This window comes from Phyllobates terribilis, unplaced genomic scaffold (genome assembly GCF_046119375.1).
Source record: "Phyllobates terribilis strain yellow unplaced genomic scaffold, ASM4611937v1 Scaffold_4__5_contigs__length_816908805, whole genome shotgun sequence".
Classification (NCBI taxonomy): Eukaryota; Metazoa; Chordata; class Amphibia; order Anura; family Dendrobatidae; genus Phyllobates; species Phyllobates terribilis.
The window spans coordinates 497,654,549-497,798,727 of record NW_027362764.1 but is presented as its reverse complement, the minus strand read 5'-3'; the positions used below and the strand labels follow the sequence as shown (position 1 = coordinate 497,798,727).

At 45.5% G+C, this 144,179-nt stretch overlaps 1 protein-coding gene across 1 annotated transcript; it reads left to right on the top strand.

Moving 5' to 3' along the window:
• Nucleotides 1-49,685: 49,685 nt before the first annotated feature.
• On the top strand, nucleotides 49,686-123,909 carry RNF182 (ring finger protein 182). The gene is made up of 2 exons (XM_073678793.1): nucleotides 49,686-49,900; nucleotides 118,538-123,909. Exon 2 carries the CDS (start codon nucleotides 118,767-118,769, stop codon nucleotides 119,505-119,507), a length of 741 nt encoding a protein of 246 aa, XP_073534894.1. The 5' UTR covers nucleotides 49,686-49,900; nucleotides 118,538-118,766; the 3' UTR covers nucleotides 119,508-123,909.
• The last annotated feature ends 20,270 nt before the right edge of the window (nucleotides 123,910-144,179 follow it).

Genomic DNA, 144,179 nt, shown 5'->3' with positions numbered 1-144,179 from the left:
GACCCGGAGCGTGGCGCCGGAAGAGGAGCCTCCGGCCTGGTCACAGGGCCTAGCATTTCCGGGCGCCGCATCCAAAGCAGAGCCATCTACCTCCGCGGAGCCTCCGGCCTGGTCGCAAGGCCAGGTAACCCAGGGCGCCGCCGTCCTAACGGTGCCCTTCACCTTCCAGGTGCCCCAGGCCTGGCCGCAAGGCCTGGGCAACCCGGGCGCCACCACCACCGCGCCCGCGCCCGTAATACCTAGGGTGCCACATCTGGGAGAGGACCCCTTCAGCCAGCTAACGTGGCCGGACGGTCGGCCTTTCATCTGGCCCGAAGGATTCTTGGAGCTGGAGCGGCAGAAGCAACTAGGTCCCCTGTGTGAGCCCCTGATCCCGGCTCCAAAGCCCGTGACTCGGGTCTCGCCTCCCCTAGAAGAGGCTCAATTTGCGTGGGACCCCAAGGGAGAAGATCTGATGGGGTTCACCGGAGAGACTCGGGCAGCTGCAGCAGCGCGCACAGAGTGTTGCCGTCAACAGCTGGCAGAGTTCAAGAGAGAGCGGGAGGAGAGGCAGGCCAAAGAGCAATGGGCCCAGACCCGCAGCGCGGAGCAAAAGAGTCGGACCAGAAGGGACCCCCGTGCAGCAGATCGTCCCCGTACCATCGGGACGGTAATAAAGTTTAATGCGCAGCATGGGTGGGGCTTCATAAGGGACCGGAACACCATGGGTGACGTCTTCGTTACACGACGGGACGTCGAGTCCCACCTGCCAGAGGGTCACAAAGGCCGTGACCTCTACGTCGGTGATGAGGTAACGTTCACCCGGCACAAGTGTGCCAAGGGACCTTACGCCCTCCACGTGCATCGCTTGACGGAGGAGGAGTTGCGGTGCGAGGAGGAGGAGCAAGAGGACCCGGACGGGTCTGAAGAAACCACCAGCCGTAAGATAAGAGCAGGAGGCAGACGCCGTTGAGTGCGGCAGAGCAGGAGACTGTATATAGTTGCCTGTCGGGGCACAGTGAATCGGAACTGAAACTGAAACTGGAACTGTTGTTGCTGCTAAAATAGTCCCCGTTGGGACCAGCGAACTGTTACCTGTAACCCTTTCCATACCAGGCTGAGGACTGTGAGCAGCCTTCCCTTTCCCTTTACCTGGCCGGGGACTGAGAACGGCCAAAATTTCCCTGTACATAGTTGCGCTTGCTAAAGCGCCCCCTACCGGTTTTATTTGGGAAACTGTTTTACAAAAGACTGTCGCACTCTACCTGGTCACGAGTTGCACGGTGACCAGAGGAACAGAAGAGAGAAAGAGACGACGAGAATGTTGTTTACCTGAAAAAGTTTATATATATATTTATATAGTATTTCGTATAATATTTAATATGTTTTACATGTTTATAAAAATTTGTATGTTTTGGTGTTTTTTTGTCTTTGCAGCCCGAGGACGTGCTGTGGTTTACCAGGGGGGAATGTAGCACCCTGAGGATTCGGCTGCTACAGGAGTATTGCACCTCAACCCAGAGGTGTGATATTCCACTCCCGGGTAAGGAAGGAGTGTGGAACTGAGCTCAGATAGACTGCATGCACTACATACATCCCATTCCAGAGGAGCAGGCCGACGGCACTCCCACTTAGAAATGTGCAGGTGCGACCGAGCCTGTTCCTGGCTGGAGTGGGAGGGGGGAGGAACATCCCATGTAGTGTAGGGGCAGAAAGGGGGAGCAGTCTGGGTAGTGGTAGGAGCTCATTGGGTGCTGGTCACCTGAGCTCACACATAGAGGGCTATATAAGGTGGGCACCATCAAAGATCAGGGTCAGACGCAGAGGAGCCTGTCAGACGCTGAGCACAAGTCAGTCAGTGCAGAGAACGAGTCTGCTGCAGAGGAAGTCAGCCTGCAGCAAGGGAGCAGAACAGACCTGAGCCTGAAGAGTGAGAGAGTGGAGTACAGAAAGACCCAGAGGGGGACAAAGAAGGGACCCAAGAACCCAAATAAGAACACCGGGTGAGGAGTCAGCAGAAGGGTACCGGAACCCAAGCTGGTGGGGGTAAAGACATTCCCCAGCCAGAGACCGGAGACCGTGGGCAGAGTCTGTCACGGTCACCCACTACATTCACCCTGAAGGCACACCACATGGAGGGTCAGGGAACCTGAGGCCAAAGGTTGCCCAACAGAAGGCCCGAGGGAGCTGGATTTAGGTGAATCACTGGTGGGGACGGCTGAAGGAAGGACAGAGGGAGAGCTCAGGGCCACGCTCCGGACTTGTTTGGGGGTTGGCCGGATCCAGGACCTGGTGGACGCAGCACGGCTCGGGAGGTCACTTGGAGCTAGAGTGACCAGGAACATCTGCAGTAAGTAAAGACCCTTAACTGCACTACCCGAGTCTGTCATCATTACCGGCTGCACCGCACCACCACAACCCCCATCCTCTGCGCCTGTCCCCTCTGAGGCTATACCCCTCCCGTTGGGGGTTATCCCACCAAGCTGCGCATCCACCATCAGCCTCAGCGGACCCTGCTGCAGCGGCGGCCACAGTGACCGCATCACAACGGGTGGCGTAGTCGACACAACGAACTTTAATAACATCAGTAAAGACTGCCACATAACCCTGAGCTTGACGCCCTGGGCACGGGACCGGGTCACAGCCGCTCGGAGACTACAACCCCCCATCTGATCCGGTGCCGGGTATTCCCCTCAAAAAGGAATATGTCCCAGGGGGCGCGTCAGCAGGACAGAGAGTGAGTGTGGATTCAGTGAAAGGAGAGGAGGGGAGCAGAGTCTCTTCAGGAGCTCTGCTCCAGAAAGGGGCCTAGTAATAGAGGCCCAGGAGGGGAGCAGAGGAGAAAGGCTCCGTTAACAGAATGGATCCCAGGGGGTACAGCGAGTGCAGGACGGCACCCATACGCCCGAATCTGCCAAGTGTCAGAGGGATCAGGCCGCAAGAAGGGAACCGGTCCCTGGACCAGCCGTGTTACTCCAGGTCTCGGCTGGAAAACTGGAGGCTTCTGCACTTCCATGGTGCAGTTGCCACAGTCTCACCCTAGTCACCATGAAGGGCATCAAGTAGGTCCGGAAGCTCCACGTTACCCAGAGGGACTTCAGAGCACCCGATCGGGACTGTGTGTGGGGAAGCGCAGAGCAGGAGGGAGAAGACCCGGCGCGAGAAGTCGGTCTAGTAAGGAACATAGAGAAAGCAGGGTTCCGTCAAGCGCTCCTGATATACTTGAGAAAGTGCTGGACCTTTTGTCTGGTAGACGCAGTGCGACGCGGGAGGCTGACACCCGTACAGTGTACCTGATGAACTTGAACAGAACTGTGAGTAAAACTGGGATGACTGCACTCCACTGCCTCCGTCAATTATTTCTGCTGCGCCATCTCTCCTGCACCACAAGCCCCAGCATCACCATCATCTATACTACACTGCCCTGGGGCCCGCTTCACCTGTGGGGAGCCGTTCCAACCCAGCTGCACTATCAACCGCCCCAGAGGTCTGAAGCAGCGCTGGTACCTATTACCAGGAACCACAGGTGGCGTCACGAACACTTCCTAAGAACTACAAATCCCATATAAATATTTTCCTTCCCCTTTTTGTTGACCGCCCTGGGCCACGGACCGGGCCGCCGCCACTGTGACATATCCCTTCCCCAGCATCTATAGGCCCGGCACAGAGTACCCCACGGCCCTGGGGGTGTGTCAAAAACAAGACCAAACCCCCGAATATATACAGACCCCAAAGCAGTCCCCCCTGCGTAAACAAATATAGCTTCGTTCAGTCTAGTGAACCTGCACAATATATAGTCATGTAACCAGATCTTTGCTGGATCTTCATTAGAAAAAGTTTCTGAACATATCTGGGATGATTCACATTGCAGTTTCATGATTTGACACAAATATTCTGCATGAAATAAATCCCTGTTGACATCCCCTAATCTTTTTTGAAAGATGGTGTCTTAGTGTACAGACTCCGTGTACAAGGCCTAACTTGAAGTGATCAGGTGTAGGTACAGGTAATTATAATGAGGAGCTTTCCTAAAGCAATACAGAAAGGCAGCAGTTCCAGGAGACCTCTCAACACCTTTTCTGTGATGTGCTGGCATGATGATGACGTCATCAGCCTGCGCCAATGCCTCAGCCGATGCCATGATGTCATTGCGCCAACATGTATGCGCTGACCACAAGAAGAAGTAGAGCCACTTCAGAACATCCCGGACACCTACATGGCTGGATAATCATAAGGGCTGTTACAATCCTCCTTCTAGACCTGTCCTCTGCCTTTAACACAGTTGATCACTGCCTCCTACTACAGATCCTCTCTTCCTTTGGTATCAAATACCTTGCCCTCACCTGGATCTCCTCATACCTTTCCAACCGCACATTCAGTGTCTCCCACTCCCACACTACCTCCTCATCCCGCCCTCTCTCTCTGTTGGAGTCCCTCAAGGCTCTGTCCTAGGACCCCTACCCTTCTCCATCTATACCCTTGGTCTGGGACAACTTATAAAGTCCCATGGCTTACAGTACCACCTATATGCTGATGACACTTACTTCTACCTTTCTGGCCCAGGTATCACCTCACTGCTGTTCAGAAACCCAGAGTGCCTATCAGCCATATCCTCCATCTTCTCCTTTCGTTTCCTCAAAATCAATGTGGAAAAATCTGAAGTCATCATCTTTCCTCCTTCTCATGTATCTTCCCTACCTGATCTATCTATTACAATAAATGACATCACGCATTCCCCTGTTGCAGAAATCAGCTGCCTCGGAGTAACCCTTGACTCTGCCTTGTCCTTCAAACCGCACATCCAAGCTCTTTTCACCTCCTGTCGCCTCCAGCTCAAAAATATTTCCAGAATCCATCCTTTCCCCAACCCTCAATCTCCTAAAATGCTTGTGCATGCCCTCATCATTTTCTGCCTTGACTACTGCAGCATCCTCCTCTGCAGCATACCTGCCAACACTCTCGCACCTCTCCAGTCCATCCTTAACTCTCTCGCCTTGCTACTCCTCCGCTTCTCCCCTCAGCAAATCCCTTCATCGGCTCCCAATTCCCCATTGTATCCAGTTCAAACTACTAACACTGACCTACAAAGCCATCCATAATCTGTCTCCTCTGTATATCTCCAAGCTAATTTCCCGTTATCTTCCCTCACGCAATCTCCGATCCTCCCAAGACCTCCTTCTCTCCACACTTATTCGTTCCTCAACCAATCACCTCCAAGATTTCTCCAGAATATCCCCCATCCTCTGGAATTCTGTGCCCCAACACATGCGATTGTCCATCACATTTGGATCCTTCAGATGGAACTTGAAAACCCGTTTCTCCAGGAAAGCTTACAGCCTGCAATGACCCTGCTGCCACATTACCATCACCGGAGCTGCTGAAACCTCGCAACCTACTGTCTCTATCCCCATCATCCTGTAGAATGTAACCCGCAAGAGCAGGGTCTCCTTGCCTCTGTATCAATCATTGTTAGTTTGTTTACTGTGATATCTGTATTTTGTATTTAACCCCTTCTCATGTACAGCACCATGGAATCAATGGTGCTATATAAATAATAATAATTATAATAATAACAACAACAATAATATTGATTGCCACATGTTTGATTTATTTATCCCACTCTGCCAAAGGTAATTCTATTAACCCTCCATACCTTTTGAGGAACACTGACTATTTTTAAAGCTCCTATAAATAAACTATTCGCTCATCATGTGACCTATACTATTCTTAACTTTTCACTACCAATACTCCTATAATCTTAAATTATGGCTATATGCTATTCCAATAGTTCTAATGTATGCTATGGGTACTTTTTCATCTCTCCATTGGTTCACATGGCAATGGCAGCCATTAGACTGATCCACTGATCATTTTTAGAGTCATTATTGCCACTATTGATCATATAGCGATTAAGTAGTCCACTCCAAAATGGCCGTTTGTTCCATGGAGAGGAGGGGCTATGTGTTCGATTGAACTGGAAACAATATGATGACACGCACCGCGCATCACCGGAAATTACGGCTTTGCGGTCCATTTTGGCTTGCTTGCATTCCCGCAGGAGCGCACGCCGTTTAGTTCAACACACGCTACACCCACTGGTGAGTGATTTATAATTAATTAGGTCGCACCCCTGGACCATCATGGGGTATGTGACTTAGTGTTTCTGTAATTACTAATCTGTAGGAGCTTAGTTTTATTGGACAATTGACTTTGTTGACCACCTGTTCCTTACTCCAAATTTATTTACGATGTGATATAATCCCTGCCCAAAAAACGTTCCACTGCTTTGCTCACAGGTAGCGGAGACAAGAGTGGCTCTTATGAATTGCACTTTAGCATAGACTCCTACTGCACCATGTGTACATGTCCCCTGATGACTCCTTTGGAAGAAACGCGTAGGACACACAAGAGGCTTAAAGGGAGAGTACAGGGCCAACTAATATAGGAATTAGCTGTGGACTGCCCTTGTCAGGGCAGGAGCAAAGGGGTATCAGACTAGTCCAGACCATATAGGGAATCTTAGGGGTAGAATCAGATGCCTTCCCCCAGATGTCTGCAATGTACTACTTGAGATGCCCCTGATGCCAGACCACCAGCAATCCACCATCATTGGGTGAGAATGTTTCATTTTTATCATATTTTTGTATAAGCATTGTAAACCCACCACTGTGGTCATCTTAAGTACGTCCATTTGAGCTACTAGTGCACTTTAAAGGGGTTTTACCTTGAGCAAAAGTTCATTTTAATCAATAGATCTTGGAATAATAAGTTCCACAATTGGATATGTTAAGAAAAAATGTTCCTGTGCTGAGATAATCTTATAAATGTTCCCCTGCTGTGTACTGTGTAATGGTTGTGTCTCACCGTACAGGAACATGGTCTGATCATACCACATCTCCTGGGCAGGGGAGGAAGCAAAAGATTATACAGAAATTACAGCAGGGGATCACAGCTGATTCTTTCTCTGAAGTAAAACATTGTTTAAAAACAGGCAGGGAAATGTTTTACCTCACAAAAAGAATCAGCTGTGAACCCCTGCTGTAATGTCTGTATACTCTTCTTCTTCCTCCCCTGCCCAGGAGCTGTGTATGATCAGACCATGTTCCTGCACGGCCAGACACAACCATTACACAGTACACAGCAGAGGCACATTTATAAGATTATCTCAGCACAGGAACATTTTATTTAAACACATCCAATTGTGAAAGTTATTATTATTCTAAGATCTATTGATTAAAATCAACTTTTATTCATGGGAAAACCCCTTTAAGTCCGCTGACAACTGTGTACTCGTTACATAAAGATTCATATCCTCTGGGACTCAACACGGGGATCAGTCTCTAACACTGTCTCTATCATTGCAGCTGTTCTACGGGTGTTAATTGAGTACTCTATTCTTGTCCATATAATATTGACGCTTCGGACAATGAGATGAGAGACCGGTTGACCGACTGATCATATTACTGAATAATCCAGTGGTCTCGCCTCGCCAATCACTTATCTCATATTGAGGAATAATACACTATTGATCTCAATTTACTTCTATCAATTGACAAGGAGATATTGACCTATTGTTCCTTTATCTGCGCTTTTTAAGTATTAAGTATGTTGCTAATATATTTTATTAGCATATAGAATAAAAGTATTAACATTGATTAACTAAATCACCGCTGCTGCTAAGAAAGAGTACTGTGGCTAATTAATTTATATATTTATTGGGTGGGGAAAAGTGACTATTATAGTTAATGGGGGTCACAGTGATGAATTATCAATTTACATTTGGAATGGTGGGTTGCATAATAGTTAGTTACATATTACTGGTGTGGCACTAAATGGCCACCAATCGGTAAATCATTACCGATCGGCAGTTTACTGTGGTCTGACTGTGGATTGACAAACGAAACGTCAGCAAAGAGGAAGTAGAATAAAATATAAAGCAGTTAGTGTAATTAGGGAATATTAGGAAATGTTATATTAAAGTATATTAGAAAAAAGATTAAATTATGACATTAAATAGAGTTTAGAATGAAAATAAAATTTAGTTTTGGATCACCCCTTTAGACGATTCGCACTGAGCGATAAGTCCCATGTTATATAGCACCCCCTGTTGTGATTAATAGCGCTGTCCTTTATTACACATTCCCTTTTATTATGTATAGCGCCGTCCCGTATTATATAACATCCTCTTGCTATGTATAGCGGCGTTTCTTATTGCATAGTGTCCTCTTTCATGTATAGTGTTATGTTATTTATTGTGCTGTTTGTAAGGGAAAAAATTTGCGCGCCATGCTACCTGCACCGCTGTTTCTGTCATCTAGTCTCTGCAGATGTGCCCCAGAGCACCTGTGTGTTAATCACATGACCTATCACATGACCTCCCAAAGGAATTATGTAACTTCATGTGATACATCGGGGGCTGGGGGGCACACCCTCTAAACTGCCTGGGGCCCTGGCTACTGTTAATCCATCCCTGGGTGTAGAAGCATAGGTATAATAATGCTTTCTGTCAGATACGTTAGCCCCCCCCACCCCTGGCGGTCTGCAGAAGGCCTAAAAATTGCCCAAATCGATGGGAACAGTGCTCACATGACATGGGAACAGCACGGGGAAGACCCCTGGAAGCATTTCTGACTCCCAGGTCACTGCTGTTAAGCAACGTTGTCAGAGGTATTACACCACTTTTATGGACTCACAATAAAACATACAAAAACGAAACCAAAATGGATTTTCCTGGGGAAAATGTTAAGGAACATCCTTTCCAGGGTAATGACCTGTGTATAAGGCAAAATAAATAATCAAAAACAAAAATGCTCCTCCACACCTTGGGATATGTTCACACGTAGCATTTTTGATGCGTTTTTGCACTTTTGCATTGCTTTCAACAGTGAAAAGTGCATTCACCGGGAAATGTCATTTTAACATTTAATACCTTATCTGGCCATGTGGTGCGTGACACATGATCAGACACATCCTGCTTCATTTATGAAGGAGGGACTCTGAAAGTCACAAACACTATTTTCATAGGGCCATCAGGCGGCCCTTACTATTCTAAAAGGGCCAGCAGTCGGCTATGCTTTGTTGTTCCCATTATTAAAGAGTGTGTCTCCTAGACTGTTATTGGGTATGCAGTGACTGCAAGGGCTGCCAAAAATTTGGACGCACCCCAATATCCCTTGGAAGAGACATAGAGGAGGGTCTCAGTAAAAAAAAATGTTATAAAGGAGTGGGTCTCCTATAGTTGTAATGCCCATGCAGTGACTGCAAGTGCTGCCAAAATTTGGGAAAAACCCCAATACCAATTTAAGAGACATAGAGCTTGGCCACAGTAACGACATGTTCCCATTAGAAAGGAATGGGACTCCCATACTGTTTGCCTATGCAGTGAATGCAACGGCTGTCAAAAATTTGGAGGAACTCCAATGTCCCTTGCAAGAGACGTAGAGGTCGGAGGGCCTCCTGAAAACAATGTTCCCATTTTTAGGAAGTGGGTCTCCCATACTGTTTGCCTAGGCAGCGAATGCAACGGCTGCCAAAAATTTGGAGGAACTCCAATGCTCCTTGCAAGAGACGTAGATATGGTGATATGGTAGATATTGTGGTGATATGGTGGTGGAGGATGAGGATGAGGAGAAGGAGGAGGACAAGAGCAAATAGACAAAATCAGGAAGCTTATACCTCATTTCAAGGCAGAAACATTACTGTGTCCAACAGTTATTACATATGTCAAACTGAAATAGCTGTTGCAAAAACACCAATTTTTATAAAACATTAAGCTTAAGATTAATAGGGGTGCCCAAACTTTTTCATATAACTGTATTATATGAATAATATTTAATTATGTAATAGATCTGCATTTTTATATATTTTGTGTATCAATTCTTCACCAATTTCAAAGTATTTGCTTGCTGTAAGTTTACCTGTTTCTCTTCTTTCATCTTGCAGAGTGATGTGTCTATACAATCTGAAGTTACATTAGTTGAGCACAGGAACAGAATATTGTCAGAGCACACTAGTTTCAATCCAGACTGGTTAACACGAGTCTCCACAGCAAAGAGAAAGCAGCACACTAGGAAAGAAAAGGCTAATCATTCCATATATTCGCAGCATGAACATGACCACAGAAGGGATTTCAATATGTACTTACAGTTTCCCAACAAAATACATGGCATGTGCCATTGTGTGATCATCTTGCCCGTTGCTACATGTGTGTGTGTAAACTAATAGCACTGTCAAACCTGGTTGCAACCAATCTGCTGGGATTTCCTATGTCGTCATAGATGAGTAGGAGGGGAAATCCCTTCATGATTCACAAGACCAGAAATAAAGAAAGTAGTACTGGGCATGTGCCTGGCTTATGATGAATAACGAATATTTTAGGGGATTTTCCTACAGGCTATTTTCTTACATAATATTTTAATGAAAAGAACAAACAGTGACACTGTAGGGCAATGGGTCTATTGTTTTACACAAAATATACCAAATGGTTAAACTTGTTTGAACAAACTTTGCATAAGTCTATAGTATGGGCGAAGATAATAAAACTTTGCATTACAGAAAAATGCCTTCATCTCCACATATCAGTGACTTTTTCTCATACTGCCTACCTATGGCACGATCATTCACTCTGCATTTATTGTAAAATTCTTTCTTGAGAGAGGCAGAAAAGTGAACGATTTCCAGCTTTGGTGACGGTCAGGTTACAGCTGCTGCCCATAGACGTATATATAGAGTGGAGAGAGAGTGAGCACACAGAGATACTGTTGCTGCTTCAAGTAAGTGTTCCTCTATCTCACCCAGTGCTGATTTCACAGAAACCCTGTAGAACTGCTCCATAATCACTGGGGAACACAATTTTCGATTAGTTAGATCTGACACTGGTTTTTGACTAACTTTTGGCTTCTGAATGCAAAAGTTACCACAGTTTTTCTCTATCACAACTTTTTAAGTACAGGACACCCTCCCTTTGTCACAAAAAACAATAAAAATGTACACAATAGAAAATAATGCAACAAAAATAACTTGAATGCAATAGTTATTTAAAGCTATTTTGCTCATATAATGGATATATTATTACTGTAAGTCAAATTGTGTGCAAGTAGTAAAGTTAGGTAGCAGTTAAGGTCAAAATTTACCCTATAGCTTTTCTTGTAGTGTTCAATCTGTGGACAATCTCGCCTGATGCTCCAACAATAGTAAGCCATCATAAATACATCCTATCTATTCTGATACTGTCCCTCCATAGCCTTCATATCTTGGTGGAATCGTTCACCTTGCTCATCACTGACTGCACCAAGGTTTTCAGGGAAGTTAGCAAGATGTCACTTCTAAAGTATTACAGAAATGCACTTTCTCTGGATCGAAAGTGAGATACCTTTGCTCCTTTTTCAATCAAGTTTTTCTCATGCAGTCTTAATGCTAGGACTTCTGAAGCATTTTGTAACGCTGTCATCCCTGCATGGTCCCTCTCCCTCCTCCCATCAGGGATGCTGACATGTTCACAGCCACTTTGTCATCCCCTGCTCTGTCTCCCTCCATGCCTCCCATTTTCCAATGCCTGCACACGTCTCATAGGTCTCCAAGCAGCGCGCTTAAGAAATGTCCTCAGCCTATAGCTGTGAAGCATTAGGTATTTAAGGCACCCTCCCCTGTAGGGAGGTGCATGAGCAACTTAAGTACCTAGTTAGTCTTGAACGCACTAGTTCATTTTCAAGTCCCTGTTCCTGAACCCGTTCTACTACACTGTACCAGAGTCTGTCCTGTTATCCTGAACCCGCACTCCCAGAACATAATCCTGCATCTGAACCCGTACAGTCTGTATTAGTCATTCTGTCCAAACCAGCAACAGTATCCATACCCCCAGTGACCCTGTTCCTGGCCTAGCTGAAACTCCGAGTCAGTACCTGCACTCCTGACCACTGGGGTCAGCTGCCGCAGTACCGGGGACTGCCCTGAAGTGGTACCTGGTGGCTACCTGCAGTTCAAGCTTAACCTCACCACAAGAGACTCTAGGGAAGTAGGGAAGACCAGGTAGCCGCTTATTTACGTCCCTCTAGGGTAAGCCCGGTCCATGGCGCAGTGGTTCCAAAAGCCACCAGCATGACACCTTTTTTGATCATCCCAAATCTCATGCCAAATCGTTTAACTCATGCTTGTCAAATCCCTTACAGACTGACATCTTCAATTTTAAAATCTTCATCATTGCAGTCACTTTGTTGTTCACCATAATGCTGTTCTTAAAAAGAGAAGTTCAAGGAAAAATGGCGCTGGGATTTCAGCTGAATGAGGCACTGATGTTAGACTAGGATACTTTATTTTATATTTATTTTTCTTGTTATATTCTGAATAGTGATGATCGAGCACTAAAATGCTCAAGCGCTCGGTAATCGATTCGAGCAGGTTGGACTCTCGGACAGGCTCAACTCGAGTACAGAGTATAATGGTAGTCAATGGAAAACTCAAGAATTTTTTCTGGAAGACTCTAACAGAAGGTTTGGGGAGGCAGGTAAATCGCTGAAAAGGATGGAAACAGCACTGAAATGGAATGAGAACAGCATGGGGAAGAAGCCTGGATGCATTTTTCTGATGCCCAGGTCGCTGCTGGGAGCAATGTTGTCAGAGTATTACTCCACTTTTGCAGACTAACAATAAAACATACAAAACTGAAGATAAAATGAATTTTAGAAGAAAAAATGTTAGGAAACATTCTTTCCTGCACAATGACTTGTATATAAGGCAAAATTAAAAAGAGAAAAAATAAAACCACCTCCTCTACCCCTTAATCCCTTTATGACATATGACGTATAGATATGTCATAGGTTGCCTCCCCCTCTTTGATGTGGGCTCCGGCGCTGAGCCTGCACCTTTTCAGGCACGTGACAGCTGATCTGATCAGCTGTCATGTACTCCTAAAAGCCGCTGGTGAAATCACGATCCACCTGTGGATGTTAACATGTTAAATGCCGCTGTCAATGTCTGACAGTGGCATTTAACATGCACGTGCTGGAAGTGCGTCATAAGACTCGCCCATTGGCACCCCTGTAACATGATTGCGGGGCGCCGATGGGTTGGCATGACCCCTGTGGTTCTGATTGCCTATCTGCTATGAGTGCCGCCCCGTGGCTGGCGTTCATATCAGATGAGCATTTTTGCTACACATAGCAGGGCTTGAAATTTATTGCGGTGCGGGAGTCTTCCCGCATGGCAATAGTTAACAGCCGCCAGCCAATAACAGCCCACACGTCGACTGCGTATGACGTCACTGGCGGACTGTGGCTAGTTGGCGTCCGTGCCTCAGATCGACGATGGAGAGTCGCCGCTGGACCGGCGGCAAGGTAAGAAGAAACTTTTTTTTTTCTTAATTTGTTGTAAAGCCACACTATGTGGGTAGAATGGGAGATGACATGGGGGGCAGAATGGGAGATGACATGGGGGCAGGATGGGAGATGACATGGGGGCAGAATGGGAGATCAGATGGAGGCAGAGTGGAGAGACATGGGGGCAGAATGGGAGGAGACATGGGGACAGAAAGGGAGATGACATGGGGCAGAATGGAGAAATGAGGGAAGAATGGAGAGACATAAGAGCAGAATGGAGAGACGACATGGGGGCAGAATTGGAGAGACGACATGGGGGTAGAATGTGGGAGCGACGACATGGGGACCCGGGAGAAAAAAGTGTAATACTAACACTGACCTACAAAGCCATCCATAACATTTCTCCTCCCTACATCTCTGAACTAATACCCCAATATCTTCCCTCACGTAATCTCCGGTCCTCCCAAGACCTCCTTCTCTCATCCACACTTATTCGTTCCTCACCCAATCGCCTCCAAGACTTCTCCCGAATATCCCCCATCCTCTGTAATTCTATGCCCCAACACGTGCGATTAGCCACCACATTTGGATCCTTCAGACGGAACCTGAAAACCCAACTCTTCAAGCAAGCTTGGATGAGAATGGAGAGACATGGGGGCAGAATGGAGAGATGACATGGGAGCAGAATGGAGAGACATGGGAGCAGAAAGGAGAGACATGGGGGCAGAATGGAGAGATGACATGGGAGCAGAATGGAGAGACATTGGAGCAGAAAGGAGAGACATGGGGGCAGAATGGAGAGATGACATGGGAGCAGAATGGAGAGACATAGAGGCAGAATGGAGAAACATGGGGGCAGGATGGAGACAAATGGGGGCAGGATGGAGACACATAGGGGGCAGGATGAAGTCACATGGGGCAGAATGGAGAGACATGGGGGCAGAATGGAGAGACATCGGGGAAGTATGGAGACAAATGGGGGCAGGATGGAGACTTATGGGGTCAGGATGAAGTCACATGGGGCCAGGATGGGAGAACATATGAGGGCAGGATCAGGACATATGGGGCCAGGAATGGGAGAACACAAGGGGTCAGGAATGGGAGAACAAAAGGGACAAGGAATGAGACATGTGGGGTCCAGAATGGAGTACATATGGGAGCAGGATGTCGAACATTTTTACTGTAGGGGCGATTTATGGATATTATTACTACTGTGATGTATTTTATTTTTGAGGATACTGTTTTCAGTGGGGGGGGGTCCTGTTACTGTGCAGGGTGACACTATGTCGCTTTTTTTCTTCATTTGGTGTAGTGTAGAAGTTTGGGAAAAATTGGAGAATGTGCTGCGGAAACTGCTCTAGATAACTAAATTATTTTCTGCAGAGACAAGTCCTGGCTGGAAGAAGTGATGATGGTCTGTGCTGGATGAACAAGAAAAGCGAAAATGAATGACTTCAACTAGAGATGTCACCAGTGAGTCAGTGTATTACCTGTATACTGACAATATACACTACACACTATACACAGTGCTCCTGTGTATAATGTCACTGATGATCCCTGTATTACCTGTACAATATACACTACATACAGAGATCATGTGTATAATGTCACTGGTGATCTTTGTATTACCTGTACACTTACACTATACACTATATACTATGTACAGAGCTCCTGTGTATAATGGCACTTATGGTAATATTAGTATTGTGTTTTTTTTATTAAGGATCAGTATTGTAGTATTCAGTCACTATGTGATGGTAATATGTGCCCCGGCCATGGTGTTTCAGTATTTGTTCCCTATATGTGGTATTATTTGGTCACTATGTGATGGTAATATGTGGTCTGGTCATGGTGTGATGGTATTTATCCATTGTATGCAGTATTATTCGGTCACTATGTGGTGATAATATGTGATCTAGTCATGGTGTGGTGGTATTTGTCCCTAGTATGTGGTATTATTCGGTCACTATGTGGTGATAATATGTGGTCTGGTCATGGTGTGATGGTATTTGTCCCTTGTATGTGGTATTATTGGTCATTTTTAAAAAATGGATGTGACACTTTCCCTTAAAGAAAAATAAAGAAAAATATATCTAAAAAGAGTATTGGATATTTTAAGAATTTTTTTAATAGGTTAGAATAGAGTAAGGCACGGCCAAAAGAGTTTACCTTGTTGTGGTGGCAGCTTAAACATTTCTTTCCCAAAACAAAAGCTGCTGGCTATGTATGTGATTTGGTTCAAAGGGAACTGTTATTGTGTGATTGGTGAGGATGTAGTGCAGACGTGCAGTTTTTCCAAGAGTGGGCGATGGGACTGTGGAAGGTTCGAGGGGTAGAGGCAGAGATGGGGTAGAGGCGGAGTTGAGTAGAGTCTCAAGGGGGCCCGAAAATTTTGCCATTATGGGGCCCTGAAATTCCTGTTGGCAGCCCTGTTCAAAATAAAACAATAAAAAAATCATATAAAAGAGAATCTAGACATGTATGGTATCTGCAAACTCGTAATGACCTGGGGAATCATAATGGTATGGTCAGTTTTAGCATTTAGTGAACATGGTAAAAAAAAAACCAATTGTGGAATTGCACTTTTTTGCAATTTCACCTCACTTGGAATTTCTTTCCCGTTTTCTGGTACACTATAGGGTAAAATCAATGGTGTCGTTCAAAAGTACAACTGGTCCCGCAAAAAAAACAAGCCCTCCCATGGTCATATTCACAGAAAAATAAAAAAGCTATGGCTCTGGGAAAGTGGAGCAAAAAATGAAAACGCTAAAAAGGAAAATCCCAAGGTGGTAAAGGGGTTAATAGTCAAGCCATCTCTCACAGTATTTCCTCATCACCTATGACTACAGTGGATGACATAGTAGTGACTACACCCACTTGTATTCACCGTTAAATGTAATTTTAATATTTTACTACCTTATCTAGGTATGTGGTGTGTGTGTGACATGGTCAGACACATCTTGTTTAATTTATGAACAAAGCCTCACACAGCCTATGCGGACAATGCAAGAACTGACAAAAATTAGGCAGAGGTACTGCGATACACCCTGTATTAGACATAAAGGAGGGCCTTATACATATTCTGTTAAAATTGTTAGGTAGTGGGACTCCTAGACTCATAAAGCCTATGCACTAAGTGCAAGGGCTGGCAAAAATTAGAAGGCGGAATTGCAATACATCCTGGAAGACATGTAGAGGAGGGCCTCAAAAAATTTTTTTTTCCATTTTTAAGGAGTGGGACTCCTAGACTGGTAAAGCCTATGCACTAAATGCAAGGGTTGAAAAACATTTACCACTGGGGGTGTGTGTATATATATATATATATATATATATATATATATATATATATATATATATATATAGTACAGACCAAAAGTTTGGACACACCTTCTCATTTAAAGATTTTTCTGTATTTTCATGACTTAAATTGTACATTCACACTGAAGGCATCAAAGCTATGAATTAACACATGTGGAATTATATACTTAACAAAAAAGTGTGAAACAACTGAAAATATGTCTTATATTCTAGGTTCTTCAAAGTACCCACCTTTTGCTTTGATGACTGCTTTGCACACTCTTGGCATTCTCTTGATGAGCCTCAAGAGGTAGTCACCGGAAATGGTTTTCACTTCACAGGTGTGCCCTGTCAGGTTTGATAAGTGGGATTTCTTGCCTTATAAATGAGGTTGGGACCATCAGTTGTGTTCAGAAGTAGAGAGGACAGAGAACAGTGCAGTGTTTGTGGTGATTATCTTCTGTGTACTTGGATATTTCTCATATAGATTTGAATACTTTTTGTGTCCTGAATTGGGTCTGCCGTGTGTAGAGGGTTGTTGCGGTTTTTTATTGCCTCATTCATTTTCCGCACTGATTCCTGTATCTGCCTGATCATCTATGTATTAACGAATAAATTTTTGATATTTTTGCAATATTATGGCTCCTTTTTCGTTTCTTTCTGGTTTGGTTTGTGAATTTTTGGCGATGAAGCCTTATGATGTCCATAATGGGGTAGTATTGAATACGGTAATCATTTAGGTCTATAACATTTGATGTGATATTTGATATGATAGATACAGTTATATGAAAAAGTTTGGGCACCCCTATTAATCTTAAGCTTAATGTTTTATAAAAATTGGTGTTTTTGCAACAGCTATTTCAGTTTGACATATGTAATAACTGTTGGACACAGTAATGTTTCTGCCTTGAAATGAGGTTTATTGTACTAACAGAAAATGTGCAATCTGCAATCAAACAAAATTTGACAGGTGCATAAGTATGGGCACCTCACCAGAAAAGTGACATTAATATTTAGTAGATCCTCCTTTTGCAAAAATAACAGCCTCTAGTCGCTTCCTGTAGCTTTTAATGAGTTCCTGGATCCTGGATGAAGGTATTTTTGACCATTCCTCTTTACAAAACAATTCCAGTTCAGTTAAGCTGGATGGTCGCCGAGCATGGACAGCCCTCTTCAAATGATCCCACAGATGTTCAATGATATTCAGGTCTGGGGACTGGGATGGCCATTCCAGAACATTGTAATTGTTCCTCTGCATGAATGCCTGAGTAGATTTGGAGCGGTGTTTTGGATCATTGTCTTGCTGAAAGATCCATCCCCTGCGTAACTTCAACTTTATCACTGATTCTTGAACATTATTGTCAAGAATCTGCTGATACTGAGTGGAATCCATGCGTCCCTCAACTTTAACAAGATTCCCGGTGCCGGCATTGGCCACACAGCCCCAAAGCATGATGGAACCTCCACCAAATTTTACTGTGGGTAGCAAGTGTTTTTCTTGGAATGCTGTGTTTTTTTTCCCGCCATGCATAACGCCTTTTTGTATGACCAAACAACTCAATCTTGGTTTCATCAGTCCACAGGACCTTCTTCCAAAAAGAAATTGGCTTCTCCAAATGTGCTTTTGCATACCTCAGCCGACTCTGTTTGTGGCGTGCTTGCAGAAACGGCTTCTTTCGCATCACTCTCCCATACAGCTTCTCCTTGTGCAAAGTGCGTTGTATAGTTGACCGATGCACAGTGACACCATCTGCAGCAAGTTGATGCTGCAGCTCTCTGGAGGTGGTCTGAGGATTGTCCTTGACTGATCTCACCATTCTTCTTCTCTGCCTTTCTGATGTTTTTCTTGGCCTGCCACTTCTGGCCTTAACAAGAACTGTCCCTGTGTTCTTCCATATCTTTACTATGTTCCTCACAGTGGAAACTGATAGGTTAAATCTCTGAGACAGCTTTTTGTATCCTTCCCCTGAACAACTATGTTGAATAATCTTTGTTTTCAGATCATTTGACAGTTGTTTTGAGGAGCCCATGATGCCACTCTTCAGAGGAGATTCAAACAGGAGAACAACTTGCAAGGGCCACTTTAAGTAGCTTTTCTCATGATTGCATACACCTGGCTATGAAGTTCAAAGCTCAATGAGGTTACAAAGCCAAAAAAAGTGCTTTAGTAAGTCAGTAAAAAGTAGATAGGAGTATTTAAAACAAGAAAATGATAAGGGTGCCCATACTTATGCACCTGTCAAATTTTGTTTGAATGCAGATTGCACATTTTCTGTTAGTACAATAAACCTCATTTCAAGGCAGAAACATTACTGTGTCCAACAGTTATTACATATATCAAACTGAAATAGCTGTTGCAAAAACACCAATTTTAAGAAAACATTAAGCTTAAGATTAATAGGGGTGCCCAAACTTTTTCATATAACTGTACTACCTGGTCATAATTAGTGTGTATTATAGGTTCTTCAAAGTAGCCACCTTTTGCTTTGATGACTGCTTTGCACACTCTTGGCATTCTCTTGATGAGCTTCAAGAGGTAGTCACCGGAAATGGTCTTCCAACAATCTTGAAGGAGTTCCCAGAGATGCTTAGCACTTATTGGCCCTTTTGCCTTCACTCTGCGGTCCAGCTCACCCCAAACCATCTCGATTGGGTTCAGGTCTGGTGACTGTGGAGGCCAGGTCATCTGGCGTAGCACCCCATCACTCTCCTTCTTGGTCAAATAGCCCATACACAGCCTGGAGGTGTGTTTGGGGTCATTGTCCTGTTGAAAAATAAATGATTGTCCAACTAAACGCAAACCGGATGGAATAGCATGCCGCTGCAAGATGCTGTGGTAGCCATGCTGGTTCAGTATGCCTTCAATTTTGAATAAATCCCCAACAGTGTCACCAGCAATGCACCCCCACACCATCACACCTCCTCCTCCATGCTTCGTGGTGGGAACCAGGCATGTAGAGTCCATCCGTTCACCTTTTCTGCTTCGCACAAAGACACGGTGGTTGGAACCAAAAATCTCAAATTTGGACTCATCAGACCAAAGCACAGATTTCCACTGGTCTAATGTCCATTCCTTGTGTTCTTTAGCCCAAACAAGTCTCTTCTGCTTGTTGCCTGTCCTTAGCAGTGGTTTTACTAGCAGCTATTTTACCATAAAGGCCTGCTGCACGAAGTATCCTCTTAACAGTTGTTGAAGAGATGTGTCTGCTGCTAGAACTCTGTGTGGCATTGACCTGGTCTCTAATCTGAGCTGCTGTTAACCTGCGATTTCTGAGGCTGGTGACTCGGATAAACTTATCCTCAGAAGCAGAGGTGACTCTTGGTCTTTTTTTCCTGGGGCGGTCCTCATGTGAGCCAGTTTCTTTGTAGCGCTTGAAGGTTTTTGCAACTGCACTTGGGGACACTTTCAAAGTTTTCCCAATTTTTCGCACTGACTGACCTTAATTTCTTAAAGTAATGATGGCCACTCGTTTTTCTTTACTTAGCTGCTTTTTTCTTGCCATAATACAAATTCTAACAGTCTATTCAGTAGGACTATCAGCTGTGTATCCACCAGACTTCTGAACACAACTGATGGTCCCAACCCCATTTATAAGGCAAGAAATCCCACTTATCAAACCTGACAGGGCACACCTGTGAAGTGAAAACCATTTCCGGTGACTACCTCTTGAGGCTCATCAAGAGAATGCCAAGAGTGTGCAAAGCAGTCATCAAAGCAAAAGGTGGCTACCTTGAAGAACCTAGAATATAAGACATATTTTCAGTTTTTTCACACTTTTTTGTTAAGTATATAATTCCACATGTGTTAATTCATAGTTTTGATGCCTTCAGTGTGAATGTACAACTTTCATAGTCATGAAAATACAGAAAAATCTTTAAATGAGGTGTGTCCAAACTTTTGGTCTGTACTGTGTATATATATATATATATATATATATATATATAGATATATATATATATATATATATCTAGCTATTGAACCCATTCTACGCCCGGGTGGCGAGCATTTTTATTGGTATATGGTCTCCCATGCTGGTATGTGCTGCCCCCATGCTGTCCCCACCATCCTATATTGGTATGTATGGCACCCCTCACCCCCAATCCTGGTATGCATGGCACCGCTCACCTCCAATCCTGGTATGCATGGCACCCCTCACCCACAATCCTGGTATGCATGGCACCCCTCATCCCCAATCCTGGTATGCATGGCACCCCTCATCCCCAATCCTGGTATGTGTGGTACCCCATCCCTCATCCCTATCCTGGTATGTATATTTTTATTGTTATATGGTCTTCCATGCTGGTATGTGCTGCCCCCCCTCCTGGTATTTGTGCTGCCCCCATCCTGTCCCCACCATCCTATCCTGGTATGCATGGCACCCCTCATCCCCAATCCTGGTATACATGGCACCGCTCACCTCCAATCCTGGTATGCATGGCACCCCTCACCCCCAATCCTGGTATACATGGCACCCCTCATCCCCAATCCTGGTATGCATGGCACCCCTCACCCCCAATCCTGGTATGCGTGGCACCCCTCATCCCCAATCCTGGTATGTGTGGTACCCCATCTCTCATCCCTATCCTGGTATGTATGGTATCCCTCATCCTGGTATGCATGGGCCCCTCACCCACATCCTGGTATGCATGGCACCCCTCATCCCCATCCTGGTATGCATGGCCCCTGATCCGAATCCTGGTATGCATGGCACTCCTCATCCCTATCCTGGTATGCATGGCCCCTCATCCGAATCCTGGTATGCATGGCACTCCTGATCCCTATCCTGGTATGCATGGCCCCTCATCCGAATCCTGGTATGCATGGCACTCCTCATCCCTATCCTGGTATGCATGGCCCCTCATCCGAATCCTGGTATGCATGGCACCCCTCATCTCCAATCCCCGTATGCATGGCACCCCAAATCCCGAATCCCGGTATGTAAGGCACCCCTCATCCCCAATCCTGGTATGCATGGCACCCCTCATCCCCAGTCCTGGTATGCATGGCACCCCTCATCCCCAATCCTGGTATGCATGGCACCCCTCATCCTCAATCCTGGTATGCATGGCTCCCTAATCCCCAATCCTGATATGCATGGCACCCCTCATCCCCAATCCTGGTATGCATGGCTCCCTCACCCCCATTCTGGTATGCATGGCACTCCTCATCCCTATCCTGGTATGCATGGGCCCCTCATCGCCAATCCTGGTATACATGGTACCCCTCATCCCCAATCCTGGTATACATGGTACCCCTCATCCATATCCTGGTATGCATGGCTCCCCTCACCCCCAATCCTGGTATGCATGGCTCCCCTCACCCCCAATCTTGGTATGCATGGCACCCCTCATCCCCAATCCTGGTATGCATGGCACCCCTCATCCCCAATCCTGGTATGTGTGGTACCCCATCCCTCATCCCTATCCTGGTATGTATATTTTTATTGGTATATGGTCTCCCATGCTGGTATGTGCTGCCCCCCCTCCTGGTATTTGTGCTGCCCCCTTCCTGTCCCCACCATCCTATCCTGGTATGCATGGCACCCCTCACCCCCAATCCTGGTATACATGGCACCGCTCACCTCCAATCCTGGTATGCATGGCACCCCTCACCCCTAATCCTGATATGCATGGCACCCCTCACCCCCAATCCTGATATGCATGGCACCCCTCACCCCCAATCCTGATATGCGTGGCACCCCTCATCCCCAATCCTGGTATGCATGGCACCCCTCATCCCCAATCCTGGTATGTGTGGTACCCCATCCCTCATCCCTATCCTGGTATGTATATTTTTATTGGTATATGGTCTCCCATGCTGGTATGTGCTGCCTCCCCCTCCTGGTATTTGTGCTGCCCCCATCCTATCCCCACCATCCTATCCTGGTATGCATGGCACCCCACACCCCCAATCCTGGTATACATGGCACTGCTCACCTCCAATCCTGGTATGCATGGCACCCCTCACCCCCAATCCTGGTATACATGGCACCCCTCATCCCCAATCCTGGTATGCATGGCACCCCTCACCCCCAATCCTGGTATGCGTGGCACCCCTCATCCCAAATCCTGGTATGTGTGGCACCCCATCCCTCATCCCTATCCTGGTATGTATGGTATCCCTCATCCAGGTATGCATGGGCCCCTCACCCACATCCTGGTATGCATGGCACCCCTCATCCCCATCCTGGTATGCATGGCCCCTCATCCGAATCCTGGTATGCATGGCACTCCTCATCCCTATCCTGGTATGCATGGCCCCTCATCTGAATCCTGGTATGCATGGCCCTCCTCATCCCTATCCTGGTATGCATGGCCCCTCATCCGAATCCTGGTATACATGGCACTCCTCATCCCTATCCTGGTATGCATAGCCCCTCATCCGAATCCTGGTATGCATGGCACCCCTCATCCCCAATCCCGGTATGTATGGCACCCCAAATCCCCAATCCCGGTATGTAAGGCACCCCTCATCCCCAATCCTGGTATGCATGGCTCCCTCATCCGCAGTCCTGGTATGCATGGCACCCCTCATCCCCAATCCTGGTATGCATGGCACCCCTCATCCTCAATCCTGGTATGCATGGCTCCCTAATCTCCAATCCTGATATGCATGGCTCCCTTACCCCCATCCTGGTATGCATGGCACTCCTCATCCCTATCCTGGTATGCATGGGCCCCTCATCGCCAATCCTGGCATACATGGTACCCCTCATCCCTATCCTGGCATACATGGTACCCCTCATCCATATCCTGGTATGTATGGTACCCCTCATCCTGGAATGCATGGTACCCCGCATTCTTATCCTGGTATGTATGGTACCCCTCATCCCTATTCTGGTATGCATGGCACCCCTCACATCCCTATTCTGGTATGCATGGCACCCCTCACCCCCAAATCCTGGTATGCATGGTCCCCTCACCCCCAAATCCTGGTATGCATGGTCCCCTCACCCCCCAATCCTGGTATGCATGGTCCCCTCACCCCCCAATCCTGGTATGCATGGTCCCCTCACCCCTCAATCCTGGTATGTGTGGTACCCCTCATCCTGGTATGCATGGTCCCTTCACCCCCCAATCTTGGTATGTGTGGTACCCCTCACCCCCCAATCCTGGTATGCATCCCGCACTCGCTGTGCCCCTAGGATCCCTTCTATCCCTGGAGCCTTTCTCACTGCTCTGGTCTTCTCTCCTCATTCTCCTACTGGGCTCCTCTGACTGGACCCCATTCCTCCACGGTCCTCCCTTCCTCTCTCACTCCTAGGACCAGACTGAACTCCTCCCTTGCTCCCGTGGGCAGAACTCCTTCTAGATGCTTCTACCCTTCCTTTTATACTCTTCTGTCAGTGCTCCCCTAAACTACTTCCTCCACCCACCTCCTCTACTTAGTTCCACCCTCCTGACAGGGACCAGGCCTATACTCTCCCTTAGGAGCTATCTGGACCTTCCCTTATGAAGTGGTGTAGTGTTGGATGTGAATATGTGGGTCCTGGGTAGTGCTCCCTCCTTACCTGAGAGTGGGGTACCACACATCTGGCTGAGATTCAGTACCTCTGTGGCAACTGGACCCGCAGGGGCGCCACATTCCCCCCTCCCCGTTAAATACAGCTTGTCCGCGGGCTGGAACAGAGAAGAAAACAAGAATTAAAGACATGCAAAATTTTAAAATGCTATTCCGGATAAAACAGTAAATAGATAACGCTTCTTCCCTTTATGGGAGGCACTTTTTCTTAAACGTTATATATAACTACCGAGTATATAAAACAATATAAGATCATTTTAAATAACATTTTATAACACAAGTTCAGTAGGCTGTAGTGAGATCAATCTCAGGGTGTCCATCTCACTGTTTCAAGTGCAATATGGGGGACCCGCTCTAAAACCACCAACATAGGCCCTGGGCGTGGCTGCAGGGCATAGCTAATCCACTCGTTGGACCAGGTGTTCAGCCACGCCAAACGGGTTTTTGTTCAATGGTCTATAAAACCAACAATAAGCACCTTAAGAAGTGCTAACTTTTTACAATAAAAGTTTGGGCTGTTCAAGGTCCACAACCACAGTGTACTTTTACTTAACCGGGTACTACACAGTTATCAGTTTATAACTTTTTCAACCGGGTAACTATTTAACATTAGCTCACTCAGTGACGCATCAGCTTATGCAGGGTCAGTCTGGGCTGGCGGGATACCGGGAATTTTCCCGGTGGGCCCCGCCCCCTGCTGCAGAGGAGAGGGGGGAGAAGAGAGCAAAAAAAAAAATCCTGTGGTTTTAAGGGGCACGGGCCCTTTAAAAGCGCAGGCACAGTGTATGCAGGGACGCGCACGTCCCAGTGAAGCAGCTGAAGCTGCGCGTTTCCCTTCGCCGGCCGGCATATGACGTCATCGTCATGCGCCTGCTGTGAAGGAGGCGCGCAACTCAGGAGAAGGAGTACACCGCACGGGAGCGCAAGAAGGTAAGAGGTGTGTGTGTGTGTTTTGTGTGTGTGTGTGTGTGTAATGGTCTGGGCCCCTGGCTGGACACACAAGGGGTTAGCCGACTGGACACAAAAGGGGGGGTCCTGGCTGGACACACAGTGGGGGAACCCTGGCTGGACACAAAAGGGGGGTCCTGTTTGGACACACAAGGGGGGGCCCAGCTGGACACACGAGGGGGAAGCCCGGCTGGCCATACGAGGGGGAACCCCGGCTGAACACACGAGGGGGGGCCAAGCTGGACACACGAGGGGGGGCCAAGCTGGACACACGAGGGGGGCCAAGCTGGACACATGAGGGGGGGCCAAGCTAGACACACGAGGGGGGAGCCCTGGCTGCATACACAAGGGGGGCCCTGGCTGGACATGCAAGGGGGAACCCTGGCTGGACACACAAGGGGAGGCCTTGGCTGGACACACAAGGGGAGGCCTTGGCTGGACACACAAGGGGGAGCCCTGGCTGGACACACAAGGGGGGGCCTGGATGGACACAGGCAAAGGGGGGTGGGCAGGATGGGTATATGGGGGGCAGGCTGAACACATGGAGGCCAGGATGGATATATGGGGGGGCAGGCTGGACACATGGAGGCCAGGATGGATATACGGGGGGCAGGCTGGACTCATGGAGGCGAGGATGGATATATGGGGGGGCAGGCTGGACACATGGAGGCCAGGATGGATATACGGGGGGGCAGGCTGGACTCATGGAGGCGAGGATGGATATATGGGGGGCAGGCTTGACTCATGGAGGCCAGGATGGATATATGGGGGGCAGGCTGGACATATGGAGGACAGGATGGATATATGGGGGGGCAGGCTGGAAACATGGAGGCCAGGATGGATATATGGGGGGGGCAGGCTGGATACATGGAGGTCAGGATGGATATGTGGGGGGGCAGGCTGGACACATGGAGGCAAGGATGGATATATGGAGGGGGCAGGCTGGACACATGGAGGCCAGGATGGATATATGGAGGGGGCAGGCTGGACACATGGAGGTCAGGATGGATATATGGGGGGCATGCTGGGCACATGGAGGCCAGAATGGATATATGGGGGGGCAGGCTGGACACATGGAGGCAAGGATGGATAAATGGTGGGGGCAGGCTGGACTCATGGAGGCCAGGATGGATATATGGGGGGGCAGGCTGGACTCATGGAGGCCAGGATGGATATATGGGGGGGCAGGCTGGACTCATGGAGGCCAGGATGATATATGGGAGGGGGCAGGCTGGACACATGGAGGCCAGGATGGATCTATGGGGGGGGCAGGCTGATCACATGGAGGCCAGGATGGATATATGGGGGGGGCAGGCTGAACACATGGAGGCCAGGATGGATATATGGGGGGGCAGGCTGAACACATAGAGACCAGGATGGATATATGGGGGGGCAGGCTGGACACATGGGGGGCTAGGATGGATATGTGGAGGGGCAGGCTCGATACACATGGGCTAACATAAATATATGGAGGGGCACGCTGGATATATGGGGGGTGTCAGGATGGATATATGCAGGGGGTAAGGGCAGGATGGATATATGAGGAGGCAGGCTGAACACATGGAGGCCAGGATGGATATGTAGGGGGAGTAGGCTGGACACATGGAGGCCAGGATGGATATATGGGGGAGCAGGCTGGACACATGGAGGCCAGGATGGATATATGGGGGGGCAGGCTGGACACATGGAGGCCAGGATGGATATATGGGGGAGCAGGCTGGACACATGGAGGCCAGGATGGATATATGGGGGGACAGGCTGGACACATGGAGGCCAGGATGGATATGTAGGGGGAGCAGGCTGGACACATGGAGGCCAGGATGGATATATGGGTGGGGCAGGCTGGACACATGGAGTCCAGGATGGATATATGGGGGGGAAGGATGGATATATGGGGGTGTCAGGATGGATATATGCAGGGGGGAAGGGCAGGATGGATATATGGGGGGGAGGCTGGACACATGGAGTCCAGGATGGATATATGGGGGGGCAGGCTGGAAACATGGAGGCAAGGATGGATATGTGGGGGGGGGGCAGGCTGGCCACATGGGGGGGGCTAGGATGGGTATATGGGAGGGGGCAGGCTTGATACACGTGTGCTAGGATAAATATATGGAGGGGTCACACTGGGCAAATGTGGGCCAGAAGGGATATATGCAGGGGGGTGTCAGGATGGATACATGGAGTCCAGGATGGATATATGGGGGGTACAGGCTGGAAACATGGAGGCAAGGATGGATATGTGGGGGGGGGCAGGCTGGCCACATGGGGGGCTAGGATGGATATATGGGAGGGAGGGCAGGCTCGATACATGTGGGCTAGGATAAATATATGGAGAGGCCACCCTGGACATATAGGGGCCAGAAGGGACATATGGGGGTGCCTGGCTGGACAAGGGACTTAATTACTGTCTGGGGGCCAGATTGAGGAACATACTTTATTAGTTTATGGTGGCCAGTGGGGAACATTATTACTTTAGATTCCAATTATTATTATTACATTATTACTTCTGTAATATAATTTACTTTTTAGGAAACTGTTTTCCATAGGATGGGACAAAAGAGGAGTCCTGTTACAGTGCAGGTTGGCACTATGTTGCTTTTTTTCTTCAACTGGTATAGTGTAGAAGTCGGGGGGGGGGGAGTGGGAATATTCTCTAGAAGAGATCAATTATTGGTAACTGTGTGTTATTTTCTGCAGAGACGATTCCTGGCTGGAAGAAGTGATGTCCGTCTGTACCTGATGAAGAAGAAAAGCGAAGATGAAGGACTTCACCTAGAGACGTCACTGGTGAGTCAGTGTATTACATGTACACTTACACTACACACGTGGTCAAAATTGTTGGTATCCCTTGTTTCATGAAAGAAAAACCCACAATGGTCACACAAATAACTTGAATCTGATAAATTACAAATTTTTGAAAATGAACAAATGAAAGTCAGACATTGCTTTTCTGCTTCCACAGAATTAAAAAAAAAATTAACCTCATGAAATAGGACTGGACAGAAATGATGGTTCCTCTTAACTTAATATTTTGTTGAACAACCTTTTGAGGCAATCACTGAAATCAAACGATTCCTTTAACTGTCAATGAGACTTCTGCACCTCTCAACAGGTATTTTGGCCCACTCCTCATGAGCAAACTGCTCCAGTTGTCTGGTGTTTGAAGGTTGCCTTTTCCAGACGTCATGTTTCAGCTCTTTCCAAAGATGCTCAATAGGATTTAGGTCAGGGCTCATAGAAGGCCACTTCAGAATAGTCGAATGTTTTCCTCTTAGCCATTCTTGGGTCATTATCCTGTTGCAAGACCCATGACCTGTGACTGAGACCAAGCTTTCTGACTCTGGGCAGCACATTTCTCACTAGAATCCCTTGATAGTCTTGAGATTTCATTGTACCCTGCACAGATTCAAGACACCTTGTGCCAGATGCAGCAGAGCAGCCCCAGAACATAACAGCCTCCCCCATGTTTCACAGTAGGGACAGTGTTCTTTTCTTGATTATGCTTCATTTTTCCATCTGTGAACATAGAGCTGATGTGCCTTGCCAAAAACTTCCATTTTTGTCTCATCTGTCCATAGTACATTCTCCCAGAAGCTTTGAGGCTTGTCAACATGTAGTTTGGCAAATTCTAGTCTGGCTATTTTATTTTATTTTTTTTCAACAATGGAGTTCTCCTTGGTCGTCTCCCATGAAGTCCACTTTGGATCAAACAATGATGGATAGTACGATCTGACACTGAAGTTCCTTGAGCTTGAAGTTCACCTCTAATCTCTTTAGAAGTTATCCTGGGCTCTTTTGTTGCCATTCGTATTATCCGTCTCTTTGATTTGTCATCAATTTTCCTCTTGCGGCCACGTCCAGGGAGGTTGGCTACAGTCCCATGGATCTTAAGTTTCTGAATAATATGTGACACTGTAGTCAAAGGAACATAAAGCTGCTTGGAGATGGTCTTATAACCTTTACCTTTAACATGCTTTTCTATAATTTTCTTTCTAATCTCCTGAGACAACTCTTTCCTTTGCTTCCTCTGGTCCATGTTGAGTGTGGTACACACCATGTCGCCAAACCTCACAGTGAGTATCTGTAGCCCTATATACAGGCCCACTGACTGATTACAAGATTGTAGACACCTGTGATGCTAATTAGTGGACACAACTTGATTTAACGTGTCCCTTTTGTCACATTATTTTCAGGGGTACCATAATTTCTTTACAGGCCTATTTCATGAGTTTATTTTTTTTTTAAATTCTGTGGAAGCAGAAAAGCAATGTCTGACTTTCATTTCTTCATTTTCATAGATTTTTAATTTATTATTACTTTTGTCAGATTCAAGTTATTTCTGTGACCATTGTGGGTTTTTCTTTCATTAAACGAGGGGTACCAACAATTCTGACCACGTGTGTATATAGTATATACAGAGCTCCTGTGTATGTCACTGGTGATCACTGTATTACGTATACACTATATACAGAGCTTCTGTGTATAATGACACTGGTGACCACTGTATTACCTGTACACTATATACAGAGCTGCTGTTTATAATGTCACTGGTGATCACTGTGTTACCTGTACACTGACACTATATACAGAGCTCCTGTGTATAATGTCGCTGGTGGTAATAACAGTGTTGTTAGTATTGTGGTTTGTATTCATGATCAGTATTGTAGTATTTGGTCACTTTGGGGTGGTAATATGTGGTCTGGTCATGGTGTGGCCGTATTTGTTCCTTGTATGTGGTATTATTCGGTCACTATGTGGTGGTAATATGTGATCTAGTCATGGTGTGGCGATATTTGTCCCTTTTGTATGTGGTATTATTGGTGTTGATATAGTGAACTGTGTTGTGAATGGCGGCCATTTTGTTCTTGCTGATATTAACTAGGAAAATATTTTTTTCCATTTGGCCACAGCCCCACCATTAGTATTTGGTTAGTATTTTTTCTCAGGAGTCGCTGCCAAAACAAGTAGAATTGCACAATTGGTGACTTGTTTCTATTCTACCTTTTCTCTGATTGTTCCTCACCTGGTTTTGGCTCCCACTCCTGAAAAAAAATACTGACCGGATACTGACCAAATACTGATAGTGGGGCCGTGGCTTTAGAGATTAAATACTTGGACCAGAGCAGCAGAGATGCACTTACAGGGGTTCTCCGGTGAAAACAAGTAATCACCTCTCCACAGGATCAGTGATAATATTGATTGGTGGGGGTCTGACTGCTGGGACACAATTGGCAGAATGTGGAGCTTTTCTCCCTATTAGACTGGAGCGGCATGTGAGATGCGACCACTGATTCATTCATTCCCTCAGTGGCTGCGAGCGCTGCTCTTTTTTGGAAGCCCCCAAGAGAATGAATGGAGCTGCGGTCAGATGTCCCAGCTGTCGCTGTATTTTAAAATGGGGATAAGCGTCCTGTCAGGGATAAAACTTCCCCATTCTTCCGATAGGTGCGTTTTCCAATGTTCTGACCCAAACGATCAATAAGTTATCACCTATCCTGTAGAGCCCATGGATCGGTGATAACTTGTTTTAACCAAAGAAGCTCTTTAATGCAAACTATCGTAATTGTACATCCCAGTCAGTGTCGCACAGTAGATGTGCAGGAGCCGCCAGTCAATGCTCCACTATAACAGGGATAGCGGATAACAGATATTTGCATATGGCTGTAGGGGGGCCCCTAGAGTCAGTTCTCCCTGTGGGCCCCAGACACCCCAGTCCGACCCTGAGCTTATGGCTCTTGCCGCTTCCGGAGTGGAATTTGTGACTGCTTCCATGGCAAAAGCTGAGAGTGAGCTCTTTCTCCCTACCCAGGGAGATCATCTGATCATCTATCACTAGACGGCAGATCCGGGTACTTAGCTCTTAGCTGCAGCGGGAGCAGAAGCTGCTGCTTGTGGACGTCCAGGATCAGCGACACCAGAAGTCAGGGGCATGTCCTCAGCGCTCGCCTTTCACACACCAAGCGCGTACCACCCCCTCTCTCCTCGATGCCGGGTGTAAGTGATTCGGTCACTTGGATATAGGTCGCGGTCTGGATTACCTTGCTGGAGGTGCGACTCTACATCCCTCCTGGTCACAAATACATCCTGGGCACTTTTGGGCTCCCAGATGAAACCCCAACCTTTGTCCACGTTGAACTTGACAACCATGCCCAGAATTCTAACACTTGTGTTGTATTTACAGAGCTGCAGCAGCTCGGATGGATGGATGGATGGGATCACACAGCACAGGGCTGCATCAGCTGGATGGATGGGATCACACAGCACAGGGCTGCAGCAGCTGGATGGATGGGATCACACAGCCCTGTGCAGGGGGAGGCGACAATCAACCCCCCTCAGTCTGATGCAAAGGGGAAGGCTGGCACCTTTCAGCATGAGTGACAGACAACTCTGGTACAGTCTATGCAAGTGGGAGGTGCCTATTTTGGCAATGTTTCCGAGGCTCCGCCCATGATGGGACACCCCACATATCATTAATTCCGCATGTGCTACAGTGATGGCTGCAGTTTATAGTTATACACAGTCTTTGTGGCACACAGGACCCGGTTAACGGGGTCCGTATATCCTGTTTGTGACGACAAAGTTGACGTACCCCCTGGGGCCGTAGGGTACTCGGTAGCCAGGCCAGTCGGTTCTATTTGGGGTAGTCACGGCGGCAGTGACCCGGTCCATGGCCAAGGGCGGTCAATCAATGAAAAGTCAATTTGGGAATAAAGTGTTTGGGGATAAAGTTTGTGACGCCACCTGTTGTATGCGGCTATATGTGGCCGTCGCTGCTATTCAGATCCACTGGGGCTGTTGGTGACGCAGCAAAGATGGTTCAGCTCTCCACGGGTAGAGCTAGGCCTCAGGGCAGTTAAATAGGTGATTTTAGATGAGGTAGATGCTGTTGGTGTAGTGCAAGGCAGGTGGCGCAGCAATTAAGTCAAGGACACAGCGGGGTGCAGTCTTCAAGTATTTACTCACAGTTATCAAGATGCTCCAGGTTACACTTGCCGGATTATAACCGCCCACGTCGTCCTGTGTCCTCCGGGGAAGTGATCCAGCCAACTCTCAGATAACTTGGGTGTACTTGAACGGGACCCCTTTCTGTGTACCTCTCCAGGTCATCTCTCTCTCTCTGCGCTGGCTCTCGCCCTCTTGCCCTGCGCCTCACGCACAGTGTTCCGAGCCAGTGGCCGCGGACCTTGTTGGGCGACGTCCGGTCTGTCCCTTTTGTCCTATATAACCACCTTTTCAGCGATTATGTGTGGATTTTGGCTATGGCACATGAAGATACCGCAACCTCCGGTTTGCTAGCTGAGTCTTGCAGTCCTCCACTAGTCTGGGGCCGGTCCCCTACTGCGGCCTTGATCCCTCCACAGTCAGCGTGAACTCGGGTGCATAGGTGGCATCCCGCACTCGCCGTGCCCCTAGGATCCCTTCTATCTCTGGAGCCGTTCTCACTGCTCTGGTCTTCTCTCCTCACTCTCCTACTGGGCCCCTCTGACTGGACCCCATTCCTCCACGGCCCTCCCTTCTTCTCTCACTCCTAGGACCAGACTGAACTCTTCTCTTGCTCCCCTGAGCAGAACTCCTTCTAGATGTTTCTACCCTTCCTTTTATACTCTTCAGTCAGTGTCCCTCTAAACTACTTCCTCCACCCACCTCATCTACTTAGTTCCACCCTCCTGTGCTCTCCCTTAGGAGCTATCTGGACCTTCCCTTATGAAGTGGTGTAGTGTTGGATGTGAATATGTGGGTCCCGGGTAGTGCTCCCTCCTTACCTGAGAGTGGGGTACCACACCTCTGGCTGAGATGCAGTACCTCTGAGGCAACTGGACCCGCAGGGGCACCACACATTTGTCTGGAGTCATCTAAAGCTAGGCTATTTCCCCCTGTCTGTCCACCCTTGTTGTCTATAGTGTTTAGTGGAGGTTGACTAGTGCTCATCTCCTTCCTTCCCTAGCCTTAGCCATACGCCAGGGAAAGACAGGGCGAGGCATGCATGCGGCGATTGGTGAAGAGCCAATGCAGGGATGTTAGGGGAGACAGGGTGATGCTAGATTAACCTAGGAGGTCTCCACTTTCCCCCTTCTCTCTAGAGTCTGGGCACCCTTTCCCTCTTCCCTTTGTGTTGCACTAAGTCATTCCCACACCTTGCATGACACATACTGTACATTCCCCCTTGCTCCTCATTCTGTGCACCCATCCCCCAATTGACCATACGGTGTCTGCAACCATCCCCCCCTCATAATGTTTCCTCACACACAGCCCCATCTACCCCCTTGCTCCTAATAATGTGTCCTCAAATTTCTCCAGCTCCCCATACCGTGTCATCAAGTCTCCCCCATTACACTAAATCTTCCTCACCTCCCGCTTCACTAAATCTTCTCAACTCCCCATTTCACTAAATCTCCCCTCCTTTGTGTCACTAAATCCCCCCCCCATTTCACTAAATCTTCCCCACCCCCATTTCACTAAACAGTCAGAGCTTCAATTGTCCTCTCATCTGAAAGACACAAGTACAATAGATCACTGGGAGCCGGCACGCTGCACCTTGTCTAAGCAGGCCAACACCCAGTCCTGGGGGTGGCAAAATGCATCAGGCGGCCCGATGGTACCCCACTGCCATCTTTGCCTGGGGCACATGCCCTGCCTCCCCTAGATACGCCTCTTGGTGCAGGGTGGGGGACATAATTACAGGATGAGGGACTATGTTATGGATCCGGGTGGTGGAACCTCTGTGCTGCGGTGCAAGGAGGGACCAGAGGGGCGGAACTAGGTATCAACTCGGACTGACCAAGGTCGCACGGCAGCTCAATCGACTCCATGAACCAGGGAAGGACCAAGCAGAGGGACCAGGTGCTACTCTGGGCCAGTCCTTGTATGACAGCAGGTGACTCCCACGGGTCAGAAGGCAGGGACTGACCGGTACAGCAGATGAGCACGGCAGGCTGGCTGACGGGTGATCCGGGTAGACGGACTGGCAGACACCACGGGTAACTGGCAGGAGCCTCCAGGTAGGCTGGCTGGTAGGCACAGCAGGTAACTGGAACGTTCTCCAGGTAGGCAGGCAAGCCTGGCACATAGACAGACTGGTGGGTTTGGACCGTAGGCAGACCGTCGGACTGGAGAGTGTACTTGGCTGGCGGAGACAGGTAGTCAGGCTGGCGGACTGGACTGGTAGTCAGGCTGGCGGACTGGACTGGTAGTCAGGCTGGCGGACTGGACTGGTAGTCAGGCTGGCGGACTGGACTGGTAGTCAGGCTGGCGGACTGGACTGGTAGTCAGACTAGCAGTGGGACCTCAGGGCTGAAGAAGAGTTTAGAACACAAAGCTACAACCTTGCACAGGCACCTCCATTTTGGAGGAGGTGCCTTTTATATGAGAAGCCCTCCGGCCATTGGCCAGAGACTCCTTAGGACAGCGCACAAGGCCCCTTTAAGAGGGATGGAGCGCGCGTGCGCCCTAAGCACAGTGCCAGGGAGGCTGCACGCGCCGGCAGCTGCAGGAGAGCCGAAACTCGCCGGGCCGGGAGTGAGGCGGTAAGGGGGGCAGTGTCTCTGCCTGTCAGGGGGCAGAGACGCCGATGCTACAGTACCCCCCTTTACGTCCCCTCTTTTTTAGGCCTGAAAGAAATTTTTTAAGGAGAAGCGGGGCGTGGATGTTCTCCGTGGGTTCCCAAGTTCTCTCCTCTGGGCCAAACCACTTCCAATCCACCAGAAAAAAGATTTTTCCTCTTACCCTCTTGGTGGCCAGAATGTTTTTTACCTCATAGACGTCCTCAGCGGAGACTGGAGCTGGAGAGGTACCTGGATCGTCAGAAAAAGAATTAAGAACAACTGGTTTGAGGAGAGATACGTGGAAGGAGTTGGGAATCCGTAAGGTGGCCGGGAGTTTTAACTTGTAGGCCAATGGATTGATTTGCTAGAGGACTTCAAATGGACTGATGAACCGTGGACCCAACTTATAGGAGGGTATTTTGAGACGAACATGTTTGGAGGAGAGCCAAACCTTGTCTCTCGGACGGAATTGAGGTGGGTCCAGACGTCTCTTGTCGCCATCCGCTCGGAGGATTGAAGAAGTGCGGATCTAGTGTCCTCCCAAATGGTGGAAAAATCGCTGACCAGAGACTCCGCGGCAGAGTTGTCCACTGAAGCAGAGACGGGAAACGGAATCCGGGGATGTTGACCATAGACCACAAAGAAAAGGGACTTGGAAGAAGATTCGCTCTCATGGTTGTTATAGGAGAACTCGGCCCATGGTAGGAGCCGTAGTGCCAGAGGAAGCTGGTAAGGATCTGGTTGATACATTCCACTTGGCCATTGGACTGTGGATGGTAAGCAGAGGAGAAATCCAGGGTGACATCCAGCAGCTTACACGTAGCTCTCCAGAAGTTCGAAGTAAACTGGACCCAGCGATCAGACACATTGTGGAGGGGTAGGCCGTGAAGATGGAAGATGTGATGGATGAAGTCCTTAGCCAGCACAGATGCAGACGGGAGACCAGGCAGAGGGATAAAGTGGGCCATTTTAGAAAAGCGGTCAGTGACCACCCAAATGACAGTACAACCGGCAGAAACAGGGAGATCAGTAATAAAGTCCATAGCAATGTGTTGCAAGGGGGCAGCAGGTACGGGAAGAGGCAGGAGACGGCCGGCTGGAAGATGTCTGAGAACCTTGTTGCGGGCACAGGACGAATAGGCCGTGATGAAGTCTACCACATCCTTGCGCAGGGTAGGCCACCAGTAATGCCGGGTTATGAGCAGGAATGTCTTCTTCTGGCCAGCATGGCCGGCTAGTTTAGATGAATGACCCCTGTGAAGTACCTTCTTACGATCCGGGACTGCTACAAACGTCTTACCGGGTGTGGGACGAGACAGGTCCAAGGGAGCCACATTCATCACTTTGGAGGGATCGATGATATGCATAGGCTCCTCCTCTTGATCGGAAGACAGGAAGGATTGGGACAAGGCGTCAGCTTTAACGTTCTTGTCCGCAGGGCGGTAATGTAGGGTAAGGTTGAAGCGGGCAAAGAACAAAGACCACCGGGCCTGACGCGGATTGAGTCTTTGGGCATTCTGTAGATATGCCAGGCTTTTGCGGTCAGTGTAGATGACCACTGGGTGCAGAGACCCCTCAAGCAGGTAATGCCACTCCTCCAGCGCCAATTTGATGGCTAGCAGTTCTCGATCTCCTATGGAATAGCTGCGCTCGGACGAGGAGAAGAGCTTGGAGAAGAAGCCGCAGGTTACCATTCTCCCGGACGGAGATTTCTGGGTGAGCACCGCTCCGGCTCCGGAAGAGGAAGCATCAACCTCCAGAAAGAACTGTTTGTTGCAATCCGGACGGTTCAGCACCGGGGCAGAAGAGAAGGCTTGTTTTAAGGAAAGGAAGGCCTCTTCCGCTTCAGACATCCATTCCTTAGGATTTGCTCCCTTACAGGTGAGCGCAGAGATGGGTGCAGTCCGGGAAGAGAAATGCGGGATGAAGAGACGGTAATAGTTAGCGAAGCCCATGAATCGCTGAATCGCCTTCAACCCCTCCGGACGGGGCCACTTTAAGACGGCAGAGACCTTCTCGGGGTCCATCCGTAGACCTGTCTTAGAGATAATATAGCCCAGGAACGGAAGAGAGGACTGCTCAAAGAGGCATTTCTCAAATTTTGCGTATAAGTGATTCTGCCTGAGCCTAAGCAGAACCTGACCAACATCCCTCCGGTGTGTGGGTAGATCTGGAGAGAAGACCAAGATGTCGTCCAGGTACACCACCACGCAAGAATATAAGAGGTCACGGAAGATGTCGTTAACTAGTTCTTGGAAGATGGCTGGAGCATTACAGAGGCCGAAGGGCATCACACGGTATTCATAGTGGCCGTCCCGGGTATTGAATGCCGTCTTCCACTCGTCTCCTTGGCAGATCCGGACCAAGTTATACGCCCCATGAAGATCGAGCTTGGTAAAGATCTTCACACCTTTAAGGCGGTCAAACAGCTCAGAGATGAGCGGCAGGGAGTATTTATTTTTTATAGTAATCAGGTTGAGTCCTCTATAATCGATACAGGGGCATAGTGAACCATCTTTCTTCTTTGCGAAGAAGAATCCAGCTCCAGCCGGGGAGGTAGATTTCTGGATGAATCCCCTAGCCAGATTTTCTTCAATGTATTACGACATGGCCCGGGTTTCGGCCAACGACAAAGTGTGGATACGCCCACGGGGTGGAGTGGCACCGGGTACCAGGTCGATAGGGCAATCATATGGCCTATGAGGTGGCAGTGTCTCTGCCTCCTTCTTGTCGAAGATATCTGCATAGGACCAGTAAGGTGCCGGTAGACCAGGTAAATTAGCCGGAGTAGACGGAGGTCGAACCGGGCGAACCGGAACCAGGCAGGTCTCATGGCAATCCTGCCCCCAATGGAGCACGTCACCGGATTGCCAATTCAGAACGGGTTCATGTCTCTGTAGCCAGGGTAGACCTAGCAAAAGGGAGTGAGAGAGTCCAGATAGCACATGGAAGGAGATCCTCTCCGAGTGCAAGAAATTCCCACCTGAAGGGTTATGGGCTCAGTGACGAGCAAGATGGTCACTGGAAGGAGTCTTCCATCCACGGAAGCGACTGCCAATGGTTCAGCTAGAGGTTTGGTAGGAATCTGATACTTCTCTACAAGGGACTGGGAAATGAGATTCCCAGCGGCTCCGGAATCCAGGTGGGCGGTTTCAAAGAAGCGGTTCTCTCCACAGGAAATAGAGATGGATAAAGTCAAGAACGGAGAGGATTTACTCTTGACTAGGACAACCTCTCCGAGCGGTCCTAGACACTGGAGTTTCCCGGCTTCACCGGACAGGAACGGATCAGATGCTCCTTACTATTACAATAGAAACAGCTCCCCTCAGCTCGGCGTGTTTCTTGGCGAGACTTGACCATCTTGGTCTGGTCGATCTGCATGGGTTCGGGCGAGCGTGCCCGGGGAGTTGCTGGTTGGGAGGCAGGTTTCTGGAAAACAGGAGCAAGACAAGGAAATCTTCTCTCCCGGGTAGTCTCCTTAGCACGTTCTAGGAAACGAATGTCAATCTGGGTAGCTAGTGACACCAGGTCATCCAGGGTGGTTGGAATGTCCCGGCCGGCTAGCTCATCCTTAATCCGACCGGAAAGACCCTCCCAGAAGGTGGACACCAGGGCCTCGTTCCAGGCAAGCTCAGAAGAGAGGGTACGGAACTGTATGGCATACTGGCCCACGGTGAGACTCCCTTGGCGGAGACGGAGCAATGAGGAGGCAGTAGAAGTCCTTCGTCCGGGCTCATCGAAGACCCTCCGGAAGGCAGTGAGGAAAGCCGGAAGGTCGGACACCAGGGAATCCCCTCCCTCCCATAGAGGGTTTAGCCATGCCAATGCTTCCCCGGTGAGGTGAGACATGATGAACGCCACCTTGACCCGGTCGGAGGGAAACTGATGTGCCAGTAGTTCAAGAAAACCCCGACATAAGACGGGGTCACCCCCAAAATGAGGAGGCGCAGAGAGCCGGGGTCCTGAGCTGGATGCCGTGGTACTGGTAGGCAGCGGTGCTGCCGGAGCGGGTGTCGCTCGGCTCGAGGCGGACACAGGTGGGACAGACAGCGTGTCCAGGCGAGAGTTGACAGACCGCAGGTAGGTCAGGATGGTTTCCTGTTGGGATCTCTGACGAGAAACCTCCTGGTACAGGTCAGCAAGTGAAGGAGCCTAGGGGCCACCGGGTTCCATGGCCAGTGCAAACTGTTAAGGATCTGGATGGTGAAACCTCTGTGCTGTGGTGCAAGGAGGGACCAGAGGGGCGGAACTAGGTATCAACTCGGACTGACCACGGTCGCACGGCAGCTCAATCGACTCCGTGAACCAGGGAAGGACCGAGCAGAGGGACCAGGTGCTACTCTGGGCCAGTCCTTGTATGAGAGCAGGTGACTCCCACGGGTCAGAAGGCCGGTACAGCAGATGAGCACGGCAGGCAGGCTGACGGGTGATCCGGGTAGACGGACTGGCAGACACCACAGGTAACTGGCAGGAGCCTCCAGGTAGGCTGGCTGGTAGATACGGCAGGTAACTGGTACGTTCTCCAGGTAGGCAGGCAAGCCTGGTCCATAGACAGACTGGCGGGTTTGGACCGTAGGCAGACCGTCGGGCTGGAGAGTGTACTTGGCTGGCAGAGACAGGTAGTCAGGCTGGTGGACTGGACTGGTAGTCAGGCTGGCGGACTGGACTGGTAGTCAGGCTGGCGGACTGGACTGGTAGTCAGGCTGGCGGACTGGACTGGTAGTCAGACTAGCAGCGGAACCTCAGGCCTGAAGCAGAGTTTAGAACACAAAGCTACAACCTTGCACAGGCACCTCCATTTTGGAGGAGGTGCCTTTTATATGAGAAGCCCTCCGGCCATTGGCCAGGGACTCCTTAGGACGGCGCGCGGCCCCTTTAAGAGGGAGGGAGCGCGCACGCACCCTAAGAACAGTGCCCAGGAAGCTGCGCGCGCCGGCAGCAGCAGCAGGAGAGCCGAAAGACGCCGGGAGCACGGCGGTAAGGGGGACGGCGTCTCTGCCTGTCAGGGGGCAGAGATGGCGATACCACAGACTACAAGACAGGGGACATTACTACAGGGACAATAACAGGACTCTAAGTTACACCACTGCTCGGCACCCTCACTGATAAACTGAAATCTGCTTTGGCTATGGTCGTGTATAGGCAATTGACGGAGAATGCAGCAGATCTATACATTGCTTAGCAGCAGCTGTTGAGTGCTGCAGTTTATCTCTCATTCACTTGAAATGAGAGATCATCAGTTGTTAAGTACTGGACAACCCAACCCAGGAACACAGGTCAGTTTTTAAGCCGACGTGCACTACCGTTCAAAAGTTTGGGGTCATTTAGAAATTTCATTATTTTTGAAAGAAAAGCACATTTTTTTTCAATGAAGCTAACATTAAATAAATCAGGAATACACTCTGTACATTGTTAATGTGGTAAATGACTATTGTACCTGCAAACATCTTGTTTTTATTGCAATATCTACATAGGTGTATAGAGGCCCATTTCCAACAACCACCACTCCAGTGTTTTAATGGTACATTGTGTTTGCTAACTGTGTAAGAAGGCTAATGGATGTTTAGAAAACCCTAGAAAACCCTTGACAAATATGTTAGCCAAGCTGAAAATGGTTTGGCTGATTTGAGAAGCTATAAAATTGACCTTCCTTTAAGCTAGTTGAGAATCTGGAGCATTACATTTGTTTGTTCTATGAAACTCTCAAAATGGCCAGAAAAAGATAACTTTCATGTGAAACTCGACAGTCTATTCTTGTTCTTAGAAATGAAGGCTATTCCATGCAAGAATTTGCCAAGAAACTGAAGATTTCCTACAACGGTGTGTACTATTCCATTCAGAGGAGAGCACAAACAGGCTTTAACGAGAGTAGAAAGAGAAGCGGGAGGCTCCGCTGCACAACTGAGCAACAAGACAAGGACATTAGAGTCTCTAGTTTGAGAAATCGACATCTCACAGCTCCTCAACTGGTAGCTTCATTAAATAGTACACGCAAAATGCCAGTGTCAACGTCTACAGTGAAGAGGCAACTCCGGGATGCTGGCCTTCATGGCAAAGTGGCAAAGAAAAAGCCATATCTGAGACTGTCTAATAAAAGGAAAAGATTAATATGGGCAAAAGAACACAGACATTGGACAGAGGAAGTTTGGAAAAAAGTTTTATGGACAGATGAATCAAAGTTTGAGGTGTTTGGATCACACAGAAGAACATTTGTGAGACGGAGAACAACTGAAAAGATGCTGGAAGAGTGATTGACACCATCTGTCAAGCATGGTGGAGGTAATGTGATGGTCTGGGATTGCTTTGGTGCTGGTAAAGTGTGAGATTTGTACAAGGTCAATGGGATTTTGAATAAGGAAGGCTATCACTCAATTTTGCAATGCCATGCCATACCCTGTGGACAGCGCTTGATTGGAGCCAATTTCATCCTACAACAGGACAATGAACCAAAGCACACCTCCAAATTATGCATGAACTATTTAGGGAAGAAGCAGGCAGCTGGTATTCTATCTATAATGGAGTGGCCAGCGCAGTCACCAGATCTCAACCCCATTGAGCTGTTGTGGGAGCAGCTTGACCCTATGGTACACAAAAAGTGCCCATCAAGCCAATCCAACTTGTGAAGAGGCTTCAGGAAGCATGGGGTGAAATTTCTCAAGATTACCTCAGCAAATTAACAGCTAGAATGCCAAAGGTCTGCAATGCTGTAATTGCTGCAAAGGGAGCATTCTTTGACGAAAGCAAAAGTTTGAAGGAGAAAATTATTCTTTCTAATAAAAATCATTATTTCTAACCTTGTCAATGTCTGGACTATATTTTATAATCATTTTGCAACTCATTTGATAAATAAAAGTATGAGTTTTCATGGAAAACATAAAATTGTCTGGGTGACCCCAAACTTTTGAACGGTAGAGTATAAAGATAACCTAACACTTTTTTAGATTGATGTTGATATTTCAACAACTTATTTGTTATACCACATACATTTTCAATCCAAAAGAAGATAAGATGGCATCTGTCAGTTGATATATTTGGTTTTGTATTATATAGCATTCAGTTGAATGTTAACATTTTAGTGTACAGTAAATGTTGTGTTTTTACGTTTATTTGTTGATGCTCCAAGATATTATTATTACTGTAATTCCTACACTTTATTAAAACATTCCACTAGGTGGCAGTAGTCTGCTATTTACAACATGTCTTAGCAAAGGAATTCTGCCAATACAACTGCTGCAAATTCACATTATGCAGCAGTGAAGCACTATAAGGCTACATTCCAATTAAATGTATTTGCTGCGGTTCTCCGGCAGCAAATATCCTTCAGGGATATCTGCAGCGGTATATACCGTTGCAGATAGCATTGCAAAAAAAGTGCGGGGAAGCCACATATATCACACTGTGCATGAGATTTCTTAAACAAGACGCCAGCCCTCATGTTTCTCGTGTTACCATGGCCTGCAGCATCTCCGGATTTGTCTCCCATTGAGAACGTCTGGGACTATGGGTCGGCAATAATAAAGGGAGCTGTCAGCAGCGGTTCTTGATAATTTGCATCCCTAAATTTATTCAGCGTGGCAGAACATTTCTTGGACAACCATTAATAACCAAATTGATAGCATGCCATACTGTGGAAGTGGATGATGGTCATACTCGATATTGAATAAATTGAGATGTTTTGAAAATTTTGTTTCCAAACACAAATATAATGGACTTAAAAAATGGTGCATATAGAAAGAGGAATATGGCGCAACGATAGAAGGCACAAAACTAAAAACAACACAAAAGCAGGCACAAATGCAATTAAGAATCGAGTACATAGTCTTCTCTACAGGAAAGCTACATAAATGTTCCACAATGTTTCTTACTGAAGAAGGTTGACAACCGTTGGGGACATTTTTTTTTTCTTAAATTCATGTAGTTGGGGCTTAAAATTGTTTTTGCAATTGGGTTTCATTATTACACTGTCTATTGCTGGCTGCAAAATGAGTTTACGGGGTTGGCCACCTTATATTTATTTACTGGATGTGTTGGAGAGGTGATTTTGTCTACAATTACTATTATATAGGTATGACAGGTTCTCCTCCTCTTGTTAGTGCAGCTTTGCTCACACACTGCCGAGCTTTCCAGTACATAAAATGGCTGCTGATGGAGGAGCATGTGACTCTGCTGCTTCATTATAGTGAATGGATCCCTCGAGGGTTTCATCTGAATTACGTCACTTGGAGATTTAAATGGAAACCTCGATATCAGTGCTCAGCGTAGAGCATAGGATAAATGGGAATATTTTACATAATATTTTGGATCACAATAAAAGCTTCGACTCAATCCACAGAAAAAGCAAATCCCTATTCAGGTCCGTCATCTGTTAGCGGAAATATAGGGGGCTTCCACGTTACTAGTAGCACAAAGGCTCTGGAAAAGCAAAATGGCCCTTGCCCCCCAAAAGAAATTCAGCAAATTCTGTGCTTCCACATACAAATGCCCACCTCCCTTTTGAGCCCCACAGTGTGCCTAAACTGCAGTTAGCGTCCAGAAGCATGATCTGGGCACAACATACTTTTCACTACAACGGCAGGTTGCAATTTTCACTCAGCAATATCCTCTGCTGCTTGTTTCTGGAAAACACCGATGGAGTTAAAATCCTCACCACACCTGTAGATAAATTCCCAAAGGGGAATCATTTACAAAATGGGGTCACTTGAGGGGGGATTCTGCTCTTCTAGCACTTAGGGGCTCTGTATATGGAGTCTGCATACTGTTCTAGAAAAATCTGTGCTCCAGGAGGCAAATAGCGCTTTAGATGTAGAAATATGGGGTATTTCTACATTCAGCAAAAGTTGTGTGACAAATTATGGTGCCATTTTTACTCATTTCCCAGTGTGAAAATGTAAAATATGGGGCTAAAACAAAACTTTGGTGGTAAAAATGTAATTATTCTTTCTTCACCGCCCAATGGGGTAAAATTCTGTGAGGCACATGTGGTGTCAACATGCTCACTGCACCCCTAAGATAAATTCATTGAGAGGTGTAGATGGTAAAATGGGGACTCTTATGGGGTTCTGCTGTTCTGACACCCTAGGGGCTCTGTCAATGTAACATGGCACTGTCAAACCAGCCCAGCAAAATATGAACTCCAATATGGCGCTTCTTCCCTTCTGAGCTTTGCACTGTGCCTCAAAAGTAGTTTTCGACCACATATAGTATATCAGCTTGCCCAGGAGAAATTGCACAACAAATTTTGGCGTTCATTTTTTCCTGCTATCCTTGTAAAAATGAATATATTGGGGGCTAAAACAACATTTTTGTTGGAAAAGCATATATTTTTCATTTTTACAGATCCACGTTGTAAAATTCTGTGAATCACCTGTGGGTTCAAGCTGCTCACCACACATCTAAATAAATTCCTTGAGGGGTCTAGTTTCCAAAATGGTGTCACTTGTGGGGAGTTTCCACTGTTTAGGCATATCAGGGGCTCCCCAAACGCAACATTTACATTCAAAAAGTCAAATGGCACTCCTTCCCTTCCGAGCCCTGCCGTGCGCCCAAACAGTGGTTTTCCCCCACATATGTGGTATCCGCTTACTCAGGAGAAATTGCACAACAAATTTTGGAGTCCATTTTTTCCTGTTACCCTTGCAAAAATAAAATAAATTTGGGTCTAAAGTAAAATTTTTGTAACAAAAAGTTTTCTTCCACATTCCAAAAATTCCTGTGAACCACCTGAAGGGTTATTAATCTTCTTGAATGTGGTTTTGAGCACCTTGAGAGGTGCAGATTTAAAATGGTGTCACTTTTGGGTATTTTATGTCATAAAGACCCCTCAAAGTCACTTCAAATGTGATGTGGTTCCTAAAAAATGATTTTGTAAATTTTGTTGGAAAAATTGGAAATCGCTGGTCAACTTTTAGCCCTTATAACTTCCTAAAAAAAAAATGTTGGTTCCAAAATTGTGCTGATGTAAAATAGACATGTGGGAAATGTTATATATTTACTATTTTGTGTGACACATCTTTCTAATTTAAGGGCATGAAAATTCAAAGTTTGAAAATTGCGAAATTTTCTAAATTTTTGCCAATTTTCTGATTTTTTCACAAAGTAACACCAGTCATATCAAAGAAATTTTATCACTATCATGAAGTACAATATGTCACGAAAAAATCAGTGGGATCCGTTGAAGCGTTCCAGACTTATTACCTCATAAAGTGACACTGGTCAGAATTGTAAAAATTGGCCTGGTCATTAACGTGCAAACAGCCTTCGGGGGTAAAGGGGTTAAAAACGTGCTGATGGACTTGTTGTTTATCAGTAATCATTTGGGTATTACATCTGCCTTTGTAAATCATCCTTTAGTTAACAATTTAAAAGATTCCTTCTGAATTCAGAGATTGTTTATATACTTGTCCACTGCAAAAACATTAATTGAAATGGTGGCTATTTATGCTCCATTATCCATATACTGTGGATACAAACCAGTCATCTTGATTATTGCGCAATCCCACAGGGATTTATTTTTTATCTAATTGCTGGAATGAAATACTGCATAATGCAATCAGTAAAACCTGCACTTTGTTACAGACTAAGGCTAAACTATTTTATTACTCACTACTTAAAATGACAGTATTCTTAAATTTCTGTTAATAGAAAGGCATTGAGTCACACGAAAATCTCTTCAAAGTCACTCCAGTCAAGCCGGTGACCATGAATCTTCACATGACCACACAGCAGCCATATTTTCATACACATATTATGGCCACGCCATAGATATCCTGATACGCCATCAATGCTTATTAGCCCCCTCGCAAATACTTTTTTCTTCTATACCGTTTTGAGAGATTTTAAAAAACTAGCAGAATCTCGTGTCCTTAGTAGAGTAATAGGAAAGTTACTTGGAAATTATGAAAATAACTCATTAAAAGGCATCTGTTACTACATTTCACAATGCAAACTGCACACAATGTTAACTAGATCTCTTAGTCCTGGTGAGGCTATGAACTACAGGACCGAATTTGTCACTAGACACTGGAAATCTAGTACCTATGGCAGAAAGTTGCGGGGGTGGTGCCAGGATCAAGATTTATTTTTAAAGATAAATCTTCCCTCCGTTCCTCTGAACTCTATATGAAAACCATCTTTTCTGCGAAGTGGGGGGGGGGGTGAGTGTCCCTGTAGTCACTTCATCATACTGAAGACATCACTTCAGAGTGACCCAGAGGAGGAGAAGTTACCAGAGCAAGGGGCAGGTAAGCACTCAAAGAGCCGAAGATGCATGGGATGGGCTCAGTATAGAGAAGGGGCAGCAGGCTCAGTTTGCTTAATGGGCAGTGTGGGTGCTCAGCATGGAGAAGCGGCAGCATGGGATGGACTCAGTATGGAGAAGAGGCAGCATGGGGAGCTCAATATGGAAATAGGGACAGTGTGGGTGGCTCAATATGGAGAAAGAGAAGTGTGGGACGTTCAGTATGGACTGAGGGTAACTTGAGGGAGATAGTGTGAAGGGGGAGCATAATGAGCGGACAGTGTGTAGAGAGGCAGCATGGGGTTGGAACAGTATGCAGAATGTTCATAAGTGAGAAGGGTACGATGGATATAATTCATTCAGTGGCAAATTTACTTTATATAGTTCACAAGAGCAGATATTGTGGTGGTCATCGTATGTAACAGGGGCAGTGTGGTGGTCATAGTATTTAATGGGGGATGGTGTGGTGGGAATATTTTATAGGAAAGGATAGAATGGAGGCCATATACAATAAGAGAGACAGTGTGGAGTAATTTTTTTTGGAGGGAGCACAATGAGGAGCCATATTTTTTTCAGGGGCTCGGGAGAGGGCTTATGTAGGACACAGCGTGGGTGATTATTTTTAAACAGGCAGCATTATAAAGACACTGTTATCCTTAAGCAGGGCCGGCGTCAGCACCTAGCGCACCCGGGCAAGTGCCGGGGCTCTGAACAAGCGGGTGGCCCACTCGCCGTCGGGGATCCCGGCACGTTATGGTGCACGTGAGTCGGGGGAGCCAGTTGCTAGCACCTGAGAGTTGGCCCCCCTGCTTGCTCAGGGCCCTGGCACTTGCAATACTTACCTCTCCCTGCTCCTGCGCAGCTCCGGCATCTTCTGACACTCTCATGTCTCGGGGTCAAAGGGCACGATGACGTCACTACAGCACGCCCTCTGCTCTGAGCGTCATAGTGCAGAGAACTGGAAGACTGTGATGCTGAGGGTCTGAAGCAGAGCAGCGGCCAGTGAGGAGAGGTTTGATTTTTTTTTGATTTTTTTGTATTTTAATGTATGGAGCATTATATGGGGCCCATACTGCATGGAACAATATAATGAGGCCCATACTGCATGGAGCAAAATATGTGGCCCATACAGCATGGAGCAATATATGGGGTCCATAGTGCACAGAGCATTATATGGGGCCCATAGTGCATGGACCATTATATGGGGCCCATAGTGCATGGACCATTATATGGGGCGCATACTGCATGGAACATTATATGGAGCCTATACTGTATGGAGCATTATATGGGGCCCATACTGCATGGAGCATTATATGGGGCCCATACTGTATGGAGCAATATATAAGGCCCATTCTGTATGGAGCAATATATAAAGCCCATTCTGTATGGAGCAATATATGGGGCCCATTCTGTATGGCGCAATATATGGGGCCCATACTGCATGGGGCGATATATGGGGCCCATTATTCTGTATGGAGCATTATATGGGGCCCATACTGCATGGAGAAATATATGGGACCCATTCTTTATGGAGCATTATATGGGGTCCAGTATTCTGTATGGAGCATTATATGGGGCCCATTATTCTGTATGGAGCAATATATGGGTATGTGTTAAAGGGGCCCACTGAGACTCTTTCGCCCTGGGCCACAAAAACCTGGAGCCGGCCCTGTCTTTAAAGTGAACCTGTCAGCAGGATTTTGCTAAGTAAACTACAGGCAGTGTCATGTTGGGCTGTTGCCCTGATTAAAATGATACCTGAAGTGAAGAAATCCATCTTGTGATTCTTGTGTAATCAGTGTTTGCAGTTCTGAGTTAATGATATGCCTGTTCTCAGGGGTGGGACTGTAGGCAGGGTCTTTCCTTGGTGCTCTAGGCCAGATTAGCAAGATAAGACCTGCCCACAGGCCCGCCCCGACTTACAAGTATGTTCAGGCTGTGACCACACTTTCATGTGCACAAAACGGTCTTTAAGATGATCGTTCTGTGCACATACAATAGCACTGTTCTTGGCAGGAAGTATTCACATGACAATGTGCCACTGAGAAGGGTGATATTTAAAGGGTGTCTGTCCCTACCCCCCCCCCAAATGCCAAATAAACTACATAAACATTTATTTAGGCAACATAGCCCCTATAAAAATCATATGGGGATTATACAGTTTAACTTAATATTGAAAAATCTACTTTTATTTTTTTATGCAAATGAGGGCGCATCAGTGCTCTTTTGGCGTGGCCTATGCTTTGGTGCACCATCACCATTCTATTTGCATATTAAAGCTAGTTCCCCATCTAGATTGACAGCACTCCAATTTCCTAAAGTCAGTGAGCTCCAAGTGTCAGTGTGGCCATGCACTGCCTGTCTTTGGCTGCCGCTCGAGTGACTTCAATGAGGAGGATCGGTGTTTAAGTAAACAGACATCATGCACATCTCACATTGCACTCTCCTCCCTGAAGTCACTCACTACACTTCCAGGTGCATCGAGCAGTGACCGCAGACAGGCAGGATCCATGCATCAGAACGCACCCACAGCCATACCTGCAGTGCGCACCTGCACTGTTACTTGGAGCACTTGCTGGAAAAGGGACTGGCTTTAATATGCAAATATTGGGGCGTATAATGGTGCACTAAGGCATAGGCCATGCCAAGGGTGCACGGAAGTGTCCTCATTTGCATATTAAATAAATGTAAATTTTTCAGCAAATATTATGTTAAACTGCATACGCTTTTTATGATTTTTATAGGTGTTACGCTCTCTACTATAAATGTTTATGCAGTTTAATTGCTATTTTGTGGGTGACAGACTTCCTTTCACCCCTTCACGGCCTTGAACATATCCATACGTCACGGCTGGGAAGGGGTTCACTACCTTGGACGTATGGATACGCTCTGGCGAAAAAGGCCACACTGTGACTGAATGCATGGTGATTGCATTAAAGTGCCTGCTGATGTTGACAGCAGGGCACCAGGACTCGTCACCACAGGGGGCTTTTCGTGCACGGCCGCCCTCCCCCCTCCGCAACTACAATCGCTATGATTGGTTGTTCAATTCTGAACAGCCAAAGACAATTGACAATGGAACATCAAGTCCTGGTATCCTTACTCTGCCACTAATAGGGTAATCGAAGAACTACGAACACTGCCAGATAAGAGGTGGTGCTCTCTCCCCGGTCCAGCGGCCACAGACCATTGCCATGGACATGAGAATAAATCCACACCAACTCTACTACTCATCATCCCGCCCAGCGCTGCCATCACTTCTTCCGTTTATGACTGATACCCACTCTACAGCAGAACTCAAAATCATCTTCAAAAAGAGCTGCATTTTCTTCCGTATTTTGGCAGCGGGCTATGTCTTTTTATAAGGTCATTACAGAGGGGCTCTTCCACCCCTTAATGTGCACCATATTTTTATACTACCAGTGGAGGCTATTTGACAATAGTTTCACCTTCTGTAACCTGGATTCTGCTTTAATGGGTACTGACTATAAACCTAGATTTTTTTTTATCAGGGGCACAATTAAACCCAGCAGCAGACAGCCATGCATTCATTGAAATGTGTGTGTAAATCTGATTTTTTGATTGAACTTTACTATCAATTACTTATGCGTCTGTAAGCTTGTTATTGTCTTGTTAATGATGAGGTTGATCTAAAGTTTGGAATGACAATGCAGCATCAGGTGACGTATCATCTAGCCTGTATATTGCCAATTCCCATTTACCGGCTGCAGTACCATGCCCCATAGTCCTATTTCTAGCATCATCACACAGCAGCTCTGGATCTAGAAACCAATCAGTGCTGTGTCCAGGATGATGGCTCCTCCTGCAACCTCCATCCCTTACTCAATGGGAATTCTTGAATGAACTCAGGAGGGGGTAAAGCTGCTGCACAGTGCCTGAGTCTTTAGGCGGTCTGTTGCTATAGTGACTTCTTCCAGGAGCTGCCCAGTCTACTGTGTAGTAGTAACAAAGCTTCACTTCTCAGATGCTGATGGGGACAACACAGGGAGAGGAGGAGGAGCAGAGCCAGCTGTGTGCATTTCTCCAGCCCTAGCCCCAGGTAAATGAAAGGCACCTTCTTTTATTTTAATACCTATGGCTATATTAGGAGGCACTGTGTGGTGGCGCCTTATTACTTCTGCCCACTGTGTACAAAGTGGCTCCCTGGGTATCCAGGCTTTGTCAGTGCAGACAGCCAATACTGCAGCAAAGGGTCTAAACATTGAGACAGGAGGGGTAGAGCATGGATGCGGACAGAAACAATGTATCATTATGTTATTATTATATGTTGTTAATTCTAACGACCATGCCATTAGTGTTTCTAGAGAATTTCCTTTCTTTCATTGTCCTAATGTATATTTGAATACAATACCAGTTGCATCAAGTCACCAATGAATGGCACTACCTGTCATTGAGAGACTAGGCTGTACCATGGAGTATACTGCTGGAATGAGTGGTGGAATTAGCCGTCCGTCATTACTTGTTGTACACCTTGACAATGAACATCTATTAGGCAAGATTCATTTTGAAGACTTGCTTACCTTGAACAAAGGATGCTGTGTGCTCTGTGCTGCCACCCTGCCTGGAAGATCGCTGCCTGCCTTGTACTCCACACAAAGGGGCTCTATCTGATTTCTGACGCTTTGCTATGTCTGTTTGGAAGCTCTAGCATAAATTTACAACAGTCACTGCTCAGGTCCTGTGTCATGTAGGACCAAATTCTTAATTTGTGGGGTTTATAAGTCACTTCAATTTAATGTTTTTGTCTTGTGGTATTTGCTGACGTTTTTTGTTCCAAAGGAATCAAAATGGTACACGTGGGTCATGAATTTTGGGCTAAATAAAAAAAAATGGTCTTTTTTTCTATCTGCAACCATTTTGACAACTTTTTTGTGCAAAATGTCACAAAAATTGTGCAAAAAAAAAAGATCACTCCAGATAGGGAAGAATTGGGGTTGGAGTACATTTGCGACAAATTTTATGACTTTATAAAAAGTCACAAATGAATCAGGTGAAAACATCTGGAAACCTTAAACTCCGCTCATAATGGTGATCAAAATATAGGTGGACACATAAAATAGACTTCAAAAAAGGCACAAATGCAAATATGAATTTGGTGCAAACAAAAATGAAGGTGCAAAAGACGAAAAACTCAGCAACAACAAAAAACGGACGCAAATGCAATAATGAATGAGGCCCGTAGAGTTCTACCATTCCTAATAATAATAATTTTCCTGGCTGGTGTAAAAAGAATAGACAACCTCTAGATTGTACCTCAGTCAATAGAAAGAGAATTTGGTAAAGTTTTTGGAACAGTATGACGTGTGTCTAAGTCATGTCTGTCTTGTATCATGTGTTGCTCCTGTAACACTGCAGTATGCATAATAACATCTCATGTATATAAACCACAAAAAATTGCCACAGTTTCCCTTAGGAACCATAGTCCGGCTCTTATTGTTCCAGGGCAGATTAGATTACATTATGAAGCCAGTTGATTGGTTGCTATGGGCAACTATTTCACTTTACAGATCTCTATAAATCAACCCCAATGCGTTTGTTCCTACACCCTGGGGGGCTCAGAATTTCTCAAACACATATACACCCTGGGGCACTACTTGCAACAAGTCATGTGTATTTATGAGAAAAGCACAGTACCCAGCGGAAATCCATCAAATATGGAGAAAGAATAAAACTCCATGCAGATTGTTATTATTACTGACAACTATTATTTTTTTTATTAATGACATTTAATCTGATTAAGTTAATTTAAACAAATGCATTGAACAATAATGAGTTTTATTACTATGCCATGCTTAGCATTGTTACCTTGTATATAATGTACATTCTGCTTTGTAAACTTTTTTCAACACACTCCCAAAATATTCCCAACTCATCCATTCAGAATTGCTTGATGAATATGAATGTTTTGAAACTTTCAAACATGAAAGTAACAATCTATCAACTTATCAGTCATCTAGCTATGTATGGAAAAACCTGGGAGTATGTATGTATATAAGCTCTTGTGTAGGTCTGAGTTCTGGCTTCATTTCATAATGGAAGCCATAGAGCCTTGCCGCGTCCATTGTATGACAGATACCAATAGCACCCAACCTCATTGACTTTTCATAGCATCTATCAGGGTATCCACCATTTTGGCTGTCTTTTTGACATATTATACTGCTTGCTACAATATTCTCCTCAAATTTAAATATGAATACAGCTTTATATTTATTAGCTTTATATCTACAGATACAGCAGTCAGCAAATTATAAAATGATGGGCAGGGCCACTTTAATGTGGCTATAATTAAGGCCCTTTTTAGCATTTGGATCCATTTGGTTAGTAGTCCTACTAATCTGTCCTATGGCTTGCGGCCATAATGCTGATGCTGAAAAGTACTTATATGACAACCGTGTTTGTCTTATCACGCTGAGTGGTGGTGCGGTAGAGACAGAAAAGAACCACTGTGCAAAAACTGTAAGCGGGTAGGCCTTTTGGAGTCCAGGGCCACGTGCACACATTGAGTATTTGGGGAGTTTTTTACCTCAGCATTTGTTAGTCAAAACCAGGAGTGGGTGATAGAAACACGTCACCACTTCTGCATTTATTATACTTTTCCTCTGATTGTCCCACTCCTGGTTTTGGCTTACACATACTGAGGTAAAAACCCAAATACTCAACATGTGCGCGTGGCCTAGTAGTTCATCTTAAGGTATCCCTCTGTGTGCTGCGGCCGCACAGATTGCTCCAATGGTATGTCCATCTATCTATCTATCTATCTATCTATCTATCTATCTATCTATCTATCTATCTATCTATCTATCTAAAGAAAGCGCAGCAGCACTCTGTAAGGCCCAAGATACCTAACAACAATGGAAACATTGGATCTAAACTGTATTATTACTCAGTAAGCTGTACTTACAAAAAGCGAAAGTTCTTAGCGCATTGGCCAATTCATGTGTGCCCATCAACCGCGGCAAGGTGACCTCCCTCTGATGGGTCCTGCTCTACGCTACATGCCACTTTTGAGCTACAAGCCAACACCTTTGGACATAACTAGTCACTTCTGGGCTAAAACACCTACAATTTAAATTGATGGGCACACGTGAATTGGCCAATTGATGTGCTGAGACCCTTCGTTTTTTGTAAGTAAAGCTTACTGAGTAATAATACAGTTTAGATCCAATGTTTCCATTGTTGTTAGGTATCTTGGCCCTTACAGAGTGCTGCTGCGCTTTCTTTATATATATTGCGCAGTTTCTGCAGCTGTCACCTGTTCACACTTAGGAGGTGCTGGTCAGTTATCTATCTATCCATCTATCTATCTATCTATCTATCTATCTATCTATCTATCTATCTATCTATCTATCTATCTATCATCTGTCTATCTATCTCTGCCAGTGATATTTTCTGCTGTTTCTTCCAGTTAGTCAGGTGTAGAGCAGTGGGAATTGGCAAGTAGAAAACAATCACATCTGCGTTAGTCCCTATATGCAGCAGGTCCCATAACCCCTGCTATGTCAGTAAAGTCTCCATAGATCACTTGTAAATTTTGCTTGGATACGGTTGCAGCACACAGCACCGTAACACTTGCAAGTATGAGGTGTTAAATTTGCTGTGCATAATCAATCCCCTATTTTAAACATTTACAGCTTAAAAAAAGTGTAAATTTCATTACAGTGTCACTTTGTAACTGCAAACTCTGTAGTAAAAGTATATTTAACCCTTTGATCATTCATGATAATGCCTTTTAAGGGTCTTAACAGAGACAAAGCTACGGTTTTGTCACAGGGGGAGCAAAACATATCTAAATTGGCCACTAAATTAGGTAACCATTTTTCCAACTACGGTAGCGCACTGTACCGTACAGTGAGTAAAGGAGAACCTCAGCAAATGACCAGGCAGTTACTGAGAGAAAAAAAACACTATATGACGACCAAGACCGATATTACTGCCATAAGGCTATGTGCCCACGATGCAGAAATGCTCCGGATTTTTCCTGAGCGTTTCTGCATCTCCCTGGCAGAAAAAACGCATGCGGATTGTACATGCAGATTGTACATGCGGATTGTACATGCGTTTTTCCTGCCACGGACATGCGGATGTGAAGCGTTCTTCACTTGCATTTCCGCATGCGGGTTGACAAGCGCTTTCCAAGTGATTTTAGCATCACTTGGAAAGTGCTTGTCAGCTTGGTCACACTATATAAATCCATGCAAACGGCATGGATTTATATAGTGTGACCGTAAAAGAATGTTTAATAATAAAAAAATAAATCTATACTTACCTTCCGATGGCCCCCGGTGTCTTGCTTCCCTCCGTCCTGGCTTGCCGGCACATCGCGGTACACTGAAGGACCTGCCGACGTCAGCGTCGCGTGACCCGTCACATGACTATGACGTCAGCGCAGGTCTTCCAGTCCATCGCGATCTGCCGGCATGGGAGGACGAGCGCAGCGGGGGCCGTCAGGAGGTAAATATAATATTTTTTTATTTTTAATTTTTTTTTACAGTTTTCTATGGTACCTGGGTCCGGAGGAGAGTCTCCTCTCCTCTAGACCTGGGTACCATCCGCACATTGAAACGCATGTATTCCGCATGTGCTTATCTAGTGAAGCGGAATACATGCGTTCTAATGCAAGTCAATGGCGGCGAAAACACAGCACTTCCGCAAAATAATTGGTAGTGCGTTTCACCCTTTCTTAGCCAGGGAGCTTGTCTATAGGGAGTAGGGGGTGAGTATATATATGATCCATTCTCCAATAAAAATGTTGGATAGCACGGTCACGTGTGTATTACATAATAAACATGTCTTAAGCGGGGCATGCGCAGATGATTGGTTTCCTGGCTTGGGATACTTCCATTTACAGACCCATGGAACACAAGCATTCCACCACTGCCAATTAATGGTGTCTGCGTCTGCACCAAATTGGCCGTGTCTGGAAGATCCAGGAACCCTCACTGACACATGCACACTGGACATGTGTATTTGGTAGTGAGTATGTCACAAGACATTCAGTCTATATCGAAAGAGGATTGTTTGAACTAATCGACTGAATAACATTGGGCCATGTGCTGTCTGTCAGTTTTTGCTGAGGCCCAAAGCAAAGCCGAGAGGGTCGCATTAAATATCCTGATAGTACTAATAGTAGAAAACTGTGAATTAACAGTTCACCGTTGAATTGACCTAGAGTTTTAAAGTATTTAATGGGTTTTTGCCAACTAATCTGAGAGCAGCATATTTTAGAGACAGAGACCCTGATTCTAGCCATGGAGAAAGGGGCTGTACAGATCTCAGAAACACCTATATCAGTCCACCAAACAACCAGAAATTCATAGTAATAAAATATTCTTTATTAGGTATAAAGTGAACTGGACAGAAGAATAAAAAACATAAAAGGCATGACATAGACAATGTTAAAAAATGGATGTAAATGAGTGCAACGCACAACAAAATGACAGTAAATAAATAATAGGAATGTCATGGGGATGGAAAATAAATAATTAATAGTTGTCTATAAAGTGCACAAGTGCATACAAAATCATTACATAAATAGATAATCATTTGTCTTTAATAGAGTCAATAAAGTGCTAGTGAATGATAAATATAGTAATGCAGTGATCAATCCTTAATACAATGATAAATAAAATAACATTGATAATGTCAATTGATAGTACAAAGACAGGCTAAACTAACATAATGATATAGTATGGTAATAGAGGGCAATAGACCCAAAGTATCCATCAGCGCTACTGGTCCTCCTCACCCTCCAGCGCGCGTTTTATCAATGCTTCCTCAGGGACTGGAAAGGTGAGGAGAAGATCAGCTATATATAAAATTTGAGAAGCATTTTTACATGCGTTTATGCTTGCGTTTTTTCAAGCGCTTTTCCAAGCGATTTTGAGCATCACTTGGAAAAGGGCTTGACGAGTTGATCACACTATATAAATCCATGCAACCGGCATGGATTTATATTGTGTGACCGAGATTTCTGCTTAAAATACTGCACCTATAGTAAAAAAAACAAACAATTATAAAGTAAAAAATAAAAAATAAATATTCATACACACCTCTCCGGTGGCCTCCGGTCTCCTCCCAGCAACGATCCTCTCTCCTCGGCATCCCGCGGTGTACTGGCAGGACCTGCGGTGACATCATTTAGTCAGCTGATGGTCATGTGACCATCACCTGACCGCTGGTGTCAGCGGTCGCGTGACCATCAGCTGTCTAAATGACGAGTAGGCCCCCCTGAAGGTCCAGGGCCATGTCTGTGACAGCCATCAAAGACATGCTGGCGGCCTTGCACTGCCGCATGCCAGAGGAGCTGGACGGGACACAGGCCAGGGGCAGGTGAGCGAGGCTTGTTGCCAGCTTCCCCAATCCCCATATTAAAAATATTTCTAATGTGTCTTTGTGTATGTGTGTGCATGTATGATGTGAATATCAGTGTATGTCAGTGTATATGACTGTGTATATATATATATGTCCATTTTATATATGTTTTTAAGAATTTGTATTCAAATATGTATGTATGTCTGTATGTGTACGTATCTGTGTATGTGCATGTCTGCGTATTGTATGTGTGAATATCTGTGTACCATGTGCATGTGTGTATGTGTGTGCATGCCTGCACGTGTGCGCATGTCTGCGTACTGTGTGTGTGCATGTCTGCATATTGTGTGTGTGCGCATGTCTGCATACTGTGTATGTGCATGCATGTCTGTGTACTGTGTGTGTGTGCGCATGTCTGCGTACTGTGTGTGTGCGTGCATGTCTGCGTACTGGATGTGCGCATGTCTGCGTACTGTGTGTGTGCGCATGTCTGCGTACTGTGTATGTGTGCATGTCTGCATACTGTGTGTGTATGCATGTCTGCGTAGTGTGTGTGTGTGCACATGTCTGAGTACTGTGTGTGTGCATGTCTGCATACTGTGTGTGCATGCATGTCTGCGTACTGTGTGTGCATGTCTGCGTACTGTGTGTGCATGTCTGCGTACTGTGTGTATGCGCATGTCTGCATACCAAGTGTGTGCATGTCTGCATACTGTGAGTGTGCACATGTCTGCGTAGCTTGTGTGTGTGCATGTCTGCATACTGTGTGTGTGCGTGTCTGCATACTGTGTGTGTGTGCATGTCTGCATACTGTGTGTGTGTGCATGTCTGCATACTGTGTGTGTGCATGTCTGCATACTGTGTGTGTGCATGTCTGCGTACTGTGTATGTGTGCATGTCTGCATACTGTGTGTGTATGCATGTCTGCGTAGTGTGTGTGTGCACATGTCTGAGTACTGTGTGTGTGCATGTCTGCATACTGTGTGTGCATGCATGTCTGCGTACTGTGTGTGCATGTCTACGTACTGTGTGTATGCGCATGTCTGCATACCAAGTGTGTGCATGTCTGCATACTGTGAGTGTGCACATGTCTGCGTAGCTTGTGTGTGTGCATGTCTGCATACTGTGTGTGTGCATGTCTGCATACTGTGTGTGTGCATGTCTGCGTACTGTGTATGTGTGCATGTCTGCATACTGTGTGTGTATGCATGTCTGCGTAGTGTGTGTGTGCACATGTCTGAGTACTGTGTGTGTGCATGTCTGCATACTGTGTGTGCATGCATGTCTGCGTACTGTGTGTGCATGTCTGCGTACTGTGTGTATGCGCATGTCTGCATACCAAGTGTGTGCATGTCTGCATACTGTGAGTGTGCACATGTCTGCGTAGCTTGTGTGTGTGCATGTCTGCATACTGTGTGTGTGCATGTCTGCATACTGTGTGTGTGCGTGTCTGCATACTGTGTGTGTGTGCATGTCTGCATACTGTGTGTGTGTGCATGTCTGCATACTGTGTGTGTGCATGTCTGCGTACTGTGTGTGTGCATGTCTGCGTACTGTGTGTGCATGTCTGCGTACTGTGTGTGTGCATGTCTGCATACTGTGCATATGTGCATGTCTGTTTACTGTGTATCCGTGTCTTTGTGTGTGCATGTCTGCGTACTGTGTGTGCATGTGCGTGCATGTCTGCCTACTGTGTGTGTGCATGCATGTCTGCCTACTGAGTGTGTGTGTACATGCCTGCCTACTGTGCAGGTGTGCATGCTTGCATATGTGAAGGATGAGGGGACAGCCTGGGCCCTGTGTTGTATACCTTTATTTCTCTGCCATATCTGTGCATCATGAATGGTGGTACGTGGTAAAGGGGTCCACTGAGACTCTTTAGCCCGGGGCCCACGAAAACCTGGAGCCAGCTCTAGGTACAAGGTACAGGTGGACGAAGGGTAAGATGTGGTCACACAACCCTTTTTAAGGCAGGCAGCAGAGGTTCAATATATGTAGCCGAGGTCAGGAGCAGAGAAATCAGGATAAACGAGTAGGCTTGCTGGGTCAGAAAACAGGAGAGATAATACAAGAGAGCACCTTACAGGAAACTAGACAGGAACTGAACTAAGACCTCAGATCAGGCGAGGAGTGGTGGGAGGAGCCACCTGATAAACCCTCTACGGCCTGGCGATAGGCCAGGGAAGCTAATCTCTGCAGGACAAAATGGGGTTAAGATTCAGAATCAGGCTGCACCTCCCTTTAGCCAAGTGGAGACTCGCCAGCAGCAGGAGATGTTGGAAATGTTGCAAGAGGCAGCATAGCGAGACAGCCCATGACTGGAGAGAGCAGAGTGTGAGTAGGGCAGCACTTACCACCAGTGCGAGTCACCAGCATAACATCAGGTATATGCATCCAGGTAGGGCCATTGACTGACCTAGTTTTCATCAGTGTCTGTGGCCCCAAAATAGCGGGCAACTGCCAAAAATTAGGTTAGACAGAGAAAAAAGTAATTCCATCAGCTTCATTAAAATCAATGGCCCCATCAGCGGATACTAATGAATACCATTTCTGACATAGCCACTGATGTGATGTGAACAACATAGCCTAAGCCCACTTGATGTAAAAGGATGTTTTTCATATTTTCATGTGCTTAATAGTCGGACCAATTTGGCAACAAAGAAAAAAAAATCACCAATTACATTGTGTCAGAAGGGGGGTGGTCTGTCTGGTCTTCTTGGACGGTGTCTAAACTTTGGGGTCCAGATGTAACAAAGTTTAACTTATGCATCAACTTGTCACAGACAAGTATTAAGATAACTTAACATTGCACAAGCTATTGACCAATGTCAAGTTAGGTCTCAAATCACACTTTTTTGTGCCATGATATGCAAGAATATCTATATAGAAAAATCAATAAAAATATATTCTTTATTGGATAACAAAATAATTAAAAGCATAAAAAGACATACAAAAGTGAGACATATAAAATATTAAAAGTAGGTAAATGATAATAACAAAACTCCCTTTTGTGAATACAACAAATAAATACAGAGTTATATTATGTGCAATACAGATAAACAGGGAGAGAGTGATATCACATAAAAGTTGACATAATGATAGTAATGCACAGTGGCATGAAGTACACTTTAGTACCTATCAAAGAAAATGCACCCGAAAGTGTTTCGCATCAAGCTTCATCAGGTGAATGTTCTTTGATAGGTAAAATGTACTCCATGACACTGTGCATTACTATCATTATGTGAACTTGTATGTGATATTACTCTGTTTCTATTTGTATGAACCTTAAAAGGGCCCTAAATTATATACCTTATATATGTATATATGGCGTATATGACTTGTACCTTTTCAGTATCCATCCTCAATACTGTAATTGCATATAATATAACCTGTATTGAGTTACAGTATTCACACAAGGGAGTTTTGTAATTATCTCTTACCTAATTTTTGTATTTTATATGTCTGATTTTTTTATGCTTTTAATTAATTTGTTATCCAATAAAGAATATATGTTTGAATTTATTGGTGCATTTTTCCCCATATATAGCTCTCTATACTCATGTACAGCCATGGCCAAAAGTGTTGGCACCCTTGTCCAAGAAATGAAGGATTTCTCCCAGAAAATTATTGCAGTTACACATGTTTTGTTATACACATGTTTATTTCCTTTGTGTGTATTGGAACAACACAAAAAAACAGAGAGAAAATGGATAACTGGACACCTTGTCACACAAAAACCCCAAAAATGGGCTGGACAAAATTGTTGACACCCTCAACTTAATATTTGGTTGCACACCCTTTGTAATAAATAACTGCAATCAATCGCTTCCTATAACCATCAACAAGCTTCTTATACCTCTCCACTAGAATTTTGGACCACTCTTCTTTTGCAAACTGCTCCAGGTCTCTCATATTTGAAGGGTGCCTTCTCCCAACAGCAATTTTAAGATCTCTCAACAGGTGTTCAATGGGATTTCTATCCGGACTCATTTCTGGCCACTTCAGAACTCTTCTCCTGGGTCTCCTGCCATAGCGTTTCATTTCATTCAAATGTCTATGGATAGTTCGCACTGACACTGATGCACCCTGAGCCTGCAGTACAGCTAGAATTTCTTTGGAACTTGATTGGGGCTGCTTATCCACCATCCGGACCATCCTGTGTTACAACCTTTCATCAATTTTTCTCTGCCATCCACGTACAGGGAGATTAGCTACAGTGCCATGGGTTGTAAACTTCTTGATTATGTTGCGCTCCATGGACAAAGGAACATCAAGATCTGTGGAGATGAACAGTTTCAAGGGTGCCAACACTTTCGGCCATGACTGTAGATGTTTTACAATCTAGACATCAGAGACAATAGCTGTTGGCTGAAACAACTTACAGTTTTAGGAACATTGGATTGTACTGGGACCAATATTATTCTATGGGGCCGTGCACATGTCCGATTTTTTCCTTGGACATAGTCTACCCAATTAAATAAGCATGATTTGCATCTGATAATTGGATCCCACTCAACAGTGCAAGTCCGTGGAAAAAAATCACACTACACTCAGGTGACACTTGAGTGCACTTCGATTTCTGTGCACTGACAAAATGAAGAAGATGGAGACATTTTTTTTCCATCTTCACATCCAAGAAAATCAGATCACGCTATGAGAAAATATGATCATGTGACCCTAGCCTTAGGCAAGTGAACTAAATATGTTTGAATAATAAAAGTGTCCTACGATACGATGCGTTCAACCGGAAGTGTGCGGGTAGGCATGGGAACAATGCACAGATGATGAAAAGAAAAAAGGAGGAATAATAGATAACAAATAAGACTATGCATTGTTCCCATGCCTACCCACATACTTCCGGTTGGTGGAACGCATCACCGCCATCTTCTTCTCTTTTGTGGAACACATATAATCCACAATTGCCTTATTCTTTCTTCTGGTTTACTCTTTCCGGCGCATGCGCACTGTCTCTCTGGCTGATCCAACAGGATGTGTGGTCAACGTGGCACACACGTGTCAGCGTATGTCGCAACATCAGTAAGTGCACCAACAACTATTTATACCTGACCTGACTGATGCTGTACTGATGACCCCTGAAGAAGCTACACTTGATAGAGACACGCGTTGGATCCAGGCGGGGTTAGAGCCCCACTCCGGATATAGTATACCATATATATGCATGCTTTCCTGTGTCTTACTAGAATCTATTAGTGCAATACTGACTGGTTTAAATGCGGATATATCTGCATTGGAATTACATAATATTTTTTATTGTGTGTCCAGATTTTTTGCAGCATTAGTGTTACCCACTCATGACAATATTTTGATCTGTATTTGGCTTATAAAACTTTTATGTCATTTTAGTGACACATATGTGCATAGAATCATCTATTGGTTATTTTGATATAATTGTTATATACTGATATCCACATATATTTGTAACAGCCAGTACTTGTGCAGATCTCAGTGACACATATGTGCGTATAACCATTTATTGGTTATTCCAATACAATTGTTACGCATTGATATCCACATATATCTCTTAACAGCCAATTTTTTTACAGATTATATTTACACATCAGCATCTTTTTGCAGGATTTACATGTTTTTTCTATTATTTTTTATCATCTTTGATATTCACATACCCGATCAGGGGGGCAGCCTTATTATCATAAATTTATTGACTGTTGAATATTGGGATTATTGTGCCCTACCCCAGGGCCGGCGTCAGCACCCGGCTCACCCGGGCAAGTGCCGGGGCCCTGAGCAGGCGGGGGGGCCCACTTGCAGTAGGGCACCGAGCCGGGCTATGGGCGGAGGGGAGCGGTGCCAGTGACTCGCCCAGGTGGATATGGGGGACTCGGTACCCGGGCCTTTACCTTCTTGGGAGGTCACAGCAGTCGGCTCCCTGGCCCCTACTCTGGGGTCACTCTTTAAAAGGGGCTTGTTACTTGAAGGGATGAATAACAGTTTTGTCTCGTGACGCCACCTGTGGTTCCTGGTAATGGGTACCAGCGCTGCTGCAGACCTCCGGGGGTGATGGGATGGCAGGGTGGAGTTCATCTATGGACCAGTACCTTTTGTAGAGGACATGAGGTATGATGGTTACCTGTGACCCAGTGTCCAGTAGTGCAGGTGTTGCTATGCCGTCCAGCACGATGGACAGGAAAGGCCTTCCTCCTACAAACTGGTCGTATCAGCTCGATGGGCCTGGTTGATCTACTCCTGGGTGTCGGCCCTTGGCCCCAGGGTTTGCCCGTTTAAAGGACAGGTCCGTGTGGTGTGGCCTGCCTTGTGGCAACGGTAGCAAATGAGTTCACCTGGAGGGCGAGGTCGGTCGTTGGTCCTCCCACGGGGTGGCGTTGTCCTCCTTCTTCTCCTCATCCAGGGGACATCCTCAGGACTGTCGGCGAGTAGGATCCTTCCATCCGGCTCAGGCTCCGTCTGTAGCTGCAGGGGGCTCAGGACAGTGGTCAGGGTTTTACTTAGCTGACGCACTTCAGAGCGCAGGCTGTCCAGCTTGCTAGGGGACGTTGTTTGCACTTTTGCCTCAGCCGCTAATGAAGGGGCAGTGAGTGCTGTGGGCATTGGGGTGGCCCCACCCTGGTAACGCTGGATAGCAGTATCTGACATTTCCAGGGGCCGAAGGCCCTTAATAGTCATGTCCTTCAGGGCGTCAAAGGTGGCATTTTAATGATCTAAGGCCCACCACCGTACAGTTCTGCTCTCCTCCTGGGACCTGAATTGTTCTATCAGCATTTTGTCCTCATCATGTATGCTGGCTGGACTAACCTGTTTCAGGGCCCGCAGGGCCTCTTGTAAACGCCAGGCATAGTCCCGGATACTGTCCTCAGGTTTCTGGGTACAGTGGTAGAACCTCATCCGAAGATCCGTCTCAGTGCGGTTTTCAAACACAGTTTGCAGTCTCTTAAATATAATAGACACCGATTCCTGGTCTGCGGCTGGCCAGGTTTCAACTTCCCGCTCTGTAGCACCAGCCAATTGTCGCAGCACAACAGCGGCTCTCTGTTTACCAGTCATTGAGTACATGTCCAATACACCGCATATTTTCCTTTTGAACCCAGACAGGGTGTCTGGTTTGCCGTCATACTGGGGAAGCCATTTCGTTCCCGGGACGTACGGCAGGGCCATGGGTATCACTGGAGTCACGACCCCTGCTGGTGGGGTGGCCGCTCCGGCCTGAGCAGCGCCAGGCGCGGGTTGAGCATCACGAGCGTTAACCGATGCTCTGGCATTTTGCTGGTTGTCGGCCATGGTTGCGCCCCCCTAGTAAACCGTAGCCTACCTTCTTTGCTTTTCTCGAGTAGGCCGCAGCTCCACAGACGATGGACTCCTTCCAGGACCTGATGCTTTCTGGTGCTGTGTCAGAGCGCGAGGCGGGGCGTCGCGCGTTACCAACGGTCACGCCTCTCTGGTTCCCGCGGTTACGCCCCTCTTCTTCCCGCGCGGCGACGCGGTAATGGTGGCGATGTTCACCACAGTTCAAACACAGTTCAAATACGGCACACAGTACCCGGTGGCAACGGGCACGAAATCCTGTTCGTGACGCCAGGAAGAGATGACTCGCCCAGGGGGATATGGGGCACTCGGTACCCAGGCCTTTACCTTCTTGGGAGGTCACGGCAGTCGGCTTCCGGGCCCGTACTCTGGGGTCACTCTTTAAAAGGGGCTTGTTACTTGAAGGGATGAATAACAGTTTTGTCTCGTGACGTCACCTGTGGTTCCTGGTAATGGGTACCGGCGCTGCTGCAGACCTCCGGGGGTGATGGAATGGCAGCTGGGATGCTTCGGCTCCCCACAGGTGGAGCGGGCCCCCGGAGCAGGGTTTATGGAAGGGATGCAGGTGAGAGGTGGCCCGGTTGGGTCAGGGGGAATGATGGACACGCACACAGGGGATTCGCTTCAGTACCTTTACTGGTGTAACAGCAGGTATGGTCCAGGGTACTCAGTAGGAACGGTGCACTTCTGGACTCTCCCCAGTGAGCGGGTGTAAGGCCTCCTTGTCTGTTTCTTCCTCTCTCTAAAGCTCCTGGCCAGCCTGGAACTAGGCCTAGCTTCCGTACTGTTTCACTCTCTCACCTGTTTGCTTGGTAGTAAGAACTTTTCTCTGGCTACCACTATCCCTGGATGCTGGGGCCTTTGTGGTTCCTAGTTCTTTAGATGATTGTAGCTTCAGGTTGACCAGAGGTCTGGAATCCTCCTGGTATACCGGTTATTCCTACTGGGCGTAGAGGACCCTGTAGGCGCGGACCCGGTGTCCGGTTTGTGATCTGGGGTGAGCCTAAGATGCTCCTCTGCCCCCTTAAATCCTCTCTCCTCTCCTTGCCTCCGGCCACGCTCTAGGCCCTAGGGCTTCAACACGTGCTTTGGGCCTTGGCTTGCCCTCAGCACAGCAGCTCAACAGGTGCTGTCTCTTCACTGATCTCAAGTGCCAGCACACTCTGCCTACTTAACTCCACCCTCCAGTATATATATACCTAACAGGGCTCCCTCTGGTGGTATGAGGTGGAAGGGTGGAGGTGTCTGTTATGTAATGAAGGCCTCTTGTGGAAAAGTCCGTCCATGCACCCTTTTGGGTCCTGTGGTACCTGTAATAGCAGGGTGCCACACCAGCACCCGCCCTTCTCCCCCTCTTGCTCAAGGCCCCGGCAGCCAGATACTTACCCCTCCCCGTGCCTCCGCAGATCTGCTGTCTTCCTGCTGTGCGCTCCCTGTGACGTCTCAGGTCAGAGGGTGTGGTGATGTCTTTCCACCGCGCCCTCCCCCGAGCCGTCACAGGCAGCGCAGAGCGGGACAACGCCAGCAACGCTGGAGTCCGGACCTGAGCAGCGGCAGCAGGTGAGGTGAGTATTTGATTATTTTTATTTTTTTTCATGTATGGAGGCATGGGGCATAATATGGGGGGGGGGGTGACATCCTGCATGGGGCATTATAAAGAGGGGGGTGACATCCTGCATGGGGCATTATAAAGAGGGGGTGTAACAGCCTGCATGGGGCATAATATGGGGGGGTGACATCCTGCATGGGGCATTATAAAGAGGGGGGTGACATCCTGCATGGGGCATTATAAAGAGAGGGGGTGACATCCTGCATGGGGCATTATAAAGAGGGGGGTGACATCCTGCATGGGGCATTATAAAGAGAGGGGGTGACATCCTGCATGGGGCATTATAAAGAGAGGGGGTGACATCCTGCATGGGGCATTATAAAAAGGGGGGGTGACATCCTGCATGGGGCATTATAAAAAGAGGGGGTGACATCCTGCATGGGGCATTATAAAGAGGGGGGGTGGTGACATCCTGCGTGGGGCATTATAGAGAGAGGGGGTGACATCCTGCATGGGGCATTATAAAGAGAGGGGGTGACTTCCTGCATGGGGCATTATAAAGAGAGGGGTGAAATCCTGCATGGGGCATTATTAAGAGAGGGGGTGACATCCTGCATGGGGCATTATAAAGAGAGGGGGTGCCATCCTGCATGGGGCATTATAAAGAGGGGGGGTGACATCCTGCATGGGGCATTATATGGGGGGGGAGGGACATCCTGCATGGGGCATTATATGGGGGGAAAGGGACATCCTGCACAGGGCATTATGTGGGGGGAACAGCCTGCATGGAGCATTATATGGGGGCCAGTATCCTGTATGGAGCATTATAAGGGAACCAGTATCCTGTATGGAGCATTATATGGGGGCCAGTATCCTCTACAGAGCGTTTTATGGGGGCCAGTATTCTGTATGGAGCGTTATATGGGGGCCAGTATTCTGTATAGAGCGTTATATGGGGGCCAGTATTCCGTATGGAGCGTTATATGGGGGCCAGTATTCTATATGGAGCATTTTATGGGGGCCAGTCTCCTGTATGGAGCATTTTATGGGGGCCAGTATACTGTGTGGAGCGATTCGCCGGTTTCTGAGCTATTGTGGAATTTACAATAGATATCACTCATGTAATGTAAGAAGTGAAATCTTTGGCATTGTACTATATCTATATTTATCTGCGGTATCTGTGCATCATGAATCATGGTATGTGTTAAAGGGGCCCACTGAGACTCTTTCGCCTGGGGCCCAGAAAAACCTGGAGCCGGCCCTGCCCTACCCCGTCCACTGTCATACATGTATTTGTGTTTTGTGTTTTTTTAACTGTTTTTAAATTGTTTGCCACTTGTTTCAATAAAGCCTTTTTTTATTGTTTTCATGTGTTGGTGTGCACTTTGATTCTGCATAGCTTTTCTCTACACAAGTCCATTTCTATACAACATATTATATTATACCCTTATTTGCAATGTAGAAAAGTCTATTCAGATGGTTTTACCCTTTAAGTTACGTGTTGAGATTCTGAACTGCGGTTGTAATAAGTTTCCTAGAAATCTGTGCAGGAAATATCTCTCTTATTCCTGGAGAGTCACGCTAAAGCACATATGTAAAACTCTGGTCCGCATGTCAAATCTAGGCCGCAGGGTGAGTATACTTGGCCCGCAACGCGCATAGCGCTTTCACCCAGCATCACACTTTCAATTATATCAGCATCCTAGATGCCAACGAACACTATTATCCTGTATAGAGTCTATGTGGGGCCATTATGTTACGGGTCCGGGTGGTGGAACCTCCTTGCTTCGGTGCAAGGAGGGACCAGAGGGGCGTAACTAAGTGCCTACTCGGACCGACCCAAGTCACACGGCGGCTTAGTTGACCCCGTGAACCAGGGAGAGACCGTGCAGGTGAACCAGGTGCCACTCTGGGACCGACCTTGTTTGAGAGCAGGTGACTCACACGGGTCAGATGACAGGAGCTGACCGGTACAGCGGATGAGCACGGCAGGAAGGCTGGCGGGTGAACGGGTAGATAAGCAGGCAGGTACGGCTGATAGCCATTCAGGTGCTCCGGGTAGGCAAGCAGGCGGGTACGGCGGATAGCCAGGCAGGTGCTCCAGGTAGGCAAGCAGGCGGGTACAGCGGATAGCCAGACAGGTGCTCCGGGTAGGCAAGCTAGCGGGCATGACAGGTAACTGGCAGGTGCTCCAGGTAGGCAGGCTGGTGGGCACGGCAGGTTACTGGTAGGTGCTCCAGGTAGGCAGACTGGCGGGCACGACAGGTAACAGGCAGGTGCTCCAGGTAGGCAGGCTGGCGGGCACGGCAGGTTACTGACAGGTGCTCCGGGTAGGCAGGCTGGCGGGCACGGCGGGAAGCTGACAGGCTGGCGGGCAGGACTGATAGACTGGCGGGCTGGACTGTTAGACAAACTGGCGGGCAGGACTGTTAGACAGGCTGGTGGGCAGGACTGATAGACAGACTGGCGGGCTGGACTGTTAGACAGACTGGTAGGCTGGACTGACAGGCAGTGGGACCTGAGGGCTGAGGGAAGTGTTAGCACACAAAACAACAACCTTGCACAGGCACCTCCATTTTGGAGGAGCTGCCTTAGATAGGAGAAGTCCTATGGCCTTTGGTCGGGGACTCTTTAGGACAGCGCGTGCGGCCCCTTAAGATGGAGGGAGCGTGCGCGTGCCCTAAGCACAGTGCCCAGGAAGCTACGCGCAGTGCGCGCCACAGCAGTGGCAGGGGAGCAGGAAGACGCCGGGCCAGGACCGCGGCGGTGAGGGGAATGGCGTCTCTGCCCAGCGGGAGGCAGAGACGTTGATGCTACACATTATACTGTATGGAACACTTTTTGTGGTCATTATACTGTATGGAGCACTATATATGTGCCCATTATACTATATGGAGCACTATGTAGGGCCTTTATACTGTATGGAGCACTTTTTGTGGTCATTATACTGTATGGAGCACTGTATAATATATATTATACTATATGGAGCAATATGTAGGGTCATTATACTGTATATACTGTATGGAGCACTTTTTGTGACCATTATACTGTATGGAGCACTATGTGGGACCATTATACTCTTTTGGGCACTATGCTGGCCCAGTATAATGTATGGAGCACTACGTGGGGCCATTATACTGTATGAAGCACTATGTGGGGCCATTATACTGTATGAAGCACTTTTTGTGGCCATTATACTGTATGGAGCACTATGTGGGCTCATTATACTATATGAAGCACTATGTGGGGCCCATTAGACTGTACGGAGCACTTTTTGTGGCCATTATACTGTATGGAGCACTTTTTGTGACCATTATACTGTATGGAGCAATTTTTGGGGCCATTATACCGTATTGAGCACTATATGGGGCCATTATACTGTATGAAGCACTTTTTGGGGCCATTATACTGTATGGAACACTATGTGGGGCCATTATACTGTATGGAAGGAAATGCAGGGCCCCATTATACTGTATGGATGGAGTACTTTTTGTGGCCATTATACTGTATGGAGGGCTATGTGGGGCCATTATACTGTATAGAGCACTATGTGAATCCATTATACTGTATGGAGCACTATATGGGACCCATTATACTGTACGAAGCACTATGTGGGGCCATTATACTGTATGAAGCCCTTTTTGTGGCCATTATACTGTATGGAGCACTATGTGGGCCCATTATACTATATGGAGCACTATGTGGGGCCATTATACTATATGGAAGGCAATGTGGGGGCCCATTATACTGTATGGAGTACTTTTTGTGGCCATTATACTGTATGGAGCAATTTTGGGGCCATTATACCGTATTGAGCACTATATGGGGCCATTATACTGTATGAAGCACTTTTTGGGGCCATTATACTGTATGGAGGACTATGTGGGGCCATTATACTGTATGGAACACTATGTGGGGCCATTATACTGTATGGAAGGAAATGCGGGGCCCCATTATACTGTATGGATGGAGTACTTTTTGTGGCCATTATACTGTATGGAGGGCTATGTGGGGCCATTATACTGTATAGAGCACTATGTGAATCCATTATACTGTATGGAGCACTATATGGGACCCATTATACTGTACGAAGCACTATGTGGGGCCATTATACTGTATGAAGCCCTTTTTGTGGCCATTATACTGTATGGAGCACTATGTGGGCCCATTATACTATATGGAGCACTATGTGGGGCCCATTATACTGTATGGAGCACTTTTTGTGGCCATTATACTGTATGGAACACTATGTGGGCCCATTATACTTTATGGAAGGCAATGTGGGGCCCTGTTATACTGTATGGAGGACTTTTTGTGGCTAGTATACTGTATGGAGGGCTATATGGGGTCATTATACTGTATGGAGCACTTTTTGTGGCCATTATATTGTATGGAGGGCTGGGTGGGGATTACAGTTGGAGAATCATACTGTGATGGAGTCATCCTTCTTTGTTCGGGGGATTGAGGGAGGAGGGTACAGTAGGGCCATCATACCGTGTTTGTGAAGGTTACTGTGGAGGATTTCACTGTGGGGGTATCATACTGTGTTTGGGGGCACTTTTGTTGGCATCATACTTTATTATCTGCATTATTCAAGGTTTTTTTATCCTTTGTTATTACATATTTAAATTATGCCATTGGACCATATACTTTTTACTTCTCTGACATAGCATATTATACTATTCCAATATTTTATTCTAAGATCTATTCATTAAAACGTACTTTGTTCCTGGGACAATCCCTTAAGTTTGTTTCCATATGAAAAAGTTCATTGTGATATTTGATGATAAGGAATAACTTCCTCAATTGTAGACATTTTTTTTAGAAATATCAAGGTTGGCCTGCGACTTTGTCCAAGCTTTTAATTTTGGCCCCTCTGTGTATTTGAGTTTGATATCCCTGCCCTGAAGAGAATGTCCAACCTTATAGCCTGGATAATTATGTGAACCTCAGCCTTTATAATGTCAAGGTTCACACTGAGATAACAAGGGTAACTATGTCTCTTTGTTGACACAAGTGCTCTGCAATGTGTTTATGTTGTTAGTGGGAAGGGGTCAATTATGTGACCTCTATTATACTGTACAAAAAAAGAAAATAGTATTAAAGAACCACTCCCAACATTTTTTTTACTAATACCAGCTGTCTTTGTAGAGTATAGTAGGTGTGTTAATATACTTAACGATTGTTGTCTTCCCTAGTTTCTACTGGTCCTTTTCTAGGTCACATAATTAAATTACGACTTGCAGGATCACACAGGGATTTATGTGAAGACTAAAAGTCACTCACTTTCGCAATGTAAGTCTATAGAGCCTCAATCTGAGGCTCCAAAGTCTTGGGCCGGGTTCACACATGCCAAGAGCGGACAAAGACAGAAGAGGGCCCCTGTGCAAGAACAGGATATGGGCCGTTTGCTGTCCAATAGCTCTCCATAATACACAATTCCACCTGCTTTGGAGCTGGAAGTGAGCCCCCTTACCACTTGATCCCCTGTGCAGCTGCACACGTTACACCAATGGTATGTCAGCCCCACAAGCGTATTTCACAGTCCATATCTGAACCGCAATGCCCGGACTAACTATGGGTGTCCCGACCTAAACTTACAGCCTCATAGACAAATGTGAGGCTGTACGTTCAGGGTCAGGGTCATTGCGATCCATATACAGACCATGAAAAATGCTTGTGTGAACCCGACCTTATATTGTAAACAGAGTTCGGACTAGCCCACCAGAGAACCGGAGAATCCTCCGGTGGGCCCTGGCTTTTCCTTCAGGAGAGTTCATAGTGCAAACCTTACAGCTGCTATGGGGCTTTTGAGTGGGAGAGAAAGGTAGGCCCTCAGAATCAAATCCTCTGGTGGGCCCAATGTCTTCAGTCTGACACTGATTGTGAATGTAGTACTGCCCTGCACAACATTCCCTGTTTGAGCTGGCAAAGAATAGGAGCACTCATGTAACCCAGTTGAACAACCAGTACAATACTGAAAAGCAGGGAAGACAGCGATCGGTGAGTATATTAACACACCTACACTACATTACACAGATTGTTGGGCGTGCTTCTTTACATACACAAACACATAATGAATGGCACATCATGTTAAAAGCACAGGCACATAACATTAATTATAGGATGATAGCCCAGACCTGTGTCCATGTAAATTTCATCTTAATTGTGTCTGAGTAATGTTTATTATAAAGTGGAAAATGACAAATGTTTGAAGTCTGCTTATTAGTTAAGAGGTCAAAGCATTATGGTAAAAAGTAGCTGTGGCGCCCCTGAGGGTTCAGTCGCCACAGAGGTACTGCACCTCACCCAGAGGTGTGGTGTCTCCCTTCTCTCAGGTAAGCAGGGAGTATTGCACGGAACCCCAAAACACCTGCATCCAACACTACACTGCTCCAGGCCGGCCGGAGGGGCAAGACGCAATGTATGTTTCTGCTGAGCCCTGACCCTGGCTGGAGTGGGGGGGACCCAAAGGTAGGTGGAACCAGTAGTGGGTGTGGGTGGAGGAAGTAGTTTGAGGGAGCACTTTAGTAGGAGTATAAAATAGGGAAGCCATCTTAGGGTGGCAGAGTTGAGTAGTGGAGGAGAGTCAGGGAGCTGTTCAGTAGAACAGCTCGGGACTGTTCAGAAGAACAGTCCGGGAGCAGAGTCTCATTAGGAGATCTGCTCCACAGCTAGGGCCAGGTCAGAAGGCCCCGGAGGGGAGCAGGGAGTAGGCTCCGTTCTACAGAAAGGATCCCAAGGGGTACGGCGCGTGCAGGACGGAACCCGTACGCCCCGCATCTGTCAGAAGGCAGAGGGATCGCTGCGGCATTCTAATCCCCAGGAGTGTCAAGTAGGTCCCGGATCCGATGTACAGGAAGGACTTCAGAACACCCGAGCGGGATTGAGATTGGGCAGCGCAGAGCAGGAGGGAGAAGGACCAGAGTAAAGAAGGTCAAAACAGGAACACGAGAAAGTGGGGTTCTGCCAGTTATTCCCAAGTTGCCTGAGGAAGGATTGAACCTCTGCCCGGTGAACGCAGCGCGACGCGGGAGGCCTTTACCTGTATAGTGCACCTGTGAAGTGTCTAAAGAACTGTGAGTAAAATCTTGGATGACTGCACTGCACTGCCTCTGTCCATTCTTCATCGGCACTATCGTTCCCCCTGCACTACAACGCCCAGCGCGACCCACTCTCTTCAACTACACTGCCCTGAGGCCTGTTGCACCTGTGGCGAGCCGTCCCATCTCAAGCTGCCCTAACATCTGCCTCAGAGGACTGTTGCAGCGCTGGTGATCCTCACCAGGTACCAGAGGTGGCGTCACGAACTTTCCCAAATCCCCTATAATATTCCCCCTTTTGAGTGACCGCCCTGGGTCACGGACTGGGCCAGCCACCGTGATATCCCCTATACAGGCAACCAGAGGCCCGGCTGCTGAGTACCCCACGGCCCTGGGGACGCGTCATAGCCATTTGCATTTGTAAAAACCCTAATGATGATGGCCAACTCCTATACTGTAGCAGTCTGCCATCTCTAGAGGGTCTCTAAGCCCTTGAGATACCATACAAGGTTTATGGGTATTTTCCCTAGTTTTCGGCGATTGTTTTTATACTATGTGGATTTCCCATGGTTTGTCGTGTGAACAGTTCAAGCATTTCATCTCAAAGTAATCACACAATATAGACGGGGAATGAAGAGCAGATGGGAGCACGAAACTCCTAGTAATAAATATGGATTGCATGCAATCGTATTCTAATTTCCCCATCTGCCTCATTCTCCATATCATGCTTTCTTTTTGCTTCACTCACTCTATCCATAGGGACACAAACACCTATTAGTGAACTGTTCATAATGAGCTTGTAAGTCTAAGGGGAATGTGACAAGGTTACACAAGTGTGAATGATGTAATTATCTAACTTTGCGATATAGCTGGTTAAGCTGAAAGATACCAAATGTCTAGTTTCTTTAGATTTTAAAGTTAGCATTAAATATGCCACACTTTATCTGCTTTCCCTAAAAAATTCCCTAAAAGCTCATCTATTTATAAGGCATAGAGTAGCATATTTGTAAAGTGCAAATAACTATATTTGTTGTTCCATTTGTACCATGAACTTTAGATTGCAACCAAGTATGGGCAAAAATTAGTTTTCTGTCAAGAGTCAAAATTTATATCACCTATAGATGGCTTACTTTGTAACAGATATTCACACTAAAATTTTGGTGCATTTTTGGATGCACAGCACTATATATTAAAGGGAACCTGTCTGGCCCCACTGCCAGGAAGAAATGAACTTTATTTGCCCTGGCAACGTACAGTGTTCAGTCATAGGGGTTGCGCTGGCACAGTTTCAGTCACTGCTTTGTTTATAGAGTGCAGCGGCTATAAACGCACCCCCAGCACTGACTGACAACTGCCTCTAATGATGAGCCGGCTGTCAGTCAGTGCCAGGGACGCGGTTACCACCATCGCTCTCTATGCACAGAGAGGTGACTTAAACTTCCAGCGCCACCCCTAACCTCCAAATGCTGGCGAAAGGAATAAAATTAATTTCCTCCCGGCAATGGGGCTCTCAGTGTGGGCGCCACACTGTGTAAGAATGCAATTAACCTGCAGATTAACCTTATATCTTCAGGTTAATAGCATTATTTTACATGACAGGATCCCTTTAAGTCACAGCCCTTTCTGGTAAGGTATGTCACTTCCCCATGAGCACACACTCTATTATTGAGCGAGCCTTTAGAAGTGTAAATTCTCTCTATTGTCTTTAAAAAAGTTGAATTTTTTATGCTATCATCTGTAATATTACTATTTTTACACTAGCTACTAAACACAATAAGCTAACATTTCATTCTCATTAAATCAAGTTGCTTTGCTGTATTAACTGGAGCAGGACAAGCAGTGATTAACATCATTAATACTAGTAGACAACCCCTTCTTAACTGCTTAAGTGCCCCACATAACATTAAAAAATGTATAATTACCTCCTGGACCTGCGCATCTCCTGTGATGTTGGTGCTGCGATTCTGAGCTGTAACATTACATTGTTATGTAACATGACCACTGCAACCAACCAGTGGCTGTTGATAGGCTGCAGCCTTCATATATCTGTCAGATACAGATACTTACAGATCTGAAAGAATAGCAGGCGATTAGCATAATCACCAATATAAGCAGTGCCGATTCAGAAATTAAAGTAGAGAATGAGAAAAGGAAAATACCTTTGACAATACCCCCTGATGAAGCCACATCTGTAGTGGCGATACGCGTGGGGCCGGCATCGCATAATCCTCTCTGTGTATCTCTGCAGGTCACCAAAGGTCTTAATATCTTTTCCTGTTCTAGTTTTGGTTTTTGTGCCAGCACTGTATATCACCCTTATATTGGATTTTTTTTGTTCAGATTGTTATTTGAATGCTTAATACAGTTTTTATATGTGATATATAGCACATGCACCTTATCTTCTCTGCATGTTTGCACCTGACAAATATTCATGTAACATAGCTAGGTACTTCCTATGACACATGCATTTGACACTGCATATGAACTTTATTTATATTGCATGGTTATTTTGAATATTTGCCTACAGATATTTTTCTCATACATGCACTATCTCTGTTTGGGTTATTCTAACCTCTATTAAGAATACTAGGCATTTTTCCTAGTATTTTTTTTGCATTATCACATATATGCAAATTCTGTGGGGGATAGTTCATTGTTTTGGTGGCCTAACTTCTGACATTAACAGACTTGAGGATTTGACCAAAACATTATAATGTTGTGGTCTTGTAAACCTGTGTAGTGATTTTTGCTTTTTAATTGTTTTTAATATGTCTTGTTTTGGCTTGTTTTGTTAATAAACAGTTAGATTCTATCTGGTGATCCCTGTCAGTACAGTAGATACTGCCTTTCTTTTCTCATATATGTTATGTACTGTTTCTGTATGTGACGGACAGGTCCCTAGTCATTTTGGAGTGGTGCCCTCTACCCCTCTGTCTCAGAAAAGGAAAATGCAGCACTCACCAACTTGCTTAAGAACAGTCCTTTATTGCAAATAGTGGGACATATGAGCGGCATGCTGTGGTGCGGGGGAATCAAAGGACGATGACCGTTTCACATCTTACTCAACGCTTCCACGGGTCCAGAGTAACGTGGAAGCGTCGAGTAAGATGTGAAACGGCCGTTGTCCTTTGATTCCTCCACACCGCTTGATGTCCCGCTGTTTTTTTTAACTTGCTCAACAAGGGTTGGGGTCTGCTGGTGGAAAGTGTGTCTCTTGAAAGAAATGCAGCATGATCTGAGATGCAAAAACTTGAGCAAAAATTGTGCCAAAATGTTAACACAAATTGCCGGTTTAAAGTAAGTCAACCTGATGTAGTGTAAAGTTTGACTAAAGTGTCTAAAAATGATCAAACAGCATGTGATAAATTTGTCAATTTAAGACTGTCTACTTATCACTGTTGTGTTAGGTGTGACAGACAGTTGTCCTGGATCTGAAGCGCCCAGGGGATGGGGATGACTACTCGGCGCTTGGGCCTTGCTGTTAGTTTTGGGGGATGTCGCGGTGTCCGGCTCCCGGGCCCGTACCCTGGGGTCACTCTTAAAAAGAAGGGGGGAAGTTATATAGGATAGGGAATGTTTGTGACGCCACCCGTGGTGTCTGGTGAGGATCACCAGCGCTGCAACAGTCCTCTGAGGCCGGTGTTCAGGCAGCTTAGTTGGTACGACTCCCCACAGGTGGAGCGGGGCCTCAGGGCAGCGTAAGTGTAGGGATGCAGGACAGAGGGGACCCAGCCGGGTCAGAGGAGAAATAGGCACACACACGACAGTTCACTTCAGTACCTTTACTGGTTGTGTTTCAGGCACGATCCAGGGCACTGTTAGTTGAAGGGTGCATATCAGGACTCTCCCCAGTGAGCGGGTGTGGGGCCTCCTGTTTCTTGCCTTTTCCTGATAAGTTTATGACCTGCCTGGAGCTAGGCCTAACTTGGTCTCTGTCTTGCACCTGCTGGTAGGGCCTTCTGTTGCAGATCACACTCCCTGGTCTCTTGGGCCTCTGTGACTCCTGACCCTGGTATAACAGTCAGCTTTTGGTGTTCCTGGGACATATAGTTCGCCAGGGGTTCCAGTTGTTTCTGCTGGGCGTAGAGATCCCTGCAGACGCGGACCCAGTGTCCCGTAAATGGTCTTGGGGTGAGCTGGCTAAGCTCCTCTGCCCCCTATGTAGCTTGCTTACTCCACTTGCCTTCGGCCACGCTCAGGGCCCTCGCTAAGCTTCACACGGGCAGTAGGCCTCGCTACTCTTCACCGCTCTTTTGGTGTCGGCACGCCCTAGGCTCACTAACTGAGCTCATTGAGTCTGAACTGACCTGACAACCTCTCTGGCTGCAGCCGACTTTAGACTGTGGCTCCAGGCTTCAGACTTAACTGCCTAGCTCCACCTTCCCTTTTTATATCCCTAATGGGCTCCCTCTGCTGGTGTGAGGTGGAAGGTGGAGGTGTGTGAATGCTATGAGGGCCTCTTGTGGAGGAATCCGTCCATGCACCCCTCCGGGATCTGTGGCACTAATGCGCAGCAGGGCGCCACATTCCCCCCTAGCAAAGCTCAGTACTCCCGGACTGAAGTACTTTTTATAACAACAATACAATAACTCTTCCCTTTGTGGGAGGCACTTTGCTTGAACGTTACATATAAAACATTATAAATAATAAATAGATATTTGCATTTCAATAAGCAACCCCAGAATTCAAGTCTCTTCCAGTGAGGTTCCCCGACAGGATGTCCATCTCACAGGTTAGAGTACTTGGTAACTTGAGGGACCTGTCCAAAGCAAACCCTCCACGTAGGCTCTGGGGTGGCTGCAGGGCATGGCGATCCTGAGTTGGACCTCCGCTTATGTCACACCAGACAGGTTTTTCTTCTGAGGTCACCTAAAGGGGCACTCCAGGGAGTGCAATTATTTACAAGAAGCAGTTTTTGGACTGCACATAGTCCTCAGCCACAAAGTTCTGTATGTACCCTTACGGATAACTAGAGATAACAAGGGAAGTGTCCATATCACTTAAATTGTCCATTATAAGGCAAAACACAAGTTAATAAATACATATATGAAAATACAAAATATAATACCCCAGGGGCAACTATCTACACTGTCAGAGTTTCCTTCCTTATTCTCTGTATTTGACAGGGGTCTGACCTCGTGTGCTACATGTCGACCTACGTGGTATTGGGATGCGTGAGGCACTAGTATTTGCACTACCTCCCATTCTGTCAGTTCTAAGTGTTGGGGGACTGCAGGGTTGCCTTAACCTCTCTACAGAACTGGCAAGTATACCATTGGCTGGGCCTTCTTGCTCTGCTCCAACCGGGGATCCTTCTTCCGGGGATTCTTCTTGAGCAGGCTCTTCTGAAGCACTTACAGGTTCTACTTGCTGTGGAGGGTCTTCTGGCTGTTGAAAGAAGTGTATCACAGGTATTATTACTGCTTCTCCTAGTTGAGGCCAATCTGCCGGGAAATCTCCTAAGTCAGTATGGAGTACTGTTTCTTTAGGCTCCTCCGGTACGGTGAGAGGCACTTCTTCTTGGGGCTTTAGCAGGTCTGGACACAACTTCAGATGGTCTCTAGATACCGTTGCAGTCGTTATTCCTCCGTCTTTGCTAATCAAACAGGTCTTCTTGTTATCAAATCTTGAATTTAACACACTGTAAGGTTCTCTCTCTCACTGGTCATCAAGTTTATGGTTTCTCCTTTTCCTCTTTAACACCACTTCTCCTGGTGTGAAGGGTTCTGCGGGCGCACTTTTATTCTAGTGGGCTTCCTGCTTCTCCCTCACCCGAGAGAGACTGTCTTCGACACAGGCCTGTACTCTTCTGTACTGCTCCTGTCTGGTCGTGTCCCAGTCCTCAGTGGACATATCTGCTTCTGGTTCTACTACACCAAGCTCCAGGTCCATGGGCAACTTCCCGGGTCTGGCTCGCATTAGATATGCTGGAGTACAATTGGTTGAACTCACAGGTATGTGGTTGTACAGATTTACCAGGTCAGGTAGTAGGTCTGGCCACTGATTTCTCTCCTCTAGTGGTAAGGTCTTCAGCAGGTCGATGACGCTGTTATTCATCTTTTCACAGAGACCGTTGGTTTGGGGGTGATACAGTGTAGTCCGGATCTTTTTACACCCGTACAGATGGCAGAACTCCTTGAACAATTCGGTCTCAAAGGCTGAGCCTTGATCTGTCAGCACCTGCTCCGGGTATCCATGGGGCCTGCAGAAGTACGCCTGGAACGTCTTCGCCGCAGTTTCTGCCATCAGGTCCTTGACGGGGGCGACCACCAGGAACCGGGAGTAGTGATCCACCATGGTCAGGGCATAGGAATATCCTGACCTGCTGGGTGACAGCTTGACATGATCCAGGGCCACGATCTCCAAAGGTCGAGTTGTCTTGATGGGTTGCAGGGGTGCCTTCTGGCTGCTGTAGTCTTTTCTTCTGAGGCTACAGGGTCCACAGTTCCAGCACCACCTCTCAATGGAACTGCGCATTACTACCCAATAAAACCGACACTTCAGCAGGGTTTCTAGCTTCTTCCAGCCAAAGTGCCCCGCCTGATCGTGGTAGGCTTCCAACACCATCTGGATGTCTGTCTTGGGCACCACTATCTGCCATACCATCTCATGGGTTTTAGGGTTGACGTACCTCCGGCACAGTTTCTCTCTATAGATGAACAACCGGCTCTTCTCATTCCACAGCTGCTTGGCTTGTAGAGACGCTTCCTTCTCCAGGGAAGAACCTTCCTGGGTTATCAGCTCTTTGATACGGCTGACAACCGGGTCGCTGTCCTGGGTCTCCTTCCAGCTGTGGTGAGGCAGGGGGTTTAACATCTTACCGAGAGGCCTCCTGGAGGCTCGTTGCTCGTGGACCATTCCATTCCGATGAAAGGCAGGTAGTTCAATCTCCTCCAGGTCATCCACTTCTTCTTCAGTGTCCGACTGGTGAGGCATCCTGGTCAGGGCATCGGCGTTGGCGTTCTTGCGGCCTGCCCGGTACTTAATAGTGAATTGGTAGTTTGACAGCCAAGCCATCCATCGTTGCTCCATGGCTCCTAACTTGGCTGTTTCTAGATGAGTCAAGGGGTTGTTATCAGTGAAGGCGGTGAATTTACTGGAGGCTAGATAGTGCTTGAACCACTCGGTGATGGCCCAGACCAGTGCCAGGAACTCTAACTTGAAGCTGCTATAGTTCTCCGGGTTCCTCTCGGTCGGGCGGAGCTTCCTGCTTGCATAGGCGATCACCTTTTCTCGGCCATTCTGCTTCTGACTCAGTACAGCTCCTAATCCTTCGTTGCTGGCATCAGTGTACAGCAGGAACGGTTCACTGTAGTCAGCGTAGGCTAGGATCTCTTCATCGGTCAGGATCCCCTTCATCTCCTCGAAGGATTCAGCTTGCTCCTTACCCCACTGGAACGGGGGATTTCTGCCTCTGGGGGACTGTCCTACCAGGAGGTCTTGCAGAGGCGCCGCTTTCTTAGTATAGTCCTTCACAAACCTCCGGTAATACCCGACTAGTCCCAGGAACTGACGTACCTCCTTGAGGCTCTTCGGCTCCGGCCATTTCTGGATGGCAGTGACCTTCTCCGGGTCTGGTGCTACTCCCTCTGGACTAACGATGTGCCCCAGGTACTGTACCTTTCGCTTGAGCAGGTGGCACTTTGAGGGCTTCAGCTTCATCCCATACCGGAACAGCGACTCAAATACCTCCGGCAGGTGCTTCAAGTGGTCCTCATACGGTTTGGAGTACACTATCACGTCATCCAGGTATAGTAGTACAGTCTCGAAGTTGTGGTGTCCCAAGCAGCACTCCATCAATCTCTGGAATGTTCCGGGGGCGTTGCAGAGTCCAAACGGCATACTATTGAACTCGCAGAGTCCCATCGGGGTGGTGAAGGCCGTCTTATCCCGATCCTCCTCAGCAACAGCTACTTGCCAGTACCCACTAGTAAGGTCAAGGGTGGAGAAGTAATTTGCAGACTTTAAGGCAGCCAGGGATTCCTCTATACGTGGTAAAGGGTATGCATCTTTATGTGTAATGCGATTTACTTGTCTGTAATCCACACATTCTCATGCTTCCATCCTTTTTCCTGACTAGAACCAGGGGAGCTGCCCAGGGACTACAACTATCACTTACTACCCCTGCCTTCTTCATGTCGTGCAATATCTCCTTCGCCTTCTGGTAGTGTGCTGGTGGTATAGGCCTGTAACGTTCTTTGATGGGTGGATGGTTACCTGTGGGGATATGGTGTTGAACCCCCTTAATCCTCCCAAAGTCAAGTGGGTGCTTACTGAATACCTGCGCGTATTCCTGAACCACCCGATGCACACCCTGCTTCTGATGGGCAGGAGTGGTGTCTGTCCCAACATGGAGCTGTTGACACCAATCCTCCACCTGGGTTGCCGGGTCATTATGCTCCACTTCGTCTGGTGAAGTTAAGGACTCCGCCGTGTGTATGGAGTTGTTATTTACTGTGTACAGTTTGGCAACAGTGGCGTAGCGTGGTAATCTAACCTCGTCCTCCCCATAGTTTAGGAGACGTACGGGCACCCTCCCATTGCGTACATCCACTACCCCACTGGCTGTCAAGAGTGTAGGCCTATGTTCCGAGCTAAGGGGCTCTACTACCGACTGGTAGCTCCGTCCTTTGAGACCTATTGCTGCTCTACACCAAATCAGCATTTCACTCATCGGGGGAATCACAATGGGTACCGGGTCTGTCACCCGTACATTACCAATTTCACCGCCTGTTAGCTTTACCTGTTGCTGGTACATAAGTGCTCGGATCTCTTTCTGGAGCGCCCTTCTCTGCCCTGGTCTGGCAGTGTCAGCTATCTGTTGGAGCAAGAACAACACTTCTCCCAAACAGTAACTAACAATATTAGTGCCAAGTACCATATACAAGTCTGTATCATCAGGATTAGTCTCTACTACAATTAGTCCCTGGTCCTTCAGTTCCACTCTTCCCACCTTTACTGCCACATCCTTAACCCCGACTAGGTTAAGGGGGAGGCCGTTTGAGGCATACATGGAAAGATTTGGATCTGGTGGGTGAAGTTCATCTATGGACCAGAACCTTTTGTAGAGGACATCAGGCATGATGGTTACCTGAGATCCTGTGTCCAGCAGAGCAGGTGTCGCAATGCCATCCAGCACGATGGACAGGAAAGGTCTTCCTCCCACGAACCTGCGGTACCAGTTTGATGGGCCTGAGGAGTCTACTCCTGGGTGTCGGCCCTCGGCCCCAGGGTTTTCCCGTTTAAATGACAGCTCCGGACGGCGTGACCTGTCTTGTGGCAGCGGTGGCAGACAGGGTCCTTCGGCGGGCGGCGTTGGTCGCTGGTCCTCCCAGGGGGTGGCGTTGTCCTCCTCCTTCTTCTCATCCAGGGGACATCCTCAGGGCTGTCGGCTAGCAGGATCCTTCCTTCTGCCTCAGGCTCCGTCCACAGCTGCAGGGCACTCAGTACAGTGGTCAGGGTTTTGCTCAACTGACGCACTTCAGAGCGCAGGCTGTCCAGCTCACTAGGGGATGTTGCTGGAACCTTGGCTTCAGCAGCCACCAGGGAAAAGGTGGACGCTGCAGGCACTGGGGTGGCCCCACCCTGGTAACATTGGATAGCAGTTGTTTCCAGGGGCTGCAGTCCTTTTATAGCCATGTCCTTAAGGGTGTCAAAGGTGGGACCAGGGACCACCAACGCACAGTCCTGCTCTCTTCTTGAGACCTCAGTCCCCAGACAAACTGTTTCTTCAGCATTTTATTTTCATTATCGATGCTGGTTGGACTAACCTGTTTCAGAGCTCGCAGGGCCCCTTGTAAACGCCAGGCATAGTCCCGAACACTGTCCTCCGGTTTCTGAGAGCAGTTGTAGAACCTCATCCGCAGGTCGGTCTCAGTACGATTCTCAAAGACAGTCTGTAACTTTTTAAAGATTGCGGACACTGACTCCTGGTCTGCGGCCGACCAGGATTCTACTTCTCGCTCCGCAGCACCAGTCAATTGTCCCAATAAAACAGCGTCTCTTTGCTTGCCTGTCATAGAGTACATGTCCAGTATACCGCATATTTTCCTTTTGAATCCAGACAGGGTATCTGGTTTGCCGCTGTACTGGGGGAGCCACTTTGCTCCAGGGATGTAGTGCCATGGGTATGACAGGGGTTACAAGCCCTGCTGGTGGAGCGGCTGCTTCGGCCTGCTCGGCGCCGAGCGCAGGTTGAACATCAGGGCGGTTAACCGGTACTCCGGCGTTGTGCTGTTCTTTGGACATTCTGGCGCCCCCCTAGCGAACCGTGGCCTACCTTCTTTTCTTCTGGTAGGTCAAAGCTCCGCAGTTGATGGTCTTCCTTCAGGACCTTGCGTCGCTTGCGTCCTATGTCAGGGCGTTCACTGGGGATCCTTCCAGGACCTGGCGCTTCCTTGCTTGACATCGAGTCGTGGGGCGTGTCCGGGGCTTCGCGCGCTTCAGCAGGTACGCCTCTTAGTTTCCCGCGGTTACGCCCTTCTTCCCGTTCGGCGGAACAACAATGGCGGCAATCTTCGTCACAGTTAAATACACAGTTCTGATTAAAGGCGCAAAGTACCCAGTGGCAACGGGCACAACACTCCGTCGTTGCAGCGGGCACGGAATCCTGTTTGTGACACCAGGAAGAGATGATGTGCCCAGGGGATGGGGATGACTACTCGGCGCTCGGGCCTTGCTGTTAGTTTTGGGGGATGTCGCGGTGGCCGGCTCCCGGGCCCGTACCCTGGGGTCACTCTTAAAAAGAAGGGGGGAAGTTATATGGGATAGGGAATGTTCGTGACGCCACCTGTGGTGTCTGGTGAGGATCACCAGCGCTGCAACAGTCCTCGGAGGCCGGTGTTCAGGCAGCTTTGTTGGTACGACTCCCCACAGGTGGAGCGGGGCCTCAGGGCAGCGTAAGTGTAGGGATGCAGGACAGAGGGGACCCAGCCGGGTCAGAGGAGAAATAGGCACACACACGACAGTTCACTTCAGTACCTTTACTGGTTGTGTTTCAGGCACGATCCAGGGCACAGTTAGGTGAAGGGTGCATATCAGAACTCTCCCCAGTGAGCGCGTGTGGGGCCTCCTGTTTCTTGCCTTTTCCTGATAAGTTTATGACCTGCCTGGAGCTAGGCCTAACTTGGTCTCTGTCTTGCACCTGCTGGTAGGGCCTTCTGTTGGAGATCACACTCCCTGGTCTCTTGGGCCTCCGTGACTCCTGACCCTGGTATAACAGTCAGCTTTTGGTGTTCCTGGGACATATAATTCGCCAGGGGTTCCGGTTGTTTCTGCTGGACGTAGAGATCCCTGCAGACACGGACCCAGTGTCCGGTAAATGGTCTTGGGGTGAGCTGGCTAAGCTCCTCTGCCCCCTATGTAGCTTGCTTATTCCACTTGCCTTCGGCCACGCTCGGGGCCCTCGCTAGGCTTCACACGGGCAGTAGGCCTCGCTACTTTTCACCGCTCTTTTGGCATCGGCACGCCCTAGGCTCACTAACTGAGCTCACTGAGTCTGAACTGACCTGACAACCTCTCTGGCTGCAGCCGACTTTAGACTGTGGCTCCAGGCTTCAGACTTAACTGCCTAGCTCCACCTTCCCTTTTTATATCCCTAACGGGCTCCCTCTGCTGGTCTGAGGTGGAAGGTGGAGGTGTGTGAATGCTATGAGGGCCTCTTGTGGAGGAATCCGTCCATGCACCCCTCCGGGATCTGTGGCACTAATGCGCAGCAGGGCGCCACAGATCCAACTTTAAAAGGTCATTGCGCTTGGCTCTGCCAACACCTTCTTGATCTTTTCATTTCTGTGTAACATCCCTCGCGGCGTGCTTGTGACGCGCCCCCTGGGCCGTGGGGTACTCGGCAGCCGGGCCTCTGATTGCCGGGGGGGGTATCACGGTGGCTGGCCCAGTCCGTGACCCAGGGTGGTCAGTGAAATGGGGAAACTTCTATTATTTGGGGTTTTTGGAATTATTCATGACGCCACCTGTGGAATGCGGCTAAGGGGTGCCGCCGCTGCGGAGCAGTCCTCTGAGGCAGATGGTAGGGCAGCTTGTGATGGAATGGCTCCCCACAGGTGGAGCGGGCCTCAAGGCAGCGTGGGGAATGCACTGGATGGTGGTCCAGGGGAGAGACTGCAGGACGGTCCTGGAAGAAGGATGGACACTCACACAGGGGTAAGCTTCAGTACCTTTACTGCTGATGCTGCAGGCACGGTCCAGGGTACTCCACGTGAAGTGCGCACTACTGGACTCTCCCCAGTGAGCGGGTATAGGGCCTCCTGATCTGTTGCTTTACTCTCTAGGCTTCTGGCCTGCCTGGAGCTTGGTCTAGCTTGGTTACTGTCTCTCTCTGCACCTGCTGACCTGGTGGTAGGGCCTTCTCTTTGGAGATCACTCTCCCTGGACGCTGGGACCTCTGTGACTCCTAGCCCTGGTACTGCAATGAGCATTAGGTGGACCTGGGACCTGTAGTTCTCCAGGGGTTCCGGTGGTTCCTACTGGGTGTAAAGAGGTCCCTGTAGGCTCGGAGTGAGCCTGGTATGCTCCTCTGCCCCGTCACTACTTCTTCCTTCTCCTTGCCGTCAACCACACTTGGGGCCCTCACTACTTTGCAGCTGGCGTGCTGCATCTTCACCGCTCTCTGAGCGTCGGCACGCTCTCTGCTCACTCTGAGCTGTGTTCCTCTCTGAACACTGAACTGAAACTGACCTGAGCTGCCTGGCTCCACCCTCCCTATATATGTCCCTAACGGGCTCCCTCTGCTGGTCTGAGGTGGTAGGGTGGAGGTGTGTGTATGTGTGAGGGCCTCTTGTGGAGAAGTCCATCCAAGCACCCTTCTGGGTCCTGTGGCACCAATGCGCAGCAGGGCTCCACACTTGCATGGTGCACCACCTCCCACCATGCAAGACCGCAATCTTACCTGTCAGTCCAGGCTGCACACTTTGCTCCAGTACCTGCTGTGTCCATGTCTCTTGTCTGATTGCTTAGGGTGTCGGCACGGCTTTCTGCCTGTTTCTTATAGCTACTGTGTGCACAGTCCTAATGCATCCCCAGTCTATTCCTGTGAGTCACTGGATACTTAAACCCCCTCCACCCAGTAGGAGGCGCCTGAGCAACACTTTCACTGTTTGTTTCTTGCAACTGAGTTGCCAGGTCCTGTCCTGTATCTAGTCTGTTCCGCCCCCCTGGGGACTGAGTACCCAGGCCTGTTACCTGTACCTATGACTCCTAGTCTGTTTCTGCCACCCTGGGGGCTGTATACCCAGGCCTGTTATCTGTATCTGTGACTTCTAGTCTGTTTCCGCCACCCTGGGGGCTGAGTTCCCAGGCTTGTTCCTGTATCTTGTTCCTGGTTCAGTTCCTGTCTGAACTGTGTCCTAGCCCGTTACCTGTTTGTCTCTATGTCTGAACCTTCCCTTTTCCTGCAGTGTCTGAACCAGCACCTAACTCCAACTCGTTGTCTCTGTACTTCTGTTTGTGAGTTTTGTGTCCACTCGCTACTTCATTGTAAGTACCTTGTGTGTATCTGGTTCTGCTTGTCCCGTTTCCCTGCCTCCGTATCTACCTCCTGTGTTCTAACTATCTTCCTGTATTTTACAGTCTGTTCCATGTGAACAGAGCCCTGTCCTGTCTGTCTGCACTTTCTGCTCTGTTCTGCTCTGCTTGTTCACTGCACCTGCGGTTCCGTTCTGCTCTGCTTGTTCACCGCACCTGCGGTTTTGCTCCGCTCTGCTTGTTCACTGCACTTGCAGTTTTGCTCCGCTCTGCTTGTTCACCGCACCTGCGGTTCTGCTCCGCTCTGCTTGTTCACCGCACCTGCCGTTTTGCTCTACTCTGCTTGTTCACCGCACCTGCGGGTTTTGCTCTGCTTTGCTTGTTCACCGCATCTGCGGGTTTTGCTCTGCTCTGCTTGTTTAACGCACCTGCGGTTTTGCTTTGCTCTGCTTGTTCACCCCGTCTGCGGGTTTTGCTTTGCTCTGCTTGTTCACCACACCTGCGGGTTTTGCTCTGCTCCACTTGTCTACCGCACTTGTGGGTTTTGCTCTGCTCCGCTTGTCTACCGCACTTGCGGGTTTTGCTTTGCTCTGCTTGTTTACCGCTCCTGCGGGTTTTGCTTTTCTCCGCTTGTCTACCGCACTTGCGGGTTTTGCTCTGCTCCGCTTGTCTACCGCACTTGCGGGTTTTTCTTTGCTCTGCTTGTCTACCGCACCTGCGGGTTTTGCTCCGCTCTGTTTGTCTACCGCATCTGCGGCTCCATTCCTGTATCCCAGTCTGTACTGGTCCCTATCCTGCCTACGTTACTACCTGCCAGTACCTGCGTGTCTGCACGTCAGCTGTGCCTGCCTGTGCCCATCTGTCTGCATGCCAGCCGTGCCTGCCAGTGCCCACCTGTCTGCATACCAGCTGCGCCTGTCAATATCCATCTGTCTTCATACCAGCCGTGCCTGCCAGTGCCCACCTGTCTGCATACCAGCTAACCTGCCTGTTCCTGTATTCCCCAGTGTGGGTCAACAGCTGTGACCAGGGTCTGACCTGGAGTAGCACCTGGTCCCTCTGCTCGGTTCCTCCCTGGTTCACGGAGTCAACTGAGCCGCCATGCGACCTTGGTCGGACCGGGTTGATACTTAGTTATGCCCCTCCAGGCACTCCTCGGTTCATGGTCCAGTGGGATCACTAATCACGCTCATGTCAGTCAGTCCGGGCGCGAGCGTAACATTCTGTAGTGTAGTAATATCCTTCTCCCTCTAGGACCTATGAGTGACCTCCACCTTCTGCTGCTAATTGACACACCCTTGCTGGATGTTTAAATACCTTCAGTCTCTCCAGAGAAAGCTCTATTTTCCTCTGTCTTGTCCTGAAGTACTAGTAGTCGGTTAGTGTCTTTTTGGAGTTCCCTTTGAGGATATTTGGCGTGATATCTCTGGTGTATTCTCAAGCTAAGTGTATTCCCTTGTCTGTTTACCTGTTTGTCTTTAGTTGCAGTGGAGGCTGACTAGTGTTCACCCCACCCCCTCCCTATCTAGGGCCTATCGCTAGGGGCAGTCAGGGATTAGGTTTCCTGCTCGGCGATAGGTGTGGAACCTATTTAGGGACGTTAGGGCAGTCAGGGTGTTGTCAGATCTGCCTAGGGGTCTCCACTCCCCCTTTCCCTAGTGTTTGGGCTTCCTCCCCCTCTTCCTGTCATTGTGCACTTAGTCTTTGCCTCACCTTGCGTGACACTACTCTAGGTTTTAGTAATTCTGTCCCATTGGTCAATTAGTATTAAAAAAAATTGAAAGATGCATTACAGAAGTTTATATGAATAAATGTACTCATCATTTGGAATTAATGTCTAATTAAGAGGCATCATCATTAAAAATGTATGACTTTATAATATCAGTATAAGGAAAGCTACACAAGACTCGCAGAATTTTACAGTAAGGGCTACTGCTTCATGTGTTTTGTGTATTTTCAAAGGAAATACTCGGTGTACATAATGCACAAAGGCTAATGTATGGAAATATTACTATAGTATACGATGTATAGACTAAAATTAAATGTAAAGGTTATCTATTATAAAGGGGAGAAATTGGGAAAAGTTTATAAAACCTAGCTCAATGTAAAAGGACAGTAGATTCATATAGCAACCAATCATATCTCTGCTCTCAGGCCCTTTTAAAACTAAAATCAATCGTTAGCTTTGAGCAACTACTCAACTTCTCTTACATACAGTATATCTCCCCCAAAAAAACAAAAACGCATATGAATTGGGAATCTAATATAAAGCCATAAAAACAAAGGTGGAAACTATATTTGAATATCCAAACCATTAAAATCTAGTATGACTAGTATCGCTGACAATAAAATGGCAATATTCATTTGAAGACTACGCTGAATGGAAGTATTATATACAAGTACAGTGTTGGAGTGGAATGCCAAGGGCCCACCAGTGACATTGACAACTACTACTCAAATAGGTGGGTGGGGGGGACACTCCTGCACAGGGGTCCATGGGAGGATTCACCTGTCTCCCTGTGGGCCAGAATGATCCTGCACAATTATAATAAGATATATATATATATATATATATATATATATATATATATATATATATATAACTTGTCACCATTAAAATAGAATTTGAAAAAGCACCATTTTACTAACAGGGACTAAACTCGTATTAACCGTACTAAACCATATTAACTCAGTTAAGACGAAAGGGAAGACACAATCCAACAACTATTACTAAAGAAATAAAATCTATTAAAACAACACTAGAAAAACTATTTTAAATTGAATGCCTTTTTTTGAAATGGTGGTTGATTACATTTCATGGCCTATATCAAGTGCAGAGATTCTCACACTATTTCTAATCATTCCTCACCTGCCAAAAAATGGTGATGCTGGAGCCTTACCAGCAAACAGTACCATGCAGCAGCCAAAGGACTTCCTTAGCAGCGCCAAACAAATACCACCAGGTAGTGCCTATATTACTCTCAACAATGCCAATCAAATGCTAAGCAGCGCACACAATAATTCCAAATAGCAGCAGAAAACACAGTGCAGAACAAAACACCTCCCCAACTGCCCAAAAGAAATACCACAATGCAGCCCAAAATACATCCCTAGTGGTATATAACGGTATATAAAAATACCACTAAGCAGAGTAACACGCCTTGTAAAGATGGATAACGAATATTAGTCATATTATCAAATGCACTCTCTCTTCTTGGCTTTTTATAGATGGATGTTCTGCACTTAAGTATCAAGATTAATTAAGCGAAGCGGCAGGGTGGTGACTGGGGATGGACAGGTGACTCTGAAGAGGGCCAAAAGGGTGAAAGTTCAGTATAAAGAGGGATGATTTTACAATTGATTGTTAAGTATATTTAGAAGGATGGAAGAATGGGTACATTTTTGCCTTTGACAATATACAAAAATCTAAATATTTTTGTATCAGACCACTCAGTGCGGTCCAACTTTGGAAATATTACAGTTGCACTTAAAATTATTCAACCCCAATTGCAAATTAGGTTTATTAGCGAAATGCCTAATTTTAATAAACCAATCAGATCAAAACAATTTAAATGGCTCAACACAACTAATAGAACAAGAAGTTTCTCCAAATTCATAGCAAAATGCCACTTTTACTGTTTAATTAATGTTTTAATTATTCAATCCCTTGATGACAAGGGTCTTTACTCTTTAGTACTTAGTAGAGGACCTTTGGATGATATGACGTGCGCAAATGTGGTGTATTGTTACACGCACGCTGCTAGATTCAGATAGGGGCGAGACAGGTTACATGAATTCTTTGGAATCCTGGGGGAACCGTTACTCAGTGGGACCATAGACCATGTGCTGCAGCTTCTCTCAGGCACACAGGGGTATTTATTCATTCTTCCTCCTCCAGACATACTGCTGATCTGTAGGCCCAAAAAGTTTCATTTTTGTTTCATTGCTCCATGCTCTTGTTTGATTGGTTTATTCTAAACAGCAGAAATGTTGCAATTAAAACTAGTTCACAGCTGTATGCGTTATCCCGTCCACATTGATTGCATAATAACAGGCTACATTCAGAAGATTTGGCTCCAATTTCACAGTTTTACATCTCAGCCATCTGTAACCACAGCACTTGCTGTAAGAAATTAAGGCAAGCAATCCTATTGACTTACCCCGGTCTCTAACAATGGGTTACTAATACAAATTATTAATTTTAAGTGGAAAAGGGGGCTGGTAAGATCATTATACTGCCAATGCAGGTGAACCTTGTACTACTAATTATGGCATTAAAAGGGTATTCCCATCTTCAAGATCCTATCTCAATATGCCGTAGGTGTAATACTAATAATATTAGCAAATATCTTCAATTAGAAATGTAGTGTAGTTCTTCTGATTCGCTATGTTGCTTACCCTATGTGCAGGGCATTGCAGTAGTTTAAATATTCATGGTTACAACCACTTATATATTGACAGTTAATTAGTTGTAAGTGTTTGTAACCATGGATACCTAAGCTAATGCAATGCCCTGCACATGGGGTAAGTGACATAGCGAATTAGAAGAACTATACTACATTTCTAATTGGAGATATTTGCTAATATTATTATTATTATACCTACTACATAATGGGAATGGGTTAGGATCTTGGAGATGGGAATACCCCTTTAATTGCCAGTGAGAAATGGGAATAAGCCACTAGGATTGACAAGTAGTACTGTACTGGCAGATTATTTTCTGTCACAGCCCAGCATGGTTGGGGACTTGCTCTTACCAAATAGTACCCTCACGCTTTGCAGGTTTTTAATTGAAATACTTGAGGTAAAAGTCATACACCTTTTTGCATATTACTAAGAGGCAGCATATACATCAATGATGCAGACAGGTGCATAAAAAACATAATTTTTATTCAACTTTATTGATATATATAAAAAAATGTAGACTAAAAATGTGACTGGGCTAACAGCCACATAATTATATCTACAAAGCATACTGTCATGACACAGCTGTCGGGTGACAAGGACACAGGGGCTCCTAACCTGGCGCTAACACTAGGGGGCGCCCTAGCTCGCCCTATTCCCTGGGATACCTCTGAAGGTGAGGATGCTGGGGCCTCCGCCCTCGCCCTAACTCCTGAGTTAGCCCTCCTTCTGTTCTCCTCCCTCACCCGGGGAAGAGGGCACTACTGTGCACCGTAGTACACCAACCCGACAAACAAGGCTATACAGACAGGGGTTAACAGAAAACTCCAGGCACATGAAATATTCACTCACATATAATCACATATAATAGAGGAAAGGTGTGAAGGTAGGGGGATAAACCAAAATGGATAAGGATAAGGAATTACCACGCATACAAACCGAACAACAGTCACTAATAATTCCTCCAACTTTCCTTCTCATTAGAACTCCACTCCCTCCGTTAGCCTTGTAGCAAATGCTATCTCTGACAAGAGATGTATCAGAGCCCAGATTATAAAGGGAAAAGGAGTGACTAACCGAGCTCAGCTGTGAGCACAGGGATTTCCAACATGGCCGTTTAACCCCTGTTTTGCCAGAAGAAATAAAACATGTATTAAAATGAAGGAGAAGTGCTTCTTCTCGGAGCCGGAGTAGGAGCCATCAGACTCTGCGGTCTTTTGGCTCCACCCCGTTGCAGTAACCCCGTGACACATACAATTTTCTGCATGATCGCAGTAGAGAAGAACTTAGTGCACTTACACACTAAGTAAAATACTGTATAGAGGTGCATATGCAGTCCATTACCTCATTAGACATGTTTCACTTTAGCAACTTCCTCAGGAATTAAAGTTTTTTTTACGCACAAGATAGTCCCAAAAAACTGCCAACCCCAACAATCACAATGCCTGAGATGAGCATGGGAAAACAATGGTCCCTCTCCCTTTGTTGATACCGCAATCACTTTTGAATGGCGAAAAACAGCACATATGGGGTACCACTTTATTCTTGGCAATGCATGCAGCAGCCATTTTATACATACCCTATGATATGTCATAAAACTCCCAGATGGGAATAGCCTTTTATGATTTAGCTGTCAGTGCTATACATTTGTGTTGCTGTGCATTAAGGTGTTAAGAATACAATAACATAATCAAGTATTTATACTAAAATGGCATATATCATATCAAATTTCAGTGTGTACATAAAATTTCTATAAATTAAAATGTTCCCAGTGCAGCTATTATCAAATTGTGGCTGAAATGAATATTTCTACAACATGCCGGGGAGCAAGATTGTTAGCAGGATAATCCGTCTAATCCTTTAATGCGGTACATTCATTATAAATGCATAGCCCAGCACTGCATTCAGTTTAATATTTTAAAATATTTGGGAAAATGAGATTTCTATAAGCTTCTCACTTCACTGAAGAAGTTTATGTATTTACACATTTGCTTCACAATTCATATACAAAGTCCATTGATGCCCAACTGTAACCTAGACTAAGATACTGTATTTGACTTCACCAAAATAATTCACCACTTCTAATTTTAAGCGTCTGGAGGTCTGGGAGGCTTAGAATTGTGATGTTGTTTGCCAGTGTTTTTGCTCGATAGCACTGTTACAGTTTTCCCCAGCTTTCCATAGGCAGATGTAAAGCACAGTCAGGCATAGGTCCTGCTCTGCCTTCATATATTTTGAGGCCTGCTAGGTGAGTTACTAAAGTAAGGTCTATCCTAATTGGGTACACCTGGTCACAGTGAGAGGGCTTTTACGCTTTTTTTAATAAAAAAAATGAAAACTAAGTACCCTATGTTTTTACATGTTTTACTGTTGACATACTGTAGGGTTTCTATGCATTGTTTTCATTCTAGTTTTTGTCTGTTAATGGCCTTAATGTGGATGTGCTCCCACACATTACACTTATGCTAACAGGTGTGCTGGCCTTTGTATTTGGTTTTGCTATAGTTTTCATTGTGCCTACTTACTGCAGTGAAAGCCATAGGATTATGGACACATATAAAGGTTCCAATAGTAGGACAGTCTCAGTTGCTCCCCTGACTCTGGTACTGAAGACCACAAAAGAAAATATCAGAATACAGTGAGCAATAGAAAGCGCCTATTGCTCCCTTCCAAGGTTGTCCTAGAAGCACTCCTCCTCCTCCCATCAAAGTTTTTATCCTCTTAATATATTGCAGTCATCATATTATACAGCACTGTGTACTTACAATTGCTCATATTACTTTTCTCCCCAGTTAATTCTTCTCTTTTCCATTAGGTCTATGACATCATGTGGTTAAAAACTGACTAACTGAATCTTTCTAAGTTCTATGTAGAAACAGGAGGTCTCTTTTCCCTGCATGATTCATCATCAGAACTACCATCCTACATCATTGAAAGGTCCCTGGCAGCCCAGCTCCACTCCCTCTTCAACTCCTGACCGCTCCCCCCCCTCCTGCCAGGGACTTTGCAGTGATATAGAATTGTAGTTATAATGATAGTAATAGCAGATTGTAGGGCTCCTGTTCCATATTTTGTATTGGAGCCCAGAAAATTCATGTTACATCTCTGGTAAAGTCTACACTTCCTGACATGAATATCACAAGAATAAACTCTGTGCAGACACAGAACAAGTAAGGGAGAGAACAGCTCTGATCTGTAACTTGAGAATGCCATTGTAGATGAAAAGGCAACGTAACTGAAAGTTGGTGCAATTTTATTCAGATCGACTGTACATTGGTGTAAAAGGAAAACATAAGCAATTGAGGATAATTTTTATTTTGCCAAAGAAATGGAGGTAGTCATTATTACAGAATTTTATTGTAAGTATTCTATAGCAAATAAAACATTTATGATATTCCCCGGGACAACACATCAAAGTTGCTGCCAAATTACTGTAGTAAGAGAAGCTTTAAACGCTGCCATCCATTGAAATAAATAGACTTTTGAATAATAGACATGCTGCCTGTGAGCGGCCAGTGATAGCGCCGCTCACCGGCAGAAAAGGCAGAGGGAGGTAATTATAAAGAAGTTGCTTTTCATCATAAAAACGCTTTGGCATATTTTCAATAGTAGTGTACAACCCCTTTAAGCATCATGTTTTCTTGCAAAGACTTATTACAAATGTAATCCTCAGTACAATGTGATCACTATTAGCATGTCAAATGACTTGTCAGGTGTGAACTGTCTCCTTCAGGTCATTACAGTGTCTGTAGCATAGGTTGTGCAGTCTTCATTCATATAACCAGCCGTATACTGTATTTAGAGCTAAAGGTCAATTTGGATCAGAGGACAGTTATAATACAAGCTAAATAAAAATAACTGCACCGGGGAACAGAAGACTAACCTGCAAGTAGTGGTCTTATTAACATAAATCTGCATAATTCATATATAGAAAACATTTTATAAATTGAAATATCACCAAAGTGTCATACATGTTTTATAGGTTCTCCAGGATTCCCTTTATATTTAGATTGTGACTAGAAATTTGGGACTAATTATAGAGGAACAGACGCAATGTATGTCCTAAGAACAACCCAACGTCATTGTCAGTGATTTTTTTAGTTTGTCCTTGGCACTGAGCTTCATTAACAATTGCCAATATCTAGGACAAGTCACATATATCACAGCAGCCAAAATTATCCAGAGACGAAAGAACCACACCGCAGGCTTGCATGCATTATAAGAATGTATTTTTATTCAGCACATCAGGATTTCACATAAACTGGCAAATGAAGATGACGTAGCAACGTCTCAAAGTACTTCATCACTGAAAAGTCCTTCATGCTGAGCATCATTAAAAATTTTAGTTTGCAAAAATGTTTAAATGTCAGATGTGACCAGAATGATTTCTTAGGTTGGTGCTCTTCTGATTTTTAAGGTTGAAAAATGAATATTGTTAGAGCAAAAAGCATCAATTAATCAAACATTGGTGTAAATCAGGGTTGGGAAATTATCTCTTCTAGCCCTCAGGAGGATTTGTGGTGCCCCTGCTGCGCATTCGTGCCACAGATCCTAGAGGGGTGCATGAACGGATTTCTCCACAAGAGGCCCTCACAGCATACACACACCTCCACCTTCCACCTCAGACCACCAGAGGGAGCCCCGTTAGGGATATAAATAGGGAAGGTGGAGCTAGGCAGTCAGTTCCTCTGGAGAGTTCCTGCAGTAGAGAAGCCTGAGAGAGGTCAGCCAGCAGTGGAGCTCTGTCTAGTCTAGAGAACACCGCTAATAGTTCAGCAGTGGAGCACGATGCTCCTGCAAGCTAGACTCAGGGAGCTCAGTTAGAGCCCAAGGCGTGCCGACGCCATAAGAGCGGTGAAGCGCGGCAAGCTGCCGCTACTGTGTATAGCCTAGTGTGGGCCTCGAGCGAGGCCAAAGGCTAGTGGAGTGAATAGCATTGGGGACAGAGGAGCTGTACAAGCTCTCCCCAGAAAACATATACCGGATACCGGGTCCGCGTCTACAGGGCCATATTTTCCCCTGTAGAGACAACCGGAGACCCCTGGAAGACTTCAGGTCCCAGGATCACCCAAGAGCTGATACGTACAAGAGCCAGGAGTCACGGAGGCCCCGCAAGCTGGGAGCGCGAACTCCAAGAGAAGGCCCTACCACAAAGTCAGCCGGTGCAGGACAGAGACAAAGTTAGCCCTAGCTCCAGGCAGGTCAGAAACTTACTACACAAAGGCAAGAAACAGGAGGCCCTATACCCGCTCACTGGGGAGAATCCTGATATGCACCCTTCATCCTACAGTGCTCCGGAATGTGCCTGAACTTCCATCAGTAAAAGGTACTGAAGTGAACTGTGTGCTTGCCTATCCTTCTTCAGACCTGGCTGGGTTCCCCCTGTCCTGCATCCCTACATTCACGCTGCCCTGAGGCCTAGCTCCACCTGTGGGGAGCTATACCACCCAAGCTGCCTTAACACCGGCCTCAGTAGGCTGCCGAAGCGCTGGTGATCCTCACCAGACACCACAGGTGGCGTCACGAACTTTCACATAATTATCCACCCTTTTAAAGAGAGGCCCAGGGTACGAGCCCGGGAGCTGAGAACCGCAACATCCCCCAAAACTAACAACAAGGCCCGGGCGCCGAATCCTCCCCATCCCCTGGGCGCGACATCTCTTTCCTGGCGTCACGAACAGGATTCTGTGCCCGCTGCAACGACGGAGTGTTATGCCCATTGCCACCGGGTACTGTGCGCCTTTAATCAAAAACTGCATATTTAACTGTGACGAAGATTGCCGCCATTGTTGGGCCGCCGAGCGGGAACAAGGGCGTAACCGCGACAAACTGAGGGGCGTACCTGCTAAAGCGCGCGAAGCCCCGGACACGCCCCACGTCTCGACGTCAAACCAGGAAGCGCCACGTCCTGGAAGGAGCGTCGCAGAACGCTCTGACGTAGCATGCAAGCGACGCAAGGTCCTGAAGAAGACTCTCACCTGCGGAGCTGCGGCCTACCGGAAGAAACAAAAAGAAGGTAGGCCACGATTCGCTAGGGGGGCGCCAGGTTGTCTGAGGAATAGCACAACGCCGGAATACCGGTTAACCGCCCTGATGCTCAACCCGCGCCCGACGCCGAGCAGGCCAGAGCAGCCGCTCCACAAGCAGGGCCTGTAACCCCTGTCATACCCATGACCCTACCGTACATCCCTGGAGCGAAGTGGCTCCTCCAGTACAGCGGCAAACCAGATACCCTGTCGGGATTTAAGCGGAAAATATGTGGTATACTGGACATGTACTCTATGACAGGCAAGCAGAGAGCTGCTGTTGTATTAGGACAATTGACTGGTACTGCAGAGCGGGAAGTAGAAACCTGGTCGGCCGCAGACCAGGAGTCAGTGTCCGCAATCTTTAAAAAGTTACAGACTGTCTTTGAAAATCGTACTGAGACAGACCTCCGGATGAGGTTCTACAACTGCTCTCAGCAACCGGAGGACAGTGTTCGGGACTATGCCTGGCGTTTACAAGGGGCCCTGCGGGCTCTGAAACAGGTTAGTCCAACCAGCATCAATGATGAAAATAAAATGCAGAAAGAACAGTTTGTCCAGGGACTGAGGTCCCAAGAGGAGAGCAGGACTGTGCGTTGGTGGTCCCTGGATCATCCAGATGCCACCTTTGACACCCTTAAGGACATGGCTATAAAAGGACTGCAGCCCCTGGAAACAACTGCTAGCCAATGTTACCAGGGTGGGGCCACCCCAGTACCTGCAGTGTCCACCTTTTCCCTGGTGGCTGCTAAAGCCAAGGTGCAAGCAACGTCCCCTAGTGAGCTGGACAGCCTGCGCTCTGAAGTGCGTCAGTTGAGCAAAACCCTGACCACTGTACTGAGTGCCCTGTAGCTGCAGACGGAGCCCGAGGAGGAAGAAAGGATCCTGCTAGCCGATAGCCCTGAGGATGTGCCCTGGATGATAAGGAGGAAGAGGACAACGCCACCCCCAGGGAGGATCAGCGACCAACGCCTTCCACCAAGGGACCCTGTCTGCCACCGCTGCCACAAGTCAGGTCACACCATCCAGAGCTGTCCTTTAAATGAGAAAACCCTGAGTCCGAGGGCCAACACCCAGGAATAGTCTCAGCAGGCCCCTCAGACTGGCACAGCAGATACGTGGGAGGAAGACCTTTCCTGTCCATAATCGTGGACGGCATTGCGATACCTGCCCTGCTGGACACTGGATCTCAGGTAACAATTATGCCTGATGTCCTTTACAAGAGATACTAGTCCATGGACAGTCTCCAAACCCCGAACCCAGATTTTTCAGTATATGCCTCTAACGGTCTCCCTCTTAACCTAGTCGGGGTTAAGGATGTGACGGTAAAGGTGGGGAGAATGGAGCTGAAGGACCAGGGACTCATTGTGGTAGAGACTGTCTCTGATGACTCAGGACTGAATATGGTACTAGGCACTAACATTGTTGGTAACTGTTTGGAGGAAGTGGTGTTTTTGCTCCAACAGCTCGCTAACGCCGACAGACCGGGGCAGAGAAGAGCGATACAGAAGGAGATCCGAGCCCTGATGTACCAGCAGCAAGTAAAGCTATCCGGTGGTGAGATTGGTAATGTGCGGGTAACAGACCCCATACCCATTGTGATCCCCCCAATGAGTGAAATGCTTATCTGGTGTAGAGCAGCAATAGGTCTTAAAGGACAGAGCTACCAGGCAGTAGTAGAACCCCTTAGCTCAGAGCACAGACCTACACTCTTAACTGCCAGAGGGGTAGTGGATGTACGCAATGGGAGGGTGCCCGTCCGTCTTCTCAACTATGGGGAAGATGAGGTCAGATTACCACGCTATGCCACTGTTGCCAAGTTACACGCTGTAAATAACAACTCCATTCACACGGCGGAGTCCTTGACCTCCCCAGACCAGGTGGAGGATAATGACCCGGCAACCCAGGTGGAGGATTGGTGTCAACAGCTCCATGTTGGGACAGACACGACTCCTGCCCATCAGAAGCAGGGTGTACACCGGGTGGTTCAGGAATACGTGCAGGTATTCAGCAAGCACCCACTTGACTTTGGGAGGATTAAGGGGGTTCAACACCATATCCCCACAGGTGACCATCCACCCATCAAAGAACGTTACAGGCCTGTACCACCAGCACACTACCAGAAGGCGAAGGAGATGTTGCACGACATGAAGAAGGCAGGGGTGGTAAGGGATAGTTGTAGTCACTGGGCAGCTCCCCTAGTTCTAGTCAGGAAAAAGAACGGAAGCATGAGAATGTGTGTGGATTACAGACAAGTAAATCGCATTACACATAAAGATGCATACCCTTTACCACGTATTGAGGAATCCCTGGCTGCCTTAAAGTCTGCAAATTACTTCTCCACCCTTGACCTCACTAGTGGGTACTGGCAAGTAGCTGTTGCTGAGGAGGATCGGGAGAAGACGGCCTTCACCACCCTGAAGGGACTCTGCGAGTTCAATAGTATGCCGTTTGGACTCTGCAACGCCCCCGGAACGTTCCAAAGATTGATGGAGTGCTGCCTGGGACACTGCAACTTCGAAATTGTACTACTATACCTGGATGACGTGATAGTGTACTCCAAAACGTATGAGGACCACTTGAAGCACCTGGCGGAGGTATTTGAGTCACTGTCCCCGTATGGGATGAAGCTGAAGCCCTCAAAGTGCCACCTGCTCAAGAGAAAGGTACAGTACCTGGGGCATATTGTCAGTCCAGAAGGGGTAGCACCGGACCCGGAGAAGGTCACTGTCATCCAGAAGTGGCCGGAGCCGAAGAGCCTCAAGGAGGTGCGTCAGTTCCTGGGACTAGTAGGATACTACCGGAGGTTTGTAAAAGACTACACTAAGAAAGCAGCCCCTCTGCAAGACCTCCTGGTAGGACAGTCCCCCAAAGGCAGAAATCCCCCGTTCCACTGGGGTAAGGAGCAGGCCGAGTCATTTCAGGAGATGAAGGAGATCCTGACAGGCGACGAGATCCTAGCCTACCCTGACTACAGCCAACCATTCCTGCTGTATACTGATGCCAGCAATGAAGGACTGGGAGCTGTCCTGAGTCAGAAGCAGAATGGCCAAGAGAAAGTGATCGCATACGCAAGCAGGAAGCTCCTCCCGACTGAGAGAAACCCAGAGAACTATAGCAGCTTTAAGTTAGAGTACCTGGCCTTGGTCTGGGCCATCACTGAAAGGTTCAAGCACTACCTAGCCTCCAGCAAGTTCACCTCCTACACTGACAATAATCCCTTGACCCATCTTGAAACAGCCATGGAGCAGCGATGGATGGCTCGGCTGTCAAACTACCAATTCACAATTAAATACCGGGCGGGCCGCAAGAACGCCAACGCCGATGCCCTGTCCAGGATGCCTCACCAGTCAAACACAGAAGAAGAAGTGGATGACCTGGAGGAGATTGAGCTACCTGCCTTTCACTGGAATGGGATGATCCACGAGCAACGAGCCTCCTGGAGGCAGCGTGGGAAAACGTTAAACCCTTTGCCTCACCACAGCTGGAAAGAGACCCAGGACAGTGACCCGGTTGTCAGCCGTATTAAGGAGCTGATAACCCAGGAAGGTTCCTCCCTGGAGAAGGAAGCGTCTCTGCAAGTAAAGCAGCTGTGGAACGAGAGAAGCCGGCTGTTTATCTACCGTGAGAAGCCGTGCCGGAGGTACGTCAATCCAAAAACCCATGAGATGGTATGGCAGATAGTGGTCCCCAAGACAGACATCCAAATGGTGTTGGAGGCCTACCACGATCAGGCGGGGCACTTTTGCTGGAAGAAGCTAGAGACCCTGGTAAAGTGTCGATTCTACTGGGTAGGAATGCGCAGCTCCATCGAGCGGTGGTGCCGAAACTGTGGACCCTGTAGCCTCAGAAGAAAAGACTACAGCAGACAGAAGGCACCCCTGCAACCCATCAAGACGACTCGACCCCTGGAGATCATGGCCCTGGACCATGTCAAGCTGTCACCCACCAGGGTCAGGGTACTCCTATGCCCTGACCATGGTGGATCACTACTCCAGGTTCCTGGTGGTCGCCGCCGTCAAAGACCTGACGGCAGCGACAGCAGCAAAAACGTTCCAGGCGTGTTTCTGCAGACCCCATGGATACCCTGAGCAGGTGCTGATGGACCATGGCCCGGCCTTTGAGGCTGAGTTGTTCAAAGAGTTCTGCCATCTCTACGAGTGTAAGAAGATAAGAACTACACCGTACCACCCACAAACCAATGGTCTCTGTGAAAAGATGAACAACATCGTCATCGACCTGCTGAAGACCTTACCACTTGAGGAGACAAACCAGTGGCCAGACCTACTACCTGACCTGGTAGATCTGTACAATCACATACCTGTAAGTTTCACCAATTGCACTCCAGCATATCTCATGCGAGCAAGACCAGGAAAGCTGCCCATGGACCTGGAGCTCGGTGTTGTAGAACCAGAAGCAGATGTGACCACTGAGGACTGGGACACGACCAGACAGGAGCAGTACAGAAGAGTACAAGCCTGTGTCGAAGGCAGTCTCACTCGGGTGAGGGACAAGCAGGAAGCTCAATACAACAGAGGTGCCCCAGCAGGGCCTTTCACAACTGGTGCAGTAGTGTTAAAAAGGAAGAGAAGAAACCACAAACTTGATGACCAGTGGGAGAGAGAACCCTACACTGTGTTAAATTCAAGATTCGATAATAGGAATACCTGCCTAATTAGTAGAGACGGACGAAGAACGACTGCAACGGTATCTAGAGACCATCTGAAGCTGTGTCCAGACCTGCTAAAGCCCCAAGAAGAAGTGCCTTTCACTGTTCCGGAGGAGCCTAAAGAAGCACTACTCCTTACTGACTTAGGAGATTTCCCGGCAGATTGGCCTCAACTAGGAGGAGCAGTAATAATACCTGTGATACACTTCTTTCAACAGCCAGAAGACCCTCCATAGCAAGTAGAGCCTGTAAGTGCTGCAGAAGAGCCGGCTCAAGAAGAATCCCCAGAAGAAGGATCCAAGGTTGGAGCAGACCAAGAAGGTCCAGCCAATGGTATACTTGCCAGTCCCGTAGAGAGGTTAAGGCAGCCCTGCAGTTCCCCAACACTTAGAACTGACAGAATGGGAGGTAGCGCAAATACTAGTGCCTCACGCATCCCAGTACCACGTAGGTCTACACGTAGTACACTAGGTCAGACCCCTGTCAGATACAGAGAGTAAAATAGTTAAACTTCTGACAAGTGTAGTTACCCCTGGGGTATTATATAGCATTGTATTGTATATTACTGTATTATCTTGTATATTGCCATGTATTCATTGCCTTTTATATGCATTTAACTTATATTTTTGCCTTCATTAATGGACAATTCAAGTGATATGGACACTTTACCAATTTACTTCTCACTACCCGTATGGGTACCTAAGAACTCTGTGGCTGAGGACTATGTGCAGCCCAAAGATTTTCTTTGTAAATATTTGCACTCCCAGGAGTGCCCCATTGAGCAACCTCTCCGGAAGAGACTTGGCCTTCTAGGTTGCTTATTCCAATACATATACTGTATCTATTTATTACTTATTAATGTTATATGCAATGTTTAAGAATGTGCCTCCCATAAAGGGAAGATTGTTATAGTTCATGCTATATTGTTGTTTCAAAATGTACTTCAGCCCGGGAGTGCTGAGCTTTGCTAGGGGGGAATGTGGCGCCCCTGCTGCGCATTCGTGCCACCGATCCTAGAGGGGTGCATGAATGGATTTCTCCACAAGAGGCCCTCACAGCATACACACACCTCCACCTTCCACCTCAGACCACCAGAGGGAGCCCCGTTAGGGATATAAATAGGGAAGGTGGAGCTAGGCAGTCAGTTCCTCTGGAGAGTTCCTGCAGTAGAGAAGCCTGAGAGAGGTCAGCCTGCAGTGGAGCTCAGTCTAGTCTAGAGAACACAGCTAATAGTTCAGCAGTGGAGCACGAGGCTCCTGCAAGCTAGACTCAGGGAGCTCAGTTAGAGCCCAAGGCGTGCCGACGCCATAAGAGCGGTGAAGCGCGGCAAGCTGCCGCTAGTGTGTATAACCTAGTGAGGGCCTCGAGCGAGGCCAAAGGCTAGAGGAGTGAGTAGCATTGGGGGCAGAGTAGCTGTACAAGCTCACCCCAGAAAACATATACCGGACACCGGGTCCGCGTCTACAGGGCCGTATATCCCCCTGTAGAGACAACTGGAGACCCCTGGAAGACTTCAAGTCCCAGGATCACCCAAGAGCTGATACGTACCAGAGCCAGGAGTCACGGAGGCCCCGCAAGCTGGGAGCGTGTACTCCAAGAGAAGGCCCTACCACAAAGTCAGCCGGTGCAGGACAGAGACAAAGTTATGCCTAGCTCCAGGCAGGTTAGAAACTTACTACACAAAGGCAAGAAACAGGAGGCCCTATACCCGCTCACTGGGGAGAATCCTGATATGCACCCTTCACCCTACAGTGCTCCGGAATGTGCCTGAACTTCCATCAGTAAAAGGTACTGAAGCGAACTGTGTGTTTGCCTATCCTTCTTTGGACTCGGTTGGGTTCCCCCTGTCCAGCATCCCTACATTCACGCTGCCCTGAGGCCTAGCTCCACCTGTGGGGAGCTATACCACCCAAGCTGCCTTAACACCGGCCTCAGTGGGCTGCCGAAGCGCTGGTGATCTTCACACGAACTTTCACATAATTATCCACCCTTTTAAAGAGAGGCCCAGGGTACGGGCCCAGGAGCCGACCACCGCGACATCCCCCAAAACCAACAACAAGGCCCGGGCGCCGAGTCCTCCCCATCCCCTGGGCGCGACATCTCCCTTGTGGGCCACAATGCTTGGCACGCTAGCCCTTTAATTTTTCTGAACTCATGCAGTATTCACTACACTATGACCATGGCACTCATATGCTGGATTAAGTCAGACTCTGGCCAGCACCAGCGTCAGGATGCCTTTTTGTAAGTGGAGTTAGAGCGCTCTGCTCTCCTGTCCCACCCCTGCCTATGTGATGTGTACAGCATTCACAGTGTATCCTATGTGGTGTATATACAGCAGTCTCAGTGTCTCCTATGTGATGTATTTACAGCAGTCTGTGTATTCTATGTGATGTATTTACAGCTGTCTCAGTTCTCCTATGTGATGTATATACAGCAGTCTCAGTGTATCCTAAGTAAAGTATGTACAGCAATCTCATTGTGTCCTATGTGATGTATACAGCAGTCTAGGTGTATAATTTGTGATGTATATATAGTAGTCTTAGAATTTCCTATGTGAAGTCCTGAGTGAAGTATACAGCAATCTGAGTGTATCTTATGTGGTGTATGTACAGCAGTCTCAGTGTATCCTATGTGATGTATACAGCAGTCTAGGTGTATCCTATGTACTGTATGTATAGTAGTTTTAGAGTTTCCTATGTGAAGTCCTATGTGAGGTATACAGCAATCTCAGTGTATCTTATGTGCTGTATATACAGCAGCCTCAGTATATCCTATGTAATGCAGACAGCAGTCTCAGTGTATCTGATGTGATGTATACATCAGACCTCCCACTGCTTGTGTTCTATAAACATTATGGGAGCAATGATGAATTTCCCACTTTGAAGAGACATGTATTGTAATATGCATCTGTGTTTGGAACAATTTATTGCTGCGAGTTCCTTTACAAAATTACCATAGCAAAGAGTTGACTGCGCTCCAGAATGATACAAACCTGGAAAAGCAGTTATGAGTAGCAACACCATCAATAGCACCTATCATCATACGCTTCACCAATGAAAAGCTGTTCCAGTCGTTACATTAGGGGTCAGCTAGTTAAATATTTGACCAAATATAGCAGGATTATTTATAAATTGATTTGCAAATGATGTTATAAATATCCAAATGGCCCTTGGCAGAATAAAGGTTCCCCACCCCTGGTGTAGAGCAATAGTAGTTATAACAGGGGAGCACTGCTGACAATGTCCTTTTTTCTTTCTTTGTGATTAGTTTTGATTCAGGAGATGAGTAGATTGTTCAACATTTCCTTTAGGCTCATTTTAGATGATCCCTACATAAAGGCCCATATTACTGCTGCAACAAATTCACCCTATGTGGTTCTATTGAACTTAGTTATAGATTTATACGTTTGATTAAATTGAACCACAAGGGGTTCATCTGTTGAAGCTGTAATATTAACCTATTAGGTATCCATATTACAGCAATCTGGAAAATTGACCTAAAAATGATTTCATGGATTAAAACATAGACTATCTTTAGGATGCTAGATAGATGCCTGCCAAAGAACTAAGTGATAACCAATGACATAAACATCCATTAACAAACACATATAAGACCGCGCTGCTGTGCCAGGATACACAATAAAAGAGCTGCTGTACTCCTTCAATTGAAAAGTGGAACCTTGGCTCTGCAACTGGTGCAGCACTGACATAAGTGAGGTGTAGAGTCTGTGTCCTTTTGCTCTTCATCAGGAATCCCCTGTAATAAAGTTTTGAGTAAATTGGTCAGATTCCCTTTTCACTGTCCTAATATTAGTCACCAATTGGCTGCAGAAATCGCAGAGAAAGGTAGTCAAATTGAAGTGTGTGACGCTCTAGCCCTCCCTGGGAAATGGGGTTACTCGGAGCCGGGTCGGTGTAGGGGTATCGGGGGAGGCAGTCGTGGCCTGGACCCTTTCCGTGCCCAGGGCTGTCACATAAAAAAAATGGGCTTCTTTTAAGAATGAGTGGTATTTCGACTACGCCACCTGCGGTTTCCGGTGATGGACACCAACGCTGCTTCAGTCCACTGAGGCCGGTGTTACGGGCAGCTAAGATGGGACGGCTCCCCGCAGGCGGAGCAGGCCTCAGGGCAGTGTAAGGAGTGATGGTGGGTGAAGTGCCGCGCAGGAAATAACGAGCTGAGACAGTGTATGAAGTCATCCAGGTCTTTACTCACTTGGGATGAACTTTCAGCCGCAAAGCTTCTCTCTGCTACTCGCGGTGTACTGCGGCCACCGGGAAGGGGGTTCAGCACTTTCCAGGTAGATCAGTAGCACCTGTCGAGACCCCGCTGGTGTGTGCTCCTCTCCTTGGCAGGTTCTCCCACTAAGTCTTCTCCTCACTGTGTGTGGTACGAACGTGTAGTAAGGCTGGGTCCCACTGGATAAACACAGTGTAAGAGATACAGGTGGCGTAGGCCGCTCCGTCCGTATCCCTCTGGGATCCACTAAGCCTCCGGGCTTTTCTGACTGAGACGTGAAGTAACAAAGTCAGATATTGGGGGCCGGTCACCCCTTTTGCAGCAGGAATCCCTCTGACTAGGCCAGAGTAAAGAATACAGGTGGCGACTCCGCTCCGTCCGTATCCCCCTGGGATCCTTTTGCCTGTGGATCCCCTTCTGCTCCCCTCCTAGGCCTTCTTAGGTCAGGACCTTGACCGGGTAGAGACAGTGGTTAACTCTAACCCGCTCCTCGTCTCAAGGCCAGAGAACGAGGACCGTGTATCTTCAGTCGGCTGCGGCCTTTTGCTGGACTCTGGCGGAAGACCACAATCAGAGACAAAGACCACAGTCAAAGACGAAGACCACAATCAAAGACCTTGAACTTAAGATGGCCGTAGATTAAATATGAATCAATAAGTGTTTCCTAAAAGTGTGTCCTCCACCCTCACCCACTACATGGTTCCCCCTATCTTTGGTTCCCCCCATTTCCTCTATCCTGAGCCGGGGCAGCACCCTGGTGCATTTAGGCCCCCTTCAGGACAGGAGTGGTGTAGTGTTGAGTGGTGTAGTGGGGTCCTAAGAGATGCTCCATCCTTACCTGGAAGAGGAGATACCACAACTCGAACTGAGGTGCAGTAATCCTGTGACGACTGAACCCTCAGGGGCGCCACAGAAGCAGTGGTTCACAACTGGATGATTTACCAGGAAAGACAATTTAAAAGGATGAAGAGAAAGCTGTAGAACCAGAAATCCAAGAAGTCAAATTGGATAGACGCACATAAGTCAGCAAACAAAGGAACAAAACAAGAGACAGAGTCCAAAATACAATTCTCAGGGACAAACACAAGCAGAATCAATTTCAGCGATCAGGATCCAAGGGGAAACGTTTCTCCTTGTGGAGAGTGACATGTCAAGCCTGACATGTCAAGATGAGGAGGCTTTTAAGCCTTGCAATGCTGCTCTGAGAAATTAAATATGAAAATTGTCTGTTTAGAGAGGAAGAGGACTAGAACGCTAGTGCCACCTATTGGTAGTAGCAATTCTAAAAGTCAATATCAACCCTTTAACAAGCATTGCCATTGCCAGATGACTTAGGATTAAAGCCAAACCAGTCTAGAGATCAAAAAGACCAAACTACTAATACTCTGGAAAGAATCAGGAGACCGTTGCGTGTTTTAATAAGCAACAGAATTGGTTAGTGTTTGGATTTTATTCGACACTCTGCCCATTCTGGCCTTAGCAGTCAATGAGGCTTTCCTTATCAGTAATTGACAGCCTTCCTTGTATCAGTATGCATACGGAGATAGCTGTCAATCACCGCTTAGGATCTTTACCCATTTGACTGCAAAATCATGACTGTTGGCAAGTATGATAAAACTATATATCAATCTGTTTAGCTTCTCCTGCTTTACAATATGCAGCCTTTTTTATAAGACTGAATGTGAAAATGTTCAATGTGACATGTTGGCTTTAAGGTGAAGTGCGTTCTAAAGTTTGTAAACAGATCTACAGTATATTTTCAGAAAACGATTAATTTTTAGCATGGAATGGGCCATTATTCGTTTTAAGACCAGATGACAGCATAAGGTAAATGGCCAACTAACCCTTGGCTATATCTCTGAAAACTTTGAGATAAATTTTCTTCTTTATCCCCCCACACAAAAAGTGATACAATTTCAACAGCGCCCTTTTTCTAGACCTGCACCTTAAAAATATCCCAATATATTGTGACTTTCAAGATTGAAAACCTTTGTGTTTTGTTGTGATCTAATTTCATGTAGTACAGCCTATGGAAGACGTTCATAAATTATAAGCACACTTGGACAAACAGGTGTTTGGGAAACAACTTGGCAGATGAGAGTCAGTGTGGATAAGTGTAAAGTTCTGTATCTGGACACTAATCTGCAGGCAACACATGTTCTAAATGGAGTAAAACTAGAAGAGTCACTTGTAGAGAAGGATCTGGGTGTACTTGTAGATCAAAGACTAAATAACTGCAAACAATGTCAATCAGAAGATTCTAAAGCCAACAATATATTGTCATATATTAAAAGAGGCATGGAATGACAGGGAATGGATATAATACTACCACTTTACAAAGTGTTAGTGTGCCTTCATCTAGAACATGCTGTTCAGTTCTGGGCACCAGTTCATAGAAAGCATGACATGGAACTAGAAAAAAATGCAAAAAAGTGGCAAAACTAATAAAGAGAATGAAAGACCTTATTTATGAGGAAAAATTAAAAGAATTACATTTATTTAGTCTTGAGAAGATACGTCTAAGGAGGGACTTTTTTTTTTATCTTGAACAAGTATGTAATTAGCCCATATGAAAAATATGGTCAAAAGCTATTTCATGTAAAATCTCCACAAAAGTCAAGAGGGTACTCCCCCCATCTGGAAAAAAAAGTTTCAGTCTCTATAGGAAACTGAGAAAAACCTTGCTTTTTTTAGGGCAGATTTGATCATGCATTATGCCTGTTGAAGGACATTTATTTATTTTACTCACTTATATAGCGCCATTAATTTCACATCGCTTTACAGACATTATCATCACTGTCCCCATTGAGGCTGACAATCTAGATGCCCTATCAGTATGTCTTTGAAGTGTGGGAAGAAACTAGAGGAAACCCACACAAACACGGGGAAAACATACAAACTCCTTGCAGATGGTGTCCTTGGTGGGATTTGAACCCATGACCTCAGCGCTGCAAGGCTTGCAGTGCTATCCAAGTATGTGTGTCTTTCTTCAGCCGCACTAACTATGTAACGTGTAAATAAAAACATAAATCATTATCCTAAATTTAAAGAAAAATTCTTAGAATAAATCCCCACAAGATTTAAATATACCAATATTAAACCAATGTAAGGTGTTGTTTTTAATAAAAAAAATAGTTCACTGGTTTATGTCAAGTATAAAGTACTTAGTATTGTGCAATCTTATTTGTATTTGTGTGCAAATGTTTGACCTTATTAATCATTTGTGAGACTTTGGGTGGATTTCTTTGATAATATTCCAGGTCAGCTTTCACTACATGTCCTGATAAAATCTCTTATAATAATCATTAGAAGACAGTCACATTGGACGTATAGCCAGACATGACCTGCTGATAGCTATTTCAATTTATATCCGTTTTACCCATGTTTCTACTTTGGATGCTGTGCTTTCAGAAAGTTAAAGTAGTTCAGCTTAGTTTGTGAGTTTTAGGCTGTGTGCCCACGTAGCGTTTTTCAAGCGTTTACGCTGTGGAATTTCCGCAGCGTAAACGCTTGTGAAACGCTAGGTAATCCGTACCCCATGGTCCCCAAGGGGATTCCGCATGTTCTATGCACATGCTGCGCATTTTTCCGCAGCGTTTATGCTACGTACAAAAATCCGCAGCATGTCATTTAATTTTTTGGAAGCGCAGCGGAACTCCCGCCATTGACTTGCATTGAGACGCATAGAATGCGCGTCTGTACATTTGACAAGCGGATTCTATATGCGTTTCAATGTGCGGATGGTACCCAAGTCTGGAGGAGAGAAGACTCTCATCCAGACCTGGGTACCATTGTACCTGTAAAAAAAGAATAAAATAATAAATAAAGTTTATACTCACCTTTCCGAAGGCTTCTCTGCATGCCGGCATCGCTGAAGGATAATTCTTCTCTTTTCTCTGCTCTATGTAGAAACAGGAAGTCTCTTGTCCCTGCATTTATCATTCCCGCTCTTCAACTCCTGACCAAGCTGTTCCCTCCTCCCCCCGCCATAGACTTTTGCAGTGACTCATGAGTCATGCTGGGAAAATTGATTTCCTGTTTCTACATAGAGCTTAGAAGGATTCAGCTCGTCAGTTTTTAATCACATGATGTCATAGACCTAATGGAAAGGAGAAGAATTAGCTGAGTAGAAAGGCAGAATGAGCAATTGTAAGTACACAGTACTGTATAATATGATGTCTGCAATATATTAAGAGGATAAAAATTTTGATTGGAGGAGTGTATTTTTAATGGTGTTCCATTTTTTTTCACATTAATAAGAGATGTCTTTTATGTCGAGTGAATTCACACATTGGGTATACTTAAAAATGCCCATTCACAACAAATGTGTACCACAGGACACTGTTAAATGATCTATCTGCCAACGAATTAAAAATATTTTGAAAACTTACTATCGTAATTATATTTCTATATATTGTAAGCAAAGTTCTCCAATATTAGGAGTATTAGGCTATATTCCCACGATGTGCTTTTGGTGAATTTTTGATATTTCAGATTTTCTGCCCCATTTCTGCACCCATTAGGTAAAATAGGTTACTTACATGTTTTTGAAAATACGCAGTGTAAAAAACTCACCAAAAACGCATCGTAGGAACATAGCCTTAGATTAAGTTCCTATGTTGAATTTTTGATGCTGTGTATTTTTGATGCGCAAAAAACGCAGTCTTATAGTTCCAGCAAAGTGTATGGGATTTATTTCAATCTTATGCCCATTGTGCATTTTTTTATACTCAATGGATAATGGAATGGAGGATTGGCGCTTGAATGACCCCGCTGAAGAATAAAGCACACAGTGGACGGCATTAAAAAAGTAAATAAAACAATTAATGAATTGCTGTTTTTGGTTCATTCTGCCTCTCAAAAATTGAAGGAGAAAGCAATTAACAAATGCTAAGTACCTGTTGATCGGTACTTGACATTTGTTGAAAGCTTTCTATATCAATTTTTCAATTTTACCACTGTGTGGTAAAAGTAATCAGACAGCTTTATTCTTCAGCGCCGTCATACAAATGTATATTCTCCATTTCATTATCCATTGTGTGCACAAGAAGGTGTTCTTCTACCTGCTGGAGAACTGCAGCGGATGATTGAAACAAAAAGGCTTTTATTGAAGTTATGACATTCACAACTCAGCCAGATGAGCAATATACCACCCCCTAACCCTCTTCTTTCATACCGTAATACCCTAAGGGCGCTTGTCTCTTTTTCCTTTTTTTGTACTCAGCATAAACAGACCTGCGGTGTGTGTTTGAAATCCGCAACATGATAATTTCTCTTATGGGTACACAGAGTTTTATGTGTGGATTTTCTCCATAGATTAGCATTGGATGTGGAAAAAAAAATCATATAGGATTTTTTAATTTTTAATGCATTTCCACTGGGTGAACATATTAGAAACGCATATGATCTACTTGACGCGCCCCCGGGGCAATGGGGTACTCGGCAGCCGGGCCTATGGATGCTGGGGGGTATGTCACAGTGGCTGGCCCGGTCAGTGGCCCAGGGCGGTCAACCAAAAAGGGGATTGTAACTTGGATAGAAAATAAAAATAAAGTAAATAGCTTGTGATGCCACCTGTGGTACCTGGTAAGGTTTACCAGCGCTGCTGCAGACCCCCAGGGGGGCGATGGGATGGCAGCTGAGGTGTTTCTGCTCCCCACAGGTGGAGCGGGCCCCGGGGCAGTGTGGAGTTTGGTGGGTGGTGATGCTGGGACTTGTAGTGCAGGCGGGATGGCGCAGCAGGAGTAATTGACAGAGACAGGGGATTCGCTTCAATACCTTTACTGGTGCGGATGTCAGGTACGGTCCAGGGTACTCAGTAGGATGGGTGCACTTCAGGACTTCTCCCCAGTGAGCGGGTATAAGGCCTCCTGGTCCGTGTCTGCCTCTCTGTATGCTCCTGGCCAGCCTGCAACTGGGCCTAGCTTATGTGTCGTGCTGTTCCTTCACCTGTCGCTCGGTAGTAGGACCTTCTGCTGGCAACCACTATCCCTGGATGCCGGGGCCTTCGTGGTTCCTGGTCCTGTAATGGGTTTAGCTTCAGGTCAGCCAGGGACTTGTAGTCCTCCTGGAATGCCGGTGATCCCTACTGGGTATGAAGGACCCTGTAGGCGCGGACCCGGTGTCCGGTTTATATACTGGGGTGAGCCTATGATGCTCCTCTGCCCCCTTAACTCCTCTCTCCTCTCCTCCTTGCCGTTGGCCACACTTGGGGCCCTCAGAACTCAGCAGCAGACGTGCTGCGTCTTCCCTGCTCTCAGCGTCAGCACTCTCTCAGACTCTCTGACTCTGTCTGACTGCCTGAACTGCCTGGCTCCACCCTCCATATATATATCCCTAACGGGCTCCCTCTGGTGGTATGAGGTGGAAGGGTGGAGGTGTTTGTATGTAGTGAGGGCCTCTTGTGGAGAAGTCCATCCATGCACCCTGCGTCCTGTGGTACCTGTGAACAGCAGGGTGCCACATACTCATGACTGTATCAATAAAGTTTTGTCTAAGTCAAATAACAGGAAGTATTAAAAATAAAGCAGCTTAACATAAAACATAACATGCCAAAAAGAGGCAAAAACCGCAGTGTCAAAACTGCAGTGAAAAACGCATGTAAAAAAAAGAGTTAAAAACGCAATGGAAAAAAAATGCAAGTAACCTAATTTACCTAATAGGTGCCGAAAATCTGCAACATCAGAAACTCATCAAATACTCATTGTGTGATTTTAGCCTTACAGAGAAAATATTTTCTACAACTCTAGAAATTACAATATTTTTAACTAATTCTCAGAAAAACACCTTTTTTCTCCATTTCTTCTGGAGACATCTGTTATAATTATATGATAAAATATACTATGCTGTCTTCTTGTAAAGCGAAGTAAAATCATCTGGTTTCCAATTCAGTTAAACAAAAGGTCATTGTGAAGGTTAATGTAATTATTCATGACTGCTGTATCACCCCTTGTGGATTGTACAACCTGCAGTTGAATCATGTGCACAGTATGAGACTGACTACTAACAATTTTTGGTGCAATTATTTCCATAATGTTAAAAAGCATACACGGTGTGTGCTGTGAATTCCAATGAGGTCATAACCATCCAGATCCATTTTTTAGGCATCTCCTCTTCACAAACAAACCTTTCAAGGATTTACAGCTAAACTCTGTGGGGGAATGTATTACCTGAGGCATGTTGAGCCACTTTTTTGTGTTTTTTCCTTTTGCTGGATTTGTGCCAAATGTATAAAAATTATAAGTTTGACACAAGTGTAAGGCATCATTGACAAGAAGCTAATTTATAATTAATGGTGTACCAGATTTTATGGCACCCAAAAAATGAAGTGGTTTTATGCAAAAAAAAAAAAAAGGATTAGCAATTAAGCTGCATTTCATAAATGAGGTTCACACCGTTTTTCCACAAGTGGTGTCAACATTACCACCTACTGTAGCTTCAGAGATTCCCTAGGGGACAATAGATGTTGATTGCCAACTCAAATATAAAAGGTGTTCTCTGTGATAAAGCAACCCTTCTCAAGTAAAACTCTGGTCATGTAACACACTCAGACCATTACATTTTTCAATTTTTTTTCCTCAAATGCACGTTTCCAAGCTGTTCTGTGCACTGTGGGTCCTTAGCACCACTTTTTTTGTGACCAGCAGCTCAAAAGGGTTATCATGGACATTCCTGCCCTGGATCTGGCATTGGCTACAGAGGCCTCTGGTTTGCATTCATAATGAGAGGAAGAATTGCAAGCATTTAAATAAGGCACACGGTGCAACCATTGGCTGTCTAATCCACCCTGTCTTTGGTCAGCTGGCCATCCCTGTGATTATCTGGCTAGTAGGACCTCAATTAACATGTCCTAATACTTTAATATTCATGTCTGTGTGGTGGACATGCTGCCCAGAAAGAGGGGAGTACAATCCTGAAGTCTGCAAGGCTTCCCCGCTATCAGTATCACCCATGGGAATGGAGCAGCGACATCTGACAGTGGAATAGGATAATAGGAGCTGAGCTGCAGTTCTGGTAAGTGAGTGGTAGATAATGACCAAAGATGTGCAGCCTCATTCATTGTTTACATCCGACCACAGCTGGCCCTAATATCGGCTGATCGGTGGGAGTACCAAGTGTCGGATCCCCACTACTCTGATTCTGATGACCTATCCATAGGATAAGTCATCAATATTATATCCCCAGATAAGCCCTTCAATTATAAATGTGGTCATTCAAAGTCAGTTGTTGTATGACTAAAGATGATTTGGCAGACTACTGTGTCTATTTCCTCATGCTTTTCTTTAATTTAAAAAGAGGAGCAAGCATCATTGACTTGTCCATGACTGTCTCGAAACCTCTATACAAATGAAGAGTGACTCCTCCAGGCCAGAGCCTGTTTTCACTTTCTGACCAGGCCAAATTTTACAATTCTGACCAGCGTCACTTTATGTAGAAATAACTCTGGAATATTTCAATGTATACCAGTGATTCTGAGTCTTTTTTTTCATGACATTTTGTACTTCATGTTCGTGGTAACCTTTGGTCAATATGGTTAACATTTATTTATAAAAATATCAAAAAATTTACAAAGATGTGAAAATTTAGTATTTTCCAAACTTTGAATTTTTCTGCCCTTAAACCAAATAGTTATAGCACACTAAATAGATAATAAGTAACAATCCCCATGTTTCTAATTTAGATCAGCATCATTTTTTGAAACATAATTTTGTTTTGTTAGGAAATTAAAGGGGTTGTCCACTACTTCGACATTGGTGCCCTATCCCCAGGATAGGGCATCAATGTATGATCAGCCGAGGTCCCGCACGCTGCACCCCCGCCGATCAGCTGTTATCGGTGCAGGCGGTTGCCGACGGCCGGAAGTCCTTACCTGCGGTGCCTGGAAGTTGTAGTGGCCGGCGCTTGTTACTGCACATCCGCCTCCCATTCAATTGAATAGGAGGCGGATGTGTAGCACCCCGCGCCGGCCACTACAACTTGGAGTTCAGGTTTTGCTGGAATGGCTTGAGGGTGCCATGTCACATTATCAGAGCCCCTGAGGTGCCAGAACAGTAGAATCCCCCATAAATGACTGCATTTTACAAACGATACCTCTCAATTAATCTAAGAGTGCAGTGATCATATTAACATCACAAGTGATTCACAAAATTTTATACCATTGGGCAGTAAAAAATAATTAGATTTTTACCACAAAAAAATGTTTTAGCCCCACATTTTATATTTTCACATGGGGAAATGGGTTAAAATGGCAACAAAATTTGTCACACAATTTCTGCTGAACATGGCAATACCCCATATCTGACTGAACAGTACTACTTAGCCTCACGGTGATACTTGGGAGGAAAGGAGCGCTATTTGACTCTTGGAGAACAAATTATCGTGAAAAGTTTGCGGACTTCATATACAGAACCCCTAGGTGCCAGAAGAGCAGAATCCCACCTCAAATTATCCCAAATTTATCTACAGGTGTAGTGACGATTTTGACTCCAAGGGTGTTTTCCAGAAACAAGCAGTGGTGGATGTTGCTGAGTGAAAATTGCAAATCTGCCATTGCAGTGCCCAGTACATTGTAATGCCCAGTATGTTGTAGTGCCCGTACATTATGCTCAGCTCATGCTTCTGGAGACATGCACCTGTAAATTAGGCAGTCTCTCATTGCTACAGAAATGCCAAACATGTGGACGCTAAATGTGGTTTAGGCACACAGTGGAGCTCAGAAGGTAGAGGGTCATTTGGATTTGGGAGTACAGAATTCACTGGAGGGAATAGAAACCTTAGTGCTTTTCCAGAGCCTTTGAGCTACCAGTAATGTGAGAGCCCCCTATATTTCCATTGACCGATGACTGACTAGAGTGGGGACTTGTTTTTTTTGTAGAATGATTTGGAGCTTTTACTGGGAACATTTAACATGAACGTATAATCGGTCTTTGTGCGATATGACAAAACATCAGACCAATGTTAGTCATGGGGTTGTGCACATGTCCGATTTTTTTCCTCAGACAGTCTGTTTGAGAAAAAAAATCGCTGCATGCCCGAGTTTGATCCGATATTCAGATTGCACTCATGCAAGTCAATGAGTGCATGGGAAACATTAGACTGTACTCGGATAACATCTGAGCACAGTTTGATTTCTACAGACTGACAGAATGGAGAAGATGGAGACTTTTTTTTCTCCATCTTTTCCTCATCCGAGAGAATCAGAGCACACTGTGATCACACTCTGATCAAACTCTGATCAGAGTATTATTTGCGTAATCAGCCCAATTCTCTTGGATGAGAGAAAATACGCTTGTGTGACCTTAGCCTTAAGCGGATTAAAACATCAGCGGTGAATGCAGCACTGTCTACATCTAATGGGACTGGGAGTCAATGATAGTCTTCACTCTGAAAATACTCAAAAACCAAATCAAGTTTTGTCGAATAAATGAGAGAAACATACAATTTTATCAGTATGTGCCGTTTAATAAACCCCAATACCTATGTATTTAGGAAATTCATAAATCTATACTGCCCCTCACACGACAGCTCACTTTATACATTTTGATGCTTGAACAGTTCTCACTTTCTCTGTAATTAGTTTGACAATAAAATATTTAAATTTTCATTTCATAGATGCTTGTGTCACCGGCTAACAGATAATGATGATAGTGACTAGACTACATGTAAATTCGGGAATTGGAATTGAAAAATAAGACATTTCTTTGTTCCACTGGTTCAGGTTATAACATTTATGTTGTTGTAGTAAACCCAACAGTGTTTCTCCAGTTAGAACACAAACCAAATCACTTTATTGTGTACACATACAGTGGTGGCCAAAAGTATTGGCACCCCTGCAATTCTGTCAGATAATACTCAATTTCTTCCTGAAAATGATTGCAATCACAAATTCTTTGGTATTATTATCTTCATTTAATTTTGGTATTATTATCTTCTCAACTGCTCAGAGGATGTGATGCTGCTCTCTACTGGCCACAGATGTCCATAACACTGTACGTACTTTATTAGAGAGTAACAAAATTTTAAATTAATTATTAATCAGACTTCGCAAAGTTGTGAATCTTTAAAATATACTCCATTAACTTATTTTGCTTTCTTCTCTCTCAAACACCATGTTGAAAATGCTGTTTTAATTGCCTAGTTCATGCTCTTTTACATGCTGCTTTGACTTGCTCTAGCAAGAAGCGCTAGCATTAAATTACTAATCCAAAGTTAGTAAAACACCATTTACAAACTCTCCTTGTATGAGCTTCTCTGCTCACCTCTCCCATGCTTAGATAGAGCAAGTGTTTGGAATTAGTGCCTGAGTACAGATTCTTGCTAATGCTGCAGGTCAAAGCAACTTGTAAAAGAGCATGGTGTTTGAGAGAAAAGAAAGCAAAACAAGCTAATGAAGTATATTACTAAGATTCATAGCTTTGCATAGGTTTATCAATAACTAAATAAAAAAAGTTTCATTTTAAATGAATATTCTAACCATCTAATGTATATTTACAAATAGTTGAGCAGTACAGTCTCCTATAGTCATCTCCAAACAGTGCACATATAATTATAATATTACCAAGATAGTGCATAATGAGAACTGTTGACTTTTTTTTACACATGCAAATCAGTAATACAAGTGTGTTACAAGTGAAATGTCTGGATCTTCCAGTGGGTTGTATACCCAGGAATTGGCTCTGGAGCATCAGGATTTAAAATCTCCATTGAAACCTTATACCTAATAGCAGACAGTCTTGTTATTATCATATTCTCATAGAAAAGGAAGGAGAGCAAAAAAAACTTTGAAAAACATCCTGAATCATAAAGTTGCAAAATTTTATTGGTGAAAATAAATCGGTAATGTGAATCATAGACTCAGACACAAAGAATGATAAAAACAATGGAGGTGCACCAATGAGGAGCAAAAAAGATTTTTTCCATCAAAAAGCTGCCAAGAAAAGATATGTTCCATATAAAAATAGTAGAACATTAAGGTAGAATAAAATTGCTCAAAAGGTAAGTCATGAATGGTCAATAGAAGACATGATCAATTATGACTCCTGCCCAGTGAAAATTCTAGTATAACCACATGTGCCCGGAGCAGCAAATAGATATTGCCATGACACCTTAACTAGAAACTGGAACACTAACATAAATAGAAAGGATTCCAAGCGGCTGCTAAAACAGTATGACATATATCATAGAAACATACTTACAACCACAGGGGTTAGAGACTTGCTCCTCACTGGTGCTCGCCCCGACGCACGTTTCGGCACGGCTGCCTTCGTCAGGGGGTGGAGTACAAGGAGGTGGGAAGGGTTTAAAAGGCCCTCATTGGACTCATTCTTGGGGGAACTGAATGCTAATAATTTCTACATTCGCCTGACCTATCAAGCTGATTCTACATCCATTGAGTTTCTCGATGTTAGAGTTATGCGGGATGAGAGAGATACACTGCAGAGCACGGTTTACTGTAAGCCCTCTGCGGTGAACTCTCTCTTGCATGCATCATCTGCACATCCTAAACATATGATCAATGCTGTTCCTGTGGCTCAGTTCCTCCGTTTGAGACGATTGTGCTCTTCGGAAACGGATTTTCTGACACAGGCGCAGGATCTTGTGATCAGATTCAGGGAAAGGGAGTACAGCCGTCGTGCTGTGAAGAAAGCATTTCATCGCGCGAAATACACCACGTGCCATGACTCTCTATATACGGTGAAATCAGCCAAAGATAGTAATACATTACGGTTTATTACTACATTCAACTCTGGAGCATCTTTTTTGTTCCTCATTGGTGCTCCTCCATTGTTTTTATCATTCTTTGTGTCTGAGTCTATGATTCACATTACCGATTTATTTTCAACAATAAAATTTTGCAACTTTATGATTCAGGACGTTTTTCGAAGTTTTTTTTGCTCTCCTTCTTTTTCTATGTGATTAACTTTGCTTCGTTAGTCCTCACTACGTTTGTCTACATGTCCTTTACTGCGGTATTACCAATTAAGTATAGATATATCTTCTACCCTACTTTTCCAGTGTTTGTGCTATTTATTATCATATTCTGTAGTCAAAAGCCCATTCACTAACTTCATTTGAGGGGAAAAACTGGAGATTTGTTGTGTCGGGGTAGAGATTAGTAGCTTTGTACATCTCATGTTCTGAAATAGTGAATTTTCAGTAATACATAACTATATTATAGGATTGTTCTATAAACCATTTCATAATATCAGTGTATCCATACTATACATGATAGCTGAGGAAACATTGTAATTCATTTAATTCTCAGACTGATCTGTGATGGTTTTGCAGTAAATGAGCATATAACAGCTTCTTATTTATGACTACATTCACCAGCAACTGCATAAAGAAAATTGTACTTTTAATGACCAACTTGAATAACACTTGTTCATCTTGTATACCAGTCAGATTGTTAATTCGAGTTTGCAATTTAAATGTAAATTTTGGGGGCTTAGTTGAATTCTAAAAATGATTCATTCTGTTTGCTTTCCATGTATTGCAGAACTGTCTGGCAGAGGTACACATAGCATTCAGTCCTTTTTGAATAGCAAACACAATGGTGATACTGTTATTGTGCTGCCTAGAAAGGCCCAGAATTTCCATCCAGCTCACTTTCCTGGCTTTAGACTCGAATCTAACAATGTAAAATCCTGTATTGCAGATTCCAGCAATGTGCCTGCAGCTAAAGATGGGACAGAATGAAGAAAATGTCAATGAGTGAGGCACTGCTAAGTGATGAAGGCTCCATCTCTCCCGTGTCTAATGTTTGGCTATGTTTCTTTCTACTATGTGTGCAGTCTGTGGCTGCTCGTAGACTCTAAGCTTGGACAATCATCGTATGGGTTTTGTTAATGTTGTGCAACTTGTTGATGGGCTCGCTCTAAGGCACAATGACTGGACAACTAAGTGAAGATACTTCAGAGTCTCCAAACCTGAACTCAGATGAGTTGGAGTGCAAGATATGCTATAACCGTTACAATTTAAGACAAAGGAAGCCGAAAGTTTTGGGTTGTTGTCACAGAGTATGTGCCAAATGCCTTTATAAACTCGTGGACTGCGTGGAGTCTCCACAATGTGTCATAGTATGCCCATTTTGTAGGTTTGAGACACGGTTGCCTGAGGATGAAGTCAGTAGCCTCCCAGATGACAACAACATCTTACTTAACCTGTCATGCGGTGGGAGGGGAAAGTGCGCTGGAGACAATCCAACAGAGTTGCTTCTCACTCCAAAGCGTCTTTCAACTCTGGTTACACCTTCTCACAGTTCTACCAACTGTCTGGTAATCACTATCATGGAAGTCCAGAGAGAAAGTTCTCCATCTCTCAATGCAACTCCGGTGGTAGAGTTCTACAGGCCTACTACATATGACCCAGTTACAATGCCTCAAAACTGGACTGTGTGGAACTGTACATCTTTAATCTGCCAAACCTCTGTGCGCGTCTTTGTTTGGTTGCTAGGTCTACTTTACTTTAGTTCCTTGCCTTTAGGGATTTATCTGCTGGTTTCGAAAAAGGTAACTCTCGGAGTAGTCTTTGTCAGCCTTGTCCCTTCCAGTCTTGTTATACTAATGGTATATGGTTTTTGTCAGTGTGTCTGCCATGAATTTTTGGATTGTATGTCCACCTCATAACTAACACATCATGAGAAAAATACCCCAATGAAATAATATCCCAAATTATTGTGACACACACACATTATGCACATTATGGGGAATAAAATCTTATTACTTCAGCTCTTGAGCAAGCACAGTAACTACTGAGAAGAATGACACTTGGGTTCCTTTTCAGCCTAAGTAAAATTCTGGAAAAGGGTCATTCCTGTAAGGCAGGAGGAAACTGGCACTTACTGTATAAATACTGTATGTCTTGTACTAAAATATGTTGGTTGGTGAAGCAAACCTTTTTTATTATACTATATTGCTTATTGCTATTTATGACTTGAATTGGATTTTGTATTTCTATTGTAAATGAGTTGAGTTTTTATCAAACTCCCGTAACGAGCTGTTGTTTTCGGTAATATATACTGAGATATTCTCAGTGATCACTCTTATTTCATGGTAAAACAATAATTCGAGCTTTTCTTTCTGTTTATTTTTTATTCTGCATTTTCACACTATGTTTGCAGTCACATCAGGGTATCTGTGGATTATACAGCAATACTCTAGACAAATGATGTTTACTTGATAACTCAGGGAAAATAATGTCTATTCCCATCTTAGGAAATGTGGTAATATTAATTGCTCTAATTTAATAGAGCCGAGTGGATCTTGGCCTTAGAAACCATGGGAATTAAAATGCTATGAGCTGTGATGATTGTATATTTACATAGAATGCAGTGATGTTAAGAATGTAATTTTACTAAAGGTTCTCCATCGGGGATCTGCAGCCAGCCATCTGACAAAAATGCAATTTTAATTTGCTATCCAAATCACAGACTTTGTATGACAGTTAATAAAAAATCCCTCCTCACTAATTAATATGATAATAACTAAGCAAAGTACATTTTTGTAGGGAATGTATCATCAGAATATAACTTATTTTAAATCAGATTTTTGTGATAAATGTAATTTAAAAAAAAGGCAAAGTTTATTTTTTTCATATTCCGATTTGTATTAAAAAAAAAAAAAATTAGAAGTCTTGCAATTTTCACATCTGCCACTGGGGCTTTTTTATGGTAAAATTGAAGTTTTATTCAGTTTTCACAGAGTAAGATCAATACATCAAAGTAATAAAACTGTAATGCATTATACATGAAACAATTATACAGGCATTCAAAATAACAATCGTGTGCATTCAGTAACTTGAACTGTCACCACTGGCGCTTTTTTAGACTTCCTGTCCTTTTAGGAAGAGTTTACAGCAGTTTCCTTATCATCAGAGTCAGGATTACAATTACAGGTACCACTTTTTAATTTCTGATAACAGAGGATCCAGCAATAGGTGTCTAACCCTATTACCCCTCCTTACACAATGATCTTTTCACATGCTCATTAGATGCTTTAAGCCCTAATAGTAAGTGTGAAAATTGCAAGATTTCTTATTTTAAATACAGATTGAATGGAAAATAAAAAACATTGCCAAAAATAATAGCACAAATTACATGTAGCACAAAAACCTGATTTAAAAATATGTCATTTTCTTATGAGTCATTCTCTTTAAATTCTTAACTTTTAAAAGACTGGCCAACAAACAAATGCTGGGTACAGAAAATTCTGAAAAGAGCTGTCCAGCCATAGAAAAATGTTTGTTTTTTCTGCCCAGAAACAGCACCCCTCTTGTATACAGGTTGTGCCTGGTATTGCAGCTCAGCTCAATAGCTTGAATGAGGATGAACAGTGTAGTGCTGTTTCTGGATTCAGTTCCTATTCCTGGACAACCTGTATGTGCCACAAATGGAAACCCTGAACAAGCAGGCTGCAGACCCCTGCACTGTGCTGAGATTTTCTTTTCCTGTATACTATTAAGTGATGTTTTCAATGAAGACGGCGTGTCGTTGTAATTTCCTGTTTACTTGACTATAATTAAAATATAATACTCCATTCAAGTTCAATACATTCAGCAGCTAGAGGGGACGTTTTTTTAATTTCATAGATGTGCTCACAGAAAGAATATCATGGAAAATTTCATGAATACAAAATGGATTGTGCCCTATATATGTATGTAAAATTAATGTTGCAGATTAGATGTAATATGTTCCAAGAGATATAGAGATCAAATCACTGGCAAATTATGCCAATCCATTTAAAATATTAATATTGTGCAGTGATCTGCAGCATCAGCCTCTAGAAGTGCAGTGACCTTAGAAAGGACAGAGAATATAGTAATTAATCCACATAATTAAAATATCAACATGTGTATATGTCGCTCAACTGCACCATCATTTATTTTTATACTGATGATTTATACAATTGGAATTTGATAAAATATAATGCAAAAGAACCCAATGTTTTAAACTGAAGAAGTAGTTAAAACACTCATCTTACATGAGAATCGTGTATGCCTGTAATAAATCTGGAATGTGTATTAGATTTTAACCTTCAGCACTATCATTTGATATTGTGGGTGAATGAAATGTCTCTCCTGGGTCTCGCAGCAATCATCTGCCTCAACATCAACATGGAAGATCACAGGAAGAAACAAAAACAAACCGGAGAGGTCATACAATACAGACTAGAGAGGAACTACATGCACATAAACAAGCTATAATAATGAACAAAGAGCCATCTACTGTTTTCATGAGAGTTTCCACACAACATAAGCCTGCAGCTGTTGTATACTACAAAAGAATAGGCAGTTTAGGCCAATAGTTCAGTGACTAGGTATAAGACTTGAATTAGATATATGTAAAGGATACAGTCAGCCAGATCAGGAGTATACATAGAGGATAAAATAATATAATGCTAATAAGTGCTGGTAATGCCACAACCAATCCTTCAATCTTTCCACAAACTTACTAGGAATGAACAGCGGTAAAACACTCTGACCAGTCCCCCCTTCATTGCAGTTTACAATATTACAGTATCTGTGTAGAGCAGTGTTTCCCAAACCTTATCCTCACTGCCCCCCACAGGTCATGTTTTCAGGATCTCCTTAGTATTCCACAGATGAGAGAATTCCTGATGCCTTGATGATACTTCAATCACCTGTGTAATACTAAGGAGATCCAGAAAACAAGACCTGTGGGGGGCCGTGAGGATGGTGTTTGGGAAACACTAGTGTAGAGCCAGAGCCTAGTGCAAGCTTACACCACTTACTGGGAAAACTGGCCCTAGTCTTACACTTACCAGCCGCAGTCTTCACCTGTTCCCGCGTGCCGCTCCAGTCCTGATCCGCCACCTTGTGATCCGCCATCTTCTGACTGACTGAAGTCAGAGGTAATGATCACAAGCTCTCAATGTAAGTCTATGAGAGCTTTGTTCTGGCTGTCATAGACGTACATTGCATTGTTACTTCTGGATTGCCCAGAAAACAATGGAGCGATCCAGCAGGTCACACAACCTGTTGGAGACAGGGCAGAGCGAAGCCAATAAAAGATGAAGGGGCATGCTTTAGTCAAAGGCAACTGATTTATTCAGAGGCGCTTAATGAATGAATTCAGAGGCGCTTAATGAATCTGGAGCGTCTTAGAAGTGGCGTAAGATTTCTGGTGTAAGGTATGCCACAGCTCATCCCACCCCAACTCTATCAATTTTGGTATAGTTGGGTGAAACTGATGTGAGAACACGGAAGTCACAATATTTTTGCGCAACTCTGGAAAAGTGCAAACATTTTGAGACTTTACAGAGCAATTTATGCCAAAATTTTGGAGTAACCGCTTTGATGAATCAGGGCTTTTACATTCCTTAATTCTGGATAAGTAAAATGATACAGTGGTCATATGCAGAATACTCTCGTCAGCTCATTCAGCAGTTTCAAAGATGTTTCCTAGAAGACCTTGTGTGTATGGGAACTCTGCGGATTGGATGGTTAATGCATTAATACAATTAACATTCCCCTTTAAAAAAAAAAAGGAAAGTAATGACCATTACCCAGCCGGTCACTATTTATTTCTCTAGCTGGTTTCCAAGCAGTGGTAAAAAGGTTCTTTTCTGCAGTTGTGTATGTCTGCTTACGTCGTACAAGTACCTTAGTCATTTGCATTGTACATATAATGCTGCCAGTTATACTGAGCAACCCCCATTAAAGTGAATATACCTTCTATGGTGCAAAATCTATGCTGGATATAGTTATGTGGATAGAATAGCAGATGAAGATGTGCCAGATTGGTAGCTCCCTCACTCCTTTTCCCCTAAATGAACATAATTGGGCATAGCCATTGATGTAGCTTCATTCTGTACCACGTTTGATTCCACAGTTTACTGTACTTACTGGTATACACTAGTGTGATAGTGCCAGCTTGTTCTTGTATTGAAATGTTTGGGGTTAACCTTGAAACCGTGATATGCAGTATGTGACAGGTCCGCCGGTAATAAAAGTTTTGTATGTGATGTTTTACAGTCTGTCACAGTCTGTCACAGTTGTAGTATGGTCTATCTGCTTTTATCTATTTTGTGACTTGTAAAGAATAAAAAATACACATGTAAAAAAAACTATTGCTTCTCTTACAAGCTGAATGTGAATATGTGTATAAAATATTTATTTATTCTTTTTTGACTGTCTTTTGATTATTGTGTATTTGGGTACATCAGGTGTGCCTAGGTATGTTTAAGCATGTTTATGTCTGAGGCATGTTCCATTGCATGTCGTAGAAATGTAGAAGCTACATTTAAGGGAAGAACATGGTTCTAGTAGGGACTCGGTGCACCACATTTCTCCTTTTAAGTTCTATGTATTCTGGAGCTGGATGGGGCAATTTATGCACTTGGCTTTGCTGTGCTCATAGATCCTTAGGGTCTCCCAACAACACCCCCTGAACAAGGCAATCTTATTCAAATGTTGCAAATTTGGTAAGTATTTTGCACCATTATTTGTAAGCCAGAGAAGAAGCTTACATTAATGTATTTCCGTTCTGTGTCCTGCCATGTGTGCAGTGGACCAAGACCGGACCAATTGTAGCTTATGTGCTAGTGCACATGGGTGATTTTCCACAGACCTCAGGTCCACATAAAAAAATTACAGCATGCACTCTAATCCGTTGTCCACTATGAAGATGAGCACACAGAACCAGTCAAATCTGCATTTAATGAATGTCACTGGTTTGCCATGTTCATCACTCATCTGATCTTAGCCAAAACCAGTAATGGAGCCTAAGATATTTATTCTCTTCATTAACTCAAGATTTTGGCTTCAAAATATGAATCAACTTATAATGTGTTTTTGAGACCTAAGGCAAACTAAGCACTAGAAATGAGCGAATAAATTTTAGTGAAATTGAATTGAATTATTCGCCAAAATATGGTTAATTTTTGTAATTCGCTTCCACAAACATTGAGCAAAATGGCAGCCACTTATTTGAGGCTCCAATTCTCCCAACTGACAAACATGGCAGCCTCCTCTAAGAGCTTCCATAAGTAACCCATATCCCCCATCAGCTGTCAATGGCAGATTTCAAAGTAAACCAATATCCAGTTTGCCTGCTGCATGTCATAATCAGTCACCACTTTACACTGATCATACAGATACTCCAACATATGCAGCATTGAATACCAGAGAACAATAATGTCACAAATCAGGCAGCCCTCCAGCAGATTATGTCTTTGCAAAGCCTTTAGGGATGCTTTGCCAAAAAATAATGTAGAAATGCACAAACACTCCCCTGGTATGGCCACCAACTTCTTCAAGCAGTATATTTCGAAATTTTGTAAAAGAATTTTGCCAACATAATGCAACCATTTGCTATCGCTTTATGCTGATGAGCAACTATTCCACTGTAAGGCTTTTGTCATGCATAATCACAAGGTATAAAGTTGCCTGACAGCACTTCAATTTACAAGAACAAGACGAATGAGGGCGGTGAGTGGATATAATGTTTTGTCCTGTTGCTGTTGGGAATAAGGTCATGTCTATTGGGGCGGATGCAGAGCAGGTGTAGGAGGAAATTTACAACACCCATTTGGCGATGGAACCGGTTCTAGAGCCCAACCATGGAGGCTCTATCATCTGGAAGTGCATCACTGCCACTCAAAGCATTCACACATGAAAAACATGTACTTGTACTGTCCCTGTCCATACTGTGGCTTCATGTGTCTATGATGCACGGAGTGGGAAAATATTTCTCCAAGAAAAATTTGTGGCTGGGTATCTTCCAGTGGGGTTGAGTGGCACAGCATAATTTCTTGAAAGGCAGCAGACTCCACTGAGTGGTATTGCAGCAACTGTATCACCAGAAACTTGACCAGATAACAGTTGAGTTGACATATAAGCAGGTTATTAGAAGCATAAGCCTATTTACTCAACACAGTCAGGGATGGATATTTCGCAGTGCAGTGGAGAAAGAGGAGGAGAAATAGTCGGAGTAGGACAAGCAGAAGTTGTGGATGATGATACTGACAAGGTACTACTTCAGGATGTGATCTAGCTAAAAGAAAAACAATCATGAGTAAAAGAGATAAAATAAAAGCTTGAGTTTGCCCATATAGTTGACAAGCTTGCTTTTCACAAATGAACAGGGGATGTTGCTTCATGTCTTGATGGAGATCCATAGTTCCCAGTATATTAGAGCCTGGGCATTAACAGCTTATTTTCCTCATGCAAAGCAAATGCTTAGACAATTGTCAGTGTGAAAGAAAACTCCCACACCTGAGATGCCTACACGTAAGATTCACTACCAACACAACCACAACCTAAGCTTTTAGGTGCTATTGAGCCTCTTCCACCAACAACAGTTGCAGCATCACTTGATCCCAAGCGGACTGCAGAAGATGCAGATCTGCCCAACAAGATCTTTTGTCCAGCATCGCTCCACTCTTTATCACTTCCGCCAATACTCTCCTCCTCTTTGTCCACTTCCTTTGCGCCCCGAACTGGCTCCCAGGTCTTGTCCATCACACAATCATCATCATCATTCAGACTTGGTTGATAGTTGCCACAGTGTGGGAAATATCCTGACTTCCTTACCTCCTGCCTGATTCCCACCTCTAGATTTGACCTGACTCAGAGTGCGACTACTGCCTCGGCTGTTACTGGCAGTGACAGTGCTTCTACCACCATGGCTGCCATAGCCACCAACATAGCTAGTTTTAATCGTTTCCTCTATCTACTCTTGCCACATGTCATCAAAGTAAATAATTGACTTTTCATCCGGTCCTGTAAATCAATATAAAGATGTTTTTGTTGTTGTGAAATATCTTCCATAGCCCCCAGAGTGCTGAGATTTAGGGGCAGAAGAGATAGAGGAATTGAAAGTCTACAATGTAAAATTTTAATTGTTAGGGTACAGGAAGACTGTATGGGTGTGATATGTATCATTTTCAAATTGGACTATTAAAATGTCTAGATTTTTTTTTTTTTAGCAAAATTCAAACCCCCCTTCCAAAAAATGGTGTAACAAGAATCGCTAGGTAAGTACACATTCAAAACGCCAGCATCTGCAACAAGGGCACTGTATTGGTGTGGTATGTAGGTGTGCAAAAAAAATTTTTGTGACATGCAAACTTTGTGAGGTAAAAGGTCACAGTTAAATGTCTGGATTTTGAAGAATTTTTCATTTGTGTTTTTTAAAAATAATGATTTCTTCCTTGACAAAAAGAATTCTACAAGAAATGCAAAAACTCAATACAGCTGCTTATGACAAGAAAACACACTTTCTCTGACACTGATTTCAGAATTTTGACTGGGGAGACCATAACATCAAACATCTGTGTAACAAAATTTTTTACCTTCCCTAAAGCATATCACTGCCGAAAAAAAAACACAGAAACATACGTTTCTTTGTTAAAAGGGGTCAGCAACAGCTTTTTTTATTATCTTTATTTTCTCAGCCAATCTCTTAACCACAAAACCAAGTGAACATCCGGAATCCGAAACAGTATGCACCAGCGGACTCCCGGTGGGCAAGTCCATCTTCAGTTCCTTTAAATCTCCAACCAGATAATTTTACCACCACAAAGAGGCTCATGTAGCCTTACACTGAGCCCTGGCCCCCACTCAGCAAAAATAAGGCCTCTTCAACCTCATCCTCAAGGCCTGAATGAAATATGTCTAAACCTACATCATTTAGGTGGACACAGTCTTGGCCCTTAAGATGGCGATTATCGCCTTTCAACTGTCTGTGACGTACAACAACACCAGACCTAGACCAAACAAAATGAGAAAGATAACAGTTAACAGTTCTGTGGGCTCTTCAATGGATAAAGCATCCCTGGCACCTTGCCAGTTAACACAAAGGATGATCTCGGACCACACCAATATTAATTACGGGGTCTTTACCTTCAAGAGTTCACTGGGGTCTTTGCCTTCAGATGCATCCACTGGTCTGCTGGCTAGTTTACCTGCCTTGTTACAGTGAACCACTGGGTGTTGGGCAGGCTGAACATTCATTGTTATATTTTCATAAGCCGTAAAATCTGTAGTGGCCCTCGTTAAAAAGCCAACACACTGCTGGTCTCCGTACGGCCATTGGCCCCTTGGGAGTATAAGGAAACTGAAAGGGGGAGGGTTCTCTGTCCATCATTAATCTAAACCACCCATTAGCGATTTTAACCCCCACCCAATATCAGGTTGCAAGGACAAACGTCTTTTAAACTCTTCATATTTACACCAGATACTACCGCCATGGTATTTAAAGGCATTATAGACCAAATTTAACAATTCTGAACAGCATTCAGGGTGCTGTTGGCCCATGATGCAATTGAGCTCCACAAAGCTTGCAACCAGTTCCTCATGTTGTAGCCACTTTGGGCCTTTTATCAATCGATTTTTTCAAGAGTAGGCCTTTGTTATTTGGCTACTGTGTGATGGTCCACAGAAATTAAGGACCAAATATCTTTGTGTTCCCATATGTTCTTTTTTGCTTCATCATCTAAATGAGTGCCTAAAGGGCTAATCCCACAAAAGTATGCTTTTTTTATGAAAGACAGCATAGGTCGCAGTGGTAACTTTGTGAATTTCTTGAATGGGGGTGATGGAGGGGCTTATTGGCTCTAACCGAGAGAGTAAAGCCCTAAGAATCACTACCAAATCACCTCTGCTTTCCTCTGAACCTCAAGCCCCCCAGAAATTGAACTCACTGCTTGATGATGAGAAGTCATTATTATGGGGGACTTTAACTACCCTGAAATACATTGGGGAACAGAAACCTGTAGTTCCAGCAAAGGTAATAGGTTTTTGACAACTATGAGAGACAATTACTAGTGATGGGCAAGCACTAAAATGCTCGGGTGCTCGATGCTCAGGTCGAGCACATTGGAATACTGGGGTGCTCGACTCGAGCCACGAGCCCAATGTAAGTCTATGGGAAACTCGAGCATTTTTCAGGCGGCTCTCCCCGGCGGTCTGCAGAGGGCCTAAAAATTGCCCAGAGGTATTACGCCACTTTTACGGACTCACAATAAAACATACAAAAACTAAACCAAAATGGATTTTCCTGGGAAATATGTTAAGGAACATCCTTTTCAGGGTAATGACTTGTATAGAAAGCAAAATAAATAACCAAAAACAAAAATACTCCGCCACACCTTGGGCTATGTTCACGCTTAGCATTTTTGATGCGTTTTTGTACTTTTGCATTGCTTTCAGCTGAGACAAATGCATTGACCAGTAAATGTCATTTAAACATTTTACAACCTTATCTGGCCATGTGGTGTGTGAGATATCATCAGACACATCATGTTTCATTTATGAAGGAGGGACTCTGAAAGTCACAAAGCCTATTTTTATAGGGCCATCAGGCGGCCTTTACTATTCTTAAAGGGCCAGCAGTCGGCCATCACTATTTTTAGAGAGCCATCACCTGACTATGTTTTATTGTTCCCATTACTAAAGAGTGGGTCTCCTATACTGTTATTGCGTATGCAGTGAGTAGCAGGGCTGCCCAAAATTTGGACGCACCGCAATAACACTTTGAAGAGACTTCATAGAATCATAGAATCATAGAATGATAGAGTTGGAGGGGACCTCCTGGGTCATCTGGTCCAACCCCCTGCTCAAAGCAGGATTCACTAAATCATCTCAGACAGATGTCTGTCCAGCCTCTGTTTGAAGACGTCCATTGAAGGGGAACTCACCACCTCTCGTGGCAGCCTGTTCCACTCATTGATCACCCTAACTGTCAAAAAGTTTTTTCTAATATCTAATCTGTGTCTCCTCCCATTCAGTTTCATCCCATTGCTTCTAGTCTTTCCTTGTGCAAATGAGAATAAAGATGATCCTTGTACAATGTGACAGCCCATGAGATATTTGTAGATAGCTATTAAGTCTCCTCTCAGTGTTCTTTTTTTCAAGCTAAATATTCCCAAATCCTGTAACCGTTCCTCATAGGACATGGTATGCAGACCGGTCACCATTCTGGTCGCTCTTCTCTGAACTTGCTCCAGTTTGTCGATGTCATTTTTAAAATGTGGTGCCCAAAACTGGATGCAGTATTCCAGAAGAGGTCTGACCAAAGAGGAGTAAAGTCCGATAATGACTTCACGTGATCTAGACTGTATGCTTCTGTTAATACATCCCAGAATTGTATTTGTCTTTTTTGCTGCTGCATCACACTGTTGACTCATGTTCAGTTTATGATCTATTAGTATACCTAAGTCTTTTTCACATGTACTGTTACTTAGCTCTATTCCTCCCATTTTGTATATGCTTTTTTCATTTTTATTGCCCAGATGTAGAACTTTGCATTTTTCCCTGTTAAAAACCATTCTGTTGGTTACAACCCACTGCTCCAGTTTATTTAGGTATTTTTGAATCATCTCTCTCTCTTCTCTAGTATTAGCTATCCCTCCTAGCTTTGTGTCATCAGCAAATGTAATAAGTTTACCCTCAATTCCTTCATCTAAATCATTGATAAAGATGTTGAACAATACAGGTCCCAGGACAGAGCCCTGTGGTACCCCACTAGAGACATTCAGCCAACTGGATGTGAAGCCATTTACGACCACTCTTTGAGTCCGATCACTAAGCCAGTTATGAATCCACCTAACAGTTGCCTTGTCCATTCCATACTTGGTAATTTTTTCAATAAGGATGGTGTGAAATACTTTGTCAAATGCTTTGCTGAAGTCAAGATATACTATATCTACAGCATTTCCCTGATCCACCCAGTCAGTGATTCTGTCATAGAAGGAAATTAAGTTAGTCTGACATGACTTGTTAGTTACAAACCCATGCTGACTCTGGTTAATCACTTCATTCTTATCCAGGTACTTACATACATTTTGTTTAATAATTTGTTCAAAGATCTTTCCAGGTATAGAAGTCAGACTCACCGGCCTATAGTCCCCTGGGTCCACCTTCTTCCCCTTTTTGAAGATAGGAACAACATTTGCTCTTCTCCAGTCTTCTGGGACTTCTCCTGTTCTCCAAGAATTAGAGGAGGGCCTCCTGAAAACAATGTTCCCATTATTAGGAAGTAGGTCTCCCATTGTGTTTGCCTATGCAGTGAATGCAAGGGTTGCCAAAAATTGGGAGGCACTCCAATGCCCCTTGGAAGAGACGTGGAGGTCAGAGGGCCTCCTGAAAACAATGTTGCGATTATTAGGAAGTGGGTCTCCCATTGTGTTTGCCTATGCAGTGAATGCAAGGGTTGGCAAAAATTTGGAGGCACTCCAATGCCCCTTGGAAGAGACGTAGAGGAGGTCCTCCTGAAAAAAAATGTTCCCATTATCAGGAAGTGGGTTTCCCATAGTGTTGGCCTATGCAGTGAATGCAAGGGCTTCCAAAAATTTGGAGGCACTCCAATGCCCCTTGGAAGAGACGTGGAGGAGGGCCTCATAAAAAATGTTCCCATTAGAAAGGAGTGGGTCTCCTATACTTGTAATGCCCATGCACTTAGTGTATGGGCTGACAAACATTTACCCCTGGGGGGGTATACATGAACATACTGTAAAAAAAATTTTTTTATGGGCATCATAAACATCCTTTAGAAAAAATACGTGGGTGTTGCATCATGGACCACGGTCACCCTGGTGATATGGTGAAGGAGTATGAGGATGAGGAGAAGGAGGAGGACAAGAGCAAATAGCCAAAATCAGGAAGCGTATACCCATGTGTGGGTGTGAAGAGGTGCATGGCAATACACCTCCCAAAAAAAGACACTGGATTTGAGTTTATGTTACGCTGCTATCATTCTGGGATGTTGAGAAGTCTGGCCCAATCCAGCCCTTGTTCATTTTTATAAGAGTCAGACTGTCAGCATTTTCAGTTGACAGGCGGATGTGCTTATCAGTTATAATTCCACCAGCGGCACTAAAAACCCGCTGTGATAAAACACTAGCGGCAGGGCAGGCCAGGACCTCCAAGGCATAGAGAGCCTGCTCATTCCACGTATCCAGCTTGGATACCCAATAATTATAAGGCACAGAGGAATCACGGAGTTGGTACGGTCGGCAAGGTACTCCCTCAGCATCTTCCCAAACTTTGCACTCCTTGTGAGAGTACCCCGCGCCTCAGGGCCTGTGCAATGGGAGGGTCTGAGAAAACTCTCCCAGAACTTTGACAGTGTTCCCCTGCCTCTGCTGGATTGAAGTTGTGTCTCTCTCGCCTATACTCCTTGGTTGTCCAATGAACTGTGACCTCTGCCGCCAGCGTTTTCAGATGGGAATTTTTTTAATAAGTCCGCAACAAGGGCCTTCTGGTACTGCCCCATTTTTGTAGATCTGTCCACCTCAGGAATAAGAGATATAAAGTTCTCCTTGTAGCGTGGGTCTAGAAGTGTCACCAACGAGTAATGACTGTCACCCAAAATTTTGAGAACGCGAGGGTCATGGGAAAGGCAGCGTAACATAAACTCAGCCATGCGTGCCTGAGTACTAGCAGGCAAGACTTCCGTGTCTTCACCAAGAGGACAACTGACCATGCTCTCCTCCTCCTCCTCTCTGTCCTCAGGCCATCCACGTTGAACAGACGGTATGACAGTTGTGCAGGTAGTACCGTCTATAGCGCAGGAAACTAGCTCCTGTTCTTCCTCCACCTCCTTCTCTTCCTCATTGTCACCCAATCAACGTTGGGATGAGATGAGGCTGGGCTGTGTGTAATCACCCTGTTTGGTTCCTTGCTCCATCTCATCGTGCTCCGCCTGCAATGCATCCTCTTTGATTGTGAGCAGAGAGCGTTTCAAAAGACAGAGAAGTGGAATTGTGATGCTAATAATGGCGTCATCGCCGCTCACCATCTTGGTGGAGTCCTCAAAGTTTTGGAGGATGGTACATATGTCTGACATCCATGTCCACTCCTGAGGTCTTATGTGTGGAGTCTGAACTGAATACCGACGGTCTTGTTGATGCTGGTACTCAACAACTTCCCTCTTCTGCTCTCAAATCCTTCCCAACATCTGCAGTGTAGAGTTCCAACGTGTGGGGACATCACACACCAGTCTGTGAGCCTGAAGCTGCAAACGCTGCTGAAACACGGTAAGGGAGGCGGAAGCTGGAGGTGACTTTTTAAAATGGGCACACAGGCGGCGTACTTTAACAAGCAGATCCGGCAGCTCCAGGTAGGATTTGTGAAACCGCTGAACCACGAGGTTAAGCACATGGGCCAGGCATGGAACGTGTGTGAGCTCACCTCGCCTCAGAGCCGCCACCAGGTTCCGGCCATTCTCACGCACGACCATTCCTGGCTATACGTTCAGCGGTGTGAGCCACAGATCTGCCTGCTCTTTAAGAGCTGTCCACAACTCTTCAGCATTGTGCGGTTTGTCACCTAAGGATATTAACTTCAGCACAGCCTGTTGCCGCTTGGCCGAGGCAGTGCTGCAGTGCTTCTAGCTTGTGACTCATGTGTGACTGATGTGGTCATTTTGGAAATGGAGGCTGAAGAGCAGGAGGAGGCTGAGGAGCATGAGGTGCAGGAGCTGTAGACTGTGGGGGCAACCCTGATTGACCTAGTGCCTGCAATCCTTGGCGTCGAGAGGATGTGTTCAGTCCCAAAGTCCGACTGGGTCCCGGCTTCCACTATATTAACCCAGTGTGCCGTCAGCAAGATGTACCATCCCTGCCCACAAGCACTTGTACACATGTCCGTGGTTAGGTGGACTTTCCCGGTAACTGCGTTGTTGAGGACACTGCTAATGTTTTGGGACACGTGCTTGTGTAATGCGGGGACGGCACACCGGGAGAAATAGTGGCGGTTGGGGACTGAGTACCTAGGAACGGCCGCCGCCGTTGCGTAATGCTTCCATCTCCTCGAGCCTAAAAGGCAACATTGTGGAAATTTAGTAGTGTGGCCTGTGGGGCGTTTGCTGCGTATTTGTGCTTGCGTTCCAAAGACTGGGGTATGGACAACTGAACACTGCGCTGGGACAAGGACGTGGATGTGCTTCCTGATGCCGCTACTTGAGAGTGTGCAAGGACAGGTGCAGGGCAGGAGGCATTTTCGCATGCACCGTGGACAGAGGATTGGTTTGCATGCATAACAGTGGAAGAAGCAGTGGTGCCACCCGCAGACACTGTTCCTGGACCCTGGGGTTTGGTCCACAAAGTCGGGTGCTTTGCTGCCTGATCATGTAGGTGGTGGTCAGGCTGGTAGTTTTGACACCCCTGCTGATGCTGGCCTGGCAGGTGGTGCAAATGGCCTTTTTGGGGTTATCGGCAGAGTCTTTAAAAATCAACCAGACTCAGGAAGACCTAACAGTTGTACTGGCAACTTCCTTTGTGTTGGTGTTACAGGGAATGGTTGCCTGCCATCTGTCTGTGGCCATAACACTGCTTCTTCCTGCTTGTTGGGGTGCTCTGCCTCCCTCCCCCTGTGTTCTGCTGTCCTCACTCTGCATGTCCTCCTGACAGGTTGGGTCAGTTACTATATCATCCACCACCTCGTCTTCCACTTCTGCACCCTGGTCCTCCCCCTGACTTTCTGGCAATTGTGTCTCATCATCGTCCACCTCTTGTGACACTTTCCCACCGTCGCCTTCGTGTGACCATGGCTGCACAAATATTTGGGCATCGCTACATGCGATCTCCTCTTGTCCCGCTTCAAGTGGACCGGGCGAGAGGCTCAAATCTATAAATGGAAAAGTGAACAGCTCTTCAGAGTGTCCAAGTGTAGGATCAGTTGTCTCCGGGCACTCAGCATGGTGGGAGGAAGGAGGATCAGGGTGAGGAATATGCAGTCCAGACTCACGGCTACTGAGACTTGACCGTGTGGAAGACGGGTGGTGGTGGTGGCAAAGTGACTGGAAGCATTATCCACTATCCAACCAACAACCTTTTGACACTGCTCTGGATTCAATAGTGGTGTGCTGCGGTCCCCTAGGAATTGGGACAGGAAGGTCAGACGAGAAGATGTGGGTGTTTGTTGTGGCACAATTTCAGCTTGCCCAAGGCCTCGGCCTCTGCATGCACCATCACCACCACCATCACGTCCAATTCCCCGTCCCTTGCCACGCGCCTTGCCCATTTTAAATGGAGGACAATATCTTCCACGCTCACTACACATGGCTGAATTTGGAGCGAAGTTATATGTAATCCGTGTGACGGACAAACCACAGTTTTAAATACCTGGCCTGTAGGTAACTATTTTGTACAGCAAACTGGTGTCAAAAACTTTGCTGACTCACTGAAAAAAAATTAGAATGGAGGTCAGAAATGGCAAAATTTTCAGAAAACGTATATGTGATCCGTGTGACGGACAAACCACAGTGACAAACCACAGTTTTAAATACCTGGCCTGTAGGTAACTATTTTGAACAGCAAACTTTGCTGACACATTGAAAAAAAATTAGAATGGAGGCCAAAAATGGCAGTATTTTCAGCGCAATTATATGTGATCCGTGTGACGGAGAAACCACAGTTTTAAATAGCTGGATTTTTAGCGCTGTAATATGGAAAGGACCTGGCTGTATTCTGCAGTGCCATCAAGCAAATGGCACAGAAAAACGGTGTTCTCTGGATTGCTTTTTAAGCAAATAATGAGAATTAAAATCTCCAAAAAATTATTCCTGGCCCTTGAAGCCTGGGCCTTTGTCTAGAAATGTCTAACAGCAGCAGAAGGCAGAACTGGAATGGAGCCTCTTGTGCTATATTCACTGTAGTCTGCCATATACACTGCCTGCCTGCCTATATACAGTGGTGGCCAAAAGTAGTGGCACCCATGCAATTCTGTAAGATAATACTCAGTTTCTTCCTGAAAATGATTGCAATCACAAATTCTTTGGTATTATTATCTTCATTTAATTTGTCTTCAATGAAAAAACGCAAAAAGAATTGTCCTAAAGCCAAATTGGATATAATTCCACACCAAACCTAAAAAAGGGGGTGGACAAAAGTATTGGCACTGTTTGAAAAATCATGTGATGCTTCACTAATTCGTGTAATTAACAGCACCTGTAACTTACCTGTGGCACCTAACACGTGTTGGCAATAACTAAATCACACTTGCAGCTAGTTAACATGGATTAAAGTTGACTCAACCTCTGTCCTGTGTCCTTGTGTGTACCACATTGAGCATGGAGAAAAGAAAGAAGACCAAAGAACTGTCTGAGGACTTGAGAAACCAAGTTGTGAGGAAGCATGAGCAATCTCAAGGCTACAAGTCCATCTCCAAAGACCTGAATGTTCCTGTGTCTTCCGTGCGCAGTGTCATCAAGAAGTTTAAAGCCCATGGCACTGTGGCTAACCTCCCTAGATGTGGACGAAAAGAAAAATTGAGATTTCAATGCAAGATTGTAGGTCCCAGTGTGAGAAAGCTGGGTCTCCCTCAGAGGTCATGGGTCTTCCAGCAGGACAATGACCCAAAACACACTTCCAAAAGCACTATAAAATGGTTTGAGAGTAAGCACTGGAGACTTCTAAGGTGGCCAGCAATGAGTCCAGACCTGAATCCCATAGAACACCTGTGGAGAGATCTCAAAATGGCAGTTTGGAGAAGGCACCCTTCAAATATCAGGGACCTGGAGCAGTTTGCCAAAGATGAATGGTCTACAATTCCAGCAGAGCATTGTAAGAAACTCATTGATGGTTACCGGAAGCGGTTGTTCGCAGTTATTTTGGCTAAAGGTTGTGCAACCAAGTATTAGGCTGAGGGTGACAATACTTTTGTCTGGCCCATTTTTGGAGTTTTGTGTGAAATGATCAATGATTTGATTTTTGCTTCATTCTCTTTTGTGTTTTTTTCCTTGCAAGCAAATTAAATGAAGATAATAATACCAAAGAATTTGTGATTGCAATCATTTTCAGGAAGAAACTGAGTATTATCTGACAAAATTGCAGGGGTGCCAAAACTTTTGGCCACCACTGTACTCTGCCTGCCTAATATCTCTGCAGATGGATTAGTCCTCACAAAGACTGTTTGTTGACATGGATTTGTGTAATGTACTTGTTTTCTCCCTACACTACCTAATACACAACCAAATCTCTCCCTAGCTCAGCAGCACCTCTCTCTACACTGCCTGATTGCGGAGTAGACTGACGAGCACAGCGGCGCCAGGTCTGATATAGACCTGATGACGCTGTGCGGCCAGTCAATCACTGTAATACCACAACCAACGTGTCTGCGGCATTACAGTGAGTGGCAGGCAATCCCTGCATGTTGATTGGCGCTCTAAAGAGCACCAAACATGCAGGGAGGGGACTCCAGCATCCGCCCGAGCATCTTGCAAGTACTCTGCGAGCTCCGAGCATCTCGAGTACTGAGATGCTTGGGCGAGTACCGAGTACTTGCGAGTATGCTCGCTCATCACTAACAATTACGTTTCACAACTGGTTCAGGACCCAACAAGAAAGGGGGCACTACTAGACCTAATATTAACCAACAGGCCAGACCGCATATCAAATATACGAGTTGGGGGTCACTTGGGTAATAGTGATCACAAAATAATAAGTTTTCATGTATCCTTTAATAAGATGTGTAGTAGAGGGGTTACAAGAACACTAAACTTCAGGAAGGCAAATTTCCAAAAGTTGAGAGATGATCTTAGTGCAATAAACTGGGACGATATCCTGAGACATAAAACTACACAAAGCAAATGGGAGACATTTATTAGCATCCTGAATAGGATCTGCGCACAATATATACCCAATGGGAATAAACATGCTAGAAATAGGAGGAAACCACTATGGCTAAATATAGCTGTAAGGGGCAGAATAAGTGACAAAAAGAAAGCATTCAGAGAACTAAAGCAAGTAGGTAGTGATGATGCATTAAATACAGAAAATTAAATAAATTTTGTAAAACCAAATCAAGGCAGCAAAGATTGAGGCAGAGAGAATCATTGCCAGAGAATGTAAAAATAATCCCAAAATATTCTTTAACTACATAAATATTAAGAAACTAAAAAATGATAGTGTTGGCCCCGTTAAAAATAATAGTCTGGGTGAAATGGTGGATGAGGATGAGGAAAAAGCCAATATGCTCAATGATTTTTTTTCATCAGTATTTACACAAGAAAATCGCATGACAGAAAACATGATCAGTGATAACAAAAAATCTCTATTAAATGTCACTTGCTTAACCCAGCAGGAAGTATGGCGACGTCTAAAAATCACTAAAGTTGACAAATCCCCGGGCCCGGACGGGATACACCCGCGAGTAATGCAGGAATTAAGTAAAGACATAGATAGACCACTATTTTTAATCTTTAAAGATTCCATAATAACAGGGTCTGTACCACAGGACTGGCGTATAGCAAATGTGGTACCAATATTCAAAAGGGGACAAAAACTGAACTTGGAAATTATAGGCCATTAAGTTAACCTCTACTGTGGGTAAAATCCTGGAGGGTTTCCTAAGCGATGCTATACTAGAGTATCTGAAGAAGAATAACCTCATGACCCAATATCAACATGGGTTTACGACGGACCGTTCCTGTCAAACTAATCTGATCAGCTTTTATGAAGAGGTAAGTTCCGGACTGGACCAAGGAAATGCAGTGGATGTTGTGTATATGGACTTTTCAAAAGCTTTTGATATGGTGCCACACAAAAGGTTGATACATAAAATGAGAACAATGGGGATAGGGGAAAATATATGTAAGTGGGTTAAGAACTGGCTCAGTGATAGGAAACAAAGGGTGGTTATTAATGGAATGCACTCAGACTGGGTCACAGTTAACAGTGGGGTACCACAGGGGTCAGTATTGGGCCCGCTTCTTTTTAACATATTTATTAATGACCTTGTAAGGGGCATACAGAGTAGTATTTTAAAATTTGCAGTTGACACTAAACTCTGCAGGGTAATCAATACAGAGGAGGACAATTTTATATTACAGGAGGATCTATGTAAACTAGAATCTTGGGCTGATAAATGGCAAGTGAGCTTTAATGGGGATAAATGTAAGGTAATGCACTTGGGCAGAGGAAATAAAATAATAATTATATGCTTAATTGGAAAACACTGGGCAAAACTGTCACTGAAAAAGACCTGAGTGTATTGGTGGACGACAAGCTCACGTTTGGTGGCCAGTGTCAGGCAGCTGCTGCAAAGGCAAATAAAATAATGGGATGCATTAAAAGAGGCATAGATGCTCATGAGGAGAACATTATTTTACCTCTATACAAGTCACTAGTGCGAACACACTTACAATACTGTGTACAGTTCTGGTTTCCGGTGTATAAGAAAGACATAGCTGAACTGGAGAGGGTGCAGAGAAGAGCGACCAAGGTTATTAGAGGACTGGGGTGTCTACAATATCAAGACAGGTTATTAAACATTGGGTTATTTAGTTTGGAAAAACGAAGGCTTAGGGGTGATCTTATTGCTGTGTACAAATATATGAGGGGACAATACAAAGACCTTTCTACTCATCTTTTTACTCTTCTACGTCTGGAGGAAAGAACGTTTAATTACAATCACAGACGGGGATTCTTTACTGTAAGAGCAGTGAGACTATGGAAATCTCTGCCGCATGATGTTGTAATGAGTGATTCACTACTAAAATTTAAGAAGGGTCTGGATGCCTTTCTTGAAAAGTATAATATTACAGGTTATATATACTAGATTCCTTGATAGGGCGTTGATCCAGGGAACTAGTCTGATTGCCGTATGTGGAATCAGGAAGGAATTTTTTTCCCCAATGTGGAGTTTAGTGTTTGCCACATGTTTTTTTTTGCCTTACTCTGGATCAACATGTTAGGCCAAAGGTTGAACTAGATGGACTTAGTCTTCCTTCAACCTTAAAAACTATGTAACTATGTAACTATGATGGAACCTGTATCGATCCTGATGGAGGCTCTGGAACCACGCGGGCCTGGCTTGCCTGTGGCAAGGCCACCTGACTGACTGATAAAACTTCCATCTCTTAATGATGTTCCGACCTGCCCGAACCAGAAGACTGCAGGAAACAGCTAATGGAGAACACCACTGAGAGGATCTGGAATGACGGGACCTTCCACTGCATCTTGATGCTCTTGATGAATGACTGGAGTACCTCTATTTGTAACCAGAGGCCCTGCTTCTGCCATCAGTTCTGCAGATGTACAACACACAGTGTAATGGATTAATTGTTCAAAATTTTAAGTCTTTCTCTCCCCATTGCTATTAATTGGCTATCTCTCTGCTTGCCTCCTTTTATCCTCTATCCTAAAATGGCTGCTGCATTCCCTGCCTCAGCTTTTATATAGGTTATCCTAGTCCCTTCTAATTGGCTGCGCTAGACCATGTGATGTCATATCTGCAAGTTATTATGGGGAATACCTTGCAAATTTTTTATAATCCAGGAGCCTGACAAACAAGATGGATGAACTGGAAGCAGAAATATCTACAGGTAACTATGACATAGTGGGAATAACCGAGACATGGTTAGATGAAAGCTATGACGGGGCAGTTAACTTACAGGGTTACAGTCTGTTTAGAAGGGATCGAAGAAGTCGGAAAGGGGGTGGAGTCTGTCTATATGTAAAGACGTGTCTAAAGCCTACAATACGGGAGGATGTATGGGAGGGAAATGAGGAGGTCGAGTCCTTATGGGTGGAGATACATGGGGCAAAAAACAATAATAAAATTATCATAGGAGTCTGTTATAAACCTCCAAATATAGCAGAAGCCACGGAAAGTCTATTAATGAGACAAATAGACGAAGTAGCAAAAAATAACGAGGTGATTATTATGGGGGACTTCAACTACCCCGATATAGACTGGGAAACCGAAAGCTGTAGATCTCAGAAAGGAAACAGGTTTCTGTCAATTATCAAAGACAATTATTTGTCACAACTTGTGCAGGAACCAACTAGAGGGACGGCCCTTTTAGACTTAATATTAACTAACAGGCCAGACAGAATAACTGAGGTACAGGTCGGGGGGCACCTGGGAAATAGTGACCACAACATTATGCAATTCCACATGTGCTTCAGTAGGGTGCCCAGCAAGGGAGTCACAAAAACACTGAACTTCAGGAGGGCAAAGTTTGATCAGCTAAGAGATGCCCTTCACCTTATAGACTGGGATAGTATCTTTAGTAATAGGAGCACGGATAGAAAATGGGAAATTTTCAAAACAGTCCTACATAGTCACTGTAGAAGGTACATACCTTATGGGAATAAAAGGGCTAGGAATAGGAGGAAGCCAATGTGGCTAAATAAGGAAGTCAAGAGGGCAATGAAAAACAAAAAAAGGGCTTTCGGTAAACTTAAACAAGAAGGCAGCGAGGAAGCGCTAATATCTTATAGGGAAAAAAACAAAATCTGTAAGAAACAAATAAGAATAGCAAAAGAGGAGACAGAGAGACTAATTGCCAAGGAAAGTAAAACAAATCCCAAACTGTTCTTTAACTATATAAACAGTAAAAGGATTAAAACTGATGGAGTTGGCCCATTGAAAAATAACCTGGGTAAAATCATAGAGGGCGATGAGGGTAAAGCAAACCTACTCAATAGCTTCTTCTCCACTGTTTTCACAAAAGAAAACAATTTATCGGAGGAAATGCAGAGTGATAAAGTAAACCCTCCGCTAAATATCACCCACCTAACCCAGGAGGAAGTTCAGAAACGCCTAAATAATATCAAAATAGACAAGTCACCAGGCCCAGATGACATACACCCCCGGGAACAAAAAGAATTAAGTAATGTGATAGACAGGCCGCTGTATCTTATATTCAAGCACTCTTTATGGACAGGGACTGTCCCACTAGACTGGCGCCAAGCAAATGTGGTACCAATATTCAAAAAGGGGTCTAAAAGTGACCCTGGGAACTATAGACCAGTCAGCTTAACGTCTGTTGTGGGTAAATTGTTTGAAGGATTTCTTAGAGATGCTATTGTAGAATATCTTAATGATAATAACTGTCTAACTCCATATCAACATGGATTCATGAGGGATCGCTCCTGCCAAACAAACCTGATCGCCTTCTACGAGGATGTGAGCTCACAGCTGGACCGGGGAGAGTCAGTGGATGTTGTATACCTTGACTTCTCCAAAGCGTTTGATACCGTGCCACACAAAAGGTTGGTATATAAAATGAGAATGCTTGGTCTGGGGGATAATGTGTGCAAGTGGGTAAATAGCTGGCTGAGTGATAGAAAGCAGAGGGTGGTTATCAATGGAGTAAGCTCAGGGTGTGTCAGGGTTACTAGCGGGGTGCCTCAAGGGTCTGTCTTGGGCCCTATATTATTTAATATATTTATTAATGATCTAGTGGAAGGGTTGCATAGTAAAATAGCAATATTTGCAGATGATACTAAACTTTGTAAAGTAGTTAATACAGATGAGGATAGGGCACAGCTACAGGAGGATTTAGATAAATTGGGGAGTTGGGCCAAAAAATGGCAAATGGGGTTCAATGCCGATAAATGTAAGGTCATGCACTTGGGAAAGAAAAACAGCAGTCACCCATACATATTAAATGGGAAACCGTTGGGGAAATCTGACATGGAGAAGGACCTGGGCGTCTTGGTTAATAGCAAATTAAATTGGAGTGCCCAGTGTCAGGCAGCAGCTGCGAAGGCAAATAGAGTCATGGCATGCATCAGAAGAGGAATAGGGGCATATGATGAGAACATTGTTCTTCCTCTGTATAAAGCGCTGGTAAGGCCGCACTTAGAATATTGTGCACAGTTCTGGGCTCCGGTGCTCAGGAAAGACATATTGGAGCTAGAGAGGGTACAAAGGAGGGCGACTAAGGTAATAAAGGGAATGGAGGGACTAGAATACCCAGAGAGGTTGTCAAAATTAGGCCTATTTATGTTGGAAAAGAGAAGGCTTAGGGGAGACCTCATAAACATGTATAAATACATCAGGGGGCAGTACAGAGATCTCTCCCATGACCTGTTTATACCAAGGATGGTGACAAAGACGATGGGGCACACTATGCGTCTGGAGGAAAGGTTCCTGCACCAGCATAGAAGGGGATTCTTTACGGTCAGAGCCGTGAGACTCTGGAACTCTCTGGGAGAGGAAGTGGTGATGTCCAACTCACTTAAAGAGTTCAAGAGAGGCCTGGACGCCTTTCTTGAGAACAATAAAATTACATCTTATGCTTAGTTAATTAATCCAGGGATTTAATCTGACTGCCAGATTGGTGTCGGGAAGTGAATTTTTCCTCAATGATGTAAATTGGCCTATACCGCATGGTTTTTTGTTGCCTTCCGCTGGATCAACGCTGCGGAATAGCTGCAGTGCACAAGAAATAGGCTGAACTGGATGGACGCTTGTCTTTTTTTGGCCTTATAAACTATGAAACTATGAAACTATATGATTTAGATGTGCCTTGAATTAATGCACTCATCTCTAGGGTCCACACTTGAAGTCTATGAGAGTTATAGTTTTGTTTGGTACTGCAGCTATAGAAGATCTTTGATAACATACACATATCGTTATCAGCAGGATAATTTCATTATATTTTGGGCAAAATTACACTGGTTTAAACTATATATTAAATAACAAGAACAAAAAGACTAGAAAAATGTCTTTTACTTTCTATTATTCACTTACATTAGTAGTACTGTGGCTTGGTGGTTAGCATTTTTGCTTTGCAGGGCTGGGGTTAAAATCCCACCAAGAACAACATCTACAAGGAGTTTGTATGTTCTCCCTGAGTTTGTGTGGGTTTCATCTGGGCACTCCAGTTTCCTACAAAGATATACTGATAGGGAATTTAGATAGTTAGCCCCTATGGAAACAATGATAATGATGTCTGTAAAGTGTTGTGGAAAATAATATTGATATACAGACGAATGAAATAAATAAAATATAAAGTTTAAAAAATCAAAAGCTTTGCTTTACTTGATGTACTATGTGAGGGCTCATCTGTTCTGTACAAATAATTAAAAATATGTATAAATTATATGTGTAAACTTAGGTTGACAAAAAATACATTTAGGCTGTGTGCCCACGTAGCGGACCTGAAGCATATTTTTTACGCTTCTCCCTGGCGGGAAAATCGCATGCGGATATTACATGCGGTTTTCCCGCCAGGTAGAAGCGTTTGTGAGGCGTCTTTGCATGCATTTCCGCATGCGGGTTATCAAGCACTTCTCCAAGCATCACTTGGAAAAGTGCTTGACAACTTGTTCAGAATGGTAAAAAATAAAAAAATAAACTTTATACTCACCTTCTGATGCATTCTCTGCCCCGTCCGGAGGCTTGAGCGGCTCACGCTGTTGTGTGCAGGACCTGCGGTGACGTCATTGAGTCATGTGGTGGGTCACATGACTCAATGACGTGGCAGGTCCTTCAGACAACAGCGCGACGGAGGGAAAACATCAGAAGATAAGTATAAACTTTATTTTATTCTTTTTTTTACAGGTTCTTTGGTACCCAGGTCTGGATGAGAGTCTCCTCTC

Coding starts and splice junctions, on each gene's coding strand:
- RNF182 (XM_073678793.1), top strand. CDS start 118,767: ATGACTGGACAACTAAGTGAAGATACTTCAGAGTCTCCAAACCTGAAC.